Below are 121896 nucleotides of genomic sequence, written 5' to 3'. Positions count from 1 at the left end.
TGGGCCTCCCAAGAGCTCATTCTCATGGGTCTTTGACATTGGCCTGAAAGGAAAGCAAGCCAAGGACCCACACAACCGCAAGCAATACCTGGGGTCTACTCAGCACCAGGCAGATGGCTTGAGAGTGATATGGACTCTAGTGCCCTTGACTAGAGACCTCTAAGGTTGAAGCATGGGTATTTCCTTTGTCTAGAAGGTACAGATTCTGTCTGCTCTCTGCTAGGCACATGACAGCACAAATTAATGACCAACTTACACTCATAACAAAATTATAATATATTAATAGCAATATAATAGAATAAAGGCTTGTGGGGACAACCAATCTTTCAGAACCTGAAGATTGGCATTCATTGTTCGTGAGGTTGGCTGAAGGCCATGCCTTCACAATTTGGTTAAACTGCAGTGAGTAAGCCCAGGGTTAGTTGCAGAGGATCATGTTCCAAGCAGGACCATTGCACATGCTGAAACTGGCCCATGAGGTTGTGTGGAGCCTCCTCCCAAGTAAGATCTGTGGAAATAAGCCGGGTGGCTTCAGAAAGAGCGCTGTCAGTAACAATGGCTCCCACCAAGACCTCAGTGTCACAGCAGCTTGGCCACACTGACATATAAGACATTTCTGGAAGGCACTTAAATGTCACAGAGGGCGATGACAATTGTCTAGCTGCTTCAGGGACATGGTGAGCTGGTTCTCCATCTCACACAGGGTCAGGTGCACAGTCAGTCAGGTGGAGCCCTAAATGGCATGGGTGGTCATGTCAGGATCTTCTCTGCCAATCTTTGGGTACTTGATATGCTTGGCAAGCATGTGAGTGTGTCCCTGCTGACCACCTAGTGCTCTCTGGGAGGAAGCCCTAGTCTGAATGGAGGTCAGATTTACAGGGGTGCTTTCAGAGAACCGTGAAGTATTACAGCCAAGCACCACCTCAGACTCCAATAAACAGAATCACTGGTAAAAAGCCTTCCTTCCTGGGCTTCTGCCTTTGCCCCTCTGTGGCATAGCAGTGGTGGCCCCCAGCCCAGGCCCACAGAAGGTGCCCACCTCCACCCCAGAGGCAGTGAGAGGCTGAGAAAATGCCAATGAATACAATGTGTTTGCAAGCAAGCCAAGCTGGCTGCTTTCTCTGTGGCTGCAGCTTGCCATCAAGCACAGTGACAGGTGACATCCGCTCGGCTCCATCACTTGCTCTGGTGATCTGCTGCATCTTAGATGGCCTCCCTTTACTCTTCTGCACATGGGCTGAAGTCCAGACAGTGAAGTCCATGTGCGGCTGCTCTTCTGGTTCCAGGTAACGGTAGGGAGGGCCTCTCATGTCTGAATGGGAAGGGTCTGGTCTCCACGGGCACGGTGGGAGACTAGGCCCTCTTAGGTCTTCTTGTGGCTTTCTTAGTTTGAAATGCAACCCCAGAAAGGCAGAGAGAAGCATAATGCTGCTAGGAGAGTAGAGAGGCCCTCAGGTTCATAGGAACATTGTGGGGATGACCTGGCCTCCGGCTCTTTAGTTCCTGCTCTGATACCAAGGTGTAGGTTATAGAGGTCTGTACTTCCCCCAAATGGTGGCTTCCAAATCAGCCTAGGGGGCAGAAAGTGAGAAAACAATGGGAACCAGCCCATCCTGGGCTCCACGTTAGGCTGACTCCAGATGAAAAGCAGCCATAGCCAGCTCCTGGTTAAGAAATCAACCACCTCCTTCTCCTTCTCTCACTCTGCCTTTCAACAGGGTGGGGAGTCAGAGGAGAGCTGGGCTGCCTGCCACGGAAGGCACGGCCCCCTAGTCTCACTCTTCTGAAGTATTCCTGAGAGGCTGGTGAGAGCAGGGGATGATGCCTCATGGGCATCTTGTTGGAGGACCCGGTGCTGAGGAGAGCCTGCCTATGTGGGGGCCCCTTCCAAGGGGTTTGGGAACTGGACCCTCCAGATCAGTGCTCATCCAGCTCCGTACACCTCAATAACCATGGGGGAGACTTTAGGAGGAGGAGGAGGCAGGTGAGACAAAGGGTGAATGGGACTATCTTTCTATAAAAAAAAAAGGAAGATTGGGAGGGAGGGAGGGAGGGAGAGAGGGAGGGAGGGAGGAAAAAGGAAGAAAAAGAAAAGGAGAGGGCACGTTAACATTAGCTAATAGAGGCAGGTGTGGAGGGATGGGATCCAGTCTCTGAGACAGGGCAACAGCCCTGACTGCCGGTCAGATGAGGCCCGAGGCGTTCTCTTGCAGGCTGTATTCCCTATTCTTCTTCACTCTCCAGCTGATGAAGAAGAGCAGCAGTGTGCCCAGGGCCTTGTAGCCCACCTGCAGGCCCAGGTACCTAGGAGGCAGGAGGAGGAAGGAGTGGTGAGGGAGGAGAGCTTGTCAGCCCATGTCCCCGGACCAAAGCCAGCAGGAGGATGGACGCTGTTTTCACCGTGGCCTAGGAGCTGTGACGGCCATCACTCAGCTAACGGGCTGTCACCTCCCAGGTGGGGGACACTTTGGACATACATACGATTCTCTGGTCTCCAGTGATACCACTGAGGGTCAGAGGTGACAGTGCTGTCCCAGTGGTGTCCAGAGGGTCTGCATCTTTCTGCTGCCCCTCTGCTGGCCTTCTCTGCCAGCCCTCAGGATTTCTAGCCCTTGCACAGCCCCTTTGAGCCCACCTTCTCCACCAAATGGAGGCAACGGGAGAGATGGCTGGATTTGGCTCACTGGCGTAGGACAGTGCTCTGGGGTGCTGGGCTGGATTTGGCTCACTGGTGTAGGACAGTGCTCTGGGGTGCTTGGCTGGATTTGGCTCACTGGTGTAGGACAGTGCTCTGGGGTGCTGGGCTGGATTTGGCTCACTGGCATAGATTAGACCCTTTCCTGGGACCTCTGCTGGGTGCCGTGCTATGGTTTCCCTCTCCCTGAACAGTGGAGATTGTGTGGTATCTTCTCATATTCATAATCCCTCTCTCAGCCTCCAGGCGCCCATTTACCCTTGGTGAACTTTTTCTGCTGCTATGGGCTCACGAGGGACAGAACCTCAGGGGACACCTCAATGCAGACCGGATGTTTCCTTACCTGAACAGCTCCTCACAGGTCTCCAAATGCCTGCCATGGCGGCCCCTGCTCTCTGTCCACAGCAGAGTTTGCAGAGACGTCCCTCCTATCTTGTCCCTTAGAAGCCTGACAGCCACCACCACATGCCACGAGGCAAATGCCTGTTTGGTTTCTTGTCTGTTTGTTTTGTTTGTCTGCTGGGACCACAGGCCTAATCTCTTAGACACCCGTGTGTGGGGGAGCCCTCACCTGTTTCGGAGAGCGTCATTGTCATAATATGAACAGGCCCCTCGTCTCCCTGAGCATAGATAGTTCCACCGGATACAGGAGGAGTCGATGATGAGACCATACAGGGCTGGAGATGGCAGCCAGGCTGGCAACAATGCGAAAGAGAATTCAGAGTGTCTGGGTCACATGGAGCTGCAGTCAGAGATGCCCGGGTCCCCCACACCAATGGCCCGGTCACAGATCTGAGGCCAACTCTACCTTACCCTCGGAATCACAGTGACTTGGGAAAGCAGAAAACTATCAGTGAAGCTTGAATTCCCTTTCACCAGAAGGCTTAGGAGATAAAGGGGAATCCTTTCAGAGCTGAATGAATCACAGGGTCACCATGATGTCAGCTCACACACACCACACAGTTTAGTTCTCCTGCTCAAGGTTGGCCCCAAGTAGAGATTGCATCTGGAGAGTACTAATGTCCCCAACTCCTCACATGGCCTCCAGGTGGCTTCATCATAATGAAGAACAAGTGAGCAAGAGAAGCCAGGGATGCACTGGACCCCACTTCACTGAAGTTCAAATCCCATGTTCTTCTCCCACTCCAAACTGCCCCTCTGGATTAGACAACACCCCTTGGAGACCCTGGAGACCCCAGTTGCTCAGAACCTAGGCTGCCAAATGTCCCAGGACCTGAGTGGTAATTTCTATGTAGTCCAGCAGGCACAATGCTTTACTGGGTGCTAAACATTCTAGATGCCCGCTACCCAATCCCACCATGCTCCTTGTTGTTATCTAAGTTCTGGGCAGCCAGTGGGTCAGGGTGGACTTGTCCAGGACTGACAATGGGGATGGGCCATCCCCTACTCAGAAACATGGTGCTGAAAACATCCGACTGTCTACACCCAGTGAGTTGTTGTTTCTGGAAGAGGTGATCCAGCTCTGTGGCCCCACCCTTAAGTAAGAAACATCTAGAAGTGGCCTCTCAGCCCCTGGTCACTTTCCAGTTTCCAAGTGAAACGTGGCTAGAAACCGACTCTAGTGACATTCCTAACTAGCAGTCAAAGCGAGTTTTCAACCACATCTCAGTGGGTAACGGCAAACCTGCTGGAGTTTATAAATAGCCATCTTTTCATCTACCCCAGAGTGGAGCTGTGTTCCTGAGCAGTGAGTGGAATTCCTCCTGGCCTGAGCTTCCTAACCGTGGCCCCACACTGAGTTATCTGAGCTCAGGTGGAAGAGCAAAAGCAGCAGGTGCTTGGAGCAGAGGGACGAGAGGCCATTCTCCAGCCACAGAGAAGCAGGGCAGGCGGTCAGCTGGAAGGAATGCCCGTCTCTTCCCAACCAGGACGTTAGAATAAGTCAGGAATGAGCTAGAAGTGCTAGATGATAAATGAGTAGAAGGAGCTGTGCTGACCAACCAGTTTCTGCTCAGACAAGACGCCCTGCGTCCCCTGTGTGGCCCAGGAAGGTGACAGTCATCATTAGGAGAGTTAAGAAGGATCCTTTGGAACTTAGAGGGACTTCATCACAGGGCAAGTGGCCTGAGGCCGAGAAACTCCACTGAAATGCTGGCTCAAGACCCTGCACAGGCTCCTGCCCAGCTGACGTCAGGAGGGAGCATAGCACGTGCCGGAAGGATGATGGATATGACCTGCACCTCTGCTTAATAATGCAGAGCGGGCTTCACGTGGTTTCAGTGGTTAAGGTGGGAAGGTGCTCACTGCTAGTAACTGAAGAGTCCTTCTGGCTGGAATCTTCAAATCCCCATCCCTGTAATTCTTAGTACAAAGATTCTCTGTTGAATCTAGTCTCTTTACTTCCGTTCATCCCCATAGCAAGACCTCCATATTAGTGCCTCGTGTTCAGTCTAATGCACACATGTGTTAAGGGTAGGAAGCCTGGGAAAGCATCTGCAATGTGTCCCCTCACCCCACAGTCCCTGTACTCAGGGAAAGCCAGGTGCCTCCTGCTCCCACAGGAGTTCTCCCTCCCTCCGTGGGTCACGTGCATGCGCGTATGCACAGCTTTAGGGGTGAGATGGGGAGCTCCAGGCTACTTGAAGACAGGCAGGGTTCATAGGCAGAGGATCCCCTGACAGAACAGACATTTGCTGAACCATGACAGAGGAGAGAAGTCTGGAAAACGGGAATAAAGCCAGGGCTCAGTTCAGAAGCTGCTGTCTGGGGTAGGAATGCAAGGTTTTGTTTCCTAGGGCAGATTCTTGGAGAAAGTTTAAAAATACCTGCTTTTAACTCTGTACCCAGTATTTTCAGCTATGCCCTTTTCTTTTCTTTTTCTTACATAATTTAGTTTGGCTCAAATGCCGTAGACGGAATTTATCCCTCCTGATCTCAAGCAATTAGGCAAACTGCCCCGTCAGGGTTTGATACTTGCATTGGTTGTACACAGCTCCCTAGACAGCTGACTTGAGGCGGGGCATCTCCCAACCCTGCCCTGCCCCCCCCCCATAGCCTTTAGATGCCCATGGTCCAGGGCCTCGAATCCAGAAGGAAAGGTCTTCGTTACCTACCCAGCAAGCGCATCAACAAGAACTGTACCCCAATGGCAAATGACTTTTCATCCTGGTTTACCACGCTGAAAAGGAAAACAGGAAATCAGCACTGGGAGGCCTCTGGGCTGCTGTATCACCTGGAGGGGGTGGGGTGTGGGGAGTAGACAGACTCAGAGCAGGTCGGGACCAGCCTTCCTGCAGTCTGATCAGGCACGCGGACGGACGGTGAGATTCACCTGGCTCAAAAGCTCCTATGACACACGTGGTTCTCACAGCACCATCGCTGGATCAGAGGCATCACCTAGGCTAACTAGTATTCAAAACACAGATTCCCAGCCCGACATTTATCAAAGACACACAATATCCCAGGAGGGTTGGATGCAAACTTGGGTTCGAGAACCAATGGTCTGTGTTATTTTCAGGGCTGCCCAGGTACTGCTTGGAGAGAAGGCAAGCAGAGAAACAGTAGAAAGGAATTTCTGGCCCGATACTTAAGACAGCAGGCCTGAACAACACCCACAGAGTGTCTTGTACCAGGAAAAGAGGGCCCTGGGCTCTCAGCTTCTGTGCAGGTCTGAAAAAAATTCCTTGCCCTGGGCCAGCTTTGTGAGGTGTGACTGGAGCAGCTGCAGAGGATGCCACCCTCAGAAAGGCCCAGTTTTGATTTATGTATGACTTGAAATTCTTAATGATTCACAAGTCAAAGGCTTTACATTGTCATTTGCCCCAGATCCTGTGGATTTTGCTCAGGGTTTTGCCTCCCACCCTTCCTCCTTCAAGGGAGAGAAGGTAAGGTCAGGTAAAGAGGTTCAGTTCTCCCTGGAGAGCGCCCACCTCATGTGGAGAGTGGAAATAGGGGGCAGTGGGCCTCTCACACACAGGGTGAGGAGCCCAGAGTACAGTCGACATGCCTGCTGTGTGCCCAGACTCTGACTTCTCCTGCTTTTGGCACACATACTCCTGGGTCGGTGACTGTCATTTGGAAGAGAATTCAGAGCTGAGGGGACAGTGAGGATGAGGACTCCATGGTGACCTCCAGACCATGGCCCATTGTTTTGCAACTGTTGCCAAAGTCAGCCAGGAAAAGAGGGACATCCCCAGAGAGATGGCCCAGCGAAGGGATGCTCTTTGGGGTACAGGTGGGAGAAAGAGGCACCATCTGGGATCTTCCAGCAGACAGTGCCTGGAATCCTGATTGAATGGATGGTCTTTCCCTCTGTATCTACAGCTTCCCTTCCATGGTCCAATCCATAGTGGATGTCTAATCTTCATTACCCACTTATGGATCTGGAATCAGCTGGGACACAGACCCCCTGGGTACCTGAGGACGTACCCAGAGAGGTTTGATTAAGTTGGGAGGACCTACCCTGAATGTTCATGGTACCATTTAATAGTCTGGGGTCCTGGGCTGAATGGGAAGGAGAAGGTGAGCTTTGTGTCGGTATTCATCTTTCTCCTTCTGACTATGGCTACAATGTGACCACCCGTGGACTTCTGCTCCGACCCCACGGCTAGAACCTCTCTTGTCATCATGGCTCGCCTGCCGTGATGGACTGTACCCTTGGACTGTGAGCCACAGTAAGACCTTCCCTGCTTAAGCTGCGTTTGTCAGGCATTTTGTCCCAGCAACAAGACACATAATCAATACCCTGCCTCCTTGTCTTCATCCTTCACCGGGCAGACTGACTCCTACGTGTTTTAACTTAGTAAGACCGAGCTCCTAGGCCCCTTCTAAAGGCTCCCCCATCTATTCCTGAGTTAAGCCTGGGTTTCTGACCACTCTTTCTACATTGTCAGCTGACCTCGGCTCCCAGGCTGTAATCTCCGGCCTGATGTGGACCAGGACTAATAACTAACATTTGGGGCATCTGTCAAGTTACAGCAAAAGCTAGCACCCGTGCAAGAAGGGCATCCCACTGGAGCAGCTCGGGTGCCATCTTTTCTCCCATGGGATGAATCTTTAAACCACTGGGGTCCTGGAGCCTTCTCTCTAATTTTGCTCTAGACTGACCAGTCTTGGGAGGGTTGAACGGATGCTGGTCTCCACAACTCAGGGAGGTGGTTTGATAGAGTTTGAGTGCCCCATGGGGATCCCTTCCCCTGCTCTCTCCTCTTCAGGGCCTCATGCAGGTTTAGGTCTGGGTCAGAAGGTAGACCAGGGCCTGCCTAACCCAGCAGGGAAGAAGGGAACTCCACCGATTTGCCTTGGGTGACAGGGTCAGTCTTTGGGGTGCACAGGATGGGGAGCAGGAAGGAAGAAGGTGACAAGATTTGGGGGGAGGCATCATGCTGTCAGCTCTGAGCATTCATACCCATTCTTCCTGAGATCATACAGTCCTGACCGCCGCTGCCTTTGGGCCATTTCTCTGGGCTGTGGTTGCAGGGAATAGCCTGGAGGCATGAGCTGGAGCTTGCTCGCGGCTCACTGTATAAGCAGTGGCTCTCTCAAGCTCAGTGTTCCCATGCTGGAATGAAAGCTTGCTGCACACAAAGCACGTGTGTGGACCTGTGCGTCCATTCTGAAGGATCTGGAGGATATGGATAATCAATACAGCTTCAGGGGATACACTGCTTGCTGCTGTAACGATAGCTTTTGTCTTTAACACGGGAATTTCTTATCTTCTGCCAGCATCATAGAAATATCGAGAGTATCAGGAGCTTGGCGGCTTGTGGGCTAACCTGACAGAGAACTGACTTGCATAGGGTAAAATTCCGGCAGCTGCTTTATTCTCCCCTGGGAGCTCGAACCCAGGGCTGTGCACAAGCTAAGCAAGCACTCTGTCTCTAAATTACATTCTTGGCATAGCATCTGGTTCTGGGGGGAATAGGTCTTAACCAATATGGAGGTCACCACTCCCCACCTCCTTTTTGAGGTAGGGCAGTGGTTCTCAACCTTCCTAACACTGCTGCCACCCTTAATACAGTTCCTCATGTTCTGGTGACCCCCCAACCATAAAATTATTTTCATCGCTACTTCATAACTGTAATTTTGCTACTGTTATGACTCATAATGTCAATGCCCGTGTTTTCCTATGGTCTCAGGTGACCCCTGTGAAAGGGTCGGTCAACTCCCAAGGGGCCTCGACCCACAGGTTGAGAACCACTGGGGTAGACTCTCATGTCACTTGGGCTGGTCTCTAATTTACAATGTCGGCAAAGATGACCTTGAACTGCTGATCCTCCTGCTTCTACCCTCAAGTACTGGGTTTATAGGAGACACCACCACACCGAGCAGGGCACCTTCTGTTTACAAAGCAATTGGCCCTGTAGGGCTGACCCTAGCGCTTGGAGGAGGGGACCACAAACTTCCTTTCCTCATCTAGGAAACTGAGGCTCCTGAGGTCAGGCACCACCCAAGGACGCCCAGGGAGTGAGGATGCCGAGACTTTGAAGATGACAGGGAGTTTCCAGGATCAAGTTTCTCCTTCTCTGATTTCCAAGTAAGCAGATGGGAACTCGGGAGGGAGTACAGGGAGGCAGGCAGGAGGTGGGTGGGCAGGCGAACTCTTGAGTGAGGTATATTTTCTTTTTTCTCCTTTGGTAGAATGAGGCAAAGGAGAAGCACTCTCTATAAAAGCCTGAGAGGTGCTCAGGTGTCAGCTGCAACTGGACGCCTCCCTGGTCCCCACCCTGGTCAGTGTGTTCCTCCCAACCTGCGCACTGGGTCTCTAGCCTCATGCAGTTTTCTCATTTTCAGCCTTTCCCACAGCTTTCGCTTCAATTTGCTTCTGGAACTTGCCTCAGTTTCCAACTTAACTGTTTGTACATCCGCTGATTCCTCCTCTTTCTCCTCAGTTCCTTTAAGATTGAAAAGCAAGTGACTCTGTATGCCCAGCCCGTCTTTAACCTGAGGCTCAGCCTTTTGCCAGTTCTGCCAACCTGGGCTATGATTTAATTTCCCAGGAACTGAATGGAGGTAACAGGACCTGTGTCTCACGGGTGCTGGGGACCTGAGTGGGGTCACCTAACAAGGAACTCCTCCTGGAACCAGGAACCCCTGCTGTTAGTGTACTCTGTGGTCTTGTGTTGCTGTTGAGACCCCCAGGGCCAGGAGAAGGAGGGGAGACTGTAAGTGAGAGGAGACAGGATGTAACATCAAAGGGAGGGTGGGGGAGCATCAGTCAGAGGCTCGGAGGCGCCACTCACCGAAGAACCATCATGTAGAGCGGGTTGTGGGAGACGCAGGCGATGAGCGCCACGAAGGAGATGAGGAAGGTAGACGCGAGCAGGAAGTGAGCACAGGACACAGGGCACGACCCTGTCTTTGCTGATGCAGATCCTCCGATCACACAGCTGCAGTTCAAATAGCTCTTGAGGAAGAACAGGAGGAAGGTATGTCAGGACTACACCTCCACACGTTTCACACATCCACATAGGCTCTTGCCACAGACTCCCACGAGTATGAACCTCTAGATGCCCAAGATCCCAACCACCAGGCAAAGTACCCTCATCGAGGAGCCTGGGGCCTGGGAGAGCTGTCCTCTGGGCCCAGCCAGCTGCTGTGGTTGTTACAGGAGAAGATATATGCAGGGAGCCGAGGAAACAAGGATGGAGTTGTATAAACCCTCTGCAGCACTTCCCACTGAGGAGGTGTCCTTTGGCCTAGGAGGGGACCCCATAGGAGGCCCCTGCCTTGTCATAATTCCATATGGCTCAATACCATTGGACAACTCATTGGTGGCCACTGCTCATCTGGTCATCTTTACCTTCCCCTTCCAGGGGCTGATGGGCTAGCCTGTGATGACGTCGGCGTTGGAGCTGTAATGGAGTTGTGTGAACTAGTGCGCTAGGATGCTTCCCTCTTCAGACATGGGGCCTATGTTCCCGCTCCACTTTGGCTCTCAAGCTCAGAAGTTTATAATACACAACATCGGCTGTTACCTCCCTCAGTCTGGACTTTAAACCATCAAGACTTTTTCCCCTTATAATTTATTATTTTTTTCCTTGCTATCATGGTAATGGATTTTATCTTGATATGCTTGTGCTGTTATTGGAAGCCTGTCAAGATTATTTCTGGAAGTAGATGAGTCAGAGGTAAGTAAATAAAGATAAGAAAACCACAGAAGCCACTACTCTTCCAGTTGGAAGGTAAATTAAGGGACCATCTTGTCTCATCTCCTCACCCTTCTCTGCTTGAGAGCCATGTGCCTTTGTCCACAGAGGCTGCTGGGGAAAGCAGCCTTGTCCTGTCTCCTTGGAAGAGGTGGTAAGTGGAAGCTAGCCTGGCCTGCAGCCTCCGCACAAGTGCATTCTTCCTACTGGGGCATCCTGTGGTAATGGCGCAGACTTCCCATTGCTCTCACTGGGGGAAGAAGATCATCTACCCCCTGAGCCTGGCTTGCCCAGCCCTGCTCAGCCCTGGGCCTGGCCCTGGCCCTGGCCCCCACCCGGTCTCCACTCTGCTCCTGTGGTGCACCCAACGCCTGGGCTTTGTACCTGCTCTTCCGTGACCTGCAGTGGGATTCAGGTTTCCATAGGTTGCCTCTGCTCTTGCTCAGGTATAAATCATCTTAAGAAGTCCCCCAGGCACTCTCTGTGCTGCTCAGTGTCTTCCCCTTGCACCCCAGCATTTATCTTTATCTTATGCATTTATTGGACTGAATGTAAACCGTGAGAACGGGCCTTGGTGCCATAGGCTCACCAGCTCATCCTCAGCGTGGTGACTGCACTCAGTGTGCGCTGTGTGCTGACTAACAGATGACCGGAGGAGTCATTTGCCCTTGGCTGAACCCAGAAGGCTCAGGGCCATTGTCCTCACAGATTGATGCATGAGGCCCTTGTAGGTTGCCCAAGAAGGAGACCCATGGCCTTGAACACCAGTTGAGGCAGAGCTTCGACTGCTAATTCCAGATTTGCTCTTAAATAGCTTTGTGACTTCAGGCCGGCTCTGTGGCACCCCTGGGAGCTGAGGGGTTGAAGCAAAGGCCCTCGACCGTTGCTCCCAGCACTGACCTTTCAGGTCCACGTCACAGGGTCTCTCTGCTCCCAGCCCATGTGACCCTGTAACATGACCTGAACCCAGAACCTAGAAGTGTCCCCCCTCCCCCGGGAGCCATCAGTATCAATCACAAGTCTCCACTGAGGGCGAACACTACGACTTGTTTCCATTGTTTTGACAAATCCCCAAGAATGAACTTGTTGGTCACGGGCCAATCTTTAATTGACTTTGGGCTGCAGGCATCTGGTCATGACCCTGGGGCAGGGACGGTGGAGAGAGGGTGGAGGAGGCTAGGATGCTGATACTGAGTTCCAGAGCCAAGGGACAGTTTTGGAGATTGCACACCGAGCCCCCAAGCTCCATGTGGCTGTCTGCCCCTGTGACTCCCTCGTCCTTACCGGTTGCTTGGAAGCTGCTGAGCTCATGTTGATGCTGCTGCAGCCCGCGTGGCAAGGGGAGAGGTACTCGACTCCATTGTCTCCGCAGACTGGGTGGAAGACGGAATCCGGGCACAAGCAATCCCTGCGGCAGGCGGGAGGCTGCGGATGTATAGAACTTGATGTGCTGCCAGCGAAACAGGAAGCGAGGAATCAAACAAAGCAAGACCAAGAAACAGCCCTACACTCCAGCCCAGCACGAGTTCCTGGCCTGGCTGATGTGCCTGCATGTCTCTGTTTGTCTTGGGCCAGTGCCACCCAAGGATCTGAACTGAGGTCCATGGGAGCCGGTTGCGAATCTGCCACTGTTTGGAAATCATGGCTCTCTCCATTTATCCTGACACTTGGAGCCCAAAGCCACCAGTTGGGAAGGTCTAGCCAGCAAACCCCAATGCCACTGTCAGAGTCAAAATGACCAACGGATTGAGATGCCCATGACAGAAATGGTGGCTGCCATGATAATGTAATTTGTGGTACTTGTCTTCTGTCATCTTCCAGCTAGGTTCTGGCTAAAGGCTGGGACCTTTGGAGGCATCTGAGCCTCTCATTGGCTGCTCATCTCTTGAGTCAATATGGACTTGCTGATCTGAGTCTCCCTATTCCCCTCCCCATCCTGGCCAGAACATCATCTAAGTGGATTTCAATGGCTGATCTTACTGATCTTCCTTGGAGAAGTTGTGACAGACCACAGCTGAGTAGTGCATTGATGAAACTATGCTAGTGACTGGTAGTGTTTATGAGACATCACGACGGAGGGGCTCTTCATGTACAGTTGCCTCAGTATACCTAGAACCAATTATGCTTCTTATGCGGATGAGAACGCTATAGCTTAGGCAATGTCCCCATGGCAGCAAGGAACATCATACCCAGAACTCAAGCCAAGCAGACAGCAGAGCTGGGACCGAACTCCCAGTGAAAGCCACCCAAAGGCCCCAAAGCTTTCAGGCTCTCTGGATCCACAGCCAGCCTGCAGAACAGCAGTGAGTTCCCCACGCTAAGCAATGTTTTCTTACTTTGTTACCCCTCCTCCCCCTGTCAAATACAGAGATCATCTCAAACTATTCTTTTGGCTTTTGCCTGATGCGACTGCTGTATTTGGAGATGTACCTCTCTGTGACAAAGAGAATATACAGGGGCTAAAAGGTTCTGAGTCTCCAGATCTTGCAAATTCCTTGGACTGAGTCCTCAAGAAAGAGTTGCCAGGTGGTCACTGGAGCCAGGGGTCGGGGGGTGGGGGAGGGGGTGGGGCGGGCATGTTCCTTGCTCACAGGGTTGTACTGCCCTTTCTGAAGATGAAGTTTGACTCTAAAGGTATGTTTCACACTGCTTTATACGAACAGACCGGCAGTTTGACCTACCCTTTGCCTTCCCGGCCCCACTTCCATTGTGCATCTCAAAACTTTTCTAAGTCTTCTCTTTCTTTGACAACTCAGCAAGGCTCTGATTCTAGCTGGCCCAGAGCTGGCACTAACCACAGCTCATTTCCTGGTTCCTAGGGCTCAGGCTCATTCAGAAACTAAACCGATCAGTTTCTGATGCTTCTTACAAAATAGAACCTTCACCCTGACTGCTGGCTGGTCTCATAATGGAGCAAACTTTCTGAGACCTGATTTTCTGTGTTTTCGTGTAAGAGATCAGAGCCAAGTGAACAGGACAGAGGAGGTAAAAGAGGCAGAGAAGGAAGAATACCCGGTAGCTGGGTTCAAGCTGTGGTTCCAAGGGGTGTCTCTGCGTCCCTTAGTTCATTACCTGGGGGGGTAGACCTCAGCCACAGCTGGGGTGGAGCATCCCATAAAGAAGAGAGGGGCGCAGAGGATTATGGAGATGGTCATGATGGTGGCAGCCACTCGGGGGATGGTTTGCAGAGAGAAAACGAACCGTTTCATGAGGATTCCTCCAAACAGCATCCCCAAGGCCGCAGCAGGAAGGTTTACAGCACCTAGGTGAGGAGGAGAAGGGCTGGATGCACAGCTTGGGAGCCTCGAACTGTACCACCAGCAAGCGTGGCTTCATGAAGGGACATTGGGTATACTCCATTATACCGGACTCCTGAGTATTATTACTATTGAGTGTTGACTGGGTACATCCTGAGAATTCACTAGAGGGGGTTGATTTGTGCCATCAAAGAATAAAGAAGCAGCTGGGCGGTGGTGGCGCACGCCTTTAATCCCAGCACTCAGGAGGCAGAGGCAGGCGGATCTCTGTGAGTTCGAGGCCAGCCTGGGCTACCAAGCGAGTTCCAGGAAAAAGGCGCAAAGCTACACAGAGAAACCCTGTCTCGAAAAACAAAAAAAAAAAAAAAAAAAAAAAAAAAAAAAAAGAATAAAGAAGCAGTCAGCTTTTGATACTTAGAATCCCAGCACTTGGGAAGTGCCGGCAGGAGGATCAGGAGTTCAAGGCCATTCTCACCTACTTAGCGAGTTTGGGATGAGCCTGGGCTACTCTAGGCCTTGTCTCAAAGAAACAACATTGAAAAGAAGATGAGAACAACAGGGATAGGGAAGTAGTTCGTTCTCGGGTGGTAACCCCTGGTCTGAGACTGAAGAGGAGAGAAATGATGTCATAGCCAAAGCCTACACCACAGTGCAGAGAGTACAGGGAGCCATCCTCACATCTCACGTCAAATCTACGTGTGTGGTCAAGTTCACCTAGGGACTGGGCCCAGTCATTCACCTAGGCACTTGGTGGAACCTCTGTGGGTGGTTCTTAGCACCTACTTGAAGAAGTATGAGCACCCCACCCCCATAGGTTCTGGGTTCATTAATCTGGGTGGGGGCGAGCATCGGCAATGCCATTGTGTAAAGAAGCCTCACGTGTCAGGGAGCCGAGACTCAAGTTCCTGGACAAGGAAACCCCTTAAGAGGCGTTTTGTATGTCTCAAGTTCCCTCTCTCTGCTGTTGTCCCCGATAAGGTCATTTGGGAGGCTCTCAGATTCCCACCCTCTTGATGGGAAGGAAAGCAGCCCCCAGCCTCCACCCACTCCTGAATAGAAGAATAGGAGCCTCCGAAACCTGCCAAAAACATTCTAGATTGCCAACCAGGAAAAATGTCCTTAAAATTCTTTCTCTTGGGCAAGCCTCCTGTCTCCTGTCTGTATCCGGTCTGGCCCCGGGCTATCCCTGGATGGATTGGACGGTGCCCAGCTCCTCCCTAGGGGAGTACCACCCAGGCCTTGCAGCGGCACCCTCTGACACACCAATGAGAAAGTTGGCATAGGCTGCTGAGGCCCCATACTGCTTCTCCAGGAATTTGTTGAGGAACGTAGAGAGGCCGGCGATGACAGAGGAGAAGGTACACTGAGTCAGGACCACCAGGATGAAGAGTGGGTTCATCAGCAGCCTCAGGAAGATGCGGGGGAACCCTACAGATAGATGACTGTCAGGGAACAGGCCTTGGTAAGAGCATCCATCCCCAGCCTCCCAGAGCCTTGCCACTACCCTGACTCATCCCTTAGGCAAGCTTCCTGTCACCCTCAGGGCAGCCTTAGAGTCGTCCAGACTCGCAGCAGTCAGCCCAGGGGCATGCAGTCCTGGGATTCCCACTCACTACGCTTGGGGTCTAACAAAGATGCTGCGGGTGGTAGGTAAGGAGAACCAGGGCTCACACTGGGCAAGGTCTCTCCTCCCACGACTACCACCTTTACAGGAAGTGAAAAGGAGACAGTGGGGGCGGGGGCTTGGCGTGGTGACTAGCTCTGCCTGAGCTAGGGTCTACTGGTCCCTGTAAGGAACCAGTCACCAGGATCATTGGCAGAAGCCCTCTGGAGTGAGGGGGCACCTGAGAGGCGAGGCAGTCCCAGATCCCAGATCTTGTTGTTTCTGGTCGCCCTTTACCCTGAACCTGGCCTCCTGCCACCCGGAACCAGCCCACCCATGGCTGCTGGGGCCGTCAGTTACGTTTAATGAAATCCAACAGGGAGCCTCTTGACTTGTCTTCTTCCTCCATCTTCATTGTTTCATCTGTGACACCAGACCTCTGAGGGCAGCAGACACGGCGATGTTAGTGGCCCGTCCCCGAGCCCTTGACTCCCTGGACTCAGCGGCTCAAGGATCACATGCAGGTATGGGAGGGCACCTTGAGGATGCACTCTTGAAGCAAACACCACCTGTGTTTTAATGAGCCTGGTGCCTTGGCCGGAGACCAGAGTTAATCCGTGCCAACGCCTCCCACAGTACCTATGGGCATGTTATTGCATCTGACTTTCCCATGACTGATGCCAAAAGCATCATCCTGGATCCTACCCCTTGTCTATATGTCATGACTACACTGTGTTCCGTATGCAGATTCCTGGGATGGCTACTTCTAGGATAACAGGGTTCTCCAATGTCTGTTCTTTTCAGTTCTCCCTTTCTGTGTCCTCCCTGAGGTCCCTGCTTTCTCCTCAGTCCAAAGGTGAGTCCTGCTCCAGGCTCTGTCCTAACCGTTACCCATGCCTTCTGGACATATTACCTCAGTCCCCTTGCCAGTCTCTAACGTCAGCAGCTCCAGACAGAGGCCCCAGCCCTCTCTGAGCCACTGCATAGACACAGGCCCGGGCTTTGCCGTTAGCATTCTTTGGTGCTCCCATTAACTGAGCACCTGTTCAGCTCTGGGCAACATGCCCATCATTCCCCATGCATTACCTCCTTCCTCACAACTTCCTTCCCAGGCAGATTCTCTAATTACCGCCCCCCCCCAGAACTTTACGAGAGAGGAAGCTTAGAAATAAAGCAACTTGTCTAAGATCATTCAGCTAGTTTATGAGTGGAAGTCTTCAAACTCAGATCTGTCCAACTGAGCCTATCACAATATGTAATAGCCTTTAAAATGCTTCCCTGGGATAAGCTCCAGGCCTCTACTCATGCCCGCTTTCGGACAGTGGGGCCCATTTCTGTCTCCAATCCCGGACACAAGCATGAACTCCAACCGGATTCACAGCCAAGTCTTTGCATCACCCCTCTAAGAACAATCAGCCTGCCCTTTGCCCCGTCTCTCTGGTGGCCATTGTCCTGGCCCTCAGCTGGATTTTCCATCTTTCTCTTGAGCCTCTCAGATCTCTAATTTCCATTCCCTCATGAACCCCAACCTCAGCCAACCGCCATATTGTCACTAGGTGTCCGGGGAGTCACCACGGTGTCTGGAACTCACAGGAGAAAACGTTAAGCATTTCAGCCCCACATAAAGGGCCTTACTCAGCCTCCTTTTCATTGCTTCCCATTCTCAACTTCCTAGATCCTTTCCCCAGCAGATACAACCTTGCTCAGAACATGCTGCACCCAGCCATCCTTGCACCATGCCCTCACGCCTCAGCCTCCCCTTCTCAGCCAGGCTTTCCGGCTCAAAACTTAGGAAGCTCTACTAAATGTAGAAGTCAACTGTGCCTCACCACTGGCTCAGCTTGTGTGTGTGTGTGTGTGTGTGTGTGTGTGTGTGTGTGTGTGTCCACGTGGAAGCCAGAGAACAACCTTGAATGTCATCCTTCAGGCACCATCCATCTTGATTTTGTCTTTTTAAGAGAAGGTCGCTAAGAGGCCTGGAGCTCCCCATGTAGGCTGGCTGGTAAGCCCCAGGGAATCCTCCCATTTCTCCGCTGCAATTGCACAGCACCATGCTTGGCTTTTTTAGAAAGTGAGGCTGTGGGGAAAAAGCTGGGGTCTTCATGTTTGCATGGTAAGCATGTTATGGACTGAGTCATCCCCCCCCACCCCCGCCCCCATTCCTTGTTACTGTTTCATAGCTCTTTACCCCAGCCTAGGTGAACTCAGAGGTTTCTAACGTCTGGTCTCTGAGACGACAGCTTGATAAGAGGATACCGAGGGATACCTCCTCTCTGTCTCTGAGCAGCCCTGTGTCCTGAGACTTGTCATCATTTCACTCAGTTTTCTGAAGCCGCTATGGCTTCCCAACTGTTTATTTTCAACCCGGGTCCTTTGCTTAAGCTTCTATATCGACAGAGTCCTGGGCTCTGGGAAACTTACCTCTGCTCCTCTGGGCATTGCTTGAGGGAAGAAAAAAAAAGGCAGAGAAGTAACAACTAAGAAGCCTGAAGAAATGAGCAGGCCCAGCCACCAGGCTCCGATCCATCGGGGGTCTCCTGGGCTCAAGTTCACTGTAGCTGAAAAGAAACCAAAGGATGAAAATGTCTGTTGGTTGAATGCATGGCATCTTCTGACTAGAAAGGGACAGTCAGTTCAAGGGAGTATTTCACTGACTTTCTTCCCGTAATGGTGACAAGACACTCCATGACGTAGGACCCTGGTCACCACACTCCCTCTCCAGACCTTTCTGATCTTCCCAGAGCACCCAGGCCACGGCACAGAAAGCCAAACACTAGAAAACTCCCAGACTCCATTCCCCTCTCACTGTGTTTCTTCTCTACCTGTTGGCAGGAAAAATGGTGAAATGACCTGGTCTCCAAGGGCTGATATGGTTCATGCATGTCACCTCCATCACCCTACTGTCTCCTCTAGCATGCCTGTGGCGTAAGAGTTATGCACATCTGACCTCTCTAACCAATCAGGAAACCAAATCCCTAGTCCGTTAGCCAATTTCAAACCTGTCTTCCTGGTACCCTAACCTGTACTCCTAACCACTGAGCTCCATTACACCCTACTTTTGAGGATCCCTAAGAAGGGCAGGCCCATGATTCTTAGGAGCCCGAGAATATAGGTTATCAACAGGTGGTTGCCTGGCCTCCAAAAGAGAAATATTCCCCTAAAAATCTGCACTGCGCCCCATCTAGAAGCCTCCATTGTGTTCTTTGACATCAAACATGGACACGGAATCTTTCTTTTCTGGAAGAAAGTGGCAGAATGGTTTCCAGTTACTCAGTGACAGGCACCCCCGGGCATTGTCCTACATGGGACAGGAGCTCCATTGCTGGTCTCTTTAGGCAGCCAAGAGGGAGGAGCTAAATCAGAAGCACCAGTCAAAAGGGTAATAAGAGTGAGTGTCCTCTGCATACCCACCAGTGTCCACTCTGCCGAAGTCCACGAAGATCCTCAGCATGACTGAGCCCAGCAGGTACCCAAAAGCCGGTCCAAACACAGCGATCGCAAACAGGATGGCTGGGAATTGAAGCGAGGGACAATGGGTTGAGGGGCATTGAGAATGTTCAGCAACCCCAGTCTCCCAAACTGAGGGAGACTCCTGAGGTATCACCCACTGCCCCCTGGGAATCATAAGCCCTTGCCGCTGACACTTTCTGAAGCCCACGCCCGTAACATTTCCCGCAGATAAGGGCCAGATGCCAAGGCTGGCAGAACCGAGCCTGCTGCTCCTCTCCACCTGCCAGAGAGATCTCCTGGCCGGGAATGAACCTGCCTCCACCGTATCTTTAAAAAATGCCGGTCCAGGGTGTGTTTGTGTGTGAAGCTTCCCATGCACGGTGCTGGCGGCTCTGGCAGGTGAAGGTGGAGTCGCAGGCGCAGTTTGTGACTTGAGGCCCCGAGGAAGCTCAATGTGGCTTTTTCTAAGAGAAGGAATCAGGCACCAGTTGGCCATCTGCTACCTGCTTCACACATGACAACCTGTCCACAGCTCAGAGAAGTAATGTACCACCCAGCAGGAGCCTGGGGAACTGGGTGACTTGTGGAGGATCAACCGAGTGTCTAACTCATGGCCCAGAGGCCACATGGTCTCCTGGATAGTTATGAATGTGGCCCACTACAAATTATAAACTTACTCAAAACATTGTGTGTCGTGTTGTTGTTGCATTTAGAGAATGCAATTGCATGGTTCTCTTGTGTTAACTTGGTAGAACACAATGTCATGTTGTGATGTCACAGGCTCAAAACAGGGCTAAATATTAGCTCCCATAATCCTAAAGCACATGGTACACACAAAGAATCCTGGTTCTGTCCTCCAGATGAGAGCCTAGAGCTCTGGGTTAACCACTTGAGGCCCATACATGTGGAAGGAAGCGGTTGGCATTCACCACGGGTCCACCGTCTTGTTGGCCAAGAGGATCAGGCCCCATTTCGGCCCCAAGAGCTTCTGCAGGTGCCACATCAGCCCCTCCCCCCCCCCAGATCCCTACCCTTCACAACCCTCCTAAAGCTCAAGACTCACAGATATACAGAGGTGAGTTGGTGGGCTCTGCAAAGTCATCCACGTAGGAGATCCCAAATGGCTGAATGGGCACTGTCCCGATGCCGGCCAGCAGCTGAGCAATCACCATCAGTCCCCACATGCTGCTGGTCTCCTTTTGGGTATCTGGCACGGTGCTATGGCACTTACTGGGGGGCAGGTCCGGCAAATGCTTTTGACAGAGGTCGGTCTGAAGGCGGCTGCTGTTTCCTGCAATGAGCATGCCCACTAGTCACCACCACCCTGGTCTCCGGCTTTCACCATCCAATCCTGCCATTGTCCTGTCCCCTCTCCATACCCCAGCGGAAGGGAAGGAGGGCCAGGGAGTAGGGAAATAGGACATGGTCCTTGAAGAGTGTTCCTCTGCCTGACTGGCAGGAGGAACTACAGAGACTGATGTGCGAGCCAGGTGGACCTTGGCCCCTGCAGCAGGAGCAGCTCTGCCCAGGATGGGGAAGGGGTACCCATTCCCCCTCCTCTACTACTGCTGGCAGAGGGCTGCAAATGGTGGGTCCATGCTGCAGTCCTGGAGGAAAGCATCACCCAGCTGGAAGAAGGGATGCACAGTCAAAACCCAGAGTTCTCCTCAGCAGAAGACCATGTCACTGCCAGCCTTGGCTCTGGTCTTCCCTGGGTCTTGACCCCCTACTCCTTCACTTCTAAATGATCCCAGCACCCCATCCCATTGAAGGACTTGCTGCCAAAGATATTCAGTGCCCTGGCCACACCTGGGCAACTCCCCAGAATCATAGACTCTTTAATGCTTCTTGGCCTTTTGGCTAGGACCAAGTGAAGAATCACAGACTCAGAAAACAAGGGGATTTGGAGACCCTCTCATATTACAGATTGGGGAGCTAGGCTGCACCTGGAAACCCTTTTTGGAGGGCTCCAGTCATCCCAGCATGGCCTTTGGACGCCATGGGTCCTGCGGCCTGGACCTTGCCAGGCTTGGCGGCTGCTTCCATGCCTCTGTTTTCAATTTGGCCCACACTAAACAATCAACGTTGTCAGCATTCCAAGGCCTTGAGGGGTTTAAGGGATCTTTTCCAGATTCCTTTTCTTTCGGCCTCATGCTGGCCAATGGAAATCACTGACGTCACCATTCCCGCTCTGTGGGGTTTTCACTAACACTAATGGAATCAGGAATCCATTTTATTCCTACTTATGATGTTTCTAGAGGTGCAGCCCTGAGCTAGGGGGCCCCAGAGTCCCCTGAAGAGGAAAAATGAGGGCCACGGACTAGATGGTAGGGCTGGGACAGGGGCTGTGCCTTCTCGGCTGCTCTTTCCCCCTTCCACCCAGGCCTAACCCCATCATAGCCTGTTCTCAGTGCTGGGGTCTGTACAAGACCCATATGCAAACTTCCAGTAAAGGGGATCTCTCTTTGGTCACTGGGGTCTGACTCAGAGGAAACAGACAGGACCAAGGCCAGGTATTATGGGATCAAGTAGTATGTGAAGCTATGTATGGCAGTGCTCATCTGTAATCTCAGTACTCAAGGAGCTGAGGCAGAAGATTACCAGTTTAGAGGACAGCCTGGTCCACATAATGTGCAAGCCTCTCAGCAAACCAAAATATCACTACAACTACTAACTAATGCTCGTGGGTGGTGTAGGATGTAGACGACTTTGACCTAGACAGGGGCCCATTATCTGTGCCCATTATCTATTCAAGAATGGTTTAAAGGTCATCTGAAGGCAAATGATAATACCAGGAAGGAGGTATAAAGACTTGTCCCCTGTGCCCAGCTCAGCCACTGAAGGTCCGTGCCTGGCTCTGAGAAGCCACCCACCCTCTAAATGGCAGGGTGGGTGATGCCTGCCTATTGTAAAGCACCTGCACTGAGATTCACTTTCTCTTTAGTCTCTCAGTCATCTGGCTGGTGACCATAAGAGGGCCCTCTTCATGCAGGTGACAGAGGGACACAGACATGGTCCTTAACGTCCTTCAACTTCACCATCTCTCCCGGGTTGCTAAAAAGGCAACCACAGTATCGCCTCACCAAACCAGAACCAGAAAGAGCTATCACTCAACACCCCACAGGACGGCCATCATCAAAAAGCCAGACAACAAGTATTGGTGAGGATACAGGGACAGAGAGACCTGGTGCACTGCTGGTGAAGCATGCAAAACGGTGCAGCCACCCTGCAAAACAGGCTCAAAAACAGAATGCCCAACGGATGGATCCAGCAAGTCCGCAATCGTCAGAGTAAGTAGAAGCAGGGGCTCGAAGTGATCTCTAGGCTCCCATATGTATGGCACCTTTGTTGGTGAAAACCAAGAAGTAGAACCAACCTGGCAAATAAGTCAACTCTGGCACATAGTGTAGAATATTGTTCCGTCTAAAAAGGAAGCGGATTCTGATGTAAGCGAATAGTGATGAGCCCTGAGGAGACTGGTGCTAAGTGAAAGAAGCCGGACATGAAGTGGCAGGTCCGTCTGACTCCGTTGATAGGAGACTTCTAAAGTCGTCAAATTCATAAACGCAGAGAGTGGAACGAGGTTTGCCAGGGGCTGGGGGAGAAGGCAATGAAGCCTGTCCAGTGGATCCAGATAAGAATGCTCTGGAGGTGGATGGCTGTGATGGCCACACTTAGCACCACCATCACCTGACAGTGCTAGAATGGCAAGTTTCATGCTACGTATTTCACCACAATTGAAAAAAAAAACAAAAAACGCTATTGACAGGCATGCACCAGGAGAGAGGGCAAAGGGTACAGGGTACGGGAAGACAGGAAGTGCAGAGTTTGGTGGTAGTAGTGGAGTGGGGCTTGGAAAAGTTCCCCCAAGAAAGGGGCCTCTCGACCAAGAAGAAGGCACAGTGGGAAGCCGGGGTGTAGCTCAGCACTCGGAAGTGGGTGATCCAGGACACCCACTGTTTGCTGAGGCCAATATGCAGTGCAGCTCCCGCAGGCAGGCAGGCAGGGTAGCATGCCTTGGGAACGGGCCTGGATTGCACCCTGAGGAAAGGCCCAGACAGGTAGAGACCTTGACAGGGCAATGCAATAAAGGTGCGGGGCGGATTAAGGCCTGTGCTCCAAAAGCCCTGCTGGAAGGGTAGGAAGTCCCTCAGCCAGAACCTCCAAGGGCTCAAACAGGGGAGGCCCCTGCTGTGTGATACGAGGGTCGGGGCTTGCAAGGGCTCCATGGTTGTGTGGGTGTGAAAGCATGTACAAGGTCTGACTGTAGCAGGAGAACCAAGGGACTTGAAGGTGGGGATGTGTGAGGGGACTTGAGGAACTCCCTGGGGGAAACAACAGGCCAGAAAATAAGAGTTTATTCTAAGCCCTACTTCCTGATTTTGTCCATCCTCGTTATTTGGCTAGACTCACATTTATGAGAACATTGTTGCTGCCTTTGGCTGGCAAAAGCATTTTTCTTGTGAGACATTTAATGGCCATCAAAGATCGTAAAAACGTTGACTGCCTTATTAAGTCTTCATGTGGCATATTGCGTGGTACGCCGAAGCCACAAAAATCCCCACGAAGCTTCACATAATGAAGTGTCCAGCAGCCAAAAATCTCTGGGGATTGTTTCACTATTACTAAGTTTAAAAATGTCAGTGTGCGGGTCAGAAATCTCTTTTATTCAAAGCATGCATGAAAGAAGAAAAATAATCAATTGGCCCCAACTCCATCCAAGTCTCCAAATTCTCTGTGGCTTAATTCTGTTTCCCACATTGATTCAAGAGGTCCTTGGAGAACATGCTTTTCCTGATGCCAGTCCTGAATGGGGCCCAAGCCTATTTCAGAGCCAGCTCTGACACTTGTGGAAAGGGACAGTAGTTAGAGTTGAGGGGATGGCACGCTTTGTAAAGTGCTTGACTTCATAAACCTGAGGACCTGAATTTGATCTCCAGAACCCATATGAAAAGCCCAGCATGATGGCACACGCTTGCAATGCCAGTGTTGGAGACATGGGGATCACTGGCCATCTAGCCTAGTCTCATTGGCAAGCCCAGCTCTGGGTGAGAGACTATGTCTCAGGTGGATCCTTATGCAGGATCTTAGGAACAAGCCAAGGACTTCCTTGTAGTAGGTGGCCCTGGCTATCACAGTCTGGATGGGAATAGGACCTTTTAAAATTTTAGACCATTAAACTCTTCTCTTTGAAAATCATTGGCATGGGGGGAGGGGAGGGCATCCTGGAGGGTAACTGCAGAGGCAGGAAGAGGTGAAGAACAGGCCTTGGAGAATGACTGAGTGTGTCACAGGGAGGTTGGTCTTCTGGGCTGCGGTCTCCCACTTCCTTCCTAGGGCAGAGTTCTCAGCCTTTTCCAGGGGCTCAAGCCCACATAAGGGATCAACTAGTAGCTCACCATTTCTCAGGTCACATACCTAGGGATGTTCAGAGCCTTCCCTGGCTGGTCACTGTGACTTAGGAGACAGCTCAGTAAGTAAAGTGATGGCCACGCAAGCATGCGGACCTGAGTTCAGATCTCAGCACCCACGAAGAAAGTTAGGAGTGGCAGCATGCCCCTGTGGTCCCAGCGCTGAGGACACAGAGACAGACAGGCCCGTCCCTGGAACTCACTGGCCAACAGCCTAGTCAAATAGGTGAGCTCCGTGTTCACTGAAAGATGCTGTCTCCAAAGAAACAGTTGAGAGTGATTGAGAGAACGTACAGCATTGACTTCTGGCCTCCACACAAGTGGATTGATGTGCACGTGTACACATATGCACACATGAACACATATACAATCACATCCATACACATCTACCCTGCACACAAATTTTAAACATTTGTATAGGTTTATTTATTTTATGTGTATGAGTGTTCTGCCTGCATGTATGAACATTATTAACCTTTTGTGTGCCTGGTACCCCTTGGGGGTCAGAAGAAGGCATTGACTTCCCTGAAACTGGAGTTGTGGATGGTTCCAAGTCACCTTGTAGGTGCTGGGAACTGATCCTGGATCCTCTGTAAGAACAAGTCCTCTTAACCACTGAGCCATCCCTTCAGTCCCACAATTTTTTTTCCCCTGAGGCAGGATCTCAGTATGTAACTGAACTCACTATGTAGACTGGGATAGTGTCAAACTTACAGAAATCTGCCTACCTCTGCCTCCTCAGTGCAGGGATTAAAGGCATGTGTCACTATATCTACTCCCCCACAAAATTTTAAAAATAATAAAAGTTCCATAATAAGACCAGAGAAATGGCGTCCCTTTGCACCCAGTACAACACTTCTCCTCTGGAATCCATCTGTCTACCCAAGGCTGTCTGCCTTCATACTGCGGGGGTCCTGGGGAGGGAGGAGAGCCTGAATTAACAGGGTGTTAGCCTATTTCCTGTCTTCTGCAAAGTAAACCCTGGAAAGGTGGAAGCTCTTCAGAGCACATTCTTTAATCCTGGTAGGACATTGGAGGCTGGCTTCCATCAAATTTCACAGGACTGTGCAATGCTATCGAAAACAGGCTGGCCTCATCCCTCCTGAGCTTACCCCAGCCACACCCTGGCAGCACGTGAGCCAACCTCCTGATTCATCCTGAAATTTTTAATCTGCAGAATTCCAGTTCTGATTTCTGGATCCCTCTGCGGTTTTGCAATATAGGAGATTTTGTGTCAGGAAGTCAACTTTCCTAGGATGTGACCCAGGGACCCAGGAAGAGATGGAGCAGGGGTGGAGCAGGGATGGAGCAGAGGTGAAGCAGTGATGGGGCAGAAGTGGAGCAGGGATGGAGCAGGGGTGGAGCAGGGGGAAGCAGGGGTGCAGCAGAGGTGGAGCAAAGGTGAAGCAAGGGTGAAGCAGGGGTGAAGCATGGATGGAGCAGAGTGGAGCAGGGATGGAGCAGGGGTGGAGCAGGGGAAGCAGGGGTGCAGCAGGGTGGAGCAAAGGTGAAGCGGGGGGAGGGGTGAAGCAGGAGTGAAGCAGGGGTGGAGCAAGGGTGAAGCAGGGGTGGAGCAGGGGTGGAGCAGGGGTGAAGCAGGGGTGGAGCAGGGGTGAAGCAGGGGTGGAGCAGGAGTGAAGCAGGGGTGAAGCAGGGGTGAGCAGGGGTGAAGCAGGGGTGGAGCAGGGGTGAAGCAGGGGTGGAGCAGGGATGGAGTAGGGGTGGAGCAGAGGTGAAGCAGGGGTGGAGCAGGAGTGAAGCAGGGGTGGAGCAAGGGTGAAGCAGGGGTGAAGCAGGGGTAAAGCAGGGGTGAAGCAGGGGTGAAGCAGGGATGGAGCAAGGATGGATGTTTCCAACATAAAGAAATGATAAGTGGCTGAGATGATGAAGATTGGTCAGTCATTCTGATCTGACCCAGACACATGCTGAACTATCACATAGTGTGTAAGTGCATGTAATTACTATGTGTTATTACAAATAAAACATATTTTAATATTCTTTGAGAACTTTATACAATATATTTTTATTGTATTCCTTCTCGTTCCACTTCTCATTTCTTTACAACTTTGTGCTCTCTTTAGTGACGAAACTTTATTTTATAAAACATTATTCTATAAAAAGCAATTATACATCATAATCTGGGACATACATGTCCTCCAATAACACTACTTTTCATTCAGAATGATGAGTCACTTCGAGGAACTCAAATGGATAAGGGGAAAGCCAACTGACAAGCAATGGTACTCAGGTTTTTAAAACTCAGGGACAGGACCCAGTAAGAGAGACAAGACCAGTGGTGTTTTCCACCAACAGCAGAGAAATCACAGGGCAAATGTGTGTGCCTGGAGGGGTTTACATCTGCACAGGGAAGGAGTGGGCTGGAGATGGGGCTTGCATGCGCGCGCGTGCGTGCGTGTGTGTGTGTGTGTGTGTGTGTGTGTGTGTGTGTGCGCGTGGTGTTGGGCATGTGTGTATGCATGCATGTGGGGGTGTCTGTGGGAGTGGTGTGTGTGTGTGTATGTGTGTGTGTGTGTGTGTGTGTGCTGGTGTTGGGCATGTGTGTATGCATGCATGTCGGGGTGTTGTGGGAGTGGTGTGGTGTGTGTATGTGGTGGGTGTGTGTGGGGGGGGTGTGTGATGCTGTGGGGGGTGTGTGGGGTGGTGTGTGTGTGTATGTGTGTGTGTGTGTGTGTGTGTGTGTGTGTGCTGGTGTTGGGCATGTGTGTATGCATGCATGTGGGGGTGTCTGTGGGAGTAGTGGGGGGGGTGCGAGTGCACTGAGACTGGAACCCACACTGCCTCCCTTATCCTAGAAGGGGCCTGGGAAAATGCTACTTGTCCTGGGCATGAGGTTTGCCATGTGCAGGACTTCACAAAGTCACAGCCACCCTGGCTGGCCTGGGACTCCCCTCTCCTACTTCCTCATTGCCCTTTGCCAGTGCTCAGGAGCTCACGCCTGCGCATCAGACCAGTTCCTTTAGTGGCTAGGGGAGAAAAAAGATGACAGCTGGCAGCCCTGGATTTAGTATTTCAGGAGATGGGCACCTCACTCACACCTTTCATTGGTTGTGAAGTAGAACTTATTGCTCCCAGATTTATCCCCTAGGCTGCCGGAGTGCTCTTTGAAGAAAACCAGAGCGGTTTGCAGAGCCAACAAGTCATTCATCCCTCCTCCCCCACACACATTTTCTTTGTTAGTGAGGCTCCTAAGCCAGCAGAAGCCATGGCGGGGCATGACTAGACTGGAGGCAGCCTGCTGACAAAGTCTGTCGTTGTATCTGCTAGGCAAGATGGGGACCCCTATCTGGGGAGTCCTCAGGGGGAACCAGCTTCCTGCATACCCGAGGTAGAAGGGCTGTGTGTCTGCCACTCTGTGCTCTGTCCTCAGGGACACAACTGGCAAGTCCAAGAATGACAGGAAGGCTGCAGAGCCAGGAGAATGGCTGATAAGACATTCTGAAGGCTGAACATTAGAAAATCGGATGCAAGGATAAAAAGAAGGGTTCCAACCAAGGAGAGTGAATCTCATGGGGAAAGAACACAAGGATTGGCTTCAGCTAGACAGCAAATAGGAAGGCAAGGCCTGGCGTGAGAAACAGATCTGCAGGATTGCGGTCCTGGCGATTTTGATCATAAGCTCCCAACTTAAGCCTGTTTTAGGACCCTCAGGTCCAGAGTGAAATTACTCTGTCTTTTTCCCAGGGAGACCCTGAAGACTTGCAGCCTTATTTTCTCAGGTGGAGTGAAGATTCTGGAGCTGAAGAGATCGAGGCTCAGCCCAGCTTTGGATGGCTTTCCTGCCGCTGGGGACTAATCGACTTGGTCTGGATGATTCTCAGAAGCAGACTAGAACCCATGGAAGGTAGTACTGAGAGATATGAGAGATATAAGGGCAAGAGTCACTTGGAAGAGAAAGGCCTGTCCTCATGTCCATGGCTGACCACCTCAAGGCAGCTTGGGGGAATTCACACCTTGGGAGTTCAGCTCTAAGGGAAAGGGTAGCCCTAGGCAAGAAGAACCATCTAATGTAGGGCTTGGAAAAAGAAACTACTAACTAGGCCAAGATTTGACCCCTACTGTGTCTGTGCCAAGGAGTGTTACAGCACACACCTAGACACTTTTGTCTCTACTGCCCATGGAAACTCTGGTGCCCCAGTAACATTGCTGAACAGTTTCACAGAGACTCAAGGATTGGCAGGCCCAAAATATTTTCAACCGGTTGCTTGAATAAAAATGTCTGCCCATGACTTAACATGGTTTTCAAACACTGCAGTCACTAAGACTTTCTGCAATCAAAGCTTCTGGAGACACAAACCAGATATGAAGGGTAGGTTTCTGGGGGTAGAGGGGTCCCCTACGCATCCTCACTCTACTCTAGGCTAGGAAGAAGACAGGAAGGTGATATCTGGAACATTCCAGGATACCAAAAAGCCTTAGCTGACTGCTAAGTCCTGGTATGTGGGTCAGTTGTCTGCTGGGCTATTTTTCTTTTTTGAATGCGTGAGTGCCCATCTTCTCTGATTATAGACATCACAAGCTTGGAGCTCTTAAAAGTCCCCTGGTCGTGGGAGAAAGAAGGTACCCCATGGACCTCCCTCTCCCAGGGGACACTGCCTGGGGCATCCATGGCAAGGCTTTGGCTACAGGAGGTGTTTGGGCACAGTCAACAGCCTCAGTCTCACCAAGTCCAGCAAGAGAAGCAGAAAGCGCCTTCCTGCCCCCCTAGGTCCTTCAGGAGCCTGCTACCTCCTACAGTGACGGCTAATGGTTTCTTCAAACCACATTCCATAGTGTGACAGGGACTGTTCCCTAGGAGACGCAAAGCCACGAGCATAGTAGGAAGCCTTTCTTATCTACAGGAGCCTTCCCCCTGTCCTGGGTAGGACTGAGACAATCTACCAACCATCCAGGAAGAGTAAGCTGATGAAAGAGCAGGAAGGAGCTCGTCTCCAAGACACCTGCAGCAGGCCTGCCACCCGGCCTCATTGCCGAACAAGAAAAATGACTGCCCAGGCCCCAAGGGCTGAAAGGTGAAGAGGAGCCACACTCAGCCTCCTGCAGGAGGCCTAGGACAATGAGTCATTTAATTCACCTGACTTCGCCCACCAAAAGTAGATGCTCCAAGAACCAGACAGAGAGTGGACAGACGAGGTCGACGGCTGGTGCCCGGCTGGTACCTTGAGAGGAGCTGTCTATCAAGCCACTGCAGTGGAGACGTTTGCTCCACCAACCTTAGAGTCCTTGTTCTTTTCTGACCTCCCTTGACACTCAACACAGCAGCCAGGCGCGGTCTGTCATTTCTCCATGTTTATTTTTATCCTTCCCCACATCACGACTTTAAGAGGATCCACATCAAACCTCATTCCGTTTTCTTCTGCTCATCTTTTCAGGGCTATTTTTCTTTTAGTTGAATTAATAGCACTCATGTTTTGTGATATTTTCCCCACTTGTATTTGTTGGCTTATTTCCTTCCTTTCTCAGATTAAACAGGTTAAACAGTTCCAGCTAGCCAGGCTGTGCAACTTTCACCCTAACTACCCACCCACTCATCCTAGCACACACTTCCACCCATCCTGCTTCCCCTCAAATGCATGCTCACCCCCCACATCCCCACCCACACACTTCCTCCTACATATGTGTTCTCCACTTCACTCCACTTCCTCCTTGCCCTATACCCCCACCTCCTCACAATCCCCCCATCTCCTTACCTTCACCCCTGCACCCCCACACTTCTACCTCCAGTATCCATCTCCACATACACCAGCCTCCTCTCCTCTCCATGCCCAGCTGCCTCCCTACCTCATTTGACTTCCTGCACGTAGAGATGCTCTGCCTTACACACACCTATGTGCCACGGGCACACTCAGGCTGCCTGCACACCATGTACCCCGCATGTCCCCCACGGCTTCTGGCATCTCCATTTCGCGCCACAGCTGGCTGTTTATCACCTGAGCTCATGTTCCAGAGCCATTCTCTCTGTGGCCTGGCCCTGTGTGGCTTACAGGTGTAGGAGATGGATTGGCTCTGGAGGTTGAGAGCCGCATAAGGACGTATTGAAGTCACTCCGGATCCCAAGGCTCTGCTCTCCGTGCTTTCCTGTTACCCACCTTCCGAGGGACACCATTGAGAGCACAGGATAGGGACCAGAAGCTTCAGAGGTAAAGGGCTAGGAAGGGCTTCTTCCCTTTCTTTTCTTAATTGCTCCAAAAATACAACTTCCTCTCCTCCTTTCCTGCTTAGCCTCTGGGAAGCTTCCTGCCCAGGCGACCATTGTCTGCCAGGCTGACTTCCACTGGACTACACTGACTCTTTCACAGGTTATACCTCGTCCCTCAAAAACACTGGTTTCCAAAGCCCCTTCTCCTCTCTCCGGGGAGAACTGGTCTCGCGCTGGCTTGTTTCCCGCCTGCAAAAGCCTCACTGCACCTTCTAGACGTGGGCTTGGATGGAGGCTTTGGCTGGGTAGCTAGTCTCCAAAGGCGCCAAGGCACATTTCCGGACCCCACTGACATTTAGAAAATCTAAACATCCATAAATGTCTGCATGGACTTTTTAAAATAGGCAATTAGTTGTTAAAGGTCTTCGTGACTTCCCACAATGTTCAGCCTTTCTTCAGTTTTTTTTTCCCTCTGAAAATCATAGTTCCTCTTCATTTCCCATGGTCATTTCTGGAGCGGCTTTGTTCCAAGGGGAGAAGAGATGGGCAAATACTCATGAAGAGAAGATTGGGGGCTGATGCTGATCAATAACAGATCCCAAATGGGACAGCAAGGCAAACAAATGGAAATTTCCCCATGAGCCACACTCTTTGTATCTATACATTTATTATATCATTCCACTTTAATTTGATTCTGAGAGCACACTGAGTGAGAAGGTATTATTGCTCCCATTTTACAGGTAAGGATACTGAGGTTTAGAAAGGAAGAGTACCCCCTCCAAGAAGAGATGGCAAGTGAGCGGCTGAGACGGCATTTGTGTCCAAGTCCATGCCCCATCTATGAACATGAGGCTGTGGGAGGAGGTTCTGGCAACTAGTCAGAACAGTAGCTCATGCTCTCACTGGAGGGACCCTATGCTCACACGAGGATGTAATGGAGGCCTAGGGTGAGGACAAGCGCTCACCTGCAGGTTCTCCCAAGCTACCCAGCCCACAGCAAAGAGCTTGTCAAGGGACACCGTGCGCATTCTCACGGGGGGTTCTGAGCGGCTCCCCGTTTCCCCACTACCACATGAGCAAGAGCCACCACTTTACCATGCCTGCCTATGGCAGCCACTGGGCTAAAGTGAGAGCCTCTCCAGCCACCATAGCTCAATGGGAGAGGTGCTTCTCTTTAAACCATCCTGAGGTACGGAGACTCAAAGCAGGAACAAAATGGCCCAAGGACTGCCTGGCTCCAGAAGACAGTTCAGATGCACCATTTGGGTGTCACATCTAATAAAATATGCCCCCCATGACCTTGCATAATTCAAAGTTCCTGTAGGAATACATTTGAAGTAGAGTCGTGACATCAACCTTTTCCAATGAAATGGCACTTGATGAATATTTATCTGAACATATCAACATGGCACACTTCCACACTGCATCTGCACCTAGTACACAGCCCAACTAAAGGCCACAGATGTGACTCCTAGGCTGAGGTCCTCCTCATCTTATTGTCTGGCACCAGAAAGATGCCCCGAAGGTGGCATCCCTGAACATTTCCAGCTGTTGCTTGAATCCCAATCAAAGCCAGTGCCGCTCTGTTGTCGCAATCAGGATTTGTACAAACAGGACGGGCAGCAACAACAGTCCGTTCTCCCAGCCTGTGCACGCTGTGGCCCTGTCAGGCAAGCTGTGGTGATTTGGGCCAGGAAGAGTGGAGTTAAGACTGGGCTGGTGTTAACTCCCTGTGATCTGGGGGCTTTGTGGTAAAGCCTGACTCAATCTAAATAGCCATCCCTAATAAGGAGCGAAGTGAGGTCCTCTCTAACCTCCCTCTCATGGCTACACTGTGCAAAGCAAATGCCATGGGCTGTGGGCCCAGGCCGCGGGGAGCCGACCAGCTTGACTGAGTAGGCCATGGCGTGTGGTGTCTGGCAAAATGCCCTCCCTTCAGCCTGGCCCCAGCGCTCGAGGCTCCCTTGCTGATCTCATTAGCCTGGTCTTCATGCATCAGAAAGGTCAAGTCCTGATTCTCCATCAGAGCTGGTCTCCAAGGCCTCGTCTAGAAGATGAGGGAGAAAGGACAGGGCAGAACCATGGGCTTGGGTTTGCCCTCGTCCTTGGCTCAGACTTTAAACAGTCCAGGGCTACGACACACACCTATAAGAATGACTAGAGCACCCAGAGGAAAGAGTGAGTCCCAGAACCTTGCAGACACTTCACCAGTAGACCTCCCCGTTCCTAATCCTCCCCACTCTCACCCCACCCCCATTCAAACCAACCATCTGTCTCCTGCACAGGCCTCCCAAACCCAGAGAGGAATTTCCTCTGCCGTTCTAAGTGACTCACCTCTGGAGCTTAGTCTGCTTTTAGAAGAGCCAGATTCAAGCAAACACGAATCAGTTAACTTGCTCAGCACGTTCCTGGGTGGCTCACTCATCCTCCACCACTGACGTACAGCTCTATGGCAGTGAACTAAGGATGAGCATTTGCAGACTGGGCCCCCTCAATGCTGCTCATCATGAAGCCACCACCACACCCTACTTCTCCTGAGACAAGGACGAACTCATCCCGAGCTAACTAGTTGACATAAAGCGACCTGCAAAGCAATGATGACCCCTGGGGTGCTGAGTCCACATGGGGATAGAAAACACTACACTACTGCAGGTCCATTCCCAATATGCCCACAGATAATTTACACACGGGAGAAAAAAAAAATCGCAGTGCAATCCACTCCACAGTCACATTATAGAACACACGGGAGGAGGATTCATGATGAGCATGCGCAAGCAGGAACAACAGAGGCGAAGGCGTCACATTCTTAAAGCTTGAGCTAGTGGGACAATATCAAAGAGACTGCATAAAATATATTTAAAATACTTGAAAACATCAAAGAAACATACAATAGACACACATACACACGCACACATATATCAGCTAAAAGCATTAAGAAATCATAAAACTAAGGGATGAGAAATTTGAAAACAAATCACAACTCCAAGAAATTAGCAAAATAGAGAGTAAATTTTACGGCTCACAGAATGGGAAGACATGCTTTAAGGAAGCCACTAAGGATAGGGTACAGAGGAACCGTGCACTGAAGACTCCAGGAGGTTAAGGGATGAGGGGTTCAGAAATGAAAGTGACTGACATGTATATTTATATAAAAGTTCCAGAGGAAAGGATGGAGAAAATCAGGAGCATTTTTGGCAGACAAATTTTAGAGTTAAATAAAAATTTTGCAAGGGGGGGGTGTGGGGGGAGATAAGGTCTTATCAAAAAAAAAAAATCCAAACAACTAAACTCCCTAACAGACACAGATTAACCCATATTCAAACATACTATGGTAGCAAAACAACAAAAGAGAAATGTTAAGCGCAACTACAGAGAATAAAACCAGGATGCCTAAATATAAGGGGTTGATAATTAGACAGATGGAGAAGGTCCATTGAGAAGTCTCAAAGACAAAGGTGTGTTGTCTTCAGAGTTCTGAGCAGGAATAACTATGAATTTAAAACAGTTTGTAGCTAAACTAATTCAAGAGTAAGTGTAAAATGAAGATCTTTTCTGACAGAGATTTTATCACCCAAGGGTTCATCAACGTAACTACTAAGGACATATCTCAGGAAAAGGGGGAATCGAAGCAAGAGAGCAGGTGAAAGGCCCCCAAGCATCGGTGAATGCAGAAACCCATAACCCTGGAGGTAAATACTGATAGGCAGTGAGCGCTGTAGGTAGGGTAAGGCAGGTGCGTCCACAGCACCGGGCGGCAATGGACAGTGGGCGTTAAGGAGTCCAGGGACTCTATTCTCCAGAAGAATAAAGACATTCATCAGCCTAGAGCTCGTTCAGTCATAAGTCAACACAAGGGTGATGGTGAGCCACACCGTTTAGGAGTTAGAGGATTAGCCAGACAGTGGTGGTGCACACCTTTAATCCCAACACTCAGGAGGCAGAGGCAGGCGGATCTCTGTGAGTTCAAGGTCAGCCTGGTCTACAGAGTGAGTTCCAGGACAGCCAGGGCTGCACAGAGAAACCCTGTGTTGAAAAACCAAAGAGTTAGAGGTTACACATAAGAAGCATGCCAACTGATCTATGAATTTAATGCAACCCCAATCAAAATTCCAGAAGAATATTTTTCTTTTGAATATAAACAACTAGATCTCAAAGTTTATATAGAAAAAAAGAACAAAACTAAACAAAACACTGATGAGGGGGAGCATGCAGTGTTGGCATAGGTGACCCACAGATCAATGGGCGGGAAAGGAAGTCCAGAGATGAACCCACAGACGTGGCCAACTTTCTTCTCCGAGCTGGCGGCAGAACTCGGGGGCTTGTGTATTTTGGGCAAGCTCTCTACCATTGAGCTGCATGCAGCCTTTGCCCAAGAGAATTAATCTGTTATAATGGTACAATGTATCTGTTAGAATTCTGGTATGATGAAAAGATGGTTTTTAATAACAATGTCAAAAAAAAAAAAAAAAAAAAAAAAAAAAAAAAAAAAAAAAAAAAAGAATTTTATAACAAATTGTGCTGGGAAAAAAATAACATTCATACACAAAAGGAAAAATGATTAACTCAAAACAGATCATACAACTACATGTAAGTACAAAAAAAAAAAATGGGAACACCCAGAGAACATGCACAGAAAATGTCCCTCTCCTGGGATGGGGAGAGGTCTTGAGTGCAGTACCAGAAAAATAAATAGTGGAAGAGAAAAAAAATAAGGAAAAATTGGATTTCATCAAAATTAAGACCCCTTTTTGTTCTGGAAGTGACATATATTCTGTTAGAAGAATATGCATGATGAGCTAGCACCTAGGAGGAAATATTTGTAAAGCTCACATCAACACAGAGCTTTCTAGAATGTGTATAAAATCGCAAACTCAGCAATTTAAAACAACAGTTTATAATTAGTTAATGGGTTGATGGGAAGAGAGGGACATTTTCTTCAATGGTAAGCCAATGGTCAAGCACCCACATTTTTACAGACAAATCCTCATTTACACTCCTGTAATCAACCCTGATGAAACTCTTTGGGGGCACACACACACTCACACACACTCACACTCACGCACCTCAACAAGAAAACAGAAGTGGGGACTAGTTGAGAAAAGGAAAAAGATTAGCAAGAGTGGGAGAAAAAATATGAATATGATCAAAATACATCATGTACATGTATGGAGATGTCACAATGAAACCTATTATCATGTATAATTAATATATGCCAATTAAAAGAATTCTAAAAATAAAATGTGAGAAAGAGTCACCTTTAACAGATTCTTCATTACTAGTGAATACCATGTTTAACCACATAAATTCTTGGTCTATTTCCTCCTGTCACAGGGCATCCCAATAAAAAACAGACGTTTGGGTCACAGAAAGAGCCCTTGCCTGATGAGGGTCAGAGGACAGGGCTCCCTCTTCTTCTCTCTCTCCTTAGCTACTTGGACCCTGAGAAGATGTCTGAATACCTTCAGGTGTCAAGACCTACTATGTAGCCATTTCCTCCCAATTGAAACACTCCCTTCCAGTTAGAATAGTGGTTCTCAACCTGTGGGCTACAACTCCTTTGGGAGTAGAATGACCCTTTCTCAGGGGTCGCCTAAAACCATCTGCATACTTACATTATGCTTAATAACAGTAGCAAAATTGCAGTTATGAAGTAGCAACAAAAATAATTTTGTGGTTGGGGGTCACCACAACATGAGGAACTGTATTAAGGGGTCACAGCATTAGAAAGGTTGAGAAAGAGTGGAGCTCTTTAGACTAAAGAAGCCATAGAAACTTGTAAGGCTCAGAAGTTCCTAAAGTTACAAGATTTACAAACCTTCCCCCAAGGTTGTAAAAAGCAGGAATCAATTGCTGGGGATGAAGTTACTCTGGTAGAGGTGCCTACAAATTGTCCAGACGGAGCCGGGCAGTGGTGGCGCATGCCTTTAATCCCAGCACTCGGGAGGCAGAGGCAGGCGGATCTCTGTGAGTTCGAGGCCAGCCTGGGCTACCAAGTGAGTTCCAGGAAAGGCACAAAGCTACACAGAGAAACTCTGTCAAAATTGTCCAGACGGCTCTAAGGATACAGCTTTTGTGAGTCTTCACCCATGATGGAGTGTGCCTTTTGTGGATGTGTCTGTCTTTGAGTTAACCCATGCTCCTGTAATCCCTTACCCATGCTCCTGTAAACAACCCAAATAAACTTATTGGCTCACCAAGCTAAAGTTGAGAAGACTCATCTCTTTGGATTGTCGTAGTGTCTTATGTGGAGTGAACAGATATTTGTTCATGTTTCCCCTGGGAAAGTCACATAACTCCTCATCTTATGACTTTTCTCTGCACCCCACTAGTGTCCCAGCATCAATGAGTGTATCATACAAACGCTATATAAAGTAAAAACTGACAGATGTAACCAAACATCAGGAAAACCCCCAGACTTCATAGTGTTCCCCACTTTGGTCCTCTTTCCTCCAGGGCTCTATGGACTCTGGTCCCAGGTAGGTGGAGTTTGGATAAAAACTGTCATAAGGCACAGGGAGTCATGGGGAGAGGCCAGCAACTGCAGGGTCTCTTCTTCCTCAAGAAGCCAGGAACCAGGTAGCTAGGCTACTTCACACTTCTGTGTGTTTCAATAGGTTCCACATTCCAGATGTGGTCTGGAGAGAAACTGAGCTACTAAAGCCAAGGACGGTCTCTAGTGGGAGAGGAAAGAAGCCATGACCTAGAGTGGAAATCCCACCCGCAGGGGCACCACCATCAGCTCGGTACCATGCTCATCCTGCCTCATCTCCTCAAGGCAGGGGTCGGGGCCACTCACCGGCCGTGGTTGAGACGTATTGATAAGGCTCCGACAGGAAGTGTGGGAGGGTGAGGACAAAGGCCCCTGCCGCCAGGAGGAGCCCCCCTATGCCGATCATCCGTGGGCGGTTCACCCGGCTGCCGAAGTAGCTGACAAAGATGATCAGGGTAGCATTGCTGATCTGCGAGGGAACAAGGGATGGAGTGAGAGCCAGGTCGGTCCTGCCTTCCCCTATCCCAGAGTAGACTGACCACACTTCATCCTGGGAGGCTAGAGAGGGAAGGGGCTGTCCGGTAATAGTGAGGTCCCTGGCAAAGCCACGCTAGCCTTGCCCAGATATTCTTGTTTATGCTGTATTCTCACAGCACCAGCCTTCCTCCGGCCTCTGCTTTTTGGACCAGTCCTGTGCAGTTATCTGAAGACATGATGAACTAATCCAAACACTGACCTTTTTATCCACAAATCCTGAGTGTGTGCTTATGTGTGCAAGAGGGTGTGCTCACATGTGCATGTGTATGTACCAGTCACCTCTTTTTTTTTCTTTTGATACAGTTTCTTAGTGATCCAAAGCTTGCCAAATATCTAGGCTGGTTGGCTCCAGAGACCCTCCTTTCTCTACCTCCCTAACTCTAGGACTACAAGCGCATGCTACTACTAAACCTGGATTTTTAAATGTAGGTTCTGGGGATGGAACTTAGGTCTTTATGTTTGCACAAGAAGCACTTTACCAACTGAGCTCTTTCCCTAGCCCTTCTAGAAAAATCTTTTGGGGGCAAAATCTAAAGAAGCCTCAAACCCCAGAAGGCTCCCGGAGTAGCACATGTTTCTTAATTAAACTCCTAGCTTTAACGAGGTCCAGGGTAGTGGACTCAGGGACTCTGGACTGAAAGTCAGAATAACAACCAAGCAACGTGCCTGGCCCCACGCTCCATGCGACTGCTCTCATTTTATACTTTGTGCTCGTTCATTTTCATCACCGTGACACAATCTAGGGTCATCTGGGAAGAGGAAACCTCAATGAGAAAATATCTCCATTAGCTGGCCTGGAAGCAAGGCTGTGGGGACATTTTCTTGCTTAATGATTAACGTGGGAGGGCCTGGCTCACTGCTGCCAGTGAGACCATGCCTGGCCGGTGGTTCTGAGTTGTACTAACAAAGCAAGCTGAGGAAGAGGAAAGGGGAAGCCAGCAAGAGGTTTCCTGCATGGTCTCTGCTCCTGCCCCAGTCCCCGGACTGGCTTCCCTCCACGACAGCCTGATGTGAAGTGTAAGACAGACAGACCCTTTCTTCTCTGAGTCCCTTTGGTCATGGTCTTTATGACAGCAGGAGAAGGGAAACTAGAACTTGACAGCGGAAACAGGAAGTGTCATGTCTCCATCTGTGAAGTCAAGAGACAGACGGAACCAGGGAGGCCCAACTTCAGGTTTGTCTATGACGTACTAGAGCAACTTTCTGGAGGAGTTGGCTTCTGCCCCAACAACTCTGTGTTGAACCCACCCCGATACCCATCCTTCGTTCTTCAAAACGAAGGACAAGGACCATCATACCACTTCCAAGTCCTGTCTAGTGTGGACAGGACCACTGTGTTCCTGATGTTCCTTAGAAGGTATGTTCCTTGTGTCCACCACTTTGGTCCTGAATGCCTTTCCTCTCCCACGGGCACCTTGTCATGGAATCCACTGTCTAGCTACTAGACCTTTATTTCTGTACTCCTGTCTTAGCTTTTTGTCGGTCTGTTCCTTTCTGCCCCCCAGCACCTAGGACAGTGCCTGGTGTGCAGTTGGTGCTCTTTAACGTGTGAGAAGGGACATGATCAATAGACAGAGGCTGCGGCACGTGGAAGAGGATGCAAAGCTATGTGAGCTGAATGAAGAGGCAGCCTGGCTTCAGCAGGGAGCTCCTCAGCCTCAAGTTCCTAGAACATTCTGCAATGGGTACCCAGAGAAAGGGAAAGCTTATTCTTGAGCTTCTTGGGTTTCATCATTCCTTCTTGCTTCTCTATTGATTTTTTTTTTATAAATGGACAGAAATGTCAGACCATTTCAGCTCTGCTAGCTGACTTGAAAGGGTGTGTGTGAGAGGTGGTGGAGGGCTCTGAAGCAAACCCAGGAAGGAAGGTTGGAGTATCTGTGGCCCCACTTATCTGCAGAAGCCAGGACTGGTTTCTGTGTGGGTCACTGGACCTGCTTGGGTATTGAGTATTGCTTCCAAGCTTTTCTTCAGCAGATGGGTACCTTTGAAAGAATTCTTTATTCTTTTCCCATTTAAAGCACACCTCAAAACTGCAGCTGTTCTAGCCAAGAAGAAGACTTCAGGCCTCAACTATCCCCCTCAGAGTGCCCCTCGAGCAACTCCAGCTATTTGGTGGTGTTGAACAGTTGAAATCTGAAATAAAGCTATTAATAGCACGCTCTGTCCTTCTGTGTCTCAAAACTAAAGGGTCTGGGGACTGGAGTGGACATCTAGGGCAGGGCTCTAGGGCTCCAACCCACCTTATCTGTTCACCCTTTGATGTCATGCCAGAGTGGACAAAAGGAGCAGCTGTTTCCCAAGGCCGAGACACCCACGGCTTCTCTGCTGACGCCCCTCCACCTGCCTTTGAACTGCCGTAGGCAATCCGTGCCCTTTCATCTCATCTGGGCCCAGGAGGGCTTGGAAACTGGTGCTTCAGGCTGAAGGTTTGTACTCACTACACACTCAGATGGCCTCACTCATGCCTGCACCAGGCTGGACTCTCTTCACACACCCCTGACCACACACACACATCCATTCACCACCAGCAGCACACAAACTCAGTGTTCCCGGACCACAATTTTACTTCAAGTATCCAATGATGCAGATAAAAATTTAGATATGGGAGCTCATGGTTTTGGATACCCTTGACTGCTGTAGGAAAGGGTCTACCATATACATCAGATATCATTTGTTTAGGAAAGGAGCCTGGAACACAGTGTGAGAAGGATCGAGAGGCTGTGTCTGGACTCACCAAGAACTGTGGGTGACTTGTGATACACACAAGGGCCAGGGCTACAGTGACATACATGTCAGAGGTTTGTTTCCTCGCTCTCTGTTGTCTGTGAGGACAATGTCAAGTCAAAGGACAAATTTAGGGCTTATATTCTGCACTAGGGTGTAGACCCAGCCCCATGGCATGCTCCTTTCGGATCCTGTGTTAGGATAGTATACACAATGAAGGATGGTCAAGAGCCTCCCACTCAGGGCTAGAGAGATGGCTCAGCATTGAAGAACATTTGTTGCTCTTGAAGAACACCCAAGTCTGATTCCCAGCACCTGCACGGTGGTTCACAACCATCCATAGCTCCAGTTCTAGGGGATCCAATGCCCTCTCCCGGCCTCCTTGGGCACCAAACATGCACATGGTACACCTGCATGCACGTAGGCAAAACACTCACACATAAAATAAAGTAAACCTGATTTTTTAAAAAATGTTTTTTAAATAAAGAGCCTCCCACTCACCTCGTTCAGGCTGGAAATGAGACCCGAGGAAGAACTGGAGAGTCCAAAGCGCTTCTCAATCGTGGTGAGGCTGCTCTTGAAGTACGCGCTGTAGAGCAGCTGGCAGAGCTGCAGGAGGCCATGGCAGAGCACGAACACCTGGATAACAGATGACAGCCCCTGAGTCAGTCTCTGCACAGTGGCCCCGCGCCTGCCCAGCCTTCCGTCCAGGGCCTCTGGGGGCAGGTGGGACTGTCTCCTCATGGAAGCACTTCCTTCACTGGATGGTTCTGAGAGTGAAGTGCTATCAGGTACCATACCATATTCTACCGCATGGGAAACAGTCCAAAAATTCTAGCCATTCCTAGATTTACCAGACTTTTTATTTGAGACCCTGTCCCATGTCTCCCAAGGTGACTTCAAACTCACCATGAAGCTGAGGATGACTTTGAACTTTGGATCCTTCTTTCTCTTCTCTGTGCTGAGCTTATGAGCCTATGCTACCACACTTGTTTTTTTATGCTGTGCTGGGCATTGAATCCAAGACTTTGTGCATACTAGACAAGTACTGTACCTAATGAACCACATCTGTTGTCACAAAGAGACCACTAAACCCATGGGGAATATCATCCCCAAGCAAGGCCCTGACTTAGACAAGCATCAAGAGCCGTTGGCACCTTGGGTTGCTCCCTAACCATATCACAGTATACCATGGACTGCTACCTGGTCTTCTTCCTGAGCTCTGGGAGGGCTGAAAGTCATCCTCTATTCAATATGGACCATTCTCAGTGATACTAGTGAGCCCTCAGCTGGGATGCTCTGCTTCTCCTGACCTGCCTTCCATTCCCGATCTCCATCCTCCAAGGCCCAGCTCTCCTGCCTCCAGGAAGATACTCTGGCCCAGTCCTCCAACCATCTAATTGAATGGCTATCCTCATTCCATCCTACCATGCTTTTTACCAGGGCTACCTTGACCTCTTACTAAGAACATCTATGACTGGACTTGTTCCCCTCTGGATGGATGTTCAAGGCCCTGGAGAAGTGCCAAAGGTTATTTGTCACTGTGTCCCACCTGGCCTCACATGCCTTGTCCTGTGTGTGCTGAGTAAATGTGAGTTCATAAATGGCGGAAGAGGAATTTGATGGTGTCCTCAGCTCCAGGCTCAGCCCTCCTGAGATCTCAGCTGTTGTGTGAGCAGGAACCAAGTCCTACACGTCCCACATCTATTGGTTCCCAAAAGTCCAAGGGGGCTTTGCTATGTCAGGTGTGGAAGGAAAATCTACGTACACTATGTTTTTATGTCTGTTAACTTTATTCCTCTAAGACAAAATTACATCAGTTCAGCTATAGTTCCACCAGGCATTCAAGGCAGGAATAACTCTAGACATACCAAGCTCTATATATCCGTCTACTCTATTTCTCTGGGATGAAATCCCGTCTCCATAACTACAGTTCTGTCCAGTTCCCGAGCTCATAGTCCAGCTAAGGACTAACTCCTGTGCTTTCAGCCTCATCTTCGTCCTCTGTATCCTCTTTCTCCATCTCTGCTGCTCTCTACTCCTGGCCCTCAGAAAACTCTACCCGGGATCCGCTTACCCTCTATGGAACCTCTGTGGTCCTCTCTTCTCTCTCGCCATGCATTTCTGACCTTGTCTACAGAAAATACCTGCCTTTTCTTTCCCTGGGCATGTGGTTCCCTGCCTCCTCAGGACTGTTGTTTTATCTCTCACCTTGATATGTAAAACCTCTTTTGTTCTCAGTCAAAATGCTCTGGAGAACCACTAGGCCTCCTCTAGGCGAGGGGATGGTCTGAGCTTCATTAGCACAGGAAACAAAGCCAGGCTTCTCCCACCAGCAGGTCTCCTAAGTTCAGCAGGGCAGTTAGTAACTTAGTAGTTCAGCAGGTCTGGGGAGCTGAACTGTTTGTTTACCAATTGGTCTGGGCATGCAAGGATTTCATAGCAGAAGACAGCTGGAATATTAAAGGCTGGGTAACACCAAATATTCAGAATAAATGGCTCTGCCTTTTGACAGACACTTGGCCGGTCAAAGTTCAGCTTTAATACACAGCTGAATCTCTATGATATATTCTTGCCGCCCGCAAGACACATCCTTAGGCAGTGCTTGGAAGTTTCCTTTGGGTTATGCTTTTCCTCCAGGGAAGAGTGGGATGCTGCTACGTTCCATACTCTGTGAAAGTTATCCTCTTAGTTGAAGGGCTGGTGTCTGAGAAGAATAACTGAGAGTCTCTCTTCATTTTCATTTCCCTCCAACACTGAGCCTACCTCTCTGCAGCCTCCCTCCAACCTGTGGAATTTCCCAGCGGCTAGCACAGAGCCTTGGTGAGGCCAACTTGAGGCTTCTGTGACGGAGTCCAGAACTCACTGCATGTCCATCTATACTCATGGCCTCTAAACCCAAGAAGGTCATAGCACTCAGGACACCAGACACCTCTCCCAACTGCTGCCTGCTTCTGAGCCCCAACAACCTCAGCAAAGGAGAGCCTTCCAGGATTCAGAGGCACCTCTCCAGTCCTGCGTCCCAGAAAGCATCTCATGTATTTTCTTTCATGGGCTTGAATCTTCTCAATGTTTTGTAATAAATAGTTTTTGAGAATGATTGTTGTCCCAGTTTCATTTCCAAAATGGAGAAACTGAGGTCCAAAGATGGGCAACCTGGCTGCCTGCCAGTTACTTTTGCAGCATAGGTGTTTGTCACTTGAGATGTGTGGAGTGGATGGAATTTGAATGTATATCTCCCTCTACATAGTTATGCCCCTTCTCTTGGGCCCTTAGTTTTCTCAATTATGAGGTAATTCAGCTAAGTCATTGATCCTTGGAAGTCCACTTGGGGTAAAAACAGAGGACAGAGGGCCTGGGGGTGTCTGGAGTCTAAGGCTCAAGTCCAGATCCACAAAATCAAAATCAGTGGGAGTTCAGTCCCAAATGTATGTTTTGAAAAAGGACCTGAAGCAGAAGCTGGTGGACAACATGGCTCATGATTCCTGGGCTGAGTGGCGTGTTCTGGCGCTCCTCATCTCTGTGTGGTGGAGGATTAGAAAGGGAAAAGCAGACACAGAACTTGGATGTGATGAGGATGGTCATTGTGAAGGTGTTGATAAAGGTGATGTGACAGCCAGCATCGGTGTTGATGGTGACAGTGGAGGGGAAGTCGATGATGAAGGCGAAAGTGGTGATAAAGTAAAGATGTTGTTACAGGTGATGGGGGTGGGGGTGGAGGTGAAGGCGATAATGAAGAGGAAGTGGTGAGAAAAGTGAAAAATGTTGGTGAAGGTGATGGTGTTTGTTCTGGCTAGATGTAGGTCAGCTTGACACGTGATAGAATGATTTTTTAGAAAAGGAAACCTTCATTGAGAAAATGGCCCCACCAGATTGGTCTGTGGGCAAGCCTGTGGTGCATTTTCTTGATTGATGGTTGATGTGGGAGGGCCCAGATGACTGTGGGCAGTGCCACCCCTGAGCTGGTGGTCCTGAGTACTAAGGAGCAAACTGAGCAAGACATGAATAACAGGCCAGTAAGTAATCTTCCTCCACAGCCTCTGCACCAGCGTCCTCTGTCTCCAGGTCCCTGCCCTCCTTGTCTCCTTGCCCTTACTGATACCTGGAAGTGTAAGAGAAATTGAACTCCTTCTTCCCTCATTTGCCTTTGTTTGTGGTGTTTTATCACAGCCACAGAAAGGTTAACTAAGACAATGTTAATGATGGCGAAGATGCTGGGGATGACTAGGTGAGTATGGGGGTGAAAACAATGCAATGGTGGAAGTGATGAGGAGCGGGTGCTCTGGTTTCCTTTCTGTCGCTGTGATAAAGCACTCTGACCAAAAGCCACTGAGGGAAAGAAAGCGTTTATTTAATCTTACAGTTTACAGTCCGTCACGGAGGGAAGTCAGGGAAGAAACTCAAATAGGAATTTAAAGCAGAAGCCATGAGGAACATTGCTCTCTGGCTTGCTCAGACTCATTCTCATAGAGCGAGCTTCCTTCCACAGCCCAGGCCCACCGGCCCAGAGAATGGTACTGCCATAGTGTGCTGAGCTCTTTTTTCCGCCCATATGTGTGCTGAGCTCTCCTATATTAATTCACAGTCAAGACAATCCCTCACAGACATACCCACAGATCAACTCCATTGACACAATGACTCAACTGAGACTTTTTGTAGGGGGAGGGGGATGATTTTAGGTTCTGTCAAGTTGACAGTTGACGCTAACTAGGACAGAAAGTATTAGCAAAGATGGGGTGGAGGTGATAGTGATGGTATTGGTGTTGCTGGCGGTGAAAGTCTTGGGAGGAGTAAAGGTAAGGTGATGGCAAAGATGTGAGTAAAGTGAAGGTGCTGGTGAAGGTGCTAGTGAAGGTGTTGGTGAAGGTGTTGGTGAAGGTGATGGTAAAGGTGTTGGTGATGGTAGTGAAGATAATAGGGTTAGCCAGTCTGATCACTGTTCATGCACACAAGACACCAAAACACACTGGATCTTGGACTGTTCCCTGGGTCAGGCTGGACTCAGGAAGGAAGCAATCTAACAGGAAATGTTCTGCTGGAGCCTCCTTCTCTGATCATCCTTGAAAGTTAATACCCTACAATTGCCTGAGTCCTCTTCTGGACATGCACTCTTTTTCGTGCATTCTCTTGACAATCCCATGGCAGTCAATCTTGGCTCCTCTTCAAGAACTTCCCCAGACCTCTGCACTCTCGTGTAGTCTACTGTCTGTTGGACATGTCTACCTGGATATTCCAGCCCAGTCAGACTAGTCACTCTCCAGATGTGACATACCGTCTTTCCTACAGACTTCTTTTTCCTTTCACCCCTTGTCTTAGTTACCTTTCTATTGCTATGAAGAAACACCACAACCAAGGCAACTCATAAAAGAAAGCATTTAATTTGGGACTCATGGTTCCAGAAGGTAGTAGAGTCTCCCCCATTATGGTGGGAAGAATAGCAGTAGGCAGTTAGGCATGGCGCAGGAGCAGGAGCTGAAAGTTTACATCTGATTCAAAAGCCTGAGGCAGAGAGATAGAGAGGTAACTGGGAACTTTTGAAACTTCAAAGCCCACCTTAGTGACACACCCACTCCAATAAGGTCAAACCTCCTAATCCTTCCCAAACAGTTCTACTAACTATAGCCAAAACATTCAAATGTCTGAGCCTATGGGGGCCATTCTCATTCAAACTACCACACTCCCATAACTTTTAGTTTCCCAAGTAAGAAACCAGGAAGCTTCCTACGTGACCCCTTACTCATGTCCACTCTTGCCTATTACCTGACCCTACGATCTCTTCTTGGTGTCTCTCATACCTGAGTCCCTCCCTCATCTTTATACCTTAGCTCAGGCCCTAACTATTTCTACCCTGAAACACTGCAATTGTCTCCGTGAAGTCTCTCCAAAGCTTCCATCATACTACCCCAAAGACAGCTTTTTCTCATACAAATGCAAGCAGGTCTCTCGTACAGGACTGTCATTGAAGCCAAACTACTGCCTGAATGAAAATGAGGGTGTGACTGCTGCAAGTCACGGCAGAGAAGGATTTTAATGTAGATATGAGGGAGAGTTCAGACTGAACTGGGCCAGTGCCAATGAAAGAGGACGAGAAGAAAGAAGAGAAGGCAAGCGGACCAAGAGAGGTGCCAGGGACCAAGAGAGCTCGTGGCCTGCAAGGCAGGTTTGTATAGAAAAGGGAAGCTGGGTGAAGGGAAGCAAAGCCCTTGGCACGGAGAAGGTTAAGGTGGAGTGTAGTGAAAAGACCTGAGAGGAGCCAGAGGTACTGAGTGAGCAAGACTAGAAGCCGGAGCAGACTCAGGAATGCTAATAGGCACCACGGTTAGACATTTGTCCTGATTTCATTGGGACTTAACACTGCCGTGTTTATGAATTCAGTTATGTCCAGTTGTAAAAGGTCATCACAGCTGGGCTTGTTGACAATTGATGTTCCCTCACAGAAGGAGTGGTGGGAGGGTCGTGGGACCCTCACCTGAGTATCTAGTTACTCTCCCATAGGCTGGGAAGGATTAGGGAGGGGCTCCATCTATGTAGCCATGGGGAAACTATCACCCACACTGGATGTGGACCTTCAGTAAGACTTTTTTATGATTTCCCACATTCCTTTCCATGACCCCTCATCCATGCTCTAGAAGTAAGTTCAATAAACTCATTGGTTCCTTGGGGTGAACGTTGATAAAACTGAACTTTGGTTTGTCATTGCTACCTTATGAGGGCAGGGGTAGACATTGCCTAGCCACGACCCCCTCCCCTTAACCCCGGAAGAAAAATCTCTGGATTTGGTCTGATCAAATCAAAATCTCACTGGCTCCCGATTCTGATGAGATAAAAACTGGTACCCTTGGTGTGATAGCCTCTATACTACAGAGCTTATACCTGTCTGCCCCTTTGTCTCCATAGCCTGCTGAGGTTGATCATATTCATAAAGATAGCCGTATGAGTGTCCCCCCCAGTCACACCCACCTCTTACAGTGTGACAATGACTCCATCTAGGGGTGGGTGTACACTCTATCCATTTGAACATGGGCCAGTCATAGCTACTTGCTTCTGGCAAGCAGAAGACAGCAGAGGTGAAGTTGTGACTGCTGAGGCCAGCTCCTAAATGTGAGCAGAGAATCTGCCTAGATCTTTCTGTGACAGTAGAACCCAGACATCGCGTTGTAAGGAGGCTTAGCCTTCCTTATTCATGAGGAAGCCACACGCTGGGCTGACACACTCCCCACCCCAAACCAAGATGGTTTCAGTCATCTACTATTGTCAACCGCCAGACAGGTTACTGAGCATTCCCTCAGACAGCCTTTGATGTCGACAGAAATGAGCTCCTGTCAGCTGAAGAGCCGCACAGCTGGCGTAAGCGACAGCAAACTCAACGGTGCTATTGTTTGAAGCACTGGGTTTGGGCTTGCTTTGTTATTCAGCACCTGGGGGAGGTGCACCTCCAAACCCTGCTGCTGTACATCTTGCTCCTCAAACACTGTCAAGGTCATCTCGTAAAGGTCCTCAGAGCACAAACAGTGTCTGTGGTGGTTTGAATAAAAATGTCCCCCATAGGCTCATAGGGAGTGGCGTTAGGAGGTGTGGCCTTGTTGGAGAAAGTGTGTCACTAGGGGTGGGCTTTGGGGTCTCAAATGCTCAAGTCATGCCTAGTGTCTCATTCTCTTCTTGCTGCTTGCTGATCCAGATGTAGAACTCTTAGCTCCTTCGCCAGCACCATGTCTGCCTGCACACTGCCATGATTCCTGCCGTGACAATGGACTAAACCTCTGAAACTGTAAGCCAGCCCCAATTAAATGCTTTCCTCTATAATTAAGATTTTTTGCTTTTCCTCTATAAGATGTATACATAGAATAGATCTCTTCACAGCAAATAAAAAAAAAAAAAAAAAAAAAAAAAAAAAAAAAAAAAAAAAAAAAAAAAAAGTGATATATGTCTCTTCACAGCAATAGGAACCCTAAACTAAGACAGTGTCCATACCTTTGCTCACAGTCTCCACCAAATCTTTTGGTTTGTTATCTAGAGTATTCTCCTGCCCTTCAGTATCCTCTTATCCGGGGTGAGGCTCAGTTGTATATCTAGTTCACTCTACTGATGACCTTTGAACAGAGGTATCTTGAAGGCTTGGTGACAAGAGTGGCATCTGACAGAGGAGTGAGAGAAAACAACTAGGGTTGAACTTAAGGTCCAGCCAGGGAAGCAGACATGTGAGAAGGGACCAAGTCAGAGACTCCCACTGAAGTTGAATTGTCACTGACTTTAAATGGAAGATCAAAAGCCAAGAAGGAGGAAAGGCCCTAGGTGAAAAGGGGCCTGAGAGAAGCGTCATGGTATGGGAAGGAACGACAGCCGGTTCTGAGTTGGTAGACTTTAGTTTCTGAGCATTGAGTTCAGAGAAGAACCATCTCCCTTCTTTTCAATTAGTAATGAATTAGCAGGAGTGAGTAATCCCTGCCAACTTCCTCTGCTGTCTCTTGAGAGGAAGATGGGGACGGTGGGAGAGAAACTGCCTCAAAGCCTTTCCTGAAAGATACGAACGACTTTGCTATTTCCAGTAAGTACTGGAATCCTGCATCTTCACCGATGGGCTAAGCCTTTCCACATCCCTGCCCCTTCGCCACCAAGCTCACACCAGTGTTGGCCGCTGAAGCCCTGGCCGCTCTGTGCCCCTCACTGGTTCCCTGACAGAGGTGCTGATACGGACCTGAGCCATAGTCCAGGGGATTCTGCAGATGGAGACAGATGGGATGCAGAAGATGCCAGGGAAAGAAAACGCCAGAGAGGGATGGTGTGGACAGAGCTTGTTGGTTGGGGCCACTGCCAGGGTCACAGGCACCTGACCCTGCACACCATTTCACAAGGATGGAACCAGGAGACTATGTCCTTGTCTGTTCAGGCTTACCAAACACCCATTCATAGCCAGAAAGGAGAGGAAGAAAAGAAAAGAAGTAACAGCCATCCCTTGAAGAGGGCGTGGTTTGAGGGTACCTATAGACTGACATTGGAGTAGAGAGGGCATGCTGACTGCCTTACAGCCCCCCAGCACTTCACTTAAGCCATCCTGGAGACATATGGGACTAGGTTCAGATCCTGGCTCTGTAAGAAAGCCTGGTCTACCAACATGGTCACTCTGACCCGCAGTTCTTTTAACAGTACCCAGGAGCTGTAACACCTTAGTGGAAAGATTTACCCAAGGGGTGCGTTTAGCATTCTTGGCACCATGCTGGGTGCCCAAGCTGCCCTAACTCACTCTTCCCTCACCCCTAGAAATGAACTTCTCTATGGCTTTCAATTGTGTGCCATGAGACATGGAAACTGAGTGTGCTCTATACGGGCTGCTACCGAGGCAGCTCCTTGTTCTACGTGCTCCAAATCCAATGGGATTCCCTGGAGATAGGTGCATACTACAACCCTACCCCTTAAAATCTGTAATTCCATTAGCATGCCAAAGGCTCTAAGTCCTTCATTAAAGACCTGCTCAGCTTTGTTTAAACCAATCCCCGCCACCTCTGTGTATGTGTGTGTGCACAAGTGGTTTGAAGTCAACCCCCAGGTGTTATTCCTCAGAAACCATATGCCTTGTTTTTAAGGCAGGGTCTCTCACCAGCAGCTGGAGCTGGTGGATTAGGCTAGCCCTGCTGGTCAGGGAGCTCCTATGTCTGCCTCCCCAGCACTGGGCTTACATGCACACACCACCACACATGGCTTTTTACTTGGGTGTTGGAGACTGAACTCTGGTCCTTCTGCTTTCAAGGCAAGTTCTTTACCTGACTGAACTTCCCAGAACCTCGACCCACCCTTCTTTACCTATAAAAAGCTAGGAGCTCCACTCTGTTACATTTAATAGATGATAGAGCTCTCCAGAATACTTCACAGAAAGATAAGGAATAGTAAACAAAGATGCATTCCAAGGATTACTACTATAAATCACTTTCTATCTCCTTGTTCTACTGGCCTTCTCTCTCCAGGCATTTCTTGCTTCCACAAATTATGGAACACATATCTTGTTTATTGATATTTCCTCAACAGGCTCTAGACTTCCTGGAGAAAAGATGTCTGGAGATTTTCGGAATAAATAAGCCCCAGTGCTTGAAGCAATGTCTGGATCAGAGCTGGCAAGTGAGCATTGTGTCTTCAAAACGCTGCAGTAGCCTATGGTCTGGAATACTTAGCCAGCAGAAGAGCCACTCGGGATTCCAGTGGTAGTGGTGCACACCTTAATCCCAGCACTGGAGAAGCAGAAGCAGGCAGATCTCAGTGAGTTCGAGGCCAGCCTGGTCTACAGAGCAAGTGCCAGGACAGCCAGGGCTCCACAGGGAAACTCTGTCTTGGGGTGGGCACTCAGGGCACTGCAGATTCATCTCAATGACCAGTCTTAATCGTTTATAAAATTTCCCTTTGACGTGGCTGTAATTTGTAAGCACAGTTCAGCTGTCCCCTAGCTTACCTGGCTCCCTCAGAATGGCTCTTGAGTATTCCAAACCCAAACTACAAAAGTTAAAGATTTGCAACTATGTATACAGCGACTTTCTGATGCTGTTGAAATCATCTACATTTTTACGGCAGTGATATTTATACAGGTAGAGTTTGTATTTAAAGACTGTGCATTTTATTATAGACAAACTAGACCTCAATAAAGTTGACTAAAGGAAAATTCCTTTGAAGACAAAGTCACAAGCATGAAGGTTTTCAAAATAATACTCTGACGCTTTGAAGGGCATTCTACAAACAGGTTTCTGTTTTTTTTTTTTTTTTTTTTTTTTTTTAAGTATGAGCATTGACAATGTCGTGGGAATGTTTGTTTATTCAAGGGGCCTATGCTGAAAGATTTAAAACTCATGTAAATATTTAGATTTGTGAGTCTATGCTAACCCAAACACCTACCTACGTTTACGGGGAGTATGTGTGTGTGTGTGTGTGTGTGTGTGTGTGTGTGTGTGTGTGCAATTCACACAGCACTCTTGTAGATACATCTTGCAGAGAAAGTCAGGCAACACATGCCTAGCTGGGAAACTTTCTTGCAGGGCTCGATGTGAGGGAGATCTGCCTGCTTCTGCTTCTCAAGTGCTGGGATTAAGGTGTGCACCACTACCACTGGAATCCCAAATTGGAAAGTCATGCTCATAGCCCTGTTCCTCCAGCCCTCGTCCTCAGTCCTAGCAAATATGGAAGCTGTGGCGGGGAGGGCGGAGATTGGCCATTAAGACCAATGACCTAAGGAAGGCTGAGAGGAAGCCCATGACCGCAGAGAGAGGGGTCCCAGTGACACGAGGAGGACAACTGTAGCAACAAGCACTCGGGGTGAGGAGGGAACCCCGCCAACTCAGGATAAGTGGGAAAGGGTCAAAGGACACCTAGACATGTTTTCAGTGTCATGTGCGTGACTCGTATTTACCTGTACTAGACAATGGAGCTGTGTGGCCACTGGCATTGGACCATAGAAGCACTGGCAGGCTATGGAGCTGCCAGGCAGGTCTGACATGAACCCATGGGGTTATAGCCCAGATAGTGGCTGCCCTGCTGCCACCCAGATCTGACTTTGTGCACCCTGATCTCAGGGAGCCAGAACTCTGCTCTCGTGAGTCCTTATGACCACTAGGATGTGACTTCCCTGAGGCGATGCAGGACACCGACTGGAGCTGGAGAGCAGGATGAAAAGCCTTAAGGTGGCAGCCTGAGGGTGGTCTGACTGAGCATCAGCTGGTGACCTCCCAGCACTTCCATCCCTAGATGGTCGCTGTCTGCTTCTCAAAGAAACTGTCAAGGTGGACTAGAAGAAACAGTCCTTCCCAATGGCGGGAAGGAAGGGAGAGATGGAGGGAGGAAGGGAGGGAGGGAGGAAGGGAGGGAAAAAAACAGACATAAAGAAACATCCCTCTCACTCCACAAGAGCGTTGGGTGGCTCCGAGTTCTGCCCAAGCTGCTCTGAGACCTTGGCTGCCGGCTTTAGCTTCTTTGACCTCAGAGAGGACCTGGGAGATGGCTAGGAACCGGAGATAGAGAGGATCTGCAAAGTGTTTGCATAAGCAGTCAATCCCCAGAACCCATGTAAAAACCCCAAAGAGATGGGTGTAGTGGTGTGCACTTGCAATCCCACACTGCGATGGCAGAGACAGAAGGGTCTCTGGAGTTGGCCGGCCAGCCAGCCTAGCCTGGGGGAGGAGACTCGGGTCCTAGAGAAAGATGCTGTCTCCACAACAACGAAGTGAATGGCTGTCCTGAGGAACATCACTTGAAACTGACCCGCTGACCCGTGGTCGCTGTACTCCTGAACACATGTGTTCTGCACATACACACACATACATACCGAGTGTACATACAGGTGCACATATACTCATGCATATGTGCACACACACACACACACACACACACACACACACACACACACACAATCTGGCCTCAGAGACCACTCTCTTCCTCTTTTCTCTCTAAGCTGGAGCTGACGATGATCCAGGACATCAGGAATACTACTGCTCAGAGGAATGGAGTTCTTGCCAAGGAGATTTTCAAACCACACTGAACAACTCTGGTCTATAGGGACTCCTGGCCTCCATCAACCAGATCCCATACGGGACTTTAAAATCTGTTTATATTTCTTTACACGTTTTATTTTCCCCCTTCATCTTATAATCAATATAATGATATGCATTTGCTTTAAAAACTCAAGCAGCACAGAGGGCTCAGAGAAACGAACCCAGGGGGCACTCAGACGCAGCCAGCCCCTGCTGCTCCACAGCTCAGGTTTTGCGTCTCCTGATCATACAACTCAACCGTCTATGTTTATTTTGGAACTTGTTGCTCTGTCACTGTAGAGTAGGCACCATCATGGATGAGGAGTCTGCTCACTTAGACGTGCCCTTCTCCCTGCTCTTCCCAACTTTTCATAGTTCTGTCAGTGCTTTTAGTATTATTAGACCATCCCACCTTGTGGCAAGCAAACTGGAAGCCATAGGAACAGGGCTTGCCTCCTGGAACCCTCCCCCTCCCCCCACACCAGCTGATAGTGCCCTTGACCCATGAGGAAAGGGTAGTTGGGTTCTTCCTGACCCTGACCCCAAAAATTCAGCTGTCTGCCTCATGACCCACATGTCTACATGTACCTGCTGTCTCTGCGGCTCTGGAAGGCCTCAAGTTCGCCACCACTGAAAACCCCTTGAAGGCACTGGAGTCTGCCTCTCCCACGCTATCCCACCCATCAGTACTTTCAAAGCCTTGCCCATTCCACAGTGTCTCATCCATTCAGAGAGTCTTCCCCCTTTTAATGGTTTCTGATATCTTTTTATCATCCTTACTCATTATTTTCATCGCAATGGGGATGCTGGAGCTGAAGAGAGATGAACGTATGCTCAGCCTGCCATCTTGAAATACAAACCCAATCTATTTCCAACCTTCTGCTCCTATTTTTTTAAATAAAAAATAGACAGGCTCCAAGAGACATTTTTAATAAACTCCTCATAAATAAAGAATATCCTACATAGAAAAGTACACCATGTTCTTAACCTCCCTCACACACAGCTTTGTCTCACCTGCGGAATAGGATGTTTATACCATCCTACCATGGAGGCAGAATCATCTAAGAGAAAGCCTATTTCATAACAAGGTGTTGGTTACCTCATATACTTTAGTGAACACTGTACTGAAACTGGAAGACAGGGCAGTGGTGTGGGCATACTTTTATACCACAGTGGCGTCAAAAACATCATTAAGGGACCATTTATTATATCCCGGGCAGTGGACTAAATGTCAACCTCCAAAGTGTAAACAGATCCTCCTTCTCCCCCCCCCACACTCAGGTCTTGATGGTGTTATCTAGTTGGCTGAATCTGCCAGAGAGTGAGGTGTGCCTCTGACAGCAGCCAGCTGGCCTGATGGTGGAACTGACCCTGGATGTGTGCTCATCCCACTTATACTCCCTGCCCGCAGCCCATCCTCCTGGCTGCCAGTTCACCGGTGCTTAAGAGCTGAATGGGGAGGTCCCAGGTTCAAGGCACCTGATTGCAACAGAGATGAAGATGTTTTCCAATGTTGTCAGGCATTTCAGAAAGCTGGAAAAGGAGAGGGATGAATTGGTGCCTTTGGGACTCGCCTGAGAGGTCCTCATTGTTGGAAGAGGGATGGGGAATCCTTCTTACTCTTTCCAAAGGATGAAGGAAATAAATCAAAGAATCAGATGTGCCCTAGGGTAGAAGGTCTCAGATAGCCATTGAGTCTGCTTAAGCCTCCTATACCTTCAGTGGGCCATAGCGCAGTGCCTCACTGAGAAATGTCTCTTTCACAGAGTGATTCAGGAAATCAAGTATATTTCCATACAGGAAGGAATGTCTGCACAAGATAACACTCAGAGATTCAAAATAGCCGGCCCAGGCTCCAAGTTGGTGTCCTTCAGAGGAGAAATAAGTCACGATATGGTCAGGATTATTAGTTAGTATTGTTGTGAACTAGAATAGGCCTTTGATAAGACAGTGTCCTGCTGGCTCTTGGAAGTTAACAAAACAAAAAACCAAAAAAATCCCAACCAAAGAAAAAAACAAAGTCAGAGCACTCTAAAAAGGAATACAGAAGATGCAAGATACTTCCTTGTTCCTTCATAGGGAAGCAGGCAACTTGGGGAGCTGGACCTGGGGTTATATTACCACCAGAGTCTTTGATAAGATGGGGTCCTGGGGTATCCTTTGAAGTAAAAGGATCTAGCTGCTCGCTGTGGAAATGAAGCCTGTGGCTTTCCCCGATGCATTCTCATTTTAAAGCTGGGGCATAAACGGAGACTCAGTGAAGGTTCCGTACTCCCAACCACACCAGGGGCCATAAATGGCCTCCTGTGCTGGCTGTTTGGCACTGCTCTGGTCCGTCCCCCCCCTCACCCCCCAGGAGGGGGGCGGTCCTGTCTGATGCTCAGCACCAGGAATGGGTGAGGCAGACCACTGCAAGGAGGTGGTGACAGGGTGACATGGAAGAGCAAACTGTGAGAGATTGCCCGAGGGTGACATCTGGGTTCTGTACTTTCAATGTCACAGATTTAGGAAAGTTTAGGGGGAAAAAAGTTCTAAGAGGGATTAAAATGCAAGCATGCGAGCTGTATGATTGTATCATATTAATTAGAAGCATGGTTTCCTGGCAAATAAAGACTTGGACCCCACATTACCACTGGTGCTCATGTCAATCTATGCTCAATTTCATTCTTTTCTAGAGATTCTGAAGGTTTCTTTTATTTATTTTTTTAAGACAGTAAAACACTCCTTAATGGAGAACAAGTACCATCTTGTGTTTGGGGGAAGTTGGCTCCGAGTCGCTTGTTAGGTTGAAATGAAGCCGCGGTTGGGCAACATGCTTTGACTGCGTTTATGGCAGGGAAAGGACATTCAGACCCTGCGAATATGGAAACTCTTGCTATTTTATATCCTTCCTCATCTTTGTTCTGGTAACAAGATGGGATGTCAATATTTTTTCTCACATCCTGGAAGGGTTTGAAGATAAAGCCCGTCCCTTCCTGCCTTCAAGCAAAGGGCAGCCAGTTTTTCAGACAGAGTAACTGCAAACTACAATACAAACACAGACTCAACGAGAGTCGAGGACCTCAGGAGCTGACCTCAAGGCGGGGTCCTATGGCACCATAATTGGAAAATGGCCACCAGGAAGTTCTGAGGGACAGCACTGACAGCCTCCACATCATCTAGTCTGTCTCTCTTACTGGTTTTCCTTTCTCTGTTTTTCAGGCTTGGATGTTCTCACTTTAATACCTACAGACCAACACAGAGTACATGCTCAGTACATGCTTGCAAACCTAGTTCATCTCACATGACCCTGGGGAATGAATGATTCCTTGTGCCCGTGGAGAAGGTGACTACAGCCCAGGGGCACTTGCAAACCATCTCCTTTTGCAGTTGGCAAATGATAGCAGCCCACAGACACCAAGTCATACCACCGCAGTGCCTACTCTTATGAGGATTCAGGGGAAGGAGGTGCCACAGAAACTGTTTTTGCTGAAGTTGACAGTTCCTGACAATTCCATCAGTGGATCCTCCAAAAACCACCTAAGTTCTAGGGAACTCTCCTCTCCTCTCCTCTCCTCTCCTCTCCTCTCCTCTCCTCCTCTCCTCTCCACCATTCCCCACCCTGAAGATAGGGTCTAGCTATATAACCTAGACTGGCCTTGAACTCCTACCTCCCAAATGTCAGGATCACAGGTGTGTAGAACTACACCCAGCTAATTCAACACGGAACAACACAGCAATACGTGATATCACTTTCTCTAGTTGTTCTGCCTCCATTGTAAAAACCTTGGTAAGAGACTTCTTCACTCTCCACCAGATGTGATGGTACCCAGGATGTCCTTAGTGCCTCCACACACATTTTCTTTTGGTGTCTCATTCACCCGTCTGTGGTAGCTTGGCTGCTTACTGAAGCCCTCCCTCCTCAAACTGACTTCCTCTCAACTGTGTCCCTATTTCCACTGATTTCCCATCAAGGCCCTGCCCCACACCACTCATGCCTTCCTACCGCCTCTTCTGGATTCGAGCTTTTGCCCTTGGTACATCCAAGTCAAATCTCAAATTTGTTATATCCTTCATCTATTTCAGCCCTCTCTAGTCTCTGCCACCAGCAGCTCTCACATGGCCCAGCCACTGTCACTGTCACATCTCCCTTCTCATCCCTACTTTCTCCTCCTTCCTATCTACTCTCCCCCATGCCCCCCGAGACAGGGTTTCTCTGTGACAGCCCTGGCTGTCCTGGAATGTTGTTCCATAGACCAGGCTGGCCTCAAACCCAGAGATCCACCTGTCTCTGTCTCCCAAGTGCTGGGATTAAAGGCATGCACCACCACACCCGGCTCCTATCTACTCTTTAAACCTAGCCAGGGGAGTCTTTGAGAACCCTTCTATTGAAGTATGACATTTACACAGAAAATTCATATGTTATAAGAGTACAGCTTGAAAAGATTCCCAAGTGGACTACACTTCAGGGGCCATAATAAAAACTAGATCATTACCAGCTTCCCCAAAGCTCCCTGGGGTCCCTTCGGTCACCACCTGCCTCATCTCCAAGGCCTCACTCTCCTGACTTTCAAGAGGCCATGTCAGTTTGCCTTTGGTCTTTGTAAGAAAGGACTGCTAGGTGGCAGCATCTTCTGAAAATGGAGACCAGAGCAGATCAGTGACAAGATTGTTGGTTCCCGCCACTTTAGATGGAAATGCAAGCCCTGTATCCAGCCTACAATGCCCTCCATACTCTAACTCTTATCCACCTTCCCCCTCCCTAAGCTTCCCAGCACAGTGGCCACAACCCACCTCTCGGGTCCCGACCCACCTACATTCAGTGCTTGGTGCTAAGTGCTGAAAGGTGTAGCTGAGTAGAAAGAGTGCTGTGGTGTGGTCATGTGTTCCAGGTCATGTGTTGTTGGGGCAACAAACGATGGTGAGAAATGCTCTCCTTAGAGGGTGCTTTACCATCCCGTGTGTGTTTATATTTGTGTGTGTATATGCACATCTGTGTGTGTTGTATGTGTGTGCATGCACATCTGCGTGTGTATGTGTGTATGCACATCTGTGTGTATATGTATGTATGTGCGCACATCTTTGTGTGGATGTATACACATCTGTGTGTGTGTGCTCGCGTGCATATCTGCGTATGTATGTTTGAAGGCCAGAGAACAACCTCAGTTGCCACTCACTTGTTTTGAGATAGGGTCTCTTACTGACCAAGAGTTTGAGAAGTAGGATAAGCTGATTGGTCAGCAAGCCCCTGGGATCCCCCATCTCTACACTCTCTCTCATCCAGCACTAGGATTATAAGCATGTCACGCCTCCACACTCAGTTCTGTCTTTTTTTGGGGGGGGAGGGGAATGTTGAGACAGGGTTTCTCTGTGTAGCTTTGTGCCTTTCCTGGATCTAGCTCTGTAGACCAGGCTGGCCTCGAACTCAGAGATCTACCTGCCTCTGCCTCCCGAGTGCTGGGATTAAAGGTGTGTGTCATCACCACCCAGCTTTCAGTTCTGTTTTTTAAATGTGGACTGCTAGGATGGAACTCGGCTCCTCACACTCACATGACAAGTGCTTCCCTGACTGATCCACCTTCCCAGCCTCCAGCTCCTCTTCTCTTTAACTCCTGCTCATCAGTCTAGTGCTGTGGGATGTCTTTCTGCATGCTGGAAATATGTGTTGCTCTGATTGGTTGATAAAATAAAGCTGCATTGGCCTATGGCAGGGCAGGATGGAGTCAGGCGGGAAAATCCAAGAGAGACAGTGGGAGGAGAAAGGAGAGTGGGGGGGGGGGAGACATGAGCCTGCCGCCCAAGGAGCAACAAGATGCCCACAGACCGCTAACACCACGGCCATGTGGTAACATATAGATTAATAGGAATGGGTTAAGTTATAAGAGCTAGCCAGCAAGAAGCCTGACCCATAGGCCATATAATTTGCAGTTAATATGAGCCTCTGAGTGATTGCTTTATAAGCAGCTGCGGGACCTCGGGGCCAGGTGGGACTGAAGAAACTTACCGAAACTTCCTGAAGTCTAGCGTCAAAGAATGTCCCTTGAGCGACAGTTCTCCATTGTTCCTTCAGGGAACTGAGCCCAGACTACAATTACAGCCACCCTGAGTGTTCCCGACCCTACAGCCTTCCTGACACTCAGCACACACCTGTCGCCAGCGGAATGGGGAGGAAATGACCACAGGAGTGGAGTGAACATGAGAAAGAAGAGATCCTCCCCATAAATACCAATGAACAGGGTAAAGGCAAGAAATAAATGTCAAATATGACCCCCTAGTTTCCTAGCCACCCCAAAGCTAGCATCAAGTGCATACAAAGTTGTCAAATTAGGTTGTAAATTCATTGTAGAAGCTGGTACTTTCCTCCCACTGTATCCATTTGCCTCCCCCTTAAAGATTTAGAGACAAAGAACTGGACTTAGCAAATCCTTGTGGGTTGATTTTTTTTACTCTCTTCAGAATCCTAGAGGCAATTTCTAGCTCAGAGCCCCCAACAAATCCATCTCCATGGGAAGAAGCGAAGACTTGGACTCAGTTTTGACTTTTCATCCTTCCCACAGGTTTATTTTGGCAGACAATGGGCTGCCCAATTTCTTCTGGGCATGAGAAGCAGAGAGTGTTAAGCTGTGCCCCTGAGGTACCCAGGGAAGAGCCAAGCAAGTTCCATCAGAAATGAGTCAGTGTCTGTGCAGGATGGGAAAGAATCTTCATTCAGGGAAACCCTTGCCCAGGGCAGCCTGTGTGTCCACCCACCACCCATTCATCCTCTATAGCAACAGCAGCTCCCAGGAGACCTTCTGAGAAACCTCAACACGCTTGCTGGAAGCCACAGTGGAGGTCTGAGAACGAAGTTCCAGCAGTCTGTAGTGGGTCCCTGAACAGGTGTATGAGGGACACGAGGAGAGGACTTGAGGAGCATTATGTGTGTGGGGTGCAGACACCTGTCCACCCTTCCCCTGAGTAGGTTCCCCAGCCGCACTCATTGTCAACCTGTCTTCTCTGGCTGCTCCCAAGTAAAAGTCCCTCTCCAGGCTATGGCATTTCAGAGTCTACACATGCACACCCGTGGGTGAGTCTACTCCCACTCACTGCTCACAGACCAGGTCCTTCTCTATAATCAGCAGTGACTGGCAGACACACTTGTTCTTACACAGGCACAGAACTACAGGCTGTGTTTACAGGTACCTCCTCCCTGCCAAGATCCCATCACTCTGAATGTGAGGTTAGACCCCTGAAAGTTTGGTCCTGTGCAGAGCAGGTTCATCTGAGCCGGGATAAGATATTCAGGCAAAGCAGCACCACCAGCACTCGGGAGGCAGAGGCAGGCAGTTCTCTGACTTCAAGGCCAACCTAGTCTATAGCGTGAGTTCCAGGACAGCCAGAGTGACATAGAGAAACCCTGTCTTGAAAAAAACAAAACAAAACAAAAAACAAACCAAAAAAATCAGGCAAAATAAAACACAACAGAGAGATGCAACATGCGTCGGAGCAGATCACCCCACCCTCCCCGTAGGAAAACCAGCTGGCTTCTGCAGTTATCTTCCCTGACTCCCCCGGAGGCAAGGAGGAGAGTGGTAGGAAGAGGGGAAAAAGCTCTTACCCAGTTCAGATCTCTGCATTCCATCAGACACCTCAGGAGAAAGAAACGCTTCTCTGCCTTAGGCTGCAAACACAGTTCTACCACATGACCTCCAGTAGATGATGAGAGGGTCCTGCCACGGGAGCTCTGATTTTACCAACAGAGTACTAAAGGTGTGGACCCAAAGCCCCATGTGTGGATGACTGTGGCAGGGAAGTCAGGATGTGCACCCTCACAAGTCTCCACATCTCTTCCATAGCCTTACAAATGGTCCCCAGTACATTTTGCTATGGTCTTGTTCCATCCTTTAGGACTCAGACAAAACATTAAGGACATTCTCTGTCCCCAGTCTCCTTGCTGGGTACTGCAGGTTGAATTGTGCTTCCCAGAAAGCTATGTTAACATCCTATCCCCCAACATCTGGCATTATTTGGAAACAGGTTCTTTGGAACTATAATCAAGATAGTGGGTTATTGATATAAAGGAGGCTCAAATCCACTGGCTTTTGCCCATAAGAGGATGATTGGCTAGAAAGACACACAGGTAGGAACATGTGTGACAGTGAAGACAGAAACTGAAACGGTGTGTTTACAAGCCAGGGAATACCCAGGATTTCTGATTGTCACTAGAAGGGAAGAGAGGGGTGTGGAATGTATGCCTTCAGCCTTCTAAGGGAACCAACTTTACTCACACCTTGATTTTTTTTTTTTTTTTAATCTCTGGTCTTCAAACACGAAGGAGAATAAATCCTTGTTGTTTTAAGCACCCCAGCTTGTGGTATTTTGTTTTGTCGTTTCTCAGAAGCTGTTATAATACAGTGGGTTCAGGACTTTGTTTCAAAGGCAAGGCTGAAACCTGAGTGTTGCATGGAACCTGGATTGGATTCTCACCTTTTCCAAGTCAGTCCTGGCATCATTTTTAAGCTCCTGTATCCGTACAGGAGTGGTAACAGCAGTGACTATGAATAGCCCTGGAGGATTGCTCAGAGACTAATAGGGCCCATTTGCAGGGTGCTTAGCATGTAGCTTCGCTCCTGCTGGGTGAACGCTCACCCTTTGAGAGCCAAGATGATGGGGCTCTCTGGCAGCAGTGAAGATGTTATAATTGCATTGGTCTACCAGTTTTGAAAGGTTTGGTTTTCCTTAATCCAGGGCTATGGGGAGAGGGGCAGTGTATTAGTGCCAGTTCTTCCTGGAAATCAACATTTGAGACCCTAAGTAGATAGTTATTGACTAGCTCCCTAAGTCGAGTACATTCCATGAGAGATCAAGAGTCAAACAGGGCTGGATCCCCTTTGCGAATGAGTTTGTTGATAAGATCCATGCGAATGATCGCAGCAAAGGCTCCTTGGAAGACTTGGTCAGACAATAGAGAGGTGGCACAGGGGCTGTACTGTGACAAGTACTGTGACAAGTACTGTGGTGGGGTGAAGACTGTGGCCCTGGAGATGTGAGCTGGAACTGGGATTTTGGGGGATGAGTAGATTTTAGGGAGCAGAGAGGAAAAGAGGGGCCATCTTCAGTCCCTTCAGGAGACAAGGAAAACAGGTGTGATTGGACCAGGGGAAGGTCTGCTTAGCTAGGAAAAGTTCTGGGCACGTGGCAGGAAGAAATTAAATTGTAAAGGAGAATTGGCTCCCTAGAGGGGCCATAGGAGTTCCTCTCCATCTTGCCATGACTGAAGACTTCTAAGCAGGCATGGCACATGCTGGACCTTTCCCAAAGGTCGTTGGCTTGCAACAGGAAAAGAAAGCAGACAGGGTGGAGAAAGGTAGGCTGCTAGAACAAGGCAGGAAGTCGCTAGTTGGACAGTGGCCTTGGCTAGGGAGCAGCCAAGGGAGAGGATCCCCGGCAAGGAAAGGACTGAGAACTGAGGTGGCCCAGCAATGGCAGGGGACATCTGAGAGCCAAGAGAGGACAGAGTGACGTTAGGGAAGCGAGGAGTTGAGAAGGTGAGGCAGAGCAGAGCAGGTGGTGAGAGGCACAGCCACAGGGCTGAAGGAGAATGTGTGGGAGCAGGCGCCCCGGTTAGCTGGGGGATGCTGTCTAAGTGTGTCGTCCCTCAGGAGAGGTCCCTAAAGAGAGAGTGTACGGGGATGGGAACAGACAGGAACAGTGACAACAAGGGAGGAAAGGATCAGTGAGAGGCCTGGTCTGGGGGAAAGCCGGGCAGGTACCTCACGTCTACCAAGGACAAGACCAGTTATCTCTGGTCTTGCAAACAGTTGGTGACAGTTTAGTCACACACCCAGAGAAGGTGGTTGGGAGGCTGACTGGTAGAGAGTGGCATTAGGAGTGGCCTCTAGGGTTCAGTCAGGCCAGCAGGAGGTTGCAGGGAGCCTCTTTTCTGCCTATGATTCAACTTCGCATCCTGGAGGGGATGGGTTAGAATACAAACACCAAGCCCACTTTCCTTTTCCTTTCTTTTTTTCGCTCCCTCCTTCCATTGTTGGTTTTTTTCTGGTAGTACTGGGAATCAAACCCGAGGGCTATGAGTGCTGGGCTGAGCTATCTCCCCACTCAAGACTGATTCCACTATCGTAACTGCCTTTTACTCCTGTTTGTCCCTGGCAGGGGCCTCATCGCCAGACTCCATTTCCCCCATTAATAAGGTGGAAGGCCAGCTTGACATCGAGCCCCCACGGACGCCTCCGACAACTGAGATGCCAAAGCGCCACCAAGCCAGGACAAAGCCCCAGCCACTTGACAGATACCCTAACCCAACTGAACTCTGACTTCTGAGGTCATGAATGTGCAGCCAGACAAGGGCCACTTGGTCTCTAACAGTATTTTATGATCTGGTTCAAGCTCAGTCCCTGCCCTAGTCTTTGGATGGATGGAAGTCTGAACATGTGGTCCTACCCAGAAGTAGTAGTTTTCTCACTGATGGCTGTCTCAGGAGAACAGATAGTCGAGCTTTCCTCTTGGTGTTTTGTGGTCACTGCTATGGAAGCCAGCCTGTGTGTCTTGAGGGCCCCTAGAGAGCCGGTGGATTCCAGCATGGTGCTCCTCCCAGCCAAGAAGTCTACTCTAGTCTTCCGGCTCAGAGAGGTCTCAGGGCCAGTGGTTCACATCCATTGGCTTTTACTTGAGCACATTAGAAAGTTCTGGAAAGTCTTCACTGGTCAATCTAAGAGGCCCAGCAAATTTCCTCCATTCACTACAGGAGCTTACATCAGAAGTTCGAGTTACCTGGCAACCAGGGAGCTGAATATCAATTAATTCCTGCCAATCACTTTCATGAGTGCCTAGGCCACACACATAACAGCAATCACAGTACGTACACTCTACATGCACATCAGGGGCTCAAGATGTGCTTGCCTCGGAGGGAGGGGGTGTCCTTGAACTTTGGAGTGAATCAGAACCACACAAGAGACTTACAGAAACACAGTGGATCCATTGCCTCCAGCTTGTTATTCGGTAGTCTGCGATGGGGCACAAGAAAACGCCTTCACACAAAAGCTCCCGTGTGTGACGAGTGCCACTGGTCCATGGACTCCATTTCAAAAATCATTGCTGTAGAGTCAAAGGAAGTCCTCCCTCCTGAGCCCAGGTCCTTCCTTCCTGACATCTTTTTTTCCAGTGAAGAAGCTCAGCCTCTTGACATACACACCTTGTGGACAGGGCTGCTAAAAGGTAAACTCTTCTGTGGAGTGAGAATCTCCGTGACTTATGGGATTTCTCTCCCCCATGGCTGGGAAAGGGGGGTCCTCACAAGGGTCTGGGCTGCATAATGGGTGTGGGGAAGCCCCACCACCCACCCCATGCTGGTTCCTTTCCTTCTTCACCCAGAACTCTGGAAGGCAAGTGCAGGAGAATAGGGAATGTGAGGTCCTTATCGACACTTGGCTGGTTTGGGCTGGGATTTCTCCCTGCAGACCTCAAGATTCCTGGATGAAATCATCAGTGAGCATCCTCAGATGGGAAAGATAAGCCAGGCAAACACGCGCCGCCTACAGCTGCCGTTCCAGGAGCAGCAGACATGAGCTCACCTACCTCCTATCACCCGCCCATTCTCGTCTGCACCCCAGGGGCTTATGACCAAGCAGTGGGAAAGCAACATACGGAAGGAACATCTGGACGATGGTGAGACACACATCCTGTGGCCTGGCAAAGTTGGTGTAGAAGGAAGCAGACTTCTATCATTTAGCCTTTTCAAACTGTGGAAAGGAGCAGGCCTCACCTCCCTCCTAGGCTTCTTACAGAAACTCATCCAAGCATGCATGCCTCCCATCAACAGTTTCAGGAAGGCCCCACATTTCAGATTCCCCATGGTTCCATGGTACCCCCAACTCCTGGAGCTGTCACAGTCCATCCTGCACAGGTCCTAATTCTAACAGTGTGTTGGATGTGTCGGCATGGCTAGGCTTGCCTCCACCCATTCAATCGAACACAATCCAGGTGTTGCTATCAAAGTCGGCCGATGTAATGAAAATGCAGAATCACCTGGCTTTTAGCAAGGAAGATGATCCTATATGAGGGCCGGATGCAATCAATCACAAAACTTCAAGAGAACTGACAAGTGTGCATGTGGAAACATACACACACACCATGGATAGAACCTTTGGACCAACCCAATGAGTTCTAGGGATTGATTGTGATTGGACTGCTCGCCCCCAATATTGTATGAGCCAATTCCTTGTACTGTGTCTTAATATGTGTGTCTGTGCCTTCTGCTGGCTTTAGTTTGAGTAAACTCTGGATAGACAAAAGAATGGCTTCCCTGTGTAGAATTGTGATCCTCAGAACCTTTGAATATATTAGCTTCCATGGCAAAGAAGAAATTTGAAAGAGTGATTAGGATTTTAAATTGGGAACTTATCCAAGATCCACGGTGTGGTTTGATCACAAGTCTTCATGAGAGTGGAGTAGAGAGGGTGAGCTGAAAGATTTTCCAAGATGCTAAGCTGCCATCTCTGAGGATGGAGGAAGGGGCAGGACATGAAGGAATGTACGTGACTCTAGAAGCTGGAGGAGGCAAGGAAAACACTTGCCACAGCATCCTCCAAGGGCCCAGCCTTTCTGACACCCCATAGTGTTGTTTAAGCCACTGCAGCTGGGGTCATTTGTTACAGCAGCACTAAGAAACAGCCGTGAGTCCAATTCGTAACATCCTTCGCTGGTACCTCGATGCCCTCATTCAGGAGGAACCTTTTCTCTGCAGCAAGACATTAAATAACATTGGAAGGGGAGGAGCAGCGCAACTCTGGACCAATTAACCAAGCTGTAGGCAGCTGTCTGGTTGACTGCTGAGCTGCGGCCAATTGAGTAGTTTCTTAAGCCTCACTTCATTGTCTTCTGAAGGCTGTGCTTATGTTGGTGGCTCCTTAGAACCTGCTGTGACTGTGGCCTGCAGAGCTGACAAACTGTTTTCATTTTGTTCTTTGCTCTGACAATCTGCTTGGCATGACACCTAAGGAATTTTCCACTGGACCCAGGAACACACCTCTTCTTCGGTGCCTCTTCATTTGTCCTCTTTGCTAACACAGGAAGTCTCCGCTACCCTGTCTGCTCACCCCACCCCACCCCTTATAAGAACAGTTCTCTTATTTAGAAGAAGGGTCCCTGTTGGACCACGTGATTCAAGGAGACGTTACCAGTTGGGTTATGCCATCCTGCCTGCAAAAGGCCACATGACCAGCTGAACCAAGTAGAGCCTGCCCTGGGATTTGTCAAATTGCAATTGGATGAAAGGCGATGGGCATGCTCTCTGGCTGCTGACTGTGACTCAGTCTCCCAGAAGACAGCTTCATGGAGACAAAATAACAGTGACATTCACAGAGATGTAGAGACACTAGTCCACCTGCTCAAGTCTTCGACATATGTTCTTGCTGCATTTCTTGCGAGTCCCGTTTGTTTTTAGATGTTGCAATACATTACAGCCTGGCATTCTTTTTGTTTTTAGCACTTTTACTTATTATTCAAATGGATAAGTCAAGGCAGACCTGGTTGCTGTCCTACACAGCATTACTTCTGACTGAGGATTCCACTTCACAGCCAAAGAAACATGTAGGAACAGTGGAGGGTGCTGCTTGACGGCTCACAGGTAGGCTTGATGCTCAGCCAGCTTTTTTATACAGTTTATACAGGACTACCTGCCGAGCACTACCCAAAGTAGGCTAGACCCTCCCATATTAATTAACAATCAAGACAGTCCCTCACAGACCAACCTGATCTAGATAATTCCTCCACTGAAACCTCTTTCTCTGGTCATTCTAGGTTGTAGCAAGCTGACATTTAAAACTAACCACCATATCTACTCAGAGACAGATCATTAGATCACGTAGTGATTCTCTTTTCAACCCTTCCAGGGACTATCATACTGTGTTCCAAGATGGCTGGACCATCTCACATTTCCATTGACAGTGTAAGAGTTCTGGTTCCTCTGCATCTTTCACAACACTTACTTCCTGATATGCTGGTTTTATGTTTTATGGTTGCTATCCTAATAGGTATGAAGGGGCTAACCCAGTGTGGTTTTGATCTGCACTTCTCTGGTACTTAGTGATGCTCAGCATCTTTCCTCATTTGAGGAGAAATGGATACTCAGTTCATTTGTCTATTTTTCAGCTGGTTTTTGTTGCTGGGTTGAAGGAGTTCTTTATATATCCTAGATATTAATCCTTACCACACATAGGATTTGTACATATTTTTCCCATTCCTTAGATTGCCTTTTCTAAGATTCTGTGAACTGCCATTTGACACACAGAAATTTTTTAAAAATCAATGCCATATGACTTATCAACTTCAATATACATTGCCTATACTTTTGGCATCATATCTAAGAAAGACTTGGCCCAGTCTTGTGTCACCAACTTGGACCTCCATGTTTCCTTCTTAGTTTTATAGTCTGGGTCTTCTATTCTGATCCATTTGAGTTATATATAGCATGAAATCTGTACATCATATGGTTACTATAACTTATCAATTCAATGCAGCACATTTTGGGGGGGGGTTAATCTTTCAGAGGAAGCCTTTCACCCCGAGATGCTATTAGACACTGAGATCTCTGCTCTGCTTGGGGTGGTGGAGCATGTTCTATTGCTCCCCTTTCACCAACAGTCCCAGCTTTGTGGATGCATCTCACCCTGCTCCTCCACATAGATGGCTAACACCCAATGCTCTTCAGAAGGTCTCCCAGGCCTTCTTCACTGGCCTAACTACCACTGTGCTCCCTTTCCATCTGTCCCCACCTGTCCCCCGCCACAGTGACTGGTGCTCTCGTGATTCTGATGTCCCGTGTATTCTTCGTTTCTCTTACCTGGAGGGTCTCCTCTCCTCGAAGGCTTAGCTGCACACCAAGACTTGTGCTGCTTTTACAAAGCACCTCTAAGTGTTTGCAGGAAGAAGGATGCCCTGCAACTTGGGCCTGCCTTGTTGATGGAAGCCATTTTTCACTAGAGCTCATTATGGTCTGTCTTATGCCATCTACCCACAGCCCACAGGAGATAGAGACCTTGTTTATCTGATCTCTAGTGGTGTTTTACATTCAGTCATTCTATATGAGGACTGTGAAGATGACATTAAAATTCATGATCCGTGACCCAGATATGTAAAGCAGAATCCATTTTATTTATCACCTTATTCTCCCTCAATAACAGCCAGCTTTCTCCCCCACTTCCATGACATGTTTTGTGACTTTGCTATTCTTTGCATAACTGGACACTGTCTATCTGACTGGAGGACAGATGCACCCTTCTGTTTTTATTCATCACTGGATAGCTAATAGATAGTGATCAAGAATGGGAAGATGGGGAGATAACTCAGTCAGTAAACTGCTTGCCTTGAGAGTGTGAGGACCTTGGATTGATCCCCAGAACCCACATCAAAAGAAGCTGGGCATATTGGTGTGTACTTATAATCCCATCACCGAGGAAGCAGACCTTTGAAGCTTTCTGGCCATCCAGGGTAGTCTACTTAATGAGTTCTAAGCCAGTGAGATATCCTGTCTAAAAACAAAACAAAACAAACAACAGTTGTCTACACACACACACACACACACACACACACACACACACACACACACATATACCCCTATATATGAATGAATAAATGAACCTTGCCACTCTTGTCCTCAGAGGGTCAGAGATTACTGCTTAGAACAACAGCAGGGTGCACCCCTGCAGACAAGGTGGGGAGCAATCTGGGCTCACCAAAATTACTGTGGGAAAGCCCACCCAGAGATGGTTTCCACAGCCTCCCAGGTAAAAAAAACCCAGACACAGGACTAGCCCTGCAGTTAGCATTCAGCAGATCCAGTGGCAGCTTCTGCTCCTGCTGTCTCACCCCTGGGCTGCTCTTCCTATAGGGCAGGGTGCTGATCACACATGCTCATCTCCCTAAGAAGTTTGGCCAACCCTTGGGGCTGGATTCCTAAGCTCTGAGCCAGCCCCTGGGAGTGGGCACCAGGAGAGCAGGGAAGGCTTCCTCAATAGACCTGCCTCCCATCTTCCCAGAAAGGAGAATGCTCCACATTCTTGCCACTCTTTAAGGCTGCGAGTATCTATCTGACTTTGCTTCCGTCTCTGGGAAGCAGTGAGACTGGAATGCAGTAATAGATGTAAAGATGCAATGGGAATAATAACTACACTACAGGACAGCTCTATCCTGCGCACTGCAATCCTGCTGCACCCTTGGTCCAACTTAGAGCCCTGGAAAACAGCACTTCTGTCCTCCAGTGCTTTTTTTCATGTACCATTGGAGCAATGTCTTTGTGTACCTGGCAAGGGAGGGTGGATGCCACCACCCACTTTACGGTTTGGAGTTGATAGTTTCATCTAAGCATAAATATAGGACATGTTTGTTGTAGAACAATAGAGAACATAGAAAGCCACAAAGAACAAAGTGAAACCATTGGTAGTCCCCTCCCACCCTACTCTCCACCTACCCCCTTCCCTCCCCCACCACCAGGGAGAACCGCCGCTATCTGGGTGCACTTTCTTAGAGCTGCCTTGCTCTGTGAGTTCTTTCAAAAACATGCATCCGCTCTGTCATACAGCCGATCCATCCTGCCTCGTCTTACTTAACATCAGAGAATAAGCTCTTCCCCAATGTTTAAGTTATTCTTAAAACTTTAAAATTGGAGCTCGGTAGTGGCGGCACACGCCTTGAATCCCAGCACTCAGGAGGCAGAAGCAGGTGGATCTCTGTGAGTTCGAGGCCAGCCTGGTCTACAGAGATGGCCCCATGTCCACACCAGATCTGAATGCACTGTAGCACTGGAGTGTGGGTCTAGGTTCAAGACTAGAGAAGAGGGGATGTGTCTCCAGAGAAGAACATGAGGAAGTTAGAGTTCCAGGACAACATTTGACAAATCCAACTTAGAAAACAACATCTCTGCATCTCTGGTAGGAAGCCATGATGTCATACAACCGTGGCCAAACTACTGGAAATTTGTGACGTGCAGTGCAGCTGTAGAGGGAAAAAAATCTCAAGACAGTGTCCCTGAGAGAGCCCTAGTTCCGGCTCCAAACCTGTGTGAATGGCAGTCCCCATAGGCCACCTCCAATTTCCTCCACGATAAAATATGAAGTAATGGTCTGATCTTCGTAGCACAGGGAAAGGGCTACATCAGTTAGAGTTCTAGAAAGACCCGGTCTTGTCCACATTATCTGGCTAAACTTGTACACAGTTAATATGTTCCCATGCAGGAAGCCTCAAATATCTTAATAATTATAGTCACAGCTGTCCATTTTTTTATGGCGCACCATACACATGGTCCTAATAACATGGATATGTTTTTGTGTGTGATTGTGTGTAGGAATTTTGTAATTGCTACTAAGAATATGTTGAAATTAAGGGCATAACTCTGAATGTTCATGATTTAAAGATAACCAAAGCCAGGCACAGTGGCTCATGTGTATAATAACCACACTTAGGGAGCAGATGCAGAAAAATTATTGGAAGTATGAGGTACATTTGATTTATTTAGTGAATCCCAGAATTCCAGAATCTTGCTCTGGTTTATTTCATCTTATGCTTTCAGGTCATAAGCTATCATTAAAGGAAGTCGGGGAAGGAACTAAAGACAGTGATTGTGAAGGAACACTGCTTGCTGGTTTATTCTCTGGCTCACTCATAGGCTAGCTTTCTTACACAACTCTGGGCCACAGGGCAAGATTCTGTCTCAAAAAAAAAGCAAAAGTGAAACTAAATAACTAAACTATAATACAAATAAGACAACCAGAGCGGTATGAATAATGCTACCCACATACTATATATGTATATATTAATGCATTAAATATATACATAGGTTATATCCTAGTTAGTTTCAGCTATCAACTTGACAGAGTCTAGAGTCATTTGAAGGAGTCTCTATTGAGGGATTATTCAGATCAGATTGGCCTGTGGGCATGTTGGAGAGGGATTGTCTTAACTGATGATTGACATGGGAGGGCCTCACCCACTGTGAGTGGTGTTATCCCTAGGCAGGCAGGTAGGCCTGGATTGTAGAAGAAAGCTAGGCTGTGATCGAGCCAGAGAGCAAACTAGCAAGGCGCGTTCCTCCATGATTCCCGCCTTTGGCCCTGCTCTGACTTCCCTTAGCGATGGAGTATGACAAAAAGTATAAGATGAAATAAACTGTTTGCTCCCTAAGTTGCATTTTTGTCAAAGTGCTTTATCAGAAAAGCAAGCTAGAACAGGTTAAATGATGTCCTGGTTTCCTAGTAGGTGAGTGACCAAGAATGAGGGGATTTCTGCAGGGCAGAGACATGGAGGAGAAGGTGCAGATTTTAGCTCAACATGGACCAGATGAGGCTGTGGTGCTACCATCTGCAGGGCTTGCCTGGAGATACAGTGAGGTCCTCATCTTTGAAACTACATGGACAAAGACATCAACAGATTTCTGTGCCTTTGAGGATATGGGTTTGAACATCACAGTCAATTCTGAAATTCAACAATTCCCCCAGACCAGGAAGCCTCATCTTTCCATAGCTTAGTTCATCCTTATTTGTACAGATTTTATCCAGTGGACTAGCCATAATCCACAATGGATGCGGGAAGCTGGGAGAAGGGCTTTCACCTATAAATGGGAGAGACTAATGAGCCTTGCTACTCTGCAAAAGCCCAGGATCTGGTCCATCAGTAAGATGCTCTCTGGAAGCTTCCATGAGCTCCCAAGTTTCACTTCTACCTGGGGACATCATCTGTGCCCTCCTCACTGCTTATGGTACCCCACAGGCAGAGGGAAGAAGATTGTTTTTGTAAACTATCCAAGCATGGGAGGCAGTTAAGTCATCAACTAATTCATTTTCCCTAGAACATTTCCAGTTTTAAGCGAGATCCAGGAAAGGTGCAAAGCTACACAGAGAAACCCTGTCTCAGACAAACAAACAAACAAACAAACAAACAAAACAAACAAACAAAAAACCCTGAAAGTCCTGTGTCCCAGGGCAAATGGAAGTGGTTGTTCAGCCTGAGAACCAGGGAATTTACAGACAATTTGTCTCAAAAACTTGGGAGCCTCTTGGGGTGGCAGACATAACAGCAGTACCTAGCTAGAAAGGGTCTCACCCACAATCAATCAACTACAGACTCCTGGCTCACCTCCCAGCTGTTGCCTCCACCTACACTGTGAGCCAAAGGAAAACAGGAAATTTAAGAAAAAGAGGAGCTCCCAAGGCACAAGAGAAGAATGACTTACAAAGCCAAATGAGAAAGTGGTTGGTTGAAATTTAGGGATCTGTTTGGCAACCAAAGACACCAGAAAAAACCTGTTATCTCTGTCGATAGAGATTGTTAGCAATCTACCAATATGTCCCTATCCCCCAAACCCAGGGTTCTCACTAGATTCTGTAGCTGGCTCCTTTTCTGGAGTGTCCCACAGGGCTCAGTTTAGGAGTTTTCTGACCCACATCCTCACCCCATTTAAACTGTCTAGAATCATTACCTCTGTACCCAACCAGCTGCCTGCGAGAGCTAACCAGATAAAGTAGCTCTCGCCTGAGGTCTACCTGGGTTGTATTTCTCAAATTTGGTGTGCAGCATTTGAGAGACACAAAACAGCTCCCTGGGCTATTGATGTTACTCCAAGATTTGGGGAACAAGAACAAACTTATAGAAATAGATGATTGTAAAGTAAAACATTAAATTCATTTGATTTTCAGGGGACAAAAAGAAAATGTATCAAAGAAATGTAACTCTCTGGGTTAATCAGGCCAGGCCATATTATCTTTCCTCCTGTCCTAAATGGAAACCCATTTACTCCACGTAAAGTCCACGGCCTTGAGATGGGGCATTTGATGAAATCAAGCTCCATGTTGACCCCTTCTGAGGATCTCTGTGTCCTAACAAAGACTCTTGGTGCTCTAGGCTAGCCCATATCCAGGGAAATTGGGTGCAACAGTCCTCTGGCTATAAACAACTTGCCAGGCTCCTCCAGGACCCTGCTACTCATTAAATCCCTAAGGAGAGTAGAGTCTGCCACATCTCTAGTAGTGGAGAGCAGTCCTGGAGGTTAGCACCGTGAGGTTCATCTCACCCTTGGGCTTTGTCCAATCCTTTTGGAAATTCTGCTGAACGTCACTATCCAGAATGCAAAGGGGCTGGGAAGGCCAGCTCAGGAAGGGGACAGACTGCCCACCCCCACAGTATAAGCCCACCCCTCACCCCCCACAGTAAAATCCAAGACTTCTGCCTTGGTTTCACTCTCCAGCCCTGAATAAATTTAATCAACTTCCAACAGTAAGGCAGACCCAGGCTACCATGGTCCTCGGAGCCAAGTGAGCAGGGATCGGTGGAAGAATCTGGTTTCCTAACAGTTCTCCAAGCACAGCACAGATCCAACTGGCCCTGCACCTTGTCTCACCTTGATCAGCAATTGCCAGCATGAGATAAGAATCTGAGACTGGGGAAGGAAGTCTGAGACCACTGAGCCCAAGCCTCACGGTCATGGATGAGAGAATCTGGTAGTCAGAATCCTTCCATGGCCACAGGAAGACGTGGGCTGGAAGGGAGATAGATGCTGAGTGGGAATTTCTGCTTCACCAGTTACTCAGCATGAGCTGTGCATGGTTCTCTTTCCTCAACTGTGAGGTGAGGGCTTGACACCTCTCTTCAGGGTTGTTTTCATTTATTGTGTGAGTACACATCTGTGTGTGCACACGTGTGCAAGAGCACATACATGTACAGATGGAGGTCAGAGGTTGACAGCATGTGTCTTCTCAGTCTTTGTCCACCTTAATTTTGAGACAGGGTCTCTCACTGAACCTGGAATTTATGGATTCAGCCAGATTAGTTTTGAGACAAGGTCTCTCAACTGAACCTGGAACTTATGGTTTGAGCTGTGTTGGCTGGCCGGCCAGTGAGCATCAGGAATCCTCCTGTCTCTGCCCTCTCAGCAGTGAAATCATAGGCCCGTGCCACTGCTCCCAGATCTTTACATGGGTTTGGGGGAATATGCTTGTATAGCAGACTGAGCCGTCTCCCATTCCCATAGAAAAGAATTAAGAAGCATAGATCTTAAAGTCCAACAAGAAATGCCAATCAGCGAGACTGGAAGGCAAGCTGGAGACATAAGTGCACAAGATACCAACAGCAAGCTTGAAACCTGCCCTAAAATCATCCTAAGAGTAAAAGGCAAGAGAAACTCCGTAACTACACCATTACAGGATAACAGCAGGCCCTTCCCGCTTCATCCACTGCCACAGTGGTCAGGCAGTGGTATGGGGGGCAGAGCTTCTCATATATGATACCGAATGAAGAACCAATAGACCCACATGAGAACAATGGCCAACTGGCTTTTGACAGACAGTTTAGGGGAGGAGAGATGTGGTACAAGAACAATTAGAGGTAAGAAAAACAGGACCTTGACTCCATCCTCATACCTACAGAAAACTTAACTCAAAACAGAATAGATTTAAATGTAAAAACAAATTTAAAAGACTTTTACAAAAAGATATAGGAGAGAAAAACACTCAGGAATGATGATTCAATGGAGGGTTCTTAGATGTACCACCAAAAGAAGGATCCAGAACACTGAAAGCCCTGATAAATGTAAGTCAGACCTGGCAACACACACTTGATACCTAAGCAATTTAGAGATGCGATCAAGAGAATTGGGAGTTCCAGGCCAGCCTTGGCTACACAGTGAGTTGAGGGCAGCCTGGCCTACATGAGACTAACAAAAACAGACAAAGGCTGGGGTTAAATACAGCAATGAACAAGAAACCCTGTCTCAAACAATGTGAAAGTTGAGGACCGACACCCAAGGTCCTTTGACCACTCGATGCTTACAACTGAGCAGGTGTATACACATAAACCCACAGAGAGCTGATAATTGGAATTCATCAAAGTTAAGGATTTTCTCTATAAAATAATTTAAAATGATTTAAAAAAAACAAACAGCAAACCTATAGATTCAAAGACAAAATTTGCAAACCAAATACCCAGCGAAGGGCTTGTAGCTGGCCTACACAAAGAACTCTAAAAACCACACAGCCCTAGGGGGAAGCGACAACATGTATGGCCAGCAAACACATGAAAAGAGGTTCAGTCTTCATGCAAACACATGAAAAGAGGTTCAGTCTTCATGCAAACACATGAAAAGAGGTTCAGTCTTCATGCAAACACATGAAAAGAGGTTCAGTCTTCATGCTGCAAGCCGTGAAGAAAGCACCAACTCGGAGACAGTGGATGGCACTGCACATCTATCAGAGTTTTTACAAAAAGGAGTGACAATATCAAATGCCGCCAAGTAGCCAGAACAAGTGGAAAGTGAGATGGCCACTCCAGGAAATAGTTGGGAAGTGGCTTTTCTAAAGTATCATTGTGCAACAACCACACCACCCAGCAACATGCCGTGGCATTCACCCTAGAGAAATTACGAGCTATGTCCACACAAAAGCCTGTACACAATCATGCTTGCAGAGTTATCTGAACTAGTCCCAAATGGGACATAAGCCAAAAGCCCTTCAGTCAGTGAACATGTGTAAACGATGTATAGTACATCCAGACCTTGGCATACTTTAGCAGTAGAAAGGAACCAGCTCTTGAGACAAGTAACAGTTTAGATGGGATGGAACTCAAGTGCATTATCCTGAATGAAAATAGCTGATTTTCAAAAGGTCACCTGCTACATGATCCCATTCACAAAGCAGCCTTGAAACAATGCAACCACAGAGATGGAGACTGGGTCAGTGCTAGGGGTCAGGGGTCAGTAGCAAGAGGACGAGACGATCAGCAAGCTGGCGCAGGGAGTTCTCTCTGTGGTGGGTGGGGAAACACTGTGGATCCTCAGGTGGGTGGTGGCCGCACAAATCTGCATGTGATAAAACAGTACGGGACTGTGCCGTATGTGCACGCGATAGCAATGTCAATTTCCTGCTTTTGATATCCTTTGGAATGACCATTGTTATGTAACATGGGACCCTGACAGAAAGTGGGCGTAGATACGCAGGACCTCTAAGACCAACTTTGCTGGGAACCTGTCAGCATTTCAAACCCCAAACAATTTTCTAAAAGACTAAACAAATCAAGTTGTGGCTGGTACTAGCAACACAGGTGACTTTCTCCTGGGGCCACTATGAAAGAGCCCCAGTCCCCTAGCAACAGCTAGCTACCTGTGTAGGGCCTGTGGGCACAAACAAGGGCAAACACACACCTATTCCTTCACAGTATTCCTTGAGAAAACAAGGCTAGACCTCTGGATAGTCTAAGAATAACAGAGAACAACTCCCAGGGGCTCTCTGCGGAGCCCAGGAACCACCCTTGCCCCTGAGTCTCCCTGTCCTGGTCCTCTCAGTGTGCCCCTGCATCTCTGCCCTTGGGATTGGGCATGTAACAGGCATGTGCAGCCAGTGCCTCTATGGATAGAAAGGCTGTCTGCCAGGATGTGGTTAAAACCATGGCATGGTAGAAAGCCAAGCAAGAATGGGAAGAGGGAGAACGGGAGAGGGTAAGGTCAGAGGCCTCTGACCTTCCCTGACAAACACCACAGCTGATGACACAGTGAGACAGGAGAAGGTGAGGAGAAGCCTGCCCCTCATCCCAATAGCCCAGACTGGCTCTCCCTCCTAGCATGGGAAGGAAACAGTCATGTCACAGTCAGGAAAGATGAAAGGGACTCTTTGCCTGCAGAAACGTTCTGTGTTGGGAAGAGAAAAGCGATGGAAGGCTTTGAGCATCATCCCAGACAGGATCCCAGTGTCCTATTACTCGGAAAGTCACCAATTCCCACACTTCCTTCTCCCTACCCTTGCCTTCTAAATTTGACAAGATGGCCTCCTGAGAACAGAACACTTCTCTGAAAGCTAGAGAAAGGCGCCCCCTGGAGGGGAGTGGGTGCAGGGAGTCCGTTGGGAATATTTTCCTGGGGGTGGACTAGATTGCTGGCATGCTGTCCTAGATTCTGGAGACCAAGAAGCGATGCTCAAGATGCCTCCCCAGGGTCTGGGGGTCCAAGGCCTCAGAAGTTACAGACTCGGGCAAGAACAAGGTACTTCCCCCCATCAGTGCCCCCAGTCCACTCAAACCGAGCCATAAGGTTTCCCTCTCTTCCCTCTGTTCTTCTACAGGGGTGCCCCTCCACCCCCAATGGGTGTGGTTTTCCTCAAGTTTGGGAACCATCACCAGCAGACCATTCCCCCTATAAGATAACGTCAACTTGGCTCCAAAAGACACCGACCGCCATCCTACTCCAGGCTCTCTGAGGGACCCTCTTTTTAATTTGAAGTCCTGGGGCTATACGAAGCTAGTTGACAGCAATTGCTTGAGCAGGTTCTGGGCTTCCTAAGAATCTTGCAAATCACATCTCAGCAGATGTCTTCTGCAGGAGGAGATATGAAAATTCACCCCGCAGGGCTTGGGAGGTAGCTCAATGGGAGAATGCTTTCTTGTACATGGCTCTGGATTCAGCCAGCAGCACCACAAAACATTTCTGGAAGGGATAAGGTGATAACCCTACCTATAGGTATTTGGATTGTGAGCAGAAGGAACCCAGTCCCACCCTTAGCACCTATGTAGGAATGTCATTGCCCAACACCGTGGTGCTTTTGATCCTAATACTAGATAGAGATGGGAGGAGCCCTGGGGATCTCGGCCAGCCAAACCTAATCAGTGAGCTTCAGGCCAGTTAAGACTTTCTCAGGGGAGATAGGTGTTCCTGAGGATGATACTGTAGGTTATCCTCTGACCACCACATATCTGTGCACATCTGGCCACGTGTGTATACATGCACGCACGCACACGCGCGCGCGCACACACACACACACACACACACACACACACACACACACCACAAAAATTCCCCTAACTGTTGCAAGGCTCTTTTACTGAGCATCTTTGTAAAGAGACAGGAGTTGGTCAGCATTGAGGATGTCTGTCTGAGTACCCACCATCCCTCCTCCCGAATGTCTCCCAGGTCTGGAGAAAGTACTGTTAACTGACGGCTGTGTTGTTGCGGCTTACAGACCCAGGGTGGAAGGCAGGGTGCCGGTGGCAGGTTGGGTAGAACAGTTTTCCATTCTACAGCTGCTTCTCCCTGTCTCTTTCCCTGTCACCCCTTCCTGGTTCTGTGAAGCCTTGATTTCCTCATCAATGAGATTGGTAATACTATCCATCTGATAGAACTGTAAAGCAGGTGGAATGTGGACACAAAATTCTCCAAGTCTGTGCCTACATAGAACTCAATTACCATTAGCTATTATTTGTTGATATTATGATGAATGTTATTAACTGTAGTTGTTAACTGATAACTGTGCATCATGGGATGAGTGGGACAATGGCTCAATGGCTCCTTTTTTTTTTTTTTTTTTTTTTTTTTTTTGTCACAGGGCTCATGTAGCCCAGGTTGCCTCACTATGTAGCCAATGAGGACTTGAGCTTCTAGCCTTCCTGCTTTTATCTCCTGAATGCTGGGATTACAGGGCCACCATGCCCAGTTTTTTTTTTCTTATTCTTATTATGTGTTTGTATTCTTATTTAACCTTTAAACAGGTTTAAAGATTTGGTTTTTTATTTAACAATATTTGTACAATATATTTTGATTATGTTTCCCCTCCGCTAACTCCTCCCAGATCCTCCCTACCCACCCAACTTTATGTTCTTTCTCTCTCTGTGTCTAAAAAGCATACACACACACACACACACACACACACACACACACACACTCAAAAATGAAAATCAAAACAAACAAAAACCAATAAACCAAAAAAAAAAAAAAAAAAGAAGTCCAAACAGCCCACAAAAAAACCAAACAAATCATGGAGTCCATTTTACATTGGCCAGTTACTGGACATGGGGTCTGCCCTGAAGTGTGGTTGATATACCCAATGACACTCCATTGGAGAACCCTGATTTTCCCCTTGCTGATACATATCAATTGTAAATAGCATCTTGGTTAGAGGTGGGGCCCATTCCCGCTTCTCAGCGTGGGACCCCATCTGGCTTGAACCTGTACAGGTCCATGATGCGGTACTGAGGACGGAACCCAGGGCTTCTTGTATACTGAACTAGCACCGGATCAGGAGCTCCTAACTGGCTCTGGAAGGCACAGACTTATGTCACTAGGTGCTCACCCTGGAGAGACCCTTTTCTGCTCTTACGCCAAGTAATTCTTACAGAGTTACATGGGTAGGAACTGTTCATGACACCCACTTTTTCAAGAAAGGACCCCAGAGGCCCAAGAAAGGTGAGCTGTGTTTCTTGCATGACCCAGGAGATGAGTGGCTGGGTTGGCCATGGATCCTGTCCTCTGGCTTTCCCCTCCCCTAACCATGTGGAACACCACTCGATAGTCACTGGATGTCCCGTGTCACCTCCCCCCATATCACTGTGTCCCCTTTCCCTGATGGGAAGGTATAGGGCAGACACCCAACCTGTCATTAAAAGGAAGAACACTCCCTTCAAATAGCAAAGCCCCAGGCATAGATCTGTCAAGAAGGAAAAGCTCAGATAGAGGGATTCTCCACTCCAGGTGGGCCTGGGGTCTCCTGGAATCACTGGGCTTCGGATTATAGGGGAGCCAAGGTGGGGCCTTTCCAACTGCCTGTCAACTGATGCCTATTATCCATCAAGCAAGGAGATGTTTGAACAGAATCAAGAAAAACTCCCTGACTGATAGATAAGAGCACTTACCTCCCTTCAGAGGCCAACTGGCCTGGGTCCAGGTCTCTAGCTTGAATCTCGGGCATGTGAGTGTGGTTTTTATCTTCTTTTTATATGTTTTCAAAGAAATAGCTGCCATCCATGTGTTTTAGGGATGAGGGGTAACTCTACATGGTTGTTCTTGATCGCTACAGCTCGTTCTTGTCCCACTCACTGTCAGGAATCCTGGGACAGCCACCTCTCCTACCATTCCTGGGGAAACTCGGAGAGTCCTCCCTCCCCAATCCTGCCACAGTCCTATTCCTTTGAGACCATTCAACCCTTGCACACGCCCTTTCCTTCTAATTCCTCGGTTAAAAATATCAAAAAATGTTCACAATTCCCCAAGTCCCTCTAAACGGATAGAACCAACGTAACACATGTTATTCCGATTCAGGTCTGGTTAAAAGGGAGGAGATATGGGGACTGTTTTCATTAGCTCCCATTTTCCATGTTATTAATAGTCCAAGGTGGAAATCGATGCAACCTTTTTAAACTGTGGTGGGGTAAGAACCAACGCAGGGGTCCCCACAAGGAACCCCAGCTCTACCAGTAACAGCCTGAGGTAAAGCGTGTAGGTGGCATCCACTCTCACCTCCGAGTCTCTTTCTGTTAGACATACATAGCCTGCCCACAGTGCCCCAGTCCTTCCATGTGAGGTCTGGGCACCCCATACTTGTAGCACTAGATGTATCTAAGGCAGAATTGTGGGAAATAATCTCTCAGCACCGTACTCTTGCCTGGCCCCAACGGGCCTGGAGGTAGGATCATTTAGCCCTCCCAGGAGGTGCCTCCTTCAGGAACCTCTCCCCCAAATACTGTGAGTGAGGAGTCAACCATTCTAGCTCCTTCCAGACCTGTAAGAAAGTGGACCTCATTTTGGCCCTTATCAAAGAAGGCATTGGCATCCTAACAGTTTCTAACACCCCACTTTTTCTTCCCTAATTCCTCACAACTCTCAGGCCACAGGCACCTCCTGTGACCTTTCTTAATAAACCTCAAGTGCCTGCTGTTTTCTTGAGGCCATTTCCAGACCAGAAGAGTTTGGGGATGTCTCAAAACTGCTGGGAGCCTTGCAGTCAGGTCGCAATCTGGTCCGGGACAACTGCGAATCTGAAAGTCCAGCCAGGGAGAACAGGTTTCTGTCATCTACCTGGTACAACAGTATGAGCTCTGACCTGTAGCATCTCAGGCTGCCTACAGCCTGTTGCCCACAGAGCCCTCTGGATCCACTCTCTAAGGAAGAACGTGCCCACAGCTGAGACCTAAAAGATTTCCCTGGAGGACAGCTCCCTCTGTGTGAAAGTACGTCTATTCTTCTAGTTATTATCCCCAGGAGAGCCTGTGAACTTACACGCACAACACACACACAGAGAGAGAGAGAGAGAGAGAGAGAGAGAGAGAGAGAGAGAGAGAGAGAGAGAGAGAGAGAGAGAACACCCAATCGCCCTGCAGTCACCCCTTCATACTCCCGGCCAGGCCCCAAGGATGTGGCACCCGGCACAGAGAAGGGAGCCCGGTGCACTCAGAGTTCCCGGACTGGACTCATCGACGCCCTAGGTTGTGTTCCTCCAACTCTACTCACCTTAATGTTGCTGAAGACGGAGCGGGAGCAGCGTCTGGCTGGGACCGAGGAGGTGCCGCTGCCCTGGCGCCCTCCGGGTTTGGGCAGGAGCCCCATCGTGACGGAGGCGATGTCCCCTGGCCGGGCCCAGGCGGTGGCGACAGACCGGGGACAGGTTCTGCGGGACTCAGGCGCTTCGGGCTGTGGCGGTGGTAGCCGGACGATGGGGAGCGCGGCGCGGAGACTGAGCGAGAGAGTGAGCGCTCTGAAGTTTTTATAAGTGGCGGCGATGATGAAACGCGCTTTCCCTCCTCCCTCTTTTCCTCGGGTGTCAGAGGTGCTGCAAGCCCTCGCCCAGCCGCTGCCGCCTCCCCAGACAGGTGTCTTGGGCCCTGGCGTCGCGGCTGCGGAAGCCCAGAGGCTCTAGGACTCGACCCAGTGAGCCCCAGCTGCCTAAGAGGTCCCGCAGGCCGGGAGGTGGCACGCGGGGAGATGGCAGGTCCCCGAAGAAGGAGCCACCGCGGATAAAGGAGACAAGAGGGTGCAGGCCAATGGAGAAACCTGGGCACTTGGTGGGGTAGAGGGTGGGCACGGAACTAAGGAAGGGGTGGGGAGTTGGAAGGGACCCGAGGGGCGCGGGGTTTCCAAATGATGGCAGGGAACGAGGAGTCTCCGCGGCTCTTGGGATTGTCCAGAGCCGGGCTCTGCGTGTCTGCACTCGCTCCGCAAACCTGGGCCCTCGGTTCCGGTGATGGCTCTGAGACTCGCCGCCCAAGCTCTGTTTGTGCTGAGGACTGATTTATATTTAAACTGCTCTTTGCGCTGCAGAGGAGGGTGGGAAGGCGTAACAAGGTGGAGAGGTGGGGGCCGCCCCAGGGCTGGGCTCGAACTCACTGGAACCGAGCCAAGGTAAACCGCAGGCGCTGTCGAGTGTCAGCGGGTCTGGCCTGGAGTGCTGGGGGTTGGGACAAAGGGAAGCGCTGGTCTGACGGGATTGCCCCCTCACTGACCTCCTCTGCAGGCTAGAGTGAGCATGGTTTTTTCCCCCTCCTGGACTGGAATCTTAGAAAGAAGGTGAGCCTTTTCCGGGAAAAGCCAAAAAGGATCCAACAAAAGCACTTGAGGCAGTTCGGCGGAGGAGGCATCTTTCCAGTCCCCTAGTCCATTGTCCTCCGCAGAGTCACCGCTTCCAGCCCATCCCAGCTCAGGAAAAGATGCCCTTAAATACACAGGCTGGGTGAAGGATGGAGCACACTGCCTTATTTCTACCCAAGGCCGGATGCCTTTCCAATTCCTGTTTGGCCTGGTGGTCTGGGGACTTCTTCCTATGTACCTACAGGCCAAGGACTCTGGACACAGCAACATGCAGAGGCTGCCGGACCGTGGACAACATCTGATTGTTTGGTTCAGCTGCAGAGAGAGGTACATACAGACCGGCTTTCCAGATTCACAGCAAACTCGATCACCATTCTGTTCCTGGTAAGGTGGAACACACAGAAAGCTGTCCAGAGTTGGAGGTGACACTCAATGCACCCTGGGCACAGATAGCCGCAGCCACGGTGGGTTGTGCCTGATGCTCTGCAGATTTCATGTACCCGGCGCTTCAATGATCTGGATTTTACAGGCCAGGATGCTAGCGGGGTGGAATAGAAAGAGACCAAAGGCCACAGAGCTAGGAAGTGATACAACCAGAGACCCTGAACTCAGCTTTGCCTGATGCCAAAGCCCATCCTGAGGTGGTATAGAGGTCAGAGGATAGCCCCAGGTGTTGTTTCTCAAGATGTCATCCATCTTGTTTTCAGACTGGGGACTCAGTGGCCTGGAGTTCACCGTCAGCTGGGCAGAAAGCTGTCTCTGCCTCCCCAGCCCTGAGATTATAAGTCATGCCACCAAGACTTGTTTTCTTTGACTGCATGGGACTGAACTGAGGTCCTCCTGCTTGCAAAGACAACGATCTCTCTAGCCCCTAGCACTTATAAAGTTATCTAGTCCATCGATCTCACATCACGCAGGGCCTCTCGGTGGTTAGAATTTCTTCCTCAGCATGTGGCCTTCCCATGTTCTTCTAGCAGACTCCCCGGGAGAATCCATCTCTCCTGTGTTTGTTGCCCTGCTCCTTTCTTTAACTTTGCCCTCTGCTTGGTATCAGGGCCAGTGTGTCACGGCCAAAGGAAATGTTTATTCAGAAATGCTATCAGTAGAGTCTGACTAAACGAGGTGGAGAGGCAGCCACGGTGACTTCAATGAGAATTATCTGTGTGTGTATGGGCTGATGGCAGGACCACTCCGTGGTGTGGTTAGGAGGAAGGGTTTTATTGTAGATGTGGAAGAGAGAATGGCCAGAGGCACCTGCAAGAGTCCAGGGCAGAGAGAGAAAGTGGGAGACTGAACATGGCCGGCAGACTAGACCTGACCACAAGAGACGCAGGAGTAGAGCAGAGAGCGAGAAAAACAAAACAAAACAAAACAAAACCAGAGAGAAGAGAGAGCGGGAAACAGAGAGAGGAAGACAAGAGAAAGAGACAGAGTGGGATGGGGTGAGCAGAAGGAGGGAGCAGAGCCAAAACAGCAGGCTGATAAGGGGAGTGGATAGCTGGCCTTTGTTTACCCACCAGGACTTGGGGAAATGGAATTCCCTTTGGACCTGACCGTCTGTTGTATGAGGTTTGCTGGTTGGTAGTCAGAGGGTTATGACCTGACTCCTTCAGGGTTCCTTAGTATGTGGCTCCCATGACTAGGGCTAGCTCATGGTCACAAGATGGCTGTTCCTCCTCCCGCCTTCTCTCTTTATTTCAGGAAAAAGGGGGAGGATGGGGCACAGGAAGGGGCCAGGCTCATAGCAGAGAAGGAAACTTCACACACACACACACACACATACACACACACACACACACACACACACACTCAGAGAGAGAGAGAGAGAGACAGACAGACAGACAGACAGACAGATAGACTTTGCCTTAAATCTTGTTGGCAGGACCACAAAGTAACCACCTACAAAGGAACGCTTCACACATGCTGTCCCTGGGGTAAAACTGAGGTTCTGTTGGGGAAAAGAGGAGAAAGGATGTCCTATCACCAACATGCAGGGGCTCTGCGCCCATGTCCTTAAACCAGCACCACCAGCTTCCGCTGCTGGACTTCTGTCCCATCCCTTGATTTCAGGAAGTAGTCTCTGTCTCTGTGGACAGAGTGGAGGGAAGTGTGTTACAGGGCGGCTGTGCAGAGGAGCTGTGAATGTGCCGGAGAGGGGCCCCAATTCACCCAGGATAGCAGAAGGGCCCGTCTGAAGGGGTGACTGTCTTTGTTAAGTAAAGCCCTAAGAAAAAGGAGGATTAGGAGAGGGGGGGGGGAGGAGTCTCCATCGGCTCCCTGGTGTCATTCTGGCTGGGGTATACAACCAGGAACAGTGGGGAATATGTGACCCTGAGGAAGAGACTGGGAAACTGAAGGGCGTGCTGAGAACGGAGGCCTCATCCCCAGATAACTACTGAAGACCGCTGAGTGTCAGGGCTCCCGGCTGATGGGCATTTTCCATAGGCCTCTATGGCGGCCAGATGAGAGAGGAAAAGAGGCAGACAGAGTATGGAAAAGGGGCAGGAGTGCAGCCTTGGACTGAACAAAGAGTGGGGAGGGAAACTCAAGAAATACTGTAAGGGGCCAGCACTCCTGTGCCAGTGGTGGACACAGCAGAGGTGAGCGTGTGCACACAACATTTGCCATGCTCATCCCTGGTAGAGGGGACCCAGAAGGACCAGCAGCCATGGGGGAGGCCAGTGGTGTCCTATGGATTCATGTTGAGTTGACCCAGTCTGACCTACATGCAGGTAAAGACGGGCAGCTGGGTTCTAAGTATTTATCCTCATGCCCACAGATAACTGTAGCTCTCATCTCTCATTAAAGAAACTTCTCTTTGCAATAGGTGGACACCATAACCGAAAACCACAACCGGTCAAAATGCGGAGAACAAGTGATCGTGGAAGATTCAGTCCCACTTGACATACCTGCAACACAACTCTTGCACTTAAGGCTGGGGGAACATTCCAGAAGACTGGGTGGAGAGACTGATTCTAAGAGTCAGAGGACCGGGAAATCTGCTGTGAGACTGTCTCCCAGAAATGAAGGGGAAGCTTCACCCTGGACACCCAACAACATGGCTGCCTAAACAAGACCTGAACAAGGACACGAGTAGACCTGCTAATACAGCTGGAGGAAATCTCACAGGGCCCCACCCATAGACGAAGAACTGTAGAAACTAAGGAATGCTGAGAGAGGGAGAAACAGTCTTCCCCAAGGATGAGCCTCGTACTTAGTTATCCAATACCATTTGGTCAGTCCTGAAATCATATACACACCAGTAACACCACATGGACTGAGCAGGTTGGATTTATTTAGGCGTGTGTGTGTGTGTGTGTGTGTGTGTGTGTGTGTGTGTGTGTGTGTAACAACAATTAAAGAAAAAGATGCCATGAATTTGAGAGGGAGCAGAGGATGATGTGGGAGGAGCTGGAGGGAGTAAAGGGAAGGGCAATAAATGATGTAAATGTTATTTTAATTTTAAATTAAAATAAGGAATTATTTTTTAAGATGGGCGGCTGGGAGGTGGCTATGCAGACTCAATAACCAGGATAGACACTAAAGGCAAGAGAAGGGTGTCTGGAAACACACACACACACACACACACACACACACACACACACACACACATGCACACACATGCACACGCACACACTTTGGTCATATCTCCTCACTCCCATTATCTTCTTATTCCCTCCCCAGCTTGCACTAAACCCCGTCTTGATCCCATCAAGCCCCCTCCTACTTTTAAACCTTTCTTTCTGGTGCTTCTATCAGCTTTGGGTTTTTTTGTGACCCACCGGATTTAATTAGGGTTGCCTGCATGAGCCTGGGTGGGGAGTTATTTACTTGAGCAAGAACAACTTACCAGTGGCTAGACCACTAAGGAATATGACTCTCTCTGCCCCAGCAACCATTAATCGCCTATGGCTCCTCAGGGAGGGGTGGGGCCCTATGAGCCCCGCTCTTGTCCATGATGGAATGTTGATGGGCCCAATCTTGTGCAGGTAGCCACTGCTGTTGTGAGTTCATGATGCAGAAGCCATGGCATATCCAAAAGACAGCATTTCATGGTACTCCTTCCCACCCTTGGGCTCTCACACCTTTTCCTCCCCTCTTCCGTAATGATCTTGGAGCCTTGGAGAGGGTGATGTAGATGTCCTGGTTAGCACTTAGCATTCTATTATTACCTTATGTGTCTGGGTATTTTTTACTCGAATACATGTCTATGCACATGCATTTCTAGTGCATCCAGAGGCCAGAAGATGGGGCTGGACCCCCTGTTATTAGAGTTACAGACTGTTTTAAGCCACTATGTGGGTGCTGGGAATTGAACTCAGGTCCTCTGAAGAACAGCCAGTGCTCTTAACCACTCAGCCATCGCTCTAGCCCCAGTACTTGGCATCCAACCGCCTCTTACTCTCAGCGCTTTGACCACTTGAGTCTCTGTATTGCCCATCACCCACTGCAAACAGAAGCTTCTCTGACAAAGGTTGAGAATAGCACTGATTGTGGCGGTATTGTGTTCCCCAAAATATTGTGCACCCTAATAAACTTATTTGAGGTCAGAGACAGAACAGCCACTAGATACAAAGGCTAGAAAATGGTGGCACTCACACCTTTAATCTTAGTATTCCAGAGATAGAAATCCCTCTGGATCTCTGTGAGTTCAAGGCCACATTGGAAACGGCCAGGCATGGTGACTCACGCCTTTAATCCCAGAAAGCGAGCCTTTAATCCCAGGGAGGGGTGGTAGAAAGCAGAAAGGTATATAAGGCGTGAGGACCAGAAACTAGAAGCATTTGGCTGGTTAAGCATTTGGCTGGTTAAGCATTCAGGCTTTGGAGCAGCAATTCAGCTGAGAGCCATTTTGGATGAGGATTTAGAGGCCTCCAGTCTGAGGAAACAGGATCAGCTGAGGATCCGGTGAGGTGAGGTAGCTGTGGCTTGTTCTGTCTCTCTGATCTTCCAGAGTTCACCCCAATAACTGGCCTCAGGTTTGATTTTATTAATAAGACTCTTTAAGATTCATGCTACAATTGATGGTAGAAACAAATCTTTAGAAGGCACTTGGACACCATGTCTATCTGGCAAAACAACAGTAGCAGCTTCCTCTCCAGGGCCTATGGCCTCCCTGGTCATACGCTTCTGACCAGGTTTATAGTACCTGCTTTGAATTCCTCCTGTGGAGCAGGCTCAAAAGCCAATAAGAAAGTGGTTAGTTGTAGTTGGTTGTTTTCACTCTTTGCTCTTTTGGGGGACCGCCACCCTGCTCCCAAATAAATACATGGAAACTTATTCTTTCTTATGAATGCCCGGCCTTAGCTTGGCTTATTTCTAGCCAATTAACTTAAATTATCCTGTTTACCTTTTGCCTCTGGGCTTTTGCCTTTTTCTATTTCTGTATATCTTTTCTTCCCTTCTTATTCCATGTCTGGCTGTTTGGCTGGGTGGCTAGCCCCTAGCATCCTCCTCTCTTCCTTTTGCTCCTTCTGTTCTTCTTCCCTTCTATTTATTCTCTCTGCCTGGCAGCCCCACCTATCCCTCTTCTGCCTTGCTATTGGTCATTCAGCTCTTTATCAGACCAATCAGGTGTTTTAGGCAGGCAAAGTAGCACAGCTTAGCAAAGTTAAACAAATGTGACATAAAAGAATGTAACACATCTTTGCATTATTAAACAAACACTCCACAGCATAAAAGAATGAAACACATCTTTAACTAATATTCCACAACAGTTGGTTACCCCCACAATAGTCATGCCACTACTGGTTGGTGGTGTAACTCTCAGGGTCCACAGCTAGGTGAGACTATTAATGGCTTTCCTCCCCCAACTGCTTGCACAGTACTTAGTACCTTTTAGCACTATGAGGACCAGCTGGATTTGATTTCTCTATGTCCTGCAACTCAAGTATATGGTATGTTCGGTGATATGATCTTATCATATAGCTCTAGTGTAAAAGCAAGAACATCGGCAATAGCCTGTATTGTTTTGAGGGTCCTTGGCTTCCCTCACCAACAACTCATGAGGAGATATCCCACACTATTTTATACTTTTATTTAATGCATTTTCAACAGTCAGTGCTCAAAACAATGGCAATTCGTTTAATCCTCTAAACAACCCAATGAAAGATGATGTTATTATTACTTCTGATTTACATTTGAAGAACCTGAGGCTAGGGGACTAGAGAGATGGTTCAGTGATTTAGAGTGAGTACAGCTTTTGCAGAGGACTGGAGTTCAGTTCCCAGCACCCATGTTGGATGACTCACAACTACCTGTGACTTCAACTCCAGGGAATCTGGCACCCTCTTCTGGCCTGCATGGGCAACTGCACTCATGTGTACATACTCTGACACAGACACACATGCATACACATGATGAACAATACACTTTTCTTTAAAAAGAAGAAAAACTGGGGCACAGAGAGAAGCAATAACTTGGTCAGTCAGAGAGCTGGAAAATAGCAGAAACACCACAGCCAGGTATAGAGTCTAGGTACCCCAGGTTGAGGGGGGCGTGTCTTGTGTACAGTCTATGAGCCACAGCTATACGCAAATCACATCCGGAGCCCATGGTGGGATGCCTCATCCATCTCTGCCCTTTAGAAAGCCTTCCCTTCTGAAAACTGCAATCCCTGCTGCCACTACCACAACCAATCTGGTAAGTTCTCTCTAAGCAAAGATCCGAGCTAAGCTGTGGCCACTGGTGGGCCCTGTTGGCCCAGCTACAAGACCACTGTTTGCTCTTCATTGCTCTGCACTTCGGGCCCTCCAGCATGGGTTTCCTCTAGGCCTCCTAGCTGCCACTGTCTCTCCTCAGCCTGTCTTTACCTCTCAATACTCAGACACAGACCACCACCACCACCATCACCGCCCCCAGGCCCCGCCAAGGAAACACAATGTGACAAATGTGGGCCGTATTATAGCACCAGAGAGTTCCGTATGCTTCCTGCTGCTCTCCATTTTCTCTGGGATGTGGCAGGGCCTGGCACACGCCCACGATCATTTCAGTTGTCTTTCATGATGACTTCTTGTGGATCTGGCTCTGCCGTGCTAGCTCCTGGTCTTACCCATTGCGGGTCATCTGGCAAGGAAAGAAGAAACTCCCACAGGCCTCTCCCACACATCTCCCATGTCTGCTCCCTCAGCGGCCTCTTCCTTGGGGACGGGGGTCCAGCCTGCCCTCTCTACACTGTACCCATTCAGGTTCAGGTCAGACCCCCAGCCCGTGGGCTCTTTGTCACCCCTGTGAGTAGAGGGGGTCACTTCTGCAGGCACACATTCAGCAAGCTTCTGAATGCTCTCAGTACTGCACAGAGAGACCTGGTGGCCCACGGGTCTTGCTGTCTCAGGGTTGGGGACCCGGTGCTTGTTTCTACCATTTACTGTGCTTTAACTCTACTGGGAAAGTTATATTTTTATTGAATTCCCATCATTCCGTATCACTATTGAAATGTGTTGAATTTTCTACTTGCCCTAATTCTTCCCCAATAAGCATGTTTGTTACCTCAAAGCAGCACCAACAACAGTCCGGAAGTATATCAGTTGTTCTATGTGCATCATGACACATGGAAGGGGCTTTTCTTCTCCATCTCAGAAATGGCTGTGGGGGCAAACAGGAGTTACTTAACCATCTGCCGGGGTGGAATGGTGCAAATGTCATTAACATGCCTTTTAAATAGTGATTTTTTTTCTCTCAAAAAGCCCTTTGTCTTAGGCTGAGGGCCAGCAGTGAATTACTAAGTTCAGTGGGTATGAACTCACCTAGAGATCTTTTTCTCTAATATTTAACATCATCTTTCCTGTTGCATTTCTATTGTGTAGGTCGCTTCTTCTTGGTGACATCTCTCCGGCCTCCATAGTACAAAGCCAGCGTTCTAGGTGGGGGCGGGGATGACGTGGCTAAACCTGCTGGGGAAGATCTCCCAAGGGGTCCTCAGGTCACCCGTGCCCCCACCAACATTACACACAAAGCTCTGGAGCTCAGAAAGTCACACAGATCCATCTGGAAGCTGACCAAGGATGCCATGGGTGTGGCTGTCTTGATCCAGCCCTGAAGAAGGACTCTGCCCCCCAGGACCTTACCTGGCTGGATTACTCCCCTGCACACCTTAGGTGCAGGACTTTGTGATCCAAAGTAGGGTTACCTTCTTAGCCCCGTCCTGTGTGTCCTCATGTGGCTCAGCTCACAGGTCACCATCCCTGGAGATGTGACTTTCTTATGTGTTCAGCAGTGATTTCCTCTTGGCCCCTCCCTGGATGCACCCAACTTGTTTTGTTTGGAGGTTCTGCCTTGTCTGGGGCCCAGATCCTTTCCACAGCTGGTATAGTCTCCTTCCAGACCTGTGGTGGCTATGGTTCCAAGCCCAGGTCCTCTCCACAGCTGGCATCATCTCCCTCCAAGTGAGATGTGGAGAGCCTGGGGGTCTCCACAGCAGCCTCAAATTCCATTCTTCTTGCAGGGAGCCTATGGCCTGTCTTGCCTGCAGTATAGACACAGACAGACAGACAGATGCATACACAGAGAGAGAGAGGAGAGAGAGAGCACTGCCTGACAACAGGATTCCTCACAGCTCTCTCAGTACTCCTGCCTTCCCTTCCTGTCCTGTGTTTTTGTACTCCATCCATAGCAGAGCCAACCCCGGGAAGTCCTCATGAGGAGGCCTGAGCACCCTTGTCCACTTCTGGGATTTCCCACAAACACCTAGATCGACACTGGACCTCTCGCAGCAGGTGTCCTGCCTAGGCCATGCATATCTGTGGTGTCCTCAATTCCTGAAGGGCCTCAGGCTCCTTGCCCCACCTTCCCCCTCCCTTAGCACCCTTACTACTGTCTCCATAGCACCGAGCCCTGACTTTCTCACCTCCGGAGGGGGGCGGAGCCTTGCCTTGCTGCTGACACATCTTCACTGCCCTGCTTGGACTGACTTCTCCTGGGTGGCTTGTAAGCCTTCAGGACAGGGACTACATGCAAACACAAGAGCAGAAAGCAAGATGCCCTTACGGGACACACAGCTGGGTGGATCCAATGGGCACCCGCCCCTCCTGGCCTCTCAGGTCCCAGGGCTGATGGGAGACATCGTACTGCAGGTCTCTGTCCCTTCCCTGCTGCGTAGACAGGGCCCTGGGTGTTGAGACTGGATAGGGGTCTCCAGCCGCATCTCAGAGCTGTCACGTTCAACCTCCCCTCGTCCCAGATCCTGCCCTCCCCCTGCCACTGGCTCTCCCACCCACTCTGCTCTTTCCAAGGGACACTTCATTTGGGCCTGAGACTGTAATACACCTTGGACCATGTCCGTGAAGGTGAGATGAGTCACCTGCTGAGGTCACTGAAGGCCAGCCTCCTCCCAGTTCATGGTCACCAGGGTTGAGTGCCTGAGGGTGTGGTTCTTTCTATAGGTAGTTGAAAGAAATGCATTAGTGCATGGCTCACAGGAGGAGAGAGTGACCAGGGAAAATTCTGGCCACATCACAGTAGATCATGAATATCAAGCCCACAGGGGCTGCTGGGCTTCCTACTGTGAGGACCTCTAGCCACAGTGGAAATGGTGTTGTATGAAGTACAGAGCTGTTATTTACTCTCCCCCCCCCAAGTCTACCTCTCTCTTATGAAAGCACCCCCTGAGTCTTCTTGGGAATACCACCCTCAACCACTCACAGCCTAGGAAGTGAGTGGATGCCCATTGAGACAGGAGGGTATGGGCCAGGCCTAGCCACTTGGGCCTCTGCGGAGCAATCAGGCCAATGTGTTTTCTCTTGGGGTTACCAGCATTAGGGGTACTGTCCTCATTGTGAAGGTCTGGGAAGTACTGGAAAGAATGTTCCCTGGGAAGGGATGACCAGAACTGTAGGCAGGTAGGACAACAACCGCTGAGGCTTGTAGCCATGTCCTTCAGGTTCTGTGTCCCTCTTGGGTCATTGGGTCTGGACTTTGCCATTCTGTGAGCTAATAAATTCTCTTTATGGTTTAAGTTTTGTGGGGCTGGATTTCCTGTTGCTGGCTTCTGAAAGTTCTGGTGAATCCAATAAACCAAGACTCGGACTGAGCTGGCAGCTCACTTGCCTGGTAGCTATCCTGTGAGGCAAGCTACTGATCCCATTTCAAAGAAGTGAAACTGAGGCTAGAGTTCAAGGGCTGGCTGGTCCTGTGGAGAGGTCACTATGACCTGGCTCTCAGGTCTTCTGAAGGCAGACATCATCCCCTCTTGGCCTCATATGTGGTGGATCCACTAGACCCTGGTGGGCGTCAAGTCCTCATGGCTGAGTGGCTCAAGGTCAAAGGCAAAACTTCCCAGCCCCCCCCCGGGGAAAAGGGCTTCCAAAGTGTGCAGACACTGCTCCATGGGCTAAGTTATAATAAGGAAAACATCTATATCATGATGTCAAATAAAGAGTTAGGCTAATTTGGATGGGCAAGATGGCTCAGTGTGTAAAGGTGTTTGCCACCAAGCCTGAGGACCTAAATTCAATCCCTGGGAATTACACGGTGGAAGGAGAGAACCAACTCCCCCAAGCTGTCCTCCCAACTACACACACACACACACACACACACACATACACACACACACACACACATGCACGCACGCACGCACGCACGCATGCACGCACACACACACAATAAATAAATAAATAAATAAATAAATAAATAAATAAATGTGATTTAAAATTTTAAACTAATTTATATATTCTGTATATAACAGATGTTATTTATGGTTTTAAAATGCTGGTAGAGGTGGATACAGCGGTGTGTGTGTGTAGTCCCAGCACTAGGGAGGAAGAGACAGGCAGATCCCTGGGACACACTGGCCAGGCAGCCTAGCTAAATTGGTAAGCCCCGGTTTCATTGAGAGAACCTATCTAAGGTTGAGAGGGATTGAATAAGACACCCAACATTGACCTCTGGCCTCTACATGCACACACAAATGCATATGTACTCATACCACACACATGTTATTTACAAACAATGTAAGACTAGAAGAACATGCAGTGAAATAGGAATACAGATTATCATTGCACTTAGCAGACATGTACATAATTTCATTTTTCTATATCTTTTGAATTTTAGAAGTATTGCTTTATAATGAAGCAAACTTAATAAGTTTTGTTAAAAAATAATGGGGGGGAGGAGAGGTGCGGGGCAGGGGGAACCCACCTAAGCATGCATTAGTTTTCTGTGCACTCAGTTTGGGAATGGAAATCCATCACAAGGAATCCCACATGCAGGTGGGGTCAAAGATGACATTCTGGGTCCTGTCTTGCCTTAATCTTCCCTTTGTGGTTGTGGAGGAGTCACAGCTCCTCTCTGTCCCTTCTGTACACAATGGGAAGTCACATGGGTAGCTTCCAAGCTAACGTTCCAGCTACTGTGACTGTCAAAACTCACTTTTCTCCTCTGCCCTCCTAGGAGAGCCCACCCTCTTAGAACATGCGTTAAATAGTCTGGAGCTCTGCTGCTCCAGTTAGCGCCCAGTGAGCATGGGTCACGTTTCCTAATCTTGCCTCCATAGCTACTCTGCTGTTTCCTGCCTTCAAACTAGCTGGTGAGAAGCCACGGGCTTGTGTCATTTATGAAGGGAAGAATAGAACTCTTATCAATAAAAGCCCAGAGTCAGATGTTAGGATGAAAGTTGGAAGATCAGAGAAGCAGAGCAACAGCCACTAGAGACTTCTTACCTCTATGAAATCTCAGATGGAATGGGGGGTGGGGTGAGAGATCCTGTCTCCACCTTCCTAGTCCTGGGATTAAAGGTGTGAGCCACCACTGCCCAGCTGTTTCTCTTTTAGACTGGTTCAATCTCACATAACCCAGGGTGGCCTTGAACTCCTGATCTTCCTGCTTCCTCCTCCCAAGCGCTGGGATTAAAGGTGTGAGTCACCACTGCCTGGCCTCTATGGCTAGCTAGTGACTAGCTCCGCCCTCTGATCTCCGGGCAAGCTTTATTTGTCAGAACACAAACAAAATCTCACACAACAGAGAACACTGAGGCTGGAAGAAGCTAACTGTGGGACCTGCCTCACTGGGACAGTGGAAGACAGGATTGGAGCACAAGCTGCAGTCTGGCCCATTCCAAAGTCCAAGCCACTGGCCTCACTGTGACATTACCTCTCTTCTAGAACATTCCTGGGTGACGTGTTTATTTGTTCCTTTCACAAATATTTGCTGAGCACCAGCTATGCGCATAACATGATTCTTGTTGGCACAGGAGACACCAGCCTATCCTCGCAGCTCACGACAGACAAAGAGAAGTGCAGGTACCCAGCTGGAGACACAAGACCATCTCACAGGCGGTATGCAGACGATATCATAATTTCTATTTATAACTCTTTTCAGTGTCCTAATGGTTCATTTCTACTTCTCATAAACTTTACAACACACAACACAATGTCATATTAACTATACATAAAACATGTCTAGGAGTTGGAGAGATGGCTCAGTGGTTGAGAGCACTGTCTCCTGTTCCAGAGGCCCCGGGTTCAATTCCCAGCACCCACATGGCAACTCACACCTGTCTGTAACTCCATTTCCAGGACTTCTGACACTCTTACATAAGACATGTCTCACAGAGATGAAAAAACACCAATGAGCACAAGATTAAATTAAATTATTAAAAAACGTGTCTGATAAATCTCATATTCTTTCTCATTCCATATCCCATGAGCTCAGCTGCCACCCCCTGCTAAGTGACTTCCCGACAACTGCCTATGATGGTTAATATTGATTGCTGACTCATCAGGACCTAGAATTGCCTAGGAGGCAAAGCTCCAGGCACAGCCGGGAGGAACCCTCTAGATTACAGTGGCCTCTGGGTGTGCCCTGTGAGGAATGATATTGATTGGTTTAATTGAAATAAGAAGCACACACAGGGAGGTACCAGTCTCCGGGCTGGGGTCCTGGACTGCATACAGGAAAGGCAAGCTGAGCACCAGCATCCACTGCTCTGTGTCCTGGCTGTGGATGCCACGTGACCAGATGCCTCAAGCTCCTGCCGCTGGAACTTCCCTCTCAAGATACACCGCAAACTTGAAATATGAGCAAAACTAAAACCAAAACATAACAAAAATAAAAAAAATACCACTATTGTGACTGATTCCATTTTAAGTTGGTTTCCCTTCAGAATATGATACATACAAAACACTCAAAAGACAAAAAAAAAAAAAAAAAAAAAAAACAAAAAATGCTCCATATATAAAAAAAAAAAAAAATAAAAATTCTTTAATGATTAAGTAAGGACGTCAAAAACAAAATCAAACCCTATGGCCAATGGATAATCCACTCATTCAGATGTGATAAGCAAAAATAAAAAAAGCATGAAAAAAAAAAAAAAAAAAAAAAAAAAAAATTTTGTCATAAAAAAAAAAAAAAAAAAAAAAAAAAAAAAAAAAAAAAAAAAAAAAAAAAAAAAAAAAAAAAAAAAAAAAAAAAAAAAAAAAAAAAATAAAAAAAAAGACTCCTCAGTTGAATGTCAGCTGATACACTTGGCTTATTCTCAATGTTGTCTGTAAATATGGTTCTGCCGCTTTATTCGCATACTGCATGAGATGAGTCTGGACATGGCAGAGCAATAATACAAAGATAAAAAACACTGTCCTACAGGCATCTGCAGCATAAGATGTGTAGTGACAGTTCTTGTGGATGAGCCTATGATCATCAAAAAACAGAAACTCTCAATAAACAATAGCACACTCTCTAAGGGTTAGCATCTTCTTGTCACTTGATAACTTTGTTATATTTTTTTTTTTTTTTTTTTTTTTTTTTTTTTTTTTTTTTTTTTTTTTTTTTTTTTTTTACAAATAAAATAAGAAGATAATAATCAACTAAGAAATGAGATTTACCAGACGCATTGGAACTCACTGATCTTTTTTTCGTTTTTTTTTTTTTTTTTTTTTTTTTTTTTTTTTTTTATAGATATCTCCATGTTCATTGTTGTCAATGACTTCTTTGCTATGCTTATGTTTTACTCCATCTGTGTGAGATGCCATCAAAAAAAAAAAAAAAACGTCTGAATTAAATTGTTAATAAAAAAAAAAAAAAAAAAAAAGACTGGAATGCTCACATATTTTATCTATTGTTTGTTTTCCATTTTATTGTCATTGTTGTTAGTTGCCTGTGCCTGATTTAGGAATCAAACTTTGCCATGGCTATGCATGTATATGTACAGTGCACCAGCAGAGCTAAGTGCTGCTTGCCATCTCAGGGGTCAATAAGAGGTCTTGGAGGTAACCCCTGCAGACAAGGGGGCTGCTGTGCCAGTGATAATGCTGGGACTGAACTAGTGTCATGAGTACAAGGGACATTCTCAGACTGTGACATTCCTCAAGAGCATCAGACTCAGAGGAGGTGACCCATTCTGACCTCCTGCCTTTGGACTCCATGTTACCCCTAATTGCATGCCTTTTCTGCCTTCTTCAAACTCAGTCCACACAAGTCCACCCTCAGATAACTGCAAGTTCATACTAAGCTGTTCCATGTGAGCTTCCATGGGCTTCTCTGTGAGTCTCGACACTTCTTTCTTTATATAGAAATATCACTGCAGGGCAGGAGGGAGTCAGGCTCTTTTTCTGTTTGTTTGTTTTGTTTTGCTTTTCAACACAGGGTTTGCTCTGTGTAGCCCTGGCTGTTCTGGAACTAGCTCTGTAGACCAGGCTGGCCTCGAACTCAGAGATCCACCTGCCTCTGCCTCCCGAGTGCTGGGATTAAGGCCTGTGCCACCACTGCCCGCTGTGAGACTCAGACTCTTTTTTTTTTTTCATTTCTTTTTTTTTAATTTTTTAATTTTTTTTTTATTTTACAATACCATTCAGTTCTACATATCAGCCACGGGTTCCCCTATTCTCCCCCTCCCACCCCTTCCCCTTACCTCCAGCCCACCCCCCCATTCCCACCTCCTCCAGGGCAAATCCTCCCCCAAGGACTGCGATCAACCTGGTAGACTCAGTCCAGGCAGGTCCAGTCCCTTCCTCCCAGACTGAGCCAAGCGTCCCTGCATAAGCTCCAGGTTTCAAAGAGCAAACTCATGCAATGAGCACAGGGCTTGGTCCCACTGCCTAGATGCCTCCCAAACTGATCAAGCCAATCAACTGTCTCACCTATTCAGAGGGCCTGATCCAGCTGGGGGCCCCTCAGCCTTTGGTTCATAGTTCATGTGTTTCCATTCATTTGGCTTTTTTTTTTCAATAATTGAGTAAAACTGAAATTTATTATAAGCCACAGTCGTCCTAGGGACCTCCATGCTATATATATATAGCCTCCATGGTTCTATGGGTTGTGGTCTGATTGTTCTTTATTTTATATCTAGAATCCACTTATGAGTGAGTACATACCATGACTGTCTTTCTGGGTTTGGGTTACCTCACTCAGGATGATTTTTTCTAGTTCCATCCATTTGCCTGCAAATTTCATGCTTTCATTGTTTTTCTCTGCTGAGTAGTACTCCATTGTGTATATGTACCACATTTTTTTCCATCCATTCTTCTGTTGATGGGCATCTAGGTTGTTTCCAGGTTCTGGCTATTACAAATAGTGCTGCTATGAACATAGCTGAGCATGTATCTTTATGGTATGAATCAGCATTCCTTGGGTATATGCCCAAGAGTGGGATGGCTGGGTCTTGAGGTAGTTCCTAATTTTCTGAGAAACCGCCATACTGATTTCCACAGGGGTTGTACAAGTTTACATTCCCACCAACAGTGGAGGAGTGTTCCCTTTGCTCCCATCCTCTCCAACATTGACTGTCATTGGTGTTTTTGATCGTAGCCATTCTGACAGGTGTAAGGTGGTATCTCAGAGTCGTTTTGATTTGCATTTCTCTGATGATTAAGGATGTTGAGCATTTCTTTAAATGTCTTTCAGCCATTTGTAGTTCTTGTTTTGTGAATTCTCTGTTTAGCTCTTTAGCCCATTTTTTAATTGGACTGTTCAGTATTTTGATGTCTAGTTTCTTGAATTCTTTATATACTGTGGAGATCAATCCTCTGTCAGATGTGGGGTTGGTGAAGGTCTTTTCCCATTCTGTTGGCTGTCTTTTTGTCTTATTGACTGTGTCTTTTGCCTTGAAAAAGCTTCTCAGTTTCGAGAGGTCCCATTTATTAATTGTTGTGCTCAGGGTCTGTGCTGTTGGTGTTTTATTTAGGAAATGGTCTCCAGTGCCAATGCGTTCAAGAATGCTTCCTACTTTCTTTTCTATTAAGTTTAGTGTAACTGGATTTATGTTCAGGTCTTTGATCCACTTGGACTTGAGTTTTGTGCATGGGGACAGATATGGATCTATTTGTAATCTTTTACATATTGAGATCCAGTTATGCCAGCACCATTTGTTGAAGATACTTTCTTTTTTCCATTGTATAGTTTTGGCTCCTTTATGAGACTCAGACTCTTAATGGTGAAAGAGAGTGGACAACTGTCCAAATCCCCACCCCGGTCAAATTGCTTCTCTCTTTTTATGTGTCTGGTGACCTAATATATTAGATGCTGCCGGTGCCAAAGGCAGTCCTTTGTTGAGAACAAGAGATCTGCCCCCCTTAGCAGGCCTAACTTTGATCTTGTGGTGAAAATCCACCACCTTGCCCTTCTCTGGCCTTGATATAGCTTTCTGAGCTCTCCTTCCCACCCTGTTCCTGAGAGGAAGAATCATGGATCCTAGCGAAGATGGCCCACCCATCAGGTCTCTAGCATACTCAGGCTCTTGTTTTGTTTTGTTTTTTGTTTGTTTGTTTTTTTTTTTTTTTTTTTACCTTTTGGGGGACCTGCCACCCAGCTCCAAATAAATCACACAAGGATGCTTATTCTTAATTATGAATGCCCGGCCTTAGCTTGGCCTTTTTCTTGCCAATTTTCCTTAACTTAAATGGTCCCATCTACCTTTTGCCTCTGGGTTTTTCCCATTCTTTTACTTCTGTAAATCTTACTCTTACTCTGTGGCTTGCTGTGTAGCTGGGTGGCTGGTCCCTGATGTCCTCCTCCTTCTCTCGCTCCTTCTCTTTTCCTCCCAGATTTCTCCTTCTATAGATTCTCTCTGCCTGCCAGCCCACCTGTGCTTTTTCCTGCCTTGCCATTGGCCATTCAGCTCTTTATTAGACCAGGAACAGTAACACAGCTTCACAGAGTTAAACAATAAACATAAACAAAATAACATAAACAAAAATAACACACCTTAAAATAATATTCTACATTTCCCCCTTTTTGTCTAAATAAAAATAAAGGTTTTAACTTTAACATAGTAAAACTACATACAACAAAAACAGTTATCAAGTAAGAATTTACAATATTCAGTCCCTTACATTTAGCAAATTCAGAGATAGCACTCCACCATCCATCCATCTTAGTGACTCCAAAGTTTTACACGTAACTTACTTTCTATCATAACTAAGGATGCAACTATAACTATTTAGTCTTCAACTCCATCAAAGACCCAGAAGAATGTAATATTACTTGACAACAGAGACATTTGGATACCTGGACAGTAACCCAAAGTTCTTCTGCAATGTTGGGGCATTCATCTTCAGCCTACAGGCCTAGAGTATTTGGCAGACTTTTCTATGAAGCAGGAATTTTGGACTGTTCTGCCTTGTTTTGGCAAAGTTTGTCAGTCACTTTCCTCTGTGTCCTGCAAAATGTCTGGCAGTTTCTTCTGTGAAGCAGGAACTCTGAAGGACCATCCTACCTTGTTTTAGCAAGGTTCATCAGTCACTTTCCCGTGGGTCCTGCATTGTCCAGTCTTCACAGCACATAGTCAATCAAGGCAAAAGCAGTGTCTTGGCCCAGTGGCTAACCTTGCCACAAGGAAAGCAAAGTCCATAAGGAGTTTCTTCAGTGTCCATCATCTCTGAAGTAAATTGGTGCTGCCAGGAACAGATGTGTATCATTGTCATGAAAAACTTTGTTAACAAAACATTTTAAATGCCATATTTTGTAGGTCTTCGAAATCTTTGAAGACCATATATCTGTCTAAAATATATTTCCATATGATCTGTAAAGCATACTTAACATATCTACAAACTTGACGTTATAAATGACTAAACACTAACCTATGTTTCCTGATTATCATGATTATATAGTCTATAATAACAGCTTTCAAAAACTAGAATTTTACCTTACATTTGGTAAGAATTGAAACATATATACAATATGTTGTAACAAAAAAAATAACACGTTTTTATCAATATACAAAAATCCTTTAAACAAGAGTAGGAACATATATACAGTGTAACAAAAATAATTTTAAATTTGTATCAATATTTTATATATTCCCCTAAATGATAACAAACATCCATAACCCACCAAATAACCAAAAACCACCCATACCCCCAATCTCTTGGGAATACAGGTCCCAGAGAAAAAAAATTGAGATAATGACCAAGTCCTGGGAATACCAGCAGTAACCTTTTCTGATAGATATCACCTGTCAAGGTTCAGGAGGTCTTGCCTGATCAAACCTGATCAATACCATTCCTGAAGGAATCTATCCATAGCTTCTCTTCTCCTGTGGGAACAAAAGCAAAAACTCTTCTCCAAAGCATTTTTGATTTCCATTTGACAAATATATATTGTTTACTTTTTAAAAGCTAAAGAACTCTTAAAGTATACAGGCTGATTTATTTCAATAGTCCCTCTTTCAATTCCAGGTCTCTTTGCAGCTGTCCTTTGCTCTGCAGCATTCAAAAAATTCAAAATCAACACAATACCATACGAGATCCAGACTCCCTGTGTATTTCCCATCTTACATGGCTTTTTTCTTTTGCTCTCTCTTTATAGACTTTATTTAATAAACTATTCATTTTTTGTCTATGACTATACCCCTTTTCTTTGTTTCTTAAGCCTATGCACATTGTTAAACACACTGTAACCCGTTTAGAGGTTCTTGTCATCTGGATCTCTTTTACTGTGTACCTCTAGTCTTTTTTGACTGCATGAGCAAACTTTAGACTGCTAAGGTACACTGGGTCCTCCGCACACAGCTCTCAGCTGGCTCTTCCCGCTTCACGGGTTATGAAAGCTAAACCTGAGACTCGCAGCCATTCTTTTAGAGGTTTGTCTGACCAGGAACTGCATTCATCCTTCCTAAAACTCTAGAATATCAATGCTTGCACTGGGGCAGGTGTTTTTACTTAGTTTTTTTGTTCTTACTTCACATAGTGGTTGCTCAAGAGCTCACTGACTGCAGAAACTGTCCTGTCAAAACTCTTAAAGGAGACATATCCCTTTTTTGTTGTTCAGCTTTCTCAGACTCTAGATGGTTATTCAAGTCCCAAGTCGGTATGCCAAAATGTTGTTGTTCGTTTTTGCTCTTTTGAAAAGACCCTCCAAAGAGCCAAAAAACAAACGACAACAGGCTCTGGGCATCTCTGTCCCTCTGTCTTCCACACACCATGGCACTGGAGCAAAATTAAGAGGAGACAGTCTAGAGAGTGGCAGTTGGGCCTCCAGGAGCATCACACCTCCAGCTCCTGGCTGCACCTGGCTTCTGTCTATGCAGTAGTGCTTGTGCGGCCTGACGCAGGCAGCTGTGGAACCCATGGAGGGAGGTGGTATGCAGAGAGCAGTGGTTTCCATGTTTGAATGTGCACCAGGAGCTCCCAGAGCTTATTCAAACATGTCTCCCTGGGTCCTGCCTGGAGCCTCTGACTCGGGAGGTCTGAGGTGGGGTCCAAAACTGCATTTCCGACAAGTTAGCAGATGCTGCTGTGGTTGCTTCGGCCCCAAAAAGCACCTTTGCAGAACCCTTCTTTTAGACAAAAGCACACTATTTTGAAAGCTGTCAGTGAGTACCGCAGGTTCCGGTACAAGAGGACTATTACCTGCCCAGGCCAGAGGGACAGTTCACCCTCTGTGTTAGCTTAACTGACAAAGGCGAGTCCCCTGTCATCGACTTGCTTCAGTGACTGGACTCACTCATGCCTCATTTCCCAGTTTACTCTTGGTCACTCTTTCTGGGACTGAGAGCAGAGAATGGGCATGAGTCATGCACAAGGCATAGATGAGCGGTGATGACAGCCACCGGAAGGGCTCTCTGCCTGTCCCCACCCCTAGAGTTACAGCCCTCACATACTGCATTTTCAAAACTTAGTATGTGAAGCTGGACGGTGGTGGCACACGCCTTTAATCCCAGTCCTAGGGAGGTAGAGGCAGGCAGATCTCTGAGTTCAAAGCCAGCCTGGTCTACAGAGGTAGTTTCAGGACAGCCAGAGCTACACAGAGAAACCCTGTCTCAAAACAGCAACAACTTCTGTGTGTTGGGGGGCTGGGGTGGTCAGAGGACAACTTGTTGGTTCTCCCTTTCTACCAAGTAGGTCCTGGGGATCAAACTCAAGTTGTCAGACTTGGCAACAGATGGCCTTACCCACTGAGCCACCTCACTGGCCTCTCATGCTGCCATTTTTCTAGGCCTCCTTCCTGTGTGATTTAAGAGGACTTACAGCCACACTCCCATAGAGGCCCACAACGTTATAAATTGCACCCAGCTTAGGTTCTTACTTTCTTCTAGTACCTCTGAGTTCCCACTGCCAAGCCCCCAGATTCTGTGTTGAAGCCTAGAAAGACCATCCACCCTGAAAGATGCCAGCCCCAGAGAGGAAACGGGTAAAGGCATTTATTTGTTGATGTGGCGACCCACGCATGCACGGCCAGCCTCCAAACTGAGGTCAGCAGAGCTCCCCAGGGCCATAGCCTCAGAGCCACAAGGTTCCTTTCCCTTTGCCCTCGTCTGCACATGGCTTTAGAGAGCTGTGCCAAATGCCTGCCCTGTTTTCCACAGTCGGGGGCTGATCCTATCTACACAGGAAGAAGGCGGCTGACTCCCAGAGGACTGAAGGAAGGCATGGGGACGCACATTTTATGAAGTGCGGGGGCAGGAATCAGGTTTCCCTGGAGGAAGCCTAAAAGTATTTGCTATTTTCTTTGGTAAATACTATAATAGAATGGTCCTTGTTTCCTTCCAAAGATCCAGCTCTGATTTAATCATTCAACAGCCATATTTTAAGGCCTGTGCAGCAGGGCCTGGGTCATTATCGCCTGGCTGTCTCAAGGTCCTCCTCAATAAATACTTGCAGGGCAAATGAATGAGTGTGCTCATTCCAGGGTAGTCTGTCCATTCCAGCAGAATCAAGATGATCCTGGCAGCTCTCATTTCAGTGGGGGGTGGGGGTGGGGGTGTTTCTGCTTCTTTTCATCCTTCCCTTTCATAAGGGACCATACTGGACATAAAACAAATTCTCTTTTATCCTGCAACCTGGCTGCCAGGAAACAAAGGATGGGTCACTTGGAGTCAGTAGAGGGTGTCACTCAGCAATACACAAATTAAAATTCCTCCCTTGTGGGCCTCAGGATCATCTGGAATAGAACCAATCTTTTCCATTGATGCCTCTGATGGACCCCAGTGAGCTCAAGCATTCAGGGCCTCTCATCCTTCTCTTTGCACTTAGGCTCAGGAAGCTGCAAGGGGAAGCCTGTGCTCTAACTTCTGTGAAGGTAGAGGTCACTTAATAAGGTCACCTCTTATTGTGAATTCCCCAGTCCAAAAGTAGCACTCCTAATTCCCCCAGTTTTAAAGATCTGAGGGATCGAAGGAGTCACTAGAAAGAGACACACGTTTTTGCAGGGTTGATTTGATCACCAGTATGCACAAACCAAGCTGCCTTAGGGTCACTCGGAATCCCAAGTGCCTCAGAGACACGGAGGACAGTGAACATGATATGTACTCTCCAAATCCCCCAAGGCGGGGTCTGTCCATTGCCTTTCCACCTGGACCTCTTGCCAGTCCAAGTAAATGACATGAAAACTGTTCCACCTCCCACAACATCTCTCAACAGTGGACCTAGCTCAAGGAAACCCATGTTGAGAAGAAATAGAAAGTTCCCAGGGGGTCTCTGCATTAGCTGGCCTGCGGGTTCAACAAAGCCCGATGCTGAAGGGAATCTGGCTGCTGAAGCTTTCCAAGCTGTGCAAAGGGCTGTTCTCAGCGATGTGAGTCCCTGGGCCCCTCACAGGACCACCACAGCTGTCAGCCTGTCTCAGAAACACTGTGTGTGTGAGGAAACAAAGCCGCGTTTGCCATGGCTATGGAATTTGGAAGCAACGCACGTGCCAAAGCATTTCACAATTATATGAGTAAACAAACCAGCTTAAAATGTCATGTTTTACAGGATAAATGAGCAACATCAGCCTAAGCTCTCAAATACTGCACACTTTCAGTGAGTAGTGATCGGGCTACGTACCTTCACTGATGCTGTTAATAACATTAGCAGCATTACTGAAGATGAGGACCAAATAAATCTTTGTAATTGAACCCACAGATAAGCATTAACCTGAACAGTGCTGTACTGAAGGCCAACTCTGGCCTCATGTGGAAACTGTCCCCCATATGTTCACAAGGGTCACCCTTGCTCAGACGCAATGTCACTGGGTGGTTGATTTCATCGCTCTCTTTATGGCACTTGCCTTCTTCCTCTGGGAAAAACATGTTCATGGGGAGCAAGAAAAACAGGAGGAACCGTGGAAGCATGAACTCAAGGCACTGCCCAGCTTGCAGTTGCTACATAAGACACCAAAGTGACCTCAGGACCAGGCATGCAGAGCATTGGCCAAGCTTACTCTCTAGAACCCTGGAGAGGATGTGACTTCTGGGAAGAGCCTGGCTCCATCCTCAGTGAAAAATCATTGACAAGCTTAGTGATTGCTATGGCAACAGGTTCCCTTGCCGAGCCTCTGATGCCTGATAGCATAGACAATGGGTACAGGCACAGCTTAGGGTCGCTGGATGAGACACTGGGTGCCAGAGAAGCCGTATGTTTTGTGACATGTACAGCAGACCATTAAAGTTATTCCATACTGGGGGCATGCTTATACTAAAAACTCCCCCATTGATCTAAAATTCCAAATGTCCTTAGAACAAAATACTAGACCTGACAACCCTTTACTCAGTGGCTAGAGGCTGTTTTGAGCCACCTCCAAGATGCTAGTGACTGACGTCCATTTGGTTAAGCATCTTTGGAAAGTCCGGAGATAGTAAAGCTATTCTTAAGTGACCTCTAAGGGAACAGGTCTACTTAATTCATTCCAGGGGTGAGATGTCATGGTTCTGGTATTCTGTCTCAGGCATACAAAGCATTTCTGCAGGAGAAGAGTTAACAGTGAATTGAGCAGAAGATTGAAGTTGATAAACTGTGTCTAGATGCTTTACATAAAAAATTTGTGATTATTCCTGCCTTGGAGGTTGTGATATCAAGTTCTTGATGAGAGGAAACATGGACCTTGCTAATGCACTTAATTTCTCCCGAGCTAAGCCTATTCTTATTTTTTCTGAGATGTAGCCGGAGGAACGGCAAGAGTCTACCAGGACACATTTTGTTGGCACATGCTGTCAACAAAGGGTGCCCTTAAAGGAGGGTGGGGATAGAAGAGCTAACTTCAGGCAGAGGACATAGAGAGGAACAGTTTACATGGACCATGAGGAGTGGTGGCAGCTTGGGAGGGGGGGTGTCTTAGGATATGAAATACCTATGGTGTGTGTGTGTGTGTGTGTGTGTGTGTGTGTGTGTGTGTGTGCCTGTGTGCATGTTTGTGTGTGTGTCTGTGTCTGTGTATGTCTGTCTGTGCCTGTGAGTGTGTGCCTATGAGCATATGTGTGTATCTGTGCCTGTGCATGTGAATGTATGTGTGTCTGTCTATGCCTGTGCATGTGTGCCTATGCACGTGTGTGTGTGTGTGTGTGTGTGTGTGTGTGTGTGTGTGTGTGTGTGCCTCTGTGTGTGTGTATTGATGTTGTGATCTGACGCAGACCCTGGCAGGACAGTGAGTAGGGGCAGGCTCAGACTCCAGTAAGGCTAGTTGTAGGCAGCTAGGGAGGCTGAGTCTACTTCTTAGAGCCTATCCCACAAGGTGGATACGAAAGAGTGGATGGGAGCTGTCTGGTAAGGTGCTCTGTGAGTGTCCAGGACCTGCCTAGCTCCTGGCCAGGCATGGGAACACAGCGATCACAGTTATAACATGACCACTGAGGGCCGGCGGGGGGCGGGGGGGTTGGGTGGGGTGTTGAGGGGAGGCATTGGGTAGCCAGGTTTTCTGGAGCCACGGTGTTTGATGCAGACTGTTGTTTAGGTGTGAGGTTGGACTCCAGCAACTTCCTTTACCCACTGTTGGCCAACCAGCGGTCAACATCCTTTCTCAGTGCTAGGTCTGACTGCTGCCCTGCCCTGGGTCATAATACCCATACTGTGTTATCCCGGACAGATACACCTCTTCACGGAAGCTGCTTTCTTATCGGCACGGAGAGCTCGGGAGGTGTGCTCAGTGACATCACAGCCTGTCTTACCAGGTTGGCTAGATCAAACCGGTCACAGGGCCAGTTCCTGAGGCTGGGACATGTCCACCCAGCATTGCTCACTGTGGCCCCGGGGCCATCACAGAGGTGGTACAGCCTCCCCTTTCTCGGTGCTTCTGCAAGGAGGTCTGGAAGTGGAAATGACAGATGGAAAGCGAAACCTCCTCTCCTCCTGGCTGTGGGGGAGGGACCAGGCACCTGGCCTCTGCTCCCTCATGGGGGTGGGGGACCAGGAACTTGGCCAGGTGGAAGAGTCAAAGGTTACTTTGTGCCCCTTGAGACAAAAACCCAGAAGAACCCTTGGGACTTCCCCCTTTCCGGACTTTGACACAGGTTCCTGAATGGCTCTTTCCTGGGGTTCAATGGGCCCTATAAAATCTGTTATTATAGTCCTGTAGCCTGTGACCAGGTGGCCTGGTCCACCCCATCCTGCACTGTGGCAGGATGAGCTCCTAAAGGCAAATTAGAGCTGTTCTCCATACCAGCCACACTCAGAAATCGCATGCATGCTGGGATGGTCAGGGTCACACTCTCCATGGTCAGCATCACAAGTGTACCTGTGCCCATTCTCAAGTGTATATCCACACAGAAGACACCCTCAGCCACAGCTCCCTAACTGCACCCATACCCCTCCCCAGGTACAAAGTTATATACCCCCCCTTCCTTCCAGGAGACATCTACATACCCATTCATCCTCACACAAACACAGATATCCTTGAACACATAGGACATCCACATTACATATCCACTGTTCCTGTTCCTCACTTGCCTACTGCTTCTAGAAGTCCTCCAGAAAGACCCAAAACCCTAGATGGCTCCCTCGAAGCTTGTTTTGAAATGTCCCTTACCCTGGCCACCAGAGCATTGCTCCCAAAATTATATTCTATCCTGCTTGTACTGGATGGAAGACCTTTGGAAGCCTAGGGCCTGCAAGGGCCATATGGGTTAAATGATGTGATAACTTGAATTCAATGCACCCAGACGACTCTTTTTATTTCCATTCTGAACAGGCTCTTCCAGATGGAAGAAACACAGACATGCAGGCTACTTCACATGAAAGCTCTTTATTGTCAAAGAAGGAAGGGTGGGTAGAGAGGTAGTTGGGTGGCTGGACAGATGGATAAAGGGATGGATGCTTACATGGATAGATGGACAAGACATCAGCAGTGCCCAGTAGCCAGGACATGGAGGTTGGAGGTTGATTCTAGGGCCAAGTTGACAATGATGTTAACTTTTGCTTGTCAAGCGCTTCCTCTTCGTGGGTTTCAGGCAGGGCACCAGAGACTCTATGAACATCATCTTTCACAGTCTCATGGCTGAGAAGACAGGCCATAGCCATCACCCTATTGGGAGCATGTTGAGACTTAGAGAGCTTTGTGACTCACCCCAAGTCTCATGGTGAGTATGTTCAGGGCTGGAATGCAAGCCTAACCTATCAGAGTCCAGGAGAGCCATTCTTTCAAGGTGAATCCCCATCTCATGGCTCCCCTGAAGCCAGTATCTATGACTTCAGTCTTGATGAATCTGCCACTCTTGGGACACAGCTTCTTTGTACCTCTGCATCTCTTTCATCCCTCCCTCTATACCCCTATCTCCTCTGTTTTCTGTTCTGCATGTCTCTGTGTATTTTGAATGAGACTGTCCTCCCATAAACTCATATGTTTGAGTATTTGGTCCCCAATTGGTAGACCTATTTGGGAAGGATTAAGAGGTGTGGCCTTGTTAGAAGGGTTGTGTTACTGGGGGCAGGCTTTTCCCAGGGTGTTCTCTCTGCCTCCTGCTTTCAGATCCAGATGTAAGCTCACAGCTGTTCCTAGCACCTTGCCTTTGTCCTGCCACCATCAGCCATCTGAAACCCTAAGCCCAATCAAAACACATTCTTTTATAAGTTGCCTTGGCCGAGGCCTTTTTTTCACAGTGATAGAAAAGTAACTTAAGATAGTCCCTGACTGGAAAATCCCAGAGGGAGGATCATTTGGACCAGTCAGACTCCAGCCAGTATGGAGCCACTCTGAAGCAAAGACACAGAACACTTGCCCAGATGAGCCCATGAGACCGAGCCCCTCTGTCCCACCAGCCAGCAGCTGCCTCAAGTGGGACCTCAGCTGTGGTCAGGTCTGTTATCCGAGCCTCTGGACCACTGTTGGAACTCTTTGTTCAATGCATTTCCCATCTTCCTGACTCTGTAAGACTCATCTAGTCAGCACAATCGAACTCTTTACAAATTTAGTCAGAATTTTAGGATTCCCAGGATGGGATTCTGAATGCCAACTAGACCAAGCTGTTAGAGTAGGAAATGAGTTAGTGTGTAGTGACAGCCAGGAAACTCCCTAGCCATCTCGGACACATGCATTCCTGCTTGGTTCTCTACCCTCCCTTGTCTACTGAAGCAACTTGAGGAGAAAAAGTCCCTGGCAATAGGTTCCAGTGAACTTGGGTGCCATGGCATCCACAGCAAATACAAGCAGGTCCAGAGATTATGTGTCCTGCTTCTCTTTGACATTTCCAGCACAGGCTGCTGAGACGGCCATCTTCTTGGAGGACTTCCAGAGAGTTCTCAGACATTTGAGGACTGAGACCAGTACCTCCATCATCTCCCTTCCTGGGATCCATCCACACTGACTGGAAGATGGACGATGGATTGCCCAGGTCACTCCAGCCATAAGACCTGCAAACATAGGCTGCTAATCTAGTCTTGGAACTGCCAGGAAAAGCCCACTTCAGCCTGACCTTTTGTACAAATAGATTAGAGGCCACAGACCTTTATTCTGAGCATCATTCTGCTTCTACGAGAAAATATCCACATTTAGGGCTGACAGGATGTAACATGGGAAAGACTGAAGGTCTTAAAAACATCATCAGAAACATTTGAGTGAACTGGATATCCACCTCAGAGCTGAAGTGGGACTACAGAGCCCTGTTCCTCCAATGCCCAGAAGAACACCCAGGGACTCTACACACTACCCAATGACAGCAGCTATTTGGACACCAACCAGTCCCTGCTGGGCTTGCCCTCCAGGCTGACCTTAGAGTTCTCAGACTCAGGAAACATGTGGGAGCAAGGTAGGAGGGTTGGGATTTTAATCTCTCTCTCCTTACAGACCCCTCAGTGTGTCACAGATAGACAGGGAACGCAGAGGAGCTGGGGGTGAAGGGTGGAGACTGTGGAGTTGACAGGCTGGGTCCTGGCAGCTCCTCTTTCCTAAGTCAGGAATGAGTCAAATAAGAAGATAGCCGCAGACCATGGGCTGCAGAGTGACTACAGTTACAAGACAATGGACCAAAACTCACAGCTACTCATAGCAGGCCTAGATTTTTGAGGAGAATGTATGTGGGTGGCCTTGTTTACTTTCTATTTTTCCCCTTACCCCGAAGAAGAAGTAAGATCCTTTTTACCAGGTCGCACACGATTTCTGCCCCTCCCTTAGATTTGGACACTCTTCCAAAAGGGTTTCATTAATGTTCACAATAGCGATATATTGAGCTCATTCCTTTGGCCTCTGGCCTGCATTGTTGACTATAGCAATTGAAAGAGGTCTCGTGGCCAGAATGGGGGATGGGGTAGTCCTGGTAGGAGGACACTGTGACATTTCATGACTAAGTCAAAGCCTAGCTCAGGACAGAAGGTGTCCAGATGAGCTGCCCCAGCAGGGGATGGCTACTGAGTAGAGAAGCCAGGACAGGCCTGGAAGCTGGCTGGAGGCCTTGCCCTCTCCTGTGGTTGACATGAGAGCCCCTGGTTCAGGGTGCGGCACTCCATACAGACTCACCTCCCAATCCTAACAGCCCCGTGTGCCCACACAGGACCTTCGGGTGGAAGGAAGAGGGGGGTTGGTTTAGGACCCAGATGCATGTCTACCCTTTACAGAGGTTTAGAACCTGGATGCATGTCTGCCCTTTACAGAGGAGAACAGACTTCACTCATCTGACTCATCTGAATGACATGGGAAAAGGTGAGCCAAGGCCACACCCCAGCTCTTGATAAATTGATGAAAATCCTTCTAGAAGCCCTGCCTTGAAAGCCATCTTCCTAGGGTCTAGTTCAGGAACAGTGCCCGCAGTGTGCTAGGGACAGTCTTGAGTTAACGGGTCTCTCAGGGCTAGGCATGCAATTGCCCAGCTCTGGAATCCAGGAGGGTGGGTCTGGAGATGGGATGTTTGGATCAATGTGTGGGAAGGGGTCTGCATGGCTGCAGAGTACCTCAGCATTGGCTTCCTGGAGCTGCTGTGATGAAGTACCACAGACTGGGCAGCTTCAGCCTCAGGAATGTATCATTTCCCAGTTCCCGAGGCCGGAAGGCAGGGGCATTGGCAGGGCAGATTTCTTTGGGCGGGGGAGGAGCTCTCTCGCTCTTCGCTAATTGATGATCACCTCCCTGTCTTGATATTAGCTTCTCTCTATAGGGATCCATGTCAAAAGTCCCCTTCCTAGAAGGAGAGCAGCAGGGTTGGGGTCCATCCCACCCTAACAACTTGTTTGTAAGTTCACTGCCTCTTTGACGACCCTGTCTCCAGATATGGAAACATTCTGGAGCGTCTTGGGGGTTGGGACTTCAACATACGAACTTCAGGGAACACAGTTGAGCCCATGTGACCTGCTCAAGCAGCAAGCACACTGTCCAAAGCAGGCAGGCAGCTTTGTGGGCCGGCTGTCAGTGGAAGCTACCTACCCCCAGGCACAGCCCCACACTGCTCAGAACGCATCAGGAGCAGCATCTCAACCTTCCCATCGATCTGAAGTCAATAAAGAAAACATTCTTGTCCCATTTCACAGAGGGGAAGACAAAGGTCCTCATAGAGCTAGCTGACCCACTGCCAGCAAGTGGGAGGAAGCAGGGCTGAGTGCCACGTGTACCTCCAACTGCAGGGTGGTTTCAACCCCCTGGGTCTCGAACCAGAATATTTTCCTACCAAGAGAGAAGAAAACACTTCATCGGAGGGCTTCACACTTAAACCAAGCCTGCTGGTCCTCTGCCTGTCCTACTTTCTCTTGGTGACATCTATTTGCTAAGTAGAGTGCCTGCAGTTGGTCCCTGCTAGGCACCTCATTCGTACTATAGCTTGTAACAACTCCGGGAAACCATATTTTGTAGGTCAGAAAACAAAGGCCTAAGGAGACTAGATAAAGCAGGTAGTGCTGGAGAGAACCACTGAACTCAATAGAATAATCTGGAAGCTCTTCTTCTGCCGAGCAATAACCCTTGACTAAGGCATTTATTTAAGGACTGGTTCTGTTCCAAGCCTATGAAAGATGCTATTCTAAGTGTTCAGAATCCCTCAGTTTACAGACCAGACACCTACCTCTGGCCATGTGAATCTTACCTTCTCCTGAGGGGACAAAGAATACCTGGGATGAATAAGTAAATTATATTATACATTAGAAAAGGAAGATGCTATTCAAAAAAGAAAAGAAAAGAAAAAAAAAAACAGTGGTCAGGAAAGGAGTGACCTGGTACTAAATCAAGAGTCCAGTAACCTGATCTGGGCCTGGTAACACAGGCCTCTCATTCTAGCTACGCAGGAAGCTGAAGCAGGAGGATTGCATGTTTAAGGCAAAAAAAATCAAGAATCCAGCAGTCTGCATTCCTATATAAACTCTATCAGTACCCAGGTGAGTGGACTTGCAAAATGATCTCTGCATGCCTCAGATTCCCTATCTGTCAAATGTGGGTGTTGATGAAAGTCTCTGAGCATCTCTCCAAGCTCTAGAAGTTTTCCGGGACCCAAACAGAGCTCAGTACAGCAGGGATCCTAGAAGGCGTCCTTACTTTCCCGGCATGATTGACTGTGCACCCGGCATACCCCCACTCTCCAGCTAATCCCTTAGCTAGGTCTGAGCTACTTTTACAGGAAGGGCTCATGAGTTGAACTAGGGTCAGAAGAATCCTGGAATAAACTTGAGTCACACAGACACGGCCCACCCACTGCAGCCTCTTGGATGACATGATGTGCACGGTGAATGCAGATGGCCCTGCTGGAAAGTTCTATAGAGATCCCACTTTATATGTGGGCAAGCTAAGAGAAAGAGAAGGACCTACCCAGAGTGTCACAGACATCATGAAGAACCTTCGAGATAAATAACAACTCTATTGGCATACAGTGAGCTGCACATAATGTATACACTAGGGAGTTTAGGTAGTCATATACAGCCATGAAACCATCTCCATGACCGGGGTATTTAGGTTCCCATCATCACCAAAGTTTCCTCTAGCCTTTCTGTCACCATCCCTCGCCCCAAAGTCCGGGGACCACAGATCTGCCTCCTGTTCCCAGGAATCAGCCTCTGCTCGTCTCTTAAGACAGAATTGACAGGACCGGTTCATGGATCTGGGTGTGAGTTGTGAAAGAAAGAGGAGGGTCGGGATGACGCTAGGATTTGGGCCCGAGCAAATGGAAGGACAGAGTCTCCATCCTCTCAGATAAGGGTGCAGCCAGTATGGGCTGGGTGCCCGGGGCTAGTGTGGGAACCATCACCTTCACCCCATGCTTGTCTAGGAAGGGGGGCTAATTGAGGATAGCCTGGAGTCTGGAGCTCCATCAGGACGGTAAGAGCAGAAATTCAGGGTGTGGGACTGAAGGACCAACCCTCCTGGGCATATCGTAGGGAAGTAGGACAGAGCTTGGGCTGAGGGATGAGGAGGAGTCAGCAAGAGGAAGGCATGGGAGAGGGTGAGGACTTGAGAAGACCCTTGTGCCCTGAGGGGTGCTCAAAACACCTGGGGGTGTCTGTGAGAGCCACAGGACCAGGATTTGTAAGTCTTAAATAAGATCTTGCCCCATCTGGCTAGGCCCTGGGAGCAGGCTGTGGTCCAGCCCCATTGTATGTGGAGGTGCAGCCTCAGTTCCCACCCAGCAGCTTCAACACCTCTCTGTCCATCAAAGAGAGACCTGCCAACTCCCCAGCCAGTCTAGGGAAAGGAAGAGGCCCAGACCTTCCATTTGCTATGAATATTTGACCAAAGAGGAAAGGCCAAGCCCCGGAATGTGCTGACCTCTTCACGCTGCATGGTTCAGGAACCAAGGTCCATTCTTTCCAGCACCAACATGCTACGGCCCAGCGGAGGGCAGGGCCATGCTAGAGCATCCATTTCCCTTAAGATGGTTCCCAGAAGGGTTTTGGCTCTCTCTAGAGCTTACTCCACCCTCCTCAGCATCCTTCCCTAATGAGGAGGGAAGGTCCCTGAGGCCAGGGTCATCCACAAGCACATACCCAGGGAAGGGCTGGCTCATTGCTTCCTGGGCAGGGCCCTGCCGGGAGTCCTTGAAGCCAGCCACTCTAAAGCACATTTCAGGAAACCTCATGGTTGGTGTAGGAAACTGAGCCAGTCAGTCAGCCGCATAGGAGCACAGCACATGTGATCTGTATTTGGGGGAAGTTGCCAAAGGCTGGGAAGAGTGGCGGTGTATGCTCTTCAACATGAGGTGGGTACCCTACTATCCCAGCCTCCATGGCCCTATCTATAAGATGGGAACACATCTGCTCTGTCAAGTCCCATGGAGTTTGAGGTAACAGGAGGGGAAGGTTTTTTTTAAAATATCCTTCATTATCCTAGGGAGATACTGTGGTCAGCCTTTAGACACAACACAAGGAAGTTGGTAAGCTGGGCCTATCCCTGCATGGGACCTGGAGGTACCCACAGTGTGGAGAGTTAGCACTCTAGGCCTTGTTCGCCAAAGGAGATATGAAGACTGTAGCGAGAGTTTTCCTGCCTTGCCCACAGTCAGGACAGATCTCTGTCACCTGCCAGTCCCACAGCCTCTCAGACCCAACCAAGTAAACACAGAGACTTATATTGCTTACAAACTGTATGGCCGTAGCAGGCTTCTTGCTAACTGTTCTTATATCTTAAATTAATCCATTTCCATAAATCTATACCTTGCCACGAGGCTCGTGGCTTACCGGCATTTTCACATGCTGCTTGTCCTGGCGGTGGCTGACAGTGACTCCTTCTGCCTTCCTGTTCTTTCTTTTCTCCTCTCTGTTAGTCACGCCTATACTTCCTGCCTAGCCACTGGCCAATCAGTATTTTATTTATTGACCAATCAGAGCAACACATTTGCCATACAGAACATCCCACAGCAGAACACTGAGCTCTCTGAACACAAGACCTGGACTTGTGTTTGGGATGGAGTCCTTTGAGAATCTCCCTCAGAGGCAAAGGAAACATACACACATATCCCTTCCAGGTTTAGACACTCCTTCCAGGTTGAATGATGCACAAAGGCCTGGCTATGTATGGAGCCCTGGGAAGCTGGTGTGTGGGGGTTAAGATTAGAACAGGAATTAAGTACAATTCTTAGCGAGCCTCCTTCCCTCATCTCTCTGCACTCCATTTTGAAATTTTCCTGGAGACTCTTTGATTGGGGAGTTCTCAGGGTGCAGGCCATGTCTTGCTCCTTTCAAAACCCACAGGACAGGGGCTCTGTGTGTGGAAAAACAGACACCAGAAACTCAAGCAAGACTCTCAGCTCTCTCCTCCAGTCTGGCCTCTAGCACCTAGCATAGCACCAGCCAGTGGGTACTTAACAGATGTCAGCCATATGGCTGTTTGCTCCACATGGACCCAACCCTGTAGATGGCAGGCAGGGACTATTGGGTATTTCCCAACTCTCTTCTTTTCCAGCTTCCCAGGCCTCACGCCTTCTGCCTTGGGAGTCCTCTCAAGTCCCTCTTCCAGTGACATCCTAAATGCCCTTCCTAAACCAGCCCTTTTGGGATGACTTTTCTGACCTGCCTGACTTCAATCTAATATCACCCTCTGCCAAAGTCCCTCCAGGGCCACCCAAGACTACCTGACTCTCAATACTCACCCAGCGTCCAGTCCATCCCCAAGCCTTACCCTAATCCCAGCACCTAACACCACATATGTGCTGGCAGACGGCAGTCCCCCAGTGTGTAGAGGCTTGCCTACACTGGAGCACACACAATCCCAGTGTACACAGATCCATACCCACTGCTCCTCAGGAGACCCCAGGGTGATCAAGCCAAGAAGCCCTGAACCTTTCCCATTGGGAAGAATTTGGTGGAGTTAGGAGAGCACAGAGCTGGTGGGCAGAAAGTCCAGGTGGAACTAGAAATGTCTGTCATCTTGTTAAAGTCTCAGCGACCACCCCATCACCTCCCACCCCCTCCCCCATAAAATAACGACAAAGACCATATTCTTTCCAAGGTCTTTCTCAGCACAGAATTCTGACACATGGTAATGCACCAACTGTAGGACAAGGATGGGATTTCCCCTAAGTGGCCCTGGTGTGGGGGAGAGGAAGGTGTCTCCCTCTGTGCACTGCCTCTCTGGGCTCCCTTAGCCCCAGGCCAGGCTGCTGCTGAGAACTACCTTTGTAGCTGAGGCGATGCAGGCAGACAGCTGGCCGCTCTGTCAGAACTTCGCTGCCAGGTTGTGCTGAGTCTATCTTATCCCCATGCATGTGGTGGTAGGTGGCCTGTGGTCAGCTGTCCCACCTCATTGTAGGCAGATTTCCTGAGGAGCGAGATTTCCTGAGGAGCGAGGCCTGAAATTTCAGAGAAGGGAGAACAAATTGATTCCAGCGAAGGACTGCTTCCAAGAACATTAAATCCAGCTGTTGTTTCTGCAGTTGGGGGACTCCTCCCCGCTCTGCTGGCTGCTGCTTCCCTGGGGGGCCACCGCCGCCCCTCCCACCCTGCCCCTGTTCTTGGGAGCTGAGGAAGAAGCTTTCTTCTGGCCCTCGGTCCCACCACTACCCTCTCAGTTCCAACCAGCAGCACTTCCGGCTGGGGTTCTCCGCCTTGGACTTGCTCCCAGGAATTTCTGGAAACATCAAGGGTGCAAACAGATTGTTTTCATTATGATTATACTGGGTTTAACCTCCTGGCCCTGCGTCACCAGGATCATAGGCTCTTTCTTTGTGGTGTATGGGGCCAGGGGCTTGTTTTTCCCTTGGCCTCACACCCTGAACCAATCTGCAGTTCCTTGCTTCAAGTCCGGATCCTCTCATGAGAGGTTCCCAGGCCTGTACACTGGCTCCTTCTCTTCAAGCCTGCATTTGACAGAGCCAAGGGGTCCCAGGGGCAATGGACAGGCCGCCCTCCCCATCCAACCTGTGACCGTGTTCAGATCCAAACCAGCACCGTTGGCTCCAAGCTGCTCTCCAAGGACTTCGGGGGATGTGCCAACATTTGGTTTGAATGTTTCTAACATGAAGAATTTCCTAGTCCTCAAAAATTATAATAAAAACAACACACCCACTCAAATGTGTTACATACAAATTTTAGTATATTGAAAACTACCCACCTAATAACTTGTACCGTGGGATTTGTGCCCGCCTTAGAATAAAACATCTATGTAATTAAAGGGAATCCTAAGAGTGTTAGGAATGGGTCTCTCTCTCTCTCTCTCTCTCTCTCTCTCTCTCTCTCTTCTCTCTCTCTCTCTCTCTCTCTCTCTCCTCTCTCACTGGTTGCAAACACTCTTCACTATTAATATTTTTTCATTCAAAATAGATGACTGTGGTTCTTGACTGGAGTGATCTTGTTCCCTAGGGGACATGTGAAATGTCTGGAGACATTCTTGGTTTAAACAAAGGGGCCGCCACTCCTGGCATCTGGTACAGAGATCATTGTTTCTGTAAATGTCTTTCAAGGCCCAGGACAGCCCTGAGACTGAGGTCACCAGGCACCCGTGTTGATAGTGCCGAGGTTGAGAGAACCAATACAGAGGAAGGCACTGCAGGCCTAGGCTGGCTTGAGACCGCCTGCTTCCCATCACCCGGGGTTTCAAGTGTTTTTGTTGATCTAATAAACGGCCTTATTGTTTTCTGACAGGCCTCAAATAAAATTATGTTAATAAATCACTGCTCACTTAGGCTCCTAAGTGAGATTCTTTTTGAGTTTTTACACGTATTTGTGTGTGTGTGTTTGTCTATGTGTGCTCACCTGAGGGTGCATGTGCAGCCACCCACCCACACACCACATGTGGAGGACAGAAGATGGTTTTCTCCTTCTGCCATGTGGGCTCAGGCATTGAACGCAGGCTGTCAGGCTTGGCAGCAAGCATCTTTACCCATCTTGCTGGCCCTAAGTGAGATTGATCTAAATTTTTGTTGTCGTTTTAAATCTAGATGGAAATGTATACGGCCAGATGGGCTGGTGGCCCCTCAAGATGCTCCAGTTTGCACCCTGTAAGCGAGTAGGGGAGATACATCCCCTCTCAGGGTACACCTTGAACACAGGGGGAGAACGTAGGCTTCCTAGAGGTGAGTTCTTCAAGAGAAAGAGTGGTACTCGTTAAAATAGTCTTCAGATGAACGTGTCCTTTACTCTTTTTATTCCCCGTCTTCCAGTCAAGGCTTTGAAGTTCTAGTCAGTTCCTTCAGAGGGCAGGTTGGTGAGTTAGACCATCCTGGAAGCCCTACTACCTCTGTTGTCCTCTGTCCTTGGCCCCGCCAGGCCTGTTATACTCAAGGAGCAGAAGAGGACAGGCTTCTTCCAAAGAGTCTTTTGACATCCAAAGCACAGCGGCCTTCCAGCTCTGCTGAGAGAGAGAGGGCCCATCCTGAACACCCCAGGAGTCTGCCTGGAGCCTCCCTCCTCAACACCCCAGGAGCCTGCCTGGAGCCTCCCTGAAAGCTCCTTCAGCTCCCCACACACTGTGGATGTCCACGCCACACTCGAAGAGCCTCACTCCAGTGTGCTGTGCTCAGACACATACACTCAGAGTATCTAAAGCTACAAGAAAAAGCTCCCACGGTGCGATGCCAGGGAACAGAGCAGGGCATGAGTAAGTCATGCCCCCTGTGCCTTCCAGAGGCTCCTGAGTGACTCATCTTACCCACAATACCAGAGCTGCCACCCAGTGATGGCACAAGAGTTTCTGCCATCAGAGAAAGGTCCACTCAAGCCTCAGCAGGTCCCAAAGATGGGCCAGGCCAGGCTGTGCATGTGCCGGGCACAGGTAATCTCCCGTCTCACTCCACGGAAGTTCACCATTAACAACCACAGAACACATTTGACAAGGTCTAACCCCTAGGAAGCCAGAACCTCAGCCAAGTGATTCCTCTCAATTTAACCAAGGAACTTCACCAAGCAGTGAGTGGCACCATGATCCTGGTCATAGTGGTACACTTAGCTCTCGGCCTTTGCTTTGCCAAACTATAAACTCCCTGAGGACAGGGACCATGTCCCATTCACACCTGTGCTCCCAGAGAGTGTGTGAGGGTGTGGAGAAGAGATGTTCGCTTCGGTGACAGGATGACTGAGGCCCTCCTCATCCTGACCCTTCTCTGCCCTAACCAAGGGCAGCTGTCACCACGAAGGCTCATGTATTGGCTCATATAGTTTCAACCTTGGTCCCTCCCCTCCCAGACCTTATGACCTCAGACACATTGCTGATCCCTCCAAACCTGGATTTCCTGAGCCGTGTGAGAACAGCAATGCTACTTGTGTCATTGCTAGTCAAGGGATTAAGTACGACGTCACATCAAGTGCTCTGGATAGTTCCAGGCACACAGTCAGCCCTCCACGAACACTACACCCCACCACTGTTAAAGTCCTACAGCCTGCAGATCAAAGGAAGCGGCTGGGCAGCTGGTGACTCAATGGTTACAGAGCTTGCCATATAAGCCATAGGGACCAGAGTTCAGATCCCCAGGCCCACGCAAATGCTGTGTAAGTTTTATGGCCTGCCTGTAATTCCAGCTATGGAAGACTGAGACAAGGGTTTCCCAGAACAAGCTGACTAGCAAGACTAGCCCTATCAGTGAGCTCTGGGCTTGATTGAGAGACCCTGACTCAATGAATAAGGTGGAAGAGCTATCAAAGATGAGTCTCTACATCAGTGTTTCTCAACCTGTGGGTCACAACCCCCCCACCCCGGGTTGCATATATGATATACTGTATATCAGATATTTGCATTAGGATTCAAAACAGCAAAATTATAGTTATGAAATAGCAACGAAATGATTTTATGGTTGGGAGTCACCACAAGGGGAGGAACTAACTATATTAAAGGGTTGCCACATTAGGAAGGTTGAGAACCACTGATGTACATCAACTTCAGACCTCCACATACCTGTGCATAAATGGACACTCAAACATGTACCACACACACACACACACACACACACACACACACACACACACAACCACAAATGGAAAAAGAAAATATCTCAAAGAATTAGTAGAAATGGCCACTTGTGTTCTCATCAGAGGGTCCTTGTCTTCACAGTCCAGACTCGTGACTGGACTTCTCAAAGGAGGATCGCAGCAGCTCCCTACTGCAAGTGGCCAGCTGATGTTGCTAGGTAACCAGGCTCAGAAATTTGAGAAACAGCCCTTTCCACCTTTCCACTGGAAGATGGGCTGTGCAAAGATCACAAGGGAGGGGGGAGGAACACCTGCCTCAGGACAGCGGAGCTGAGGGTGCACTTACAGTTTCCAGGCTCCAGGGTTCCGAGGGCCACATGCCTTCCCACTATGGAAGTGTGCCCATTTCCCGAAACCATGCTGAGAGTGGTCTGAGTTCCTGTGCCTTGCATTTGAGACCAGGCTGTGTGTTTATAGCAGAAGCCAACACTTCACAAATATACCGCCTGGCAGAATGTATAAGCTGGCTTCTGGTTCCATTTTGAGAAATTTGATCTAAATCTGACAGGTGAGCTGGTCACAATGCAATGGGGCAAGGCCAGAAGCAGACCTGTTAGGCTGTTCAAGTCTAAAGAGCCCCAGACACCCCTCCCCTCACAGGAGACCCTGTTGAGCAGCCAGGTGGACTCTAGAAAGTGTAAGGACCTGGTGTTTTCTTCATGAGTGTGTCTCTACCCACTGTCAAGGTTGTGTGTGTGTGTGTGTGTGTGTGTGTGTGTGTGTGTGTGTGTGTGTGTGTGTGTGTGTGTTGGGGGTGGGGAGACTTGAAACTGTCCGGCAGGTTTGTCAGGTTGAGAATGACTGAAATGTCTGTTCTTGACACCTGTCTGCTCTGAGACGAACTTCCCCCTCCCTGCTCCCCACACCTCTGCGCTTTCAGGTACTCAAGGCAAAGTCCCGAGGTCTCACCAACGCCATCACTTCCAGCTGGCTCCTCCTTTGGATCTTGCAGGAATCAGATCATCTCTCACTACATCCAGGATCACCCTAGCCAAGGCACTGTCTTCCCCAGCCCGGGTCCCTGCTGTGGGCTCTCTCCCAGGAGTTCTCTGCTTCTGCCCCCGGCTGCTGCAGCCTCCCTCCACACAGCTTCAGACCAAATGGCTTGTCAGTAAGTCTGAGGCCGTTACTGTCCTGGGATGCTCCAGTCCCTTGAGGCCCTTCCCATCTGAGTCAAACTGGAAGCCCTCCCTGCAGCACGCTCCCACTTCCACCCCACACGCCGCACCTCATCTCATACTTCTGCCCCTTTCTCCTCCATCACCAGGCTCCTTTTCTCTGCTCCCAGCCTCCTGCTGCCCCCAGCACATCCCAGCCACTGGTATGTGGTCTCACAATCAGCCCCCAGATGTTATCTGCCCACTCCTTACTTCCTTCCCTGTCCTCTTCAGAGAGACCTCCCCAGACCCTCCTGATAAAATTGCTGGCATATACCCCCCACTCTGCATCCCGGTCTGCTGTGCCATTTGTGAGATGCCTTGCCAACACACAGCCATCTGACTCCTGCTTATTTGCTTATAGCTCACCCTGCTCCCCAGAACAGAATCTCCTCAAGGACTGGGCATTATGTCATTCACTGCTGTAGCCCTCACGCCCAGCAGTCCATGGAAGGAGACTGAGATCCTCCTAGTGAGGGCAAGCATCCCGTAAAAGGAGAACAGAAGCAGCAGAATATTCCAGGGAAAAAGAAACAAAAGGCACCAGAAACCAACAAAACTGCTTCCTGAGCAAGGGCTGGCAAGTTGGGATGCAGTCCCATAGACAGGGCAGACTGCAGTCTTTGTGCTGTGGGCATGGACAGAAGGAAATGTCTGGAACACCTACAGTGTGCCAGGCCCTTGTGCTAATAGGATGGGAAAGATCTGCATTCACTCTGCACAGGACAGCAGGTGTCAGCGTCATGCATGTATCACAAAGACGTTGCCATCCTCAGGGCTGCAGTGCTAAAGACCCATGGGACGATTCACAGGCCGCATCCGTTTCTGCCCATCAGTGTTCAAGCTCATCTCCTAAAACACAGTAAAACTTAATCTGCCTCCCGCTCCCTCTCCCGCCCTCACCTTTGTTTCCTTCAGGTCCGGACTCACATGCATTATGAGAGGGAGCGGGGAGTTGATGGCTGGGAAGCACAGGCACCTTCCTCATGCACGCCGCTTTGTGGCCACAGCTGAGCGTTTCGCTGTGGTTCAAACGGAAACAGGTAAGTGTTTTTGGTGGAAGGAACAGGGACCCACTGGAAAAGATTTG

At 48.7% G+C, this 121896-nt stretch overlaps 1 protein-coding gene across 1 annotated transcript; it reads right to left on the bottom strand.

Moving 5' to 3' along the window:
• Positions 1-252: 252 nt before the first annotated feature.
• Positions 253-81256, bottom strand: Slco2a1 (solute carrier organic anion transporter family member 2A1). Its single transcript, XM_028869925.2, has 14 exons — positions 81161-81256; positions 40937-41074; positions 37478-37640; positions 20177-20404; positions 19075-19173; positions 18085-18221; positions 16024-16102; positions 15324-15488; positions 13876-14065; positions 12088-12253; positions 9898-10061; positions 5770-5834; positions 3267-3390; positions 253-2304 (listed from the first exon to the last, which is right to left on the bottom strand). Exons 1-14 carry the CDS (start codon positions 81254-81256, stop codon positions 2184-2186), a joined length of 1935 nt encoding a protein of 644 aa, XP_028725758.1. The 3' UTR covers positions 253-2183.
• Positions 81257-121896: the final 40640 nt, after the last annotated feature.

This window comes from Peromyscus leucopus, chromosome 7, assembly GCF_004664715.2.
Source record: "Peromyscus leucopus breed LL Stock chromosome 7, UCI_PerLeu_2.1, whole genome shotgun sequence".
Lineage (NCBI taxonomy): Eukaryota > Metazoa > Chordata > Mammalia > Rodentia > Cricetidae > Peromyscus > Peromyscus leucopus.
This window is presented reverse-complemented; position numbering and strand designations above follow the sequence as displayed.

Excerpts from the sequence above, each read along its gene's own strand:
- Slco2a1 (XM_028869925.2), bottom strand. The coding sequence starts at position 81,256 with ATGGGGCTCCTGCCCAAACCCGGAGGGCGCCAGGGCAGCGGCACCTCC. Across the intron at positions 37,641-40,936 it reads TCATTTCCAGCCTGAACGAG|ATCAGCAATGCTACCCTGAT; the intron begins GTGAGTGGGAGG and ends GTTCCCTCGCAG. Across the intron at positions 18,222-19,074 it reads CTTCGGCAGAGTGGACACTG|CTACAGTGAACTTGAGCCCA; the intron begins GTGGGTATGCAG and ends GTTTCTTTTCAG.